The sequence below is a fragment of the Thunnus thynnus genome, chromosome 22 (assembly GCF_963924715.1).
Source record: "Thunnus thynnus chromosome 22, fThuThy2.1, whole genome shotgun sequence".
NCBI lineage: Eukaryota > Metazoa > Chordata > Actinopteri > Scombriformes > Scombridae > Thunnus > Thunnus thynnus.
In genome coordinates, this window is record NC_089538.1 from 24,991,649 (window position 1) to 25,119,763 (window position 128,115).

Sequence of the window (128,115 nt, forward strand, 5' to 3'; positions counted from 1 at the left end):
AACCCATCGAAGAGCTCGCCAAGTCCTGGGACTCTCGCTTCCTGGCCAGCTGCGGCCATGACCAGCTTATCAAGTTCTGGGACATTTCCAGTTTACCCAACGCAACTGTCAACGAATACCGCAAGAGGAAGAAGAAAGACGGACGAATGAAGTCTCTCACCAAGAAAGCCCACGGAGACAATGACTTCTTCGCAGGACTTGTAGATGAAACTGAGAAAAAGGAGGAAGGAGGAGAAGAAGAAGAAGAGGAGGAAGAGGACGACAGTGACAGTGACAGTGGCAGCGATTAAAAAGCAATTTCATGTTGCTTCATGTTTGAGATGAGTTGTTGCTGTGCCTTTGGACAGTTTGTTTGATGGAGGATTACAGCCAAAGTGCCTCACAATGTCTGGAGTATGAACGTCTGCATGGATGACACTGAACCTCTGATCTCTGCACTGTTGGCGTCTCATTTTAGAGACTTTGAACTAGAAACAAGCCACCAACGGTGACTGTGTTTACAAATGCGAATGTGAGGTTAAAGACAAAAATATATGGTGGGATAAACGGTGAATGTCCCAGAACAGTGCAAACTCTGCTTCCGAAATATTTATGACTGTTAAGTCAAATATAAGAAAATGATCATACATTAAAATAAACAGGAAATAATAACTATGTAATGGTTGGGCTGGGTATCAAATGTTCATGCTTTTTTGGCACTGATCAAAGTGTGTCCCACAGTATCATTGTCAAGTACCGAAAGCTGGCAATGAACGCCTTGTCAGATTCGTTATCTTGTCTACTTATTCTTTCATAAGATAGTTCCTGATTTAAATTTAAAAAACTGGCAATATTTGACGGTATTTTATTTAGGAAAGTTTTAGAACTTTTAATTCTTTTGATTAATGTGAAAACATTTATTTTTTTTTTTTTTTACTAGAAAATATGATTTTCCAAGTGAGGTATCAATTAAAGGTATCATTTTGGTATCAGTAAAGGAACATGTTGTATCAGCAGTTGTATCACAAGTTTGTAATGATACCCAGCCCTATGAAATGCTAACAGGCAGAGAGAAAGACTGGAATTAGCCTGTTAACTATAGCTAATAATTTTTTGATACATTTGTTGAAAAATATTTGTATTAAATTTATTTCACTGACACTAAACTTTTTTTTTTCTTAACTATGCCAAATCCATTTAATTATATTTAACACTTTATAGTCCTAAAATGTGAAGTGGGGTGAAGAAATTTTGAGTACCATATCATGTTTTAGCTTATGCTATGAAACATGAAGCTTAGTTTAAATTTGTGGCGCTGGACTTTTGCCTCCCCCTTCTGGCAGTGAGAGTAATTACAAAAACACTGTTGACACATGCTTACATCATAGGTTCCACCGTAGCCTACTCCATCGCTACTGTTGCAGCTTTAAAACAGTGGATAAATTGTTTTGAGCTTCTCACAATCTCCTCGAAGTGACTCCTTTCACTATCAGAATTTGATCCATTTGGTCTGATAACATTTGGAAAGTCTAGAAGAGCCCCACGATTAAGCTATTTTATCCCCATTCAAGTTAGCAGAGAGCTAACCGGAAGTTAGCCGCTCAGCCAGAGGAAATCTCTGGTGCACATTCAAACGGCCAGCAAAGGAATGTCGCCACTGACATGAGATTTAAAAACTCTGTATACTGTGATATACAGAGAGATTTACCTGGCAGTGATAGGTTTAATCAGCATGTGAACTCACATGGGCGAGGGCTTGAATGTAACGGACGTTCATTTATGTAAAAGTTCCACACTGCAGGTTTACATTACTGATCATCATTTTTAAAAACATGCTGTATTGTTTTTAGATTTTTTTTTTTTTTTTAAAAGTGTTTTCTGTCTTTGTTAGCAGCCAATGACTCCCGTTCATTTTCATTTGGTATGAAAATTAAATGTCATATATTTGAAACTAGCTCCAAACATAGACTGTATATAAATATATCTTTATATACAGTCTATGGCTTCAAAGTACTGCTGGGGAACAAATTTGTTTTAAGAGTTTGTCTTGACATTGACGTTTTTGAACTCTAGTCTTGAAGAAAAGCTAACGTTATTTAATTTAATTTCACAGTTGAAGACAAACTTACTTTAACTTTAGACTTGATTCCAGTTCAGGTTTAAAAGCTGCTTGGATGTTCAGTCTTTAAAAGACTTTAGTATGCCTCGAAAATATTAAAGAGTCGTGAAAATTATGGTTTATTTGCGTACAAAAATGAAGGTTTAATGAACTTTTAAAAATGTACAGCCCCCCCCCCCCCCCCCCCAAGATGGTACAGTCGAAGCTGGTTGGTATGCTCCAACAGCCGGCGGGAAACCATCGAATATCACGTGACACGAGCATGGCCATATATGTCTATGAGCATAGCGGCAAACATGGCGACGTAGCTTAGTAACCAGAAGCCTCCCGTACCGAGGAAACACCGAGACGTTTAGGTACATTTCCAGGAGATCGTCGTCCGGTTACCGTTAGGTAAAGTAAGCTGTTAAACTGTTAAATACAAGCGGAATAAAACCGAACTCAGATTTTAATCCCTCTGTCAGAGCTGCCTGCCAGTTAGCTGAGGTTAGCATCTGTGCTAACATGTCTGTATTTGTAAACAATGAGTGAACATGCTGCTAAAAGCGAAACTGCTGAGCTTCTGTGTCGGTTTCACAACTGGTGATGCAACACTTAACGTTACAGACTGTTTAATTTATGGAAACCGAAGTGAAAGAGCTGTTTCTACCTTTAGTTTTGATTGTGTATTTAATTGAGACAACGCAACGTTACTGTTTGGTCCAATCAGCATGACGACAAACAGCAGCAAGATAAAATAATCAGTCTCTCTATTGAAGGACAGGTCCACAGTTAATACAAGAGTGTCTTAAAACAGCCAGGGGTCTATATGAATAGTGAAAGAGGTTTTCTTCCCTGTAATTATTCCTCCTGTTCGTACTGGACATTAAAAGATAAATAGGAGATACAAATGCATTTAAAAGTCTCTGTGAAGCTTATATTCAGCTTCATCAGTCTGAGTTAGTCATATCAAGTGGATATCTGACACATTTACAGTCTTTTTAGCATCAAATTCCCTCTCTGTGTTTTTTCTCCGACAGTGTTTCCCTGTTGAGCTGCAGGTGGAAGTATAGTAACAAGAAGAGGGACTTTGGCACTAAAAAGACTGTAACGTTGAAAGATATCTACTTGATTTGACTCATTTGGACGCTGAAGCTTCATATTAGCTTCAAGATAAACTTTAAATACATTTTTGCACAGAAGGAGGACTGTGGATTTTGTCCCCCATCACTTCCATTGTAAGGTCATTATGAAGGATCTTCTAATGGTCAGTATGAACAGGAGGAATGATTACAGCAGGAAAAACATGCTTCAACGTTCATTTGGGCTCCTGACTGTTGTTTTAAGACACACTTGAAACACTGTGAACCTGTCTGTCAAAGCATATTAAGTCATAATTTACTGAAGCTATATGTTATAAGTTTGTGTGTAAAGTCTTTATTTTAAAAGGATAATGTTTGAACAAGCAGCAGACAAAACTGACCTTTTTAATTCAATGTTAAAGGTACATTTTGAAAGTGTTCAGTATAATCACTCATGCAGTTTTGTTTCATGAATTCAGTTAATGTTTCTATGAAATTATGGCACCTGTCAACACAGTTCTGGGTCCATAAATCCTGACGGTATCTTCTTGGCATCAAACTTGTTCATGAAGCAAATATTCACAGAGCAAAAGGTAATTTTATAGCGGTGATCCTGAAGACGATGCTCAGCTTCTGGTGAACAGTTTAGTCACATCCAGATGTTTGTACGTCGGGTGTCATTGTTCACCAGGACAGCTGTTAACTTTGTCTCTGGGTGAGAGATTGTTTTTAACACAGTCTGTAATCTTGAGCCTCTTTGTTAGGATAAACACGGCACAAGGTCCTGTAACGTTTCTGTAAATGAAAACTGAGTCATGTTGTCAGAATAATGATGTAAAGTTCATGTTTGAGAAGGCGAAATTCTTCTGCTCTGTTTTCTTTGCAGGCTGACCTGTGCGGAGGTTGTCGGTTCAGTTCCCTCCGTGTGACCGAGCTCTGACGCAGCAGGATGCCACGAAATTTTGACGGCTTCAAATCAGGAGACCTGGTGTTCGCCAAGATGAAGGGCTTCCCTCACTGGCCCGCCAGAGTACGCACACACACACACACACACACATATATATATATATATATTCATCCTGTCAATAAGTGGACACGTTATTTTGTGTTGATGTGTAATAATCACATGTGTTCACTCAGATCTGTAAGTCGGAGGACGGATACAAGAAGCGAATTCCGGTCTTCTTTTTCGGGACCCATCAGATGTACGTACACGCCGGTCAGCAGTGACATCACTTCCTCTGTAGAGTATGGACTTCATAGATTGATTGAAATGTGTTTTTGTTCTGTCCTCCGTCCTCAGCGGTAACCTCCCTCCGGAGAACGTCGTTCCCTTCGCCGGCAACAAGAAGAAGTACGGCAGCGGCGTTCGCATCAGAGGCTTCGACGAGGGCATGTGGGAGATCCAGAACACACCGGGAGTCGGGATGAAACGTAAAGTCAGTGTCTCTCAGCCTCTAATAACCAATTAGTTTCCATTTAGATGAGCTAACCAAAAACTTTTAGTGCTGACTGACTCCAACAGAATCACTGTAAACTGGAAGCAGTTTCGCTAGTCTAGCAACATTAATGCTCAGATGTTATTGTCTGATGACTTTTTGAAATATAACATCCAGATTAAACAGTCTTATATTAAAACGATATAGTAATTTTTGGTTGTAATTAACCTCCGTTGTTCTGTTGTCTCCTCAGTTTCCATCCAAAACAGCCACACAAACTCGCTCAAAAACCGTTGCCAGTAAAACGTCCCCCACTAAATCACCTCCTGCTAATAAAACCACACCTGTTAAATCTTCCCCGGCTCAATCAAGTCCCAGTAAAACTGCCCCTACGAGGCCCGACAGTAGAGCGGCTGCCGGCAGAAATACTCCCAGCAGAGCTACAAGTCAACAGGAAACTGCTGCTGCTGCTAAAACTCCAACCAGAACTTCATCGAGAATCGCTCCGACAGACTCCAAACAGACTCCTGAACAGGCTTCAAAAGACGTCTCAACTACTGAGAGCGCCGCTACCACCAGGAGCAGAGCAGCCAGAGATCCAGAAAAAACTACAAGTACCACTTCTGCAGAGAATAAAAGCAAGGTACGAGGGTTTGTGACAACTTTTAACTGTTGTATCTGTTCATATTATTGCAAACATTTGACAGTTTTCTCTGTGAGCATCACAAGGATCCATACTTAAGGGCCTTTTTGAGAGCTTTCAGGCATATTGCATGGTCTTGAATAGGAGGAAGGGAAGTACATTAAAGACATAAATATTTCTTGTTGGTCTCTACAGACAACAACAAACATGGCTGAAACAAAGACTCGTTCCAAAGCTTCTGCTCCAGATGCTGCTGACGCTCCCGACAGTAAACCTGCTGCTGCCAGAACGACACGTGAAGTCACGTCCGAGAGGAAAACCCGAAGCGCTGTCGAAGCTCCGGCGAAGAAAACAGACTCCGAACCAGCTTCTGAAAAGGCTGAAAGTTCAACAGATACAAGTTCTGCTACGACCAGGAGCAGAACAGCCGAGTCCAAGGTAACGACGCAGCTGCTGATCCATAACTGACAGACAGATGATCGAATAAATAGAAAGGAGGCACTATTGAGATTGAAGTTAACAATTATTCTCACTATCAATTAATGTATGGGTTATTTTCTTGATCAATCGATTTGTTGTTTCGTCCATAAAATGGTGAAAAACGTTGATCACTTTGTCCACAACCCAAAGATATTCAGTTTACTGTCATAGAGGATTAAAGAAACCAGCAAATAATCACATTTAAGAAGCTGGAATCAGAGAATTTTGACTTTTTCTTAAAAAAATGATTAATCGATTGTTGGCGATTAATTTAATAGTCGACAACTAATCGTTGCAGCTCTAAGTTGTTCAGCTGCTCTTGTATGTTAAACTCTCTTTGACGGAGCAAATACTTAATTTTTGTCTTTCAAAGCAAATTATTAAGATATAAAATTCAAAATGGACCCAAACATTTGCCTTTTTTTGAAGATGAACTAAAAGATAACTGTAGCGTGTCGCGCTGTACACCGTCCAGGTGCTGCAGTTCCCTCACAGTTGAGTTCCACCTTTTTTGTTCCATGAACATAATGTTATCAAAGGTCTTATCATCAACAAATCTCATGTTTGGATCCAAACCAACAATGAACTGATCTACTAACAGGTATTGTGTGTGTGTGTATGAAAGCCTGATATATCTTATTCCTCCGTTGTCACACTGCTGCACTTCATCATGAAGAGTTTGGTCTCGTTAGTTTGTTTAGAAACGGCTCCAAAGACTAATAACAGCATCATGTTTTCAGTCTCCGGAGAGTAGTTCTGTGTACGGCCACTCAATCTAGACACGTCACTAATGAGCAACGATAGGTCCATATATCAAACTTCACATTTTTAAGCAAGATCGTTGAAAAAGCTGTTTTTCAACAGCTGAACACGGAACAACTGTCTTGATGTCTTCCAGTCAGGATTTCGACCACACCACAGCACTGAGACTGCTCTTGTTAAGGTCTTCAATGACATCCACTTAAACACCGTCAGTGGCAGAATTACAGTATCAGTATTACTGGATCACAGTGCCGCATTTGACACGGTCGACCACAACATATTACTAGACAGACTGGAAAACTGGGTGGGACTTTCTGGCACAGAACTAAACTGGTTTGAATCCTACTTAAAGGACAAGGACTACTTTGTGTCTATAGGTAATTACTGTAATGGGAAATTGCTGATCACTCAATAAACACACAAAGAGAGCATTGTTAGGTTATGAAATAATGTAATCAAATAATACAATCAGAAGTATAATGCATCATAGTTCTGGAGACAAAGATACAAACCACCTAGCTATCTTTTCTTTGTCTGAAAGGTTGGCACTTAACCAGTCCCTTAAATACTACTTGTACAGAATTTAATCTGTTTACTAACCTTACAGGTCAGCAACCCTCAGATAGAAACACAAGTCAAAAGTTCAACTAACTGTGGAACAGTCTGTCTTCACCACCATATATGACAGCACATAAGAAAGCACCAAGTAACGTCACTAAATAACATTACTACTCTATTAAATTAAGGACAAACCACACTATCCTCTAAAAGCTTATCAGCTTTACACATAAACATCTAGATAACTACAGTTTATCTCATCACTGGCTCAGGTACAACAGAATAAACTTAACTGTTAAACACACAACTGCCTCGTCTTACACAGCAAAGAACTAAGTTTAGAATATACATAATACACACAAACTAACACTAAACTGAACTTAAACACTGTCTGAAACATGTATGATATACTCAAGAAATACATCAAACGATAACCTGTTATTCAGTTTTCTTTTACAGTAAATGACATGCGGAGTTCCCCAAGGCTCCAGTCTGGGGCCTCTTCTGTTCAACATCTACATGCTCCCTACTGGCTCAGATTATGGAAAACAACAAAATATGTTACCACAGTTATGCAGATGACACACAAATTTACATAACCGTATCACCAGGGGACTCTGGTCCAATACAGGCGCTGAGTAAGAGCAGTGAACAAATCAATGATTGGATGTGACAGCATTTTCTTCAATTGATCAATGACAAAACTTGTTTTTAGAGCAAAGGAAGAACGTTTAAAAGTCAGCACTCAGCTTCAATCAACAATGTTTAAAAACTGCAAACCAAGCCAGAAATCTTGGTGTCGTCGCGGCTCCAAAGACTCATAACAGCATCACATTTTCAGTCTCTGGAGAGCAGTTCTGTGTAAGGCAGACGCCACTGAGCATGTGCAGGAACGCTGTTCTGTTTACAGCTTCGCTAGCTTGTTGTGCTACACATCACAACATCTGGACTTGAAGTTATTTTAGGGATTTATAATGTAGCACAAAGCCCAAAGGAACTCGTCCAAACTCGTAATGATAAAAAGTGAGTGTGAATCCAGATGAAGTCTTTGGATTCATTCTTTTATTTTGTTGGTTTTCAGGCCGACGCTGAACAGCAGAAGAAGAGAACACCTGCTGGTCCTGCTGTCACACCTTCAGGTAACACAAACAGGCTGTTCATTTAAATATACAAACAATCAATTATCTTGAAGACTAATGCCACATAAGTGCATCAAACAAGGTTTAAGTTGTTTTAAACAGTTTTGGGGTTTTTTGCTGCCAACAGCCAGCAAGAAACAGGAGACCACCGAACCAAACTCTACTCCGACATCCAAGAACGACAGAGGACAGAAAGAACAAGAGAAGAAGAAGACGGAAGAAGAAAATGAGTCGGCAGAGAGCCGAGGAGTGAAGAGGAAGAGAGGAGAGAAAGAGGAAGAGAAGAAAACTCATCAGGACGGCAGCGAAGGAAAGAAAGAGAAGACGACAACACAGACCCAAGCAACCAAGAGAAGGAAAGAGGAAGAGGAGAAAGTAGAGAGGAAGAAAACGAAGCAGGACGGAGGCGAGGACGGAAAGAAAGAAGAGGCGATAAAGGAGAAAACGGAGGAAAAGACATCAGCTGAGAGCCAAAGGATGAAGACGAGGAGAGCTGAGAAAGAGGAACAGAAGGAGGAGGAGGAGAAGAAGAAAGCAAAACAAGACGACAGTGACGAGAAGAAGACGAAGAGAGAGACGAGGACGAGAGAAAAAGACGCCGCGGAAGAAAAGAAAGAAGCGCCCCCGACGAAGGGAGAGGAGGGCAAAGGAACAAAGAGGAAGAGGGAAGAGAGGGAGGACGGCGTGGAAGGAAAGAAAGAAGAGACGAAGAAGAAGATGACGGAGGAGGAGAAGAAGTCATCAGAGAGCGAAGGGATGAGGACGAGGAGAACAAAGGACGCAGCTGATGAAGGGAAAGCAGAAGAGACGATAGAAGAGAAGACGACAGCGGAGGAGACGGAGGGAGGAAGCCCTGCGGACGAGGAGGTGAGGCTCCTTTTTAAAGTTCACTTTTCTAGAAAATGAATCTCTTTTAGTTTGTTGGATTCCAAAAAACTTGCACAAGCACTCAAAGATGCTTCTCATACCAACAGATCTGATTTAAGAGACTTTGTAGCATCCAGTCAGTTTTCTGAGGTACCAACGAGTCTGATGATCCCCACACTGCAAAAAGCACTTAGTTTGACCTGAAATCATAACGTCTTAATCTGAATGACTGTGGAGTTTAAACATGATACAGAAATTAACTTAAATAAACACAAATTTAAAGAATTTTCTTCATTTTTTCGTGGTAGTTCAGCACAACAACGAACATAATGTACAGCAGGTGAGCCGACTGTCAATCAACGCCAACACTTTAAGCCTTCAGATCTTATCAACGGAGCAATAATTTCTAAAATGACCACCAGCACACTTGTTAGAGGACCTGAAATTAGAGATTGAGACCAGAATGACTCAATGGAAACATTGATTAAGTTGAGTGTTTCCAGAGAGAAAGTTGATGCTTTTTAAATGGGAGTCAGATGGAGCATTGGAACATTTATTTGGACCATAGACTGTATAAAAATATGGACGTAGTTACCGTGACGTCACTTGTTCGTTGGTTTTGAAGCTCAAAGCGCGCCGCTCCGGCTGTCACCATCTTGGCAGTGCGTGACGCTGTCTAACTCCCAGCCAATCAAAAATGGGCGAAGAGGCGGGCCGAATGGCTGAAACAAGCCACCTAGCGGCTGGCGGACCTGTCACTCAAAGCAGCCATGTCCTTCATTATGCATAACCCCCGTACAGTTGTCATGAAAGAGGAAATTAGCTACAGAGACCAAAACCGTTGTTTGTACCAGGGTGTAAACATGTTTATTTCTGCTGTAAAGTTGGACATTTTAACATGGAGGTCTATGGGGATTGACCAAGCGGGAACCTCCGGGGCTGTAAAATGAAGCCAATGCGGAAAACTGCAGTTCCTTGAACGACCACTTGAGGCTCCAAAAGCGAGTCAATCCCCATAGACCTCCAGAGGTTGGCGCTTGCTGTGGACATTATTTGACTAAAACATTGACTGAGAGTTGAACACCAGTCTGGTTGATACGATAACAACATTCATTCTTACAGGAAGCAAATATTTTTAAAACTGAATCATGTTTTTCTTTCACGTGCAGCAGCAGCGCCGCCTGGCAGCCAAGAGGGAGAGTCTGTTGACGTCTCTGAGAGGTCTGCTGAAGGCCAAGAGAGGAGTGAAGAGGAGGGAGGCGACGAAAAGCACTCAGTAAGACTCAACACACACACACGGCGGTTAAAAGAAAGCGCGTTTAGACGAGGTGTTTTAAACGTCTGTTTTTCTATCAGGAACGCCGGAGACGCAGCGAAGAACGAGATCAGGAAGGCGGGAAGTCAGAAGATGTCGTTGAAAGAATCGACGAAGATGATCGGCAGGAAAACGGACGTCAGGGTTTTCATGGGTAAGAGGGCGATAGTGGAGAGAAGAGAGGAGACGACGGTCAAACTGAAAGAAGCAGCGGAGAATAAAACGGTCAAGAAGGCGGAGGTGAAGAAGACGGACAGAGCCGATCAGATCAACACGACGACGGCGGCGAGTAGAACGGCAGACGAGGTGAAGATGAAAGAGAGCGAGGAGAAGAAAGACGAGAGAAAAATAATCGGAAAGATCGTGAAAGCGACGGCCGGACAGGGAGCGAAGGTTCAGATGAAGACGATGATGGGAGGAACGACGACGGCGGCGGCGGCAGCAGCAGCAGCAGAGGAGAAGAAGAAGAAAGAGGAAAAGGTGGACAAAAAGACGGCAGACGAGAAGAACAGTTCAGACAAAGCGAAGGAGGCGGAGAGAGAGAAGAAACCCGAGGAGGCGCCGAGGAAATCCGAAAGAACGAGAGCAGCGACGGAGAAGAAGAGCAGCGAGGAAGATGAGAAACAGAAGAAGAGCGGTGAAGAGAGGACGCCGAGAAAGAACGAAGAGGAGGAGGAGGAGAAAGCGCAAGAGAGGAAGAATGAAAAGGGCGAGGTGGAGAAAACGACGACGACGAGAGAGCTGAGGAAGAGTTCGGTGAAGACGAAGGAGCCGGAGAGAGAGAAGGCGGAGAGGAGATCTGAAAGAACGAGAGCAGCGACGGAGGAGAAGAAAGACAGAAATGTGAAGGAGGTAGAGAAAGAAAAGAAGAGCAGCGAGGAAGATGAGAAACAACGGAGGAGCGGTGAAGACGAGAAAAAGAGCAAAGAGGAGAAGAAAACGACGACGACGAGAGAACTGAGGAAGAGTTCGGTGAAGACGAAGGAGCCGGAGAGAGAGAAGAGAGGGAGCGCCGAAGAGGCGGAGAGGAGGTCTGAAAGAACGAGAGCGGCGACGGAGAAGAAGAGCAACGAGGAAGATGAGAAACAGAAGAAGAGCGGTGAAGACGAGACGCTGAGGAAGAACGAAACGGGCGAGGCGGAAAAAACGACCACGAGAGAACTGAGGAAGAGTTCGGTGAAGGAGAAAGAGAAGAGAGGGAACGCCGAAGAGGCGGAGAGGAGGTCTGAAAGAACGAGAGCGGCGACGGAGGAGAAGAAAGAGAAAAGCGTGAAGGAGGTAGAGAAAAGGAGCAGCGAGGAAGACGAGAAACAAAAGAAGAGCGGCGAAGACGGGACGCCCAAAAAGAACGAAGAGAGGAAGAACGAAACGGGCGAGGCGGAAAAAATGACGACGAGAGAAAAGAAGAAGAGAGAAGAAAAGGAATCGCAAAGAGACGACGAAGAAGAAACGGCGACAAAAACAGACGAAGAGTCGAAGCAGAAAAGTTCAGCTGAGATTAAAACGCCGCAGGCGGAGTCACAAACAGGCGCAGAAGAAGAAGAAGTGGAGAAGACGAGCACAGAAGAAGAAGAAGAAGAAAGTAAACCGAAGTGTGACGTCTCGGACGGAGGGAAGACGGATCAGAAGCTGCAGAAGAAGAATCCGACGGTGACGCTGACGGACTCGACGCTGCACAGAATCCACGGAGACATCAGGATCTCACTGAAGACCGACAACCCGGTAACACGCACGCGCACGCACACACACGCACACACACACGCACACACACACACACACACACACGCACACACACTGTTCACACTGGACTACAGGCTCCGATCGATCGCTGATCAGATCAATGATTGTTTGTTTTCCTGCTGATATTAAAGGAACAAAGCAAATAAAATCACAAACAGCAAAACCAGTTTCGTTGTTGTTATTAGAGAGTTCAGTTTGTCTTAATTACAAGATTCCTTCTGTTTATCTTTGTTTGTTTGTTTGTTTGTTTGTTCCAGGACGTCAGTAAGTGTCTGATGGCGTTGGATCAGCTCAGTATGGTTTACGTGACGTCTCAACACGTCCAGAGACACAGCGAGCTTGTCGCCACATTAAGAAAGGTACGAAAACACAAAGTAGAAAATATCAGTAATACTTCGTTTTACGGGTAATTTTACACACATTTCCTGGTAATTTGCAGATATTTAACGGTTCATTTTTAGGACGTTTTACAGCGAACTTGCGAGGAAGCTGGATTCATCTTGTCGGGCTTCAAGTTATGAACTTGTGGCTGAACCACCACTGATGGTTCAGACTAATCAACAGCTACAAATTATTGCAAATTAAAGAATTACAGCTGCAAATTATAAGAAAAAATATAAAAGTGTTCAGTTGGTTTAGTTGATAAGTGCAGATTCTTTATATTTGGGTTCATACGTAGTTGTTAATTTGCAAAAATTCTTAATAAATTAGACTTGTAGCAATTCTTTAACTGACAAAATACGTCAAATAATCAGAGTAGTTTTATGTGTCAAATTACATCATTAATATATTAAGTTGTTTCTGTTATTTCCTTTTTATTCTACCAAATGACACAGCAGCTACTTTTAGGAAATTATTGAAACAACTAATAAACAAACGATCTAATATGTTAATATGTAGTTTAACACACAAAATTACACACTGAAAACTGAGTATTTTATATCAGTTGATGAACTGACAAGCGTCTAATTTATTTATTTATTTAAGATTTTTTGCAAATTAACATCATATGAATCTGCATTTACCAACTAAACTTTTTTTCAGTTTTTTCTTATAATTTGTACCAGATTTTGCCCCCCTCTCTGTAAAACGTCCTAAAAATTAATAGTTAAATATCTGCAAATTACTACGAAATTTTCCAGGTAATTACTATAAAAAACCCGTAAAATACAGCGTTATGAAAATATCTCAACCTGAGTTTAAACTGAACTTTGTGCGTAGATGCGTTTCTACCGGGCGAACCAGGCCATCATGGACAAGGCCTCGATGCTCTACAACCGCTTCAAAAACGCCTTCCTGGTGGGCGAAGGCGAGGAGGTGGTGAGCGCCACCTTCCTGCGCTCGCTGCTGGAGGAGAAGGAGAGGGAGGAGGCGCAGCGGGCGGAGCGCTGCCGGGAGCGGCTGAGGAGGGAGGAGCTGCTGCAGGAGGTGAAGAGACGCATGGGCCAGGTGAAGGAGAGGAGGAGGACTGACGGAGGAGGAGGAGGAGGAGGGGGAGGGGAGGAAGAGGAGAAAACAGAAGGTAAATAAAATGAATTAGAATTATAGTTTTACTGTTTATAATATATAACAAGTAAATTAATACAAATAAGTAAACTGACAACAAATTCTGCAAAATGTTTATTAATTTGATGAATAATTTTAGTAAACAATCCCGGCTCAAGGTCCACTTACTAGCTTTGTCCATTCATCTGCTGATGAAGACCATGTAATACCAGAAAAAGCTAGTAAGTGGACCTTGAGTTTAATTTTTTTGGCAATAATTTTGTCAATAAAATAACTAATAACTGTTTACAGAGTTAATTCATGATAATAGGTAATTCAGACATTTTAAGATTTTTATTTTTTTCATTTATTATTATATTAAATAATTGATCATGCCTGTTTATTTTGCTTTAGTATGAAGTATTTATTTTCAATAAAATATAGAATTTTTTTTCATCATAATTAACAAATAATACATTACATTTTTTGGGGGGGTCATAATTACTATAATTATTATTATTTATACCATGACCACTTAAAATTCTAGATTCTGATTGGCTGGACACAGGTGTGTGTTTACAGTTTTAAATTAATGCGCCAGTATTAAACAAAGCAACCGAGAGCTTTAACTAAACAGTTTGGAACCACCGTGAGGATTTAACGCGACTATTCTGGACTTAAAATAGTGTAAAAAGCTTTGAAACATGTCAGAAATGGAGACTGTAGCAACAATAAATGTGTTTGTGTAACAAACGATACAAACGTGATCAAACTTCACAGAAACATCAGACACTTCTGTGATTATAAGAATCACGTCATGTTTTTTTTAGTTTTATCTATAAATTTAAAATTTTGTCACTTTTTACTTCCATATATTTATATTCAGATCTGAACCCAGCTGAACAGCTTTACTGTATTTTCACACATGATGACACTTTTTTTAAAGTTGTATAATGTGAACATGTCAGACGATGTGCTTGTTACCCGCAGCTTTAATTGTTTATTGTTTGTGTTGTTTACCCCCCCCTTCCCCCCCTCCCCCCCACAGCTCCGGTGGACTCTTCCTGAAGGTTTAGCGTGAGGCTGCCTGGACTGAACCAACTCCACTGAGGGGTGAAGGCGGTCGACCTGAAACAGTCACACGGACACTGACGACATCACAACCGTTTACCTCATCACACATATTTATCAGTTTAACTACTTCCTGTTGTAGATGACGTCACACTCAACAGGTACTGAATGTTTGGATGACGTTCATCCCGACATATTGACTCGTATTAGCGTTAGCGCAGGTACCGTTATTGTCATTATCACATACAATACATACAAACTGTGACAGTGACTCATTTTCACCACAACAGTGTTTATTATTTTTTACACTTTTCCGTCATCAAACCCCAAACATGAGCATTACAAACCTTCACCAGAGTGTTGAACTTCAAGTTACCTTATTTCAAGTTACGCCTTCGTCATTTCTGTTGGGCTCCTGGATGTTGCGTAATTACAGCAACGGTCCACCCGACATCAACCTGAGCAGGACGTTTAACCCCGACGTCATCTGTCAACCTCTTTTTAAGCTAATTTAACTTTAACCCTGAGATTAACGTGTCATGACCCTTAAACGTTTTAGTCACTCATCAACCTCTATATTAGTTACAGAAGGGGTGACGGGCGTCTTCTTAGTGACTTTTAAAGGACATGTTCACAATTTTTCAAGTGTATCTTTAAAAAAAAACAGCAGTCAGGTGTTTTTATGACACAACAAAATTGTGAATCTGTTCTTTAAACTGTAATTTTGACATCAGGAAGATGTAAAGAAACAAAAAAAACAACCCTTCACCTTTCGGCTATAGTCACGTTTACAATTAAAAATATGACTCCAACGTAATTTACCTGAAATTTTTTTTTTTTTTTTACATTGTGTAACACAAAATAAGGTGACTCCCTTTTTGTTTTTAGTTGCTTTTACTTGAATTGTTGCTGTTTTTAATGGAGCTACAGTAACGTCAGCTGGTGTTTTGCCTGCAGTGACTCTGGTGTTTGTTCAGGGTGAAGTTGTTTCATCTTTGCTGCATTTTAGTAAAAAAAATGTTGGTTTTTTTTGTCATTTTTGGTAAAACTGAATCTTTAAATCCGTCAACATCTACCTCTGTTAACTTTGATCTGTCGTGATGAAAGGGTACGTCTCCTTCAGTTGTTTGTTTTTGTCTTTTTTTTTTTATATTTCTGTGTAATAGTTCTTACGGGGACGTTTGGACCCCGTAAGTCTGTATGAAAACAGGTGTGAACCGACACTCCTGTTTCATTTTAAAGGTGCACTTTGTTCATTCACGTCTCTACATCTGCAATAATTATAGATGCATGAGTACAATTATAGTTAAAAAAAAAAAAAACCTGCAACATGTTTACTGTGTAAAGGGAGAACAGGATGTGAGGGGGCTGATGGGAAATGTAGTTTTTTGTAATATTTGACATCAGATTGTTGTTTAACTGACATTCACAGCAGCTTTAAACCCTAAACATGAAGCATTATTAAACAGACTCACTCCACCTCGACGTTCACACTTCCACAGCTGCAGAGGACCTGGTGCTTTGCTCAAAGGCACAAGAACAGCAGCAGCATCGACGCTAACAGCTAGCGACTGTTGGAGCTGCACAGTGTTTTTTTTTGTTTGTTTTTTTTTAAACTCACTGAGTGAACTGTACAGCAAGATATTTTATTCTGTATTTCATTGTGACTAAGATGTTTTTATTCTTTTGTTTTTCTACTTGTATGCAGTTGTTGTTGTTGTTTTTCTACGTGGCTCCTGTTGAGTTACTGATGTGTAAATATAATTTTTATTTACAGATTTTTTTTTTTAACAAGCTTTGAGTTTATTTGTGAACAAGCAGATACTGAATATTTACATGATATACTACCGTAAATAAAATGTTTTAAGAGGTTTCAGATGCAGTTTTACATGTAAAAACAGTATGACGACGATAATTCAGAAATTATTTTCTCACGTTTGTGTCTCTGACGCTCTGAAGCTGCAGTCGCATCACATTTCCGTTGTATGAATGTTTGTCGTGTTTGCCGTTCACTGCTATTAAAGTTTGAAGGAAAACACAAGCGTACGTTTCCTGTTTTTTGGTGCGAGTCGGTCGATCTGCAGACTGGCAGTCATCTACATGACACACCCGTGTGGTCAGGTTCAGGCATGAGCAGTGAGATGGTTGGAGGTCAGAGGTCAGAGGGCGTAGGTCTGCATATTGATCCTCCTCGTGATGTTCAGCTGTAACCGGGCGGATGTGCTCCTGTCGGCCAATAGAAACACTGCTGCACTGTGATTGGAAACGTGTTTCATCACCATTTACAGTCCGTCCTCACACTCATGTACAGTTTACAGTTTGTGATGAACAATATTCACAGAAATGTGATGTCATTTCCTTTTCGTGAGCCGAGCGCAGGGGGGGGGGACGCTGTGAAACGGAAATGAAAGTGTGCCTCAACAGACCGCACTGGTTTTAACCAGTTTCCTGTCTGTGTTGAGTCATTTATTTCAGTCACACAAGCTGCAGCAGCAGCGATGATCTGTTGCTCAAACACTTTGAGACACTTTTCATTAACAGGTCAAGCTAACATGAAGCTTCAGCGTCCAAATGAGTCAAATCAAGTAGATATCTTTCAACGTTACAGTCTTTTTAGTGTCAAAGTCTTTTTGTTACTATACTTCCACCTGCAGCTCAACAGGGAAACACTGTCCGAGGAAACACAAAGATGCTGAAAAGACTGTAAATGTGTCAGATATCCACTTGATATGACTAACTCAGACTGCTGAAGCTGAATAGAAGCTTCACACAGACTTTTAAATGACTGTGTGGACACACTGTGGATTTTATCCTCCATCACTTCCATTGAAAACACATTTGAAGGATCTTTTAACATCCAGTATGAACAGGAGGAATGATTACAGCGAGGAAAACAGATTTGTGTATCAGCACTTTGTTTTTTCTTCTTTCCTCTCCCATTAATCATCTCACCACCCCTCAGATTTATCTGCTGACCCTTTGGAGGGGCCCGACCCCTAGGTTGGGAACCACTGGACTAAACTAGCTAACTGTATATAAAGTAGTGTAAACTAGCTCCACCTCCAGCAGCTACAACAGTAACATGCTGCTCTAACACTGATGCTTCACTATTAATAATCTAATGATGTCATATATAATAATATATCAGTCAGAGGAACCAAACCACTACTTTTACTGCAATACTTTAACTACATCAAGCTCATAATACTTATGTACTTTTACTGCAATACTTTAACTACATCAAGCTCATAATACTTATGTACTTTTACTGCAATACTTTAACTACATCAAGCTCATAATACTTATGTACTTTTACTGCAATACTTTAACTACATCAAGCTCATAATACTTATGTACTTTTACTGCAATACTTTAACTACATCAAGCTCATAATACTTATGTACTTTTACTGCAGTAAAGTATCTTCCTCCACTGGTTGTTAAATGATATAAAGGGAAAATACTGGATAAAGAGGAATAAATAAGTGTGATTATGATGTAAACGGGTTATGAAAGAGTATAAATGTGAGCAGTAAACAGATAAATAGTGTGTGTGTCCAGTCATGCAGCGTTATGTTTGTTATTCAGTCTGTCAGCAGTTTGAGGGGCGGAGAAAAGGAAGCAGGAGGTGTGTTTTCTCTCAGTGTGTGAAACGTAGACGGGCTTTTTTTCCTTCACGGAAGAGAGTAAAGGATAGGTGACCAAATCCACCGACACCGCCAGACAGGGAAGAGAGAGACCGGGACGACTTCACCGCAGTAACGCGGCTGTGGGTGTGAAAACCCCGCAGATGTGCAGCGGGTTTGCGGGCAGCGGGACGGAGCTGTGACCGACAGAAATGGGACTGTGGTTCCGCTCCTGATAGGACCTCAGCAGCAGCAGCAGCAGCAGCGGCGGTGGTGGTGGTGGTGGTGGTGGTGGGAACCCGGCCGATCTGCGGACGTGAGGGAGGACAGCCCGGGCTCAGACATGGCCCACGTAGGCAACGGAGCGGCCGCCGAGGAGGAGGTGAGTTTCTACCCCGCTGCTCCATATCATGTCTCAATGATGTCTTATTTCTAATGGAAACACACATATTCACATTAGTGATGTTTAGTATTGAGACTATATCATTCTATACTAATTATTGATTATGTGCTCGATTAATCGAGTTCTTGTTTGGTTTATAAAATGGTGAAAAATGTTGATAATTGTTTCCCAAAAACCCAAAATGCAACTTAACGTTTTGTTTTGGTCCACAACCCAAAGATCTTCAGTTTACTGTCATAGAGGACTAAAGAAACCAGGAAATATTCACATTAAAGAAGCTGAAACTTAAAAAATGACTTAAAACCATTAATTGATTATCAAATTAGTCGTTGATTCATTTTCTGACAATTGATTAATTGACTAATCATTGCAGCTTCAGATGTTTTTATTGTGATTCTACACGGCTGCTCCTATAGTGATCTACCACAGCCCATAATGTTTGAACTATGTCTAATCTCTAAGGGAAACCTACATATTCCTATTAGTGATGTCATTTTATTGATCAATCGATTAGTTGTTTGGTCAATAAAATGGTAAAAAAATTGTTGTTTCCTGAAAGCCTGAGATGCAAACAAGAATGTTTTGTTTTGGTCCACGACACAAAGATATTCAGTTTAATGTCATAGAGACTAAAAAAAAACAGGAAATACTCACATTTAAGAAGCTGGAATCAGAGAATTTTGACTTTTGTTCTTAAGAAATGACTCAAAATGCTCAATCGATTACCAAAATAGTTGCAGTTCATTTTCTGTTGACTGATTAATCAACTAATCACTACAGCTCTTTATATTTCTGAAGTTATTTTAGGCTGATGTTTACCATCACCTACAGTCAGTCTATTATATTCCTGTAGTGCCTTTATGGTTTGTGTTGCTATAGTGACCTTATGATCCTAAATATGATAATAATGATACAGATAGACATCATTTCTATAGTGACATATGGTATCACTGTATGTTGCCATAAAACTGCAGAATATTCCTAAAATAGTCCTATAAAGTACTCAGTACTGAGTTTATAATGACCTCACCTCCTGTGGTATCATCCTGTAGTAATTCTGATATTTCTATAGTACGTCTGTAATGTTTCTATGTTTGTGTATATGTTTCCTATAATACTGTGATAATCCCACAGTTCTCTGTAGGGTTATTGATATTGATGTATTGGATATTGAAACATCATGATATGACATAAATGTCGTCTTTTCCTGGTTTTAAAGGCTGTAATACAGTGAATATTCTGAACTTACCAGACTGTTTGAGCTGTTCCAGGTCATTATATCCACATTACTGATGATTATTTATCAAAAATCTCCCTCTGTATTCTGTCACAATATTGATATCGAGGTATTTGGTCAAAAATATTGTGATACTTGATATTGTGTCCACATGGCCCAGCCCCAGTTCTCTGTCAGTAACTTTACCTTCTGCTTTATCACTACATTCCCAAATTATATGTGTGTCTGTAATATTAAATATTAACTTTTATAGGAACAATAAAATTACATGTTCCTATAAAACTCCTACACACTGAAAATCACTGGGTTAAAATTTTACCCAGTTTGGGCCAGTAAAGCACCAGTACAAAACAATGTGCATATGACATTCACAAGATACACAAGTTATTAATAATCAATAACAAACCGTGACATGTAAGTTTAAAAAGAGAAGAGTAGATTATAACAGGCTTTAGTTTGGGTCTTGAGAGGCTTCCTGGGTAACATTAATCCAGTGTTGTGTTGGTTCTATATTCACCCAAACTGGGTCAAATTTTAACCCAGTGGTTTTCTTTAGTGTGTATATAGTCTTATATACTTATAATTCTCCCCTCTCTATATACTGTATATTGTGGCTGTGACACCCAATATTGAATTTATAGACCTTGCACCATTATACACAGTTGTTGTTGTTGTTTTCAATGCTGGATTACCAACCAGTGGTCAACTGGTCCCAGCTTCACTGTGTCTGCATTGGTTGTAGTGCTTTAAAACTCAGTATTAACTGGTATGATGCAGTGATCACTCCTATTTTATTACTTGATCCTGAAAAGGTGTCCCATATTAAAATCTAGTTTTAAGATCTGCCTTATATCAGTTTTGTGCTTATGTGTGTTTAATCAAATTAACAAAAAGTAAACCTACAACACAAGTCATCTGTTTGTGTTTATTTGGGGGTTTTATGTGTGATCTGGTGAAAAAACAAACAGAAATATGATCATAGATATTCTACCCTACATCTATTTAATATGACTGGACAACTTTATTACACTTCACTGACAGATTTCACTCTGATTTCCTTTAAACTGCTTCCATGCTGTCCTCATTTACAGCTTATTTTCCACATCACGTGTTTGATTTACAACAGAGTCTGTAACATTCCTGTAGTATCTCCGCTCTGACCGACAGTGTGTCTCTGGGATTATATAATCTGTTTACAGTGACAGCGGTTTAAGGGGTCTCTCATATGTTTATATGTGTATTAATTAGTGATATATGTATGTACAAACTGAACTGTAGATCTTCTGGTTCAGCACAGATGAGCAGTGAGTAAACTGCTGATTACTATATTTATCTATGTGCTGTGTAGTCAGCTTTAAGTGAGGTGATACTGTCAGTTTCCTCGTGTGTGTGTGTGTGTGTGTGTGTGTGTGTGTGTGTGTGTGTGTGTGTGTTAGTTTGTGGGTTTATGTAAATGACAGATTTGATTTCAACCGCAGACTGTCTTCCGCTCAAACAAACAGGAAGTTGGATGAGAATATGCTTTCAAGAGCTCAAACGTTAATTCTGATCCAAAATGACTGACGATGATGTCACTGACTTCTACTTTAAGGAGGTCAGAATGTGCGTAGTCACAGCGCAGCAGTAAAGTCCTGCATGGCGTCTGGGTTTCTGGCTGATAACATGATGCAAAGACAACTAGCGAGGTTATTTTTTTTTAGCCTTTATGTTTCTAGTAAAACCTGATGTTCCATCCAGGTTCATATTGTTCAAACTGGGAGTGCCCCAGTAAAACTACTGTGTGGGTGTGTTTCACCATCCTTGGGGATGCAAGATATTTTCTAGATCCTGTCAAGGGATCTTGGAGGTTTCTAGGGTGTTCTTGGTGTGCCTTAGAAGATTTTTGGAGCTTTTATTGTTATAGATTTTAGCAAATCCATGCTAATCCCACAGCTTTACAAATCTGTTTCATAGACACACAGAGACAAGAGGAAAAAGGAGAAAGACTGGAGGGAAATAAGAGAGAGAACTGGAGTTTCTAGTGATTTCTGAGATCAAACAGACTCTGAGCTGTCTCACAAGCACACACATTTGGTTCGTCATCTGTAGTCAGTACATTGCGTCTCAGGGGTGAATAAATGCAGACTGCACAAATGGTCCACTATTCAAGATGTCTTTTAGGGTGCTCCAAAGGTTTCGTAGTTCCAGAGGTTAACGAATAAAGTTTTGGGGGTCTGAAAGGATTTTAGGGGTCTCGTCTCAAGAGTTGCATAGGTAGATTACATGGACGGTTTATGGTGACTTATTAGGAGACATGGTGCGAGGTGTCTTTGCAGAGGCTTGAGAGTACATCTACCGTCTGTAAGAGTTTCAACATCCTTACCAGCTTCTAAAGATGAAGGAGTTCTGAGGTTTGTTCATGGGATTTGGCGACCTCAGACTTTTTTTGCAGTTATTTCTTTATTGAGTTTTTACTTGATTATATCCACAGGTGGATGCATAACAAGTCACTTCTATCTTTCGTAGTGTATCATGCAGGACTGTATTACATAAGACTGTAACCACAACTGCAGACTGTTTCTCCAGTCCCTCCCCCAATCTCCATAACCCTCCCACTTACCCACCATCCCACTGATGGGCCAAAATAATACTAGGAAATAAAACATGTAGAAAAAATATACATATATAATATACAATATACATACACACACATATATATATATATATGTGTGTGTGTGTGTGTTTGTTCCATGGTGTTAGGGGATACAGCTTCCATCGGGAAGTGGGAAAGCTTCAATTCTACAAGGTAAAAGAAACATTTGACTTAAAGTGGGTATATTTGTTCAGATTTCCAATGTTGTACAACTAGTCTTCTACCCAACATAGAAGCTGTTTGCACCCATTCACTCACAAACTTAGGTAAAATCTGGTAACCAGCATTTTTTTTTCTATATTTCATGTATAGAAGACCAGAATTCTTGCATTCTGGGACAGCTTCAAAGTACATGCACCAGTGTAACATCTGAAAACTTGTGGGAACTCAGACTTGCTTTAAGGGGTTTCAGGGATCTTTATGGTGGTTGGAGAAATCTCTACAGAGGTCTAGAGTTTCCTCAGGTCTCGGTTTTTAGGAGGTTATAGAGGAAAGGGTTATAGAGGTGCTTCAGGAAGTTCAATGGATTAGTACAAGGGAGAAAGAGGCTGTTGAACAGTTCTGTGGGTCTGTGTGGAGGTTTTAGAGATATTCAAGTGGTCTGTTCAGGCCCACTAAAAAGATGCAAAATGTTTTTGAATGGGGAATTTAGGAGGTCTGAATGGTCCCAAAATGTGCACTGGATGCGTCAGGAGTTTGTAGGAAGTCTAATAAATCCTTGAAGTTTATGGAGCTCTGAAGAGATTATAGAAGTCTGAGAGATCCTCAAAGCATTTTTTGAAGTCCTTGAGGAGGTTTAAGGGGCTCCCCTTAAAGGGTGTGGTGCTTTCTTCAGCATTCTTGTGGTTCCTGAGGAGAGTGTATTTTAAGAGGATCTATAGGTTCTTGAGGAGGTTTTATATGTAATTTATGAGGTCTTTGTAAATTTACAAGGTTCTTTGTGTGCCTGAGGACAGTTTAGAGGGTTTTAGGGGTCCCTGTGGTTGTCCTAGGTGCACAAGGTTCCAAGAAGTCCATACATGGTTTGAGGGGTCTTTGAGAAGTTTCAAGATGTTTTTTAGTGTGTTTCAGCAGTTTTGTAGAGTTACCAGTAGCCTTCAAAAGAGCTCTACAGTTCTTTGAGGGGTTCTAATTATTCAAGTGACAGTTCTGAGGGTCTGAATAGGTTTTAGGGGTGCCAGAGCTACTTGAAGGGTTCTTGCAGTACCTGAGTATGTTTCTTGGGTCCTTGAGGTCTTCTAAAGGTGGTTCAGGTGGCTACACTGGATTTAGGTGTCTTTGAAGAGGTTCAAGGGGGTTCCACAGGTTGTTATTGAGGTATCTCAAAGGTCATTGAAGTGGATATAGGGGAGTTTGAGGGGTTTGACTTACTTGAGGTAGTGTCTAAACACTGAAAGGGACTTTTAGAAGGTTTTAGTGGTCCCTGTGGAAGTTTTAGGGCTCCAGGATTTCACAAGTGTTGCACAAATGCACCTTGACGTGAGTTGACTAGTTAGTTTCCTTGGGGAGACTGTTTCTTGGTATTGTTCTCCTTTCAGACTTTCCAGGGTGATCAAGGGACTAAATCCAGCATCTTTTTGTTTATAAGCCCGATGCACATGTTCAGGTGGATGATGTGGGCTAGGTCTGACAAGTTGAGGCTGTCCTGCGTCACAGCTCACCAGTTTATCTCCTCATCAGAGCTCACAAATGCTCCTCTGTCAGCCTCCAATCTAACTCATCTCATTACAGAGGAATTCAGCTGACTTCAGTTGAGTCATCCAACCTCACTGCTCAGCAACACAACAATAAATAACGCATCGCAGACAGGAATTATCGGAATGAAAAGAATTACAGGAAAGACAACATCCAGTTAGGCGGTCGAATGAGTTTGCTGTGACCCTTGACCCCTTTTTTGTAATGTCAATCTAGGAGTAATTGTTTCTTTTTAAGACTCTCAGGTATGAATGGAATGTCAATAACACCATGGGAGTGTGTTGCAGAACATAGGTTTACCTTCATTCATCCTGCTTCACATTCATACAGAACTCTTATTGTTGGACGTTCAGCAGTTCAACTGTTTGGATTAAAATCTGTGCGTTGCCTAAGGGCACTTAGTCCATGGATTATAGCCAGGAAACTGTCACTCAGATTTACAGATATTGGACAAAGTAGACATTTTGTCGTTAAGAGTTCAGTCAGCACTTTTTAAGCAGTTGAGTTCCAGGATTCCCAGAGGAGGTTTCACTGCTCTCTTGGAAGGATCCAGAGTTTTTTCCTGGAGATTTCAGTGATCTCTAAGAAGGTTATAGGGCTCTCCGAGTAGGTCAGAGGTTCCTCTTAACAGATTTTTTCTCTGGCATTTTTGTTGGTTCCCTCTGTGTTATCCATGTTTTTCTGAGCAGGAAGTGTGATGGGTCTTGAGGTTCAAGGTTCCACGGGTCATTTAAGGGGTTTTGGGGAAACCTCTAGAGGTTTGGTGGATTGTAGAGATGGTTTTCAGGGTGTTGAAGGTCTTCCTAAAGTCACTGAAAGTGTTCAAGGGGTCCTTGAGAAGGTTAAAACATATTTGAAGGTCATCCATGGTGGTCAATGAAGGGTGTCACGGTGGTCTGTCAGGGTTTCAGTGCCTCCTCAGGGGGGTTTGTTATCTTTTCAGAGGGTTTTACGGATCTGTGAGGACATTCTGGGTTTTTTGGGAGTTTCCAAGCCTCCTTAAGAGTACTCGAGCTGTTAATGTGTGTTGAAGTGTGTTTGGTAATAGGATGCAGTGTGTAGGTCTTGACTAATTGATTAGAGTGCTGCTGCTGTCACAAGAGAAGCTTCTCTGACATTGACCTCTCCTTGTGTGAAACAGCACACGTCTTTTTCCACAACTTCTGTTTTCATCCTGCAGCCGACTGAAAAACACTAAAAGATAATAGAGATAATAGATCTGAGGTTATTTTGATGCTGAAGTATGAGAAAATCATCTCTTCTAAATTCCTCCTGGGCTCCTCTATCGGGCCACAGGAATATTTAACTTTCAAGTCACAGTCAGAAGTCAAAAAGATAAAGGCCACAAGAGATACATGAAAATCATTTTCTGCAGGCAGTGTTGAAAATGTCAATAACTTCAAGCTTATACAAACTCCTGATTTACAGATAAGACTTTACTAATTAAGGAGGCATCACAGCAGCACAATAAACAGACCAAATACAGAAAGGATGGAGAAAAGTAAAATAAGTAGAAAAAAGTAAAACTACACTAGAAAACAAAATCAGGATGTCATATGTACAAATTAGTAAAGAAGAGTAAACAATAAGTAGAAAAAACTATACAATTAATCAAAGTTATATATGTATATATTCAGTACAATACCACTGTAAGTACAAAAATATAGTGAAAAGTATATTTTACACTATACATTAATATACATATACAGTATATATAAGTAATAATACACTCAGCGTGCACTTTATTAGGAACACCTGCCTCATGTATGTTAATGGGGTGAGCAAAATATTAGGAACAGTTTTCAATATGATGCACTCCAGTACACCAGCAGCACCCACTACGACCTCAATAATGAACATAAAGTATAAGCTTCGTAAATGTGGAATTCATGGCTGAGCTGGGTTGCGTTAGATTACACAGGTGTCCCTAATAAAGTTCTCACTGAGAGTAGATTTAGTTTTAAAAAGCTAATGTTACTGTCTACAGCAAGAAAGAGAAAATATTCAAGAACTTTTGACAGGAAATTCAACACTTTTTAATACTTTTAGGGAACTGAATTCAATGCTTTTTAAGACTTTTCAAGACCTAGAAATACCCAGATTTTTGTCAAAGGCAGCCCCGGATGGAGGCAAAGAAATGAGCGAAAAGAAAGGGAAAGATGGAGGAGGGGTGTTTTCATTTTTCTCACAAACAAATCTGTGAATGAAACCAAAGAGACACTCACTCGTCTCTTTTCACAGTTTTCACTCTCTCATACAAGCAGAAGCTCTCGCTGACATTCCCTCACACTGTCAGTGTTTTCGACTGTTAGCGGCATTCACAGCGTTCCAGACACAAATGCCACAAGCTCCTGCTGTGTTTGTGTGTGTTTGTGTGTGTGTGTGTGTGTATCTGTCATAGGACAAATTTCAGACTAAAGACAAGTTAATTGGGGACAGCTTGTGCAATTGGGGACAAAAGCCGTGTCCCCAATTGGGAAAAAGCTCATTTTTGGGTCAGTGGTTATGGTCAGAGTTAGGGTAAGTCTCCAGGAAATGAATGTTAGTCTATGTAATGTGTGTGTTTGTGTTTATTATAGATGAATGTTGTTTAACCAGTCAGTCAGCACATTAACTCTCAACACAATAGAATCTTAAAAATGACATGACGGGTGAAGTTTCTCTTTTACAAGATGGTTTTTTTTAACATTAGTTCATGTTAATTCATGTGATAAATAGTTTTTATTCCTGAAAATTCCCGAAATTGAGAAATAAACCACACACTTCTCCTAGATTACCACATTTTGGTACTAAATACTCAACACGAAACACCACAGAGAAAGTCTCTTTCTCTTTCTATTTCACCCGTTATTTATGTAAATCTGATCCTGAAACTGAGAGAATCAGCTTCATTTCTGTTGAAATCTGTGATACTCACAGTTTGCAAAGTCTGACTTTCTAAAACAAAAATGCCACACAGCTCTTTAATACAAGCTTCCTATGATGATGATGAGTTTTTTATTGTAGTTTTTCTATTTTACTCTTACTCTGTTTTTCACAATTATCTGTTATGCACGTATATGTCGTATGTGTCTTTGTGAAACACTTTGGTGCAAAACCTGTTTGCTTTTAAAGTGATATATAAATAAAATAAACTTGAAACTTTTTTTAACACTACATAAGTTTAACCTTTTCCTGTTAGTAACCCTAAAAGAACAAATAAAATCTATTCAAATATTTGTGAGGTAAAATGTCAGATAACATTTTATTTGACACGTTTTAAATAATATAATGTAATTATAACAATAATTTAATTTTCTGTCTTAATTTTCTCTTAATCAATACTTGAGAAATGTGTTTATTTTGTTTGACCATCAGTAAAACGAACCTCAAGTTTTACTTTAACGATGACATAATCAGAGAAAAAAAATCATTCTCGCACAATTTTAATTACATATTAAATCACACATGAATAAATATTTTAATAATCCATCTTTGTCTGTGGGGACGACAGATTGCTCAGTGGACAGAGTGTAACTGGGTCACAGTGTTGAAGTCTGGTCGTGTCTGTGCGAGTGTGACTACAGCGGGTCGATAGCTGAGCCTGCAGGCGCTGAGTTGCTGTCGAGCTCTCTGTATGTGCGACTGCAGCTGTACACTATTATGCAAGGAGCCACTGGGCTGCTATTATTAGCCTGCTACTGAGGCTCCAGAGACATACTGGGTGTGTGTGTGTGTGTGTGTGTGTGTGTGTGTGTGTGTGTGTGTGTGTGTGTGTGTGTGTGAAATCAATGCTGTTGCTTTCCACTTCACATGTTGATGCCAAAATAGAAAATGCGTTGGATTATATTCACGTTGTGAAGCATGTTTGTGTGTGTGTGTGTGTGTGTGAAACTCCTTGAACAAACAGTGTGACCTCAGGCAGCGCTGATGCCTTTGATATCATATATAAATATATATCTTCGTCTCCAGTGTACCATGTTGACAGACTGGGATTTTGTTGTTCCTTTAAATAGACACCGAGCTTTAAACAAACGTACTTTATTCTTCTGGGACATGTTTGTCACAACAGTCAGATGAAAATTTCATCCTTTTGCCTAAATTAGATTTTCTTGGCAGCAGTAGTGAAACCGGCAAAGATGATGGCGAGCAATAAATCCAAACTACAGGCTTCAGAAACATCCCTTTTTATTTTGAAACCATTGGATGAAACTATTCCCAACTTTTCAGGGTGAAAACTCTGAGAAGGTTGGAATAATCTTGAAATGTTTGTGTTTGGCTGGGGGCCTTTTGTTGTGAGTCATTCCCCATATCTCTCTCTCTCTCAACTATTAATAAAGGCAGTAAAGGAATAAACTTTGGGTGGAACATTCACAAGAAGGCAGAGACATATTTAAAGTATTCAATAATCATAAACAATTGGGATTATACTTGAAAACCCTTAATGGTCCCGAGATTATTCTGAAAAAACCCTGAAAACCTGAGGAGTCAGGATTTAATCTGAAAAGGAGAGAATGATTCTAATAAGTCAGCATTAGACCTGAAAAGTCTAAAATGGTCTCGAAAAATCTGAATTGAATCAGATAATTCTGGAATAACCCTGAAAATTTGGTGACTCTGAAAATGAGGAAGGAATAAGTCTTAAAATTCAGGATGGAATAAATGTAAAACTGAGGAATAATGCACAATAAAGTTATGAATAGTAATGGAATAATAGTGAGAAATCTGGAATAGCCATTAAAATTTTAGAATAACTCTGAAAAGAAGTGAATAATCCTGAAAAGTTGGGAATGACCCTGATAGGAAACAAACCTGAAACATCGGATTTAGTCCCTGAAAAGTCTTAAATGGTCCAATGTCTAAGTCAGATTTGATTATTCTGGATTAACCCTGAAAACTCAGGAATAACCCTTAAAATGCAATACTATAAGTCTTGAAAAACAGAGCAGTTGGACACATGCAGGAGACTGAAGAATCAATATTTATTTACTCAACTCGGGAACAGAACTCAGGAGTGCAGGCGAAGCGAAACTGAACTGAACAAAGGATCCGACAACACCAAACTGATTAAATACAAACTAAACTGAGGTGCAGGTGGAACAGAACAGGAAAAGAGCTGATTGGCTGTGGGAGACACAGGGAGCAGGGCAGGTGTGGAGGAAAACTACAGAGCAAACATAAAACCAATAATCATGGCACACAGAGGCTGTAAATGCAAATTATTCAAATCTACAGAAACAAATGTCAACAAACTCCTTTTTCATAACATGTTGAGAACGAGTTAAAGAGAATCCAGCCATTGAACAAACAGTCTGCTAATGTCCTGAATGTAAATACAGAAGACTTGTGGAATAAACTGTCTGCTGTATAAACTCCTCAGTCACATTTCACAACTAGTGTGAAAGCAAAGGGCCGATTGCCACTCAGTCCAGTTCAACAAACTGGGAGAAAGTCTGAGGGCGTCTGGTGAACTGGTGGAGGGACACAGAGCCAGACTGGGACAGAACCATGACAGAATAATAATATGGTTAGAAATGGGATTATCCATACTGAAATAACCCTGAAAACACAGGATTTACTCTGAAAAGCAGAGAATAATCCTGAATATCTTAAATGTTCCTGAAAAGTAAATAAATAAATAAGATTATTCCAGAATAATTATACTAATACTATATCATAACTGATAATTTTATAATAACCCTGATGATTTGAGAATGACCCTGACAATGAAGGAATATGTCTTATTATTCAGGAAAAACCCTGAACAATAATAATAATAATAATAATAATAATAATAGTAATAGTAATGTAATAATAATCAAACATCTGGAATAATCCTGAAATTTTCTAATAACCCTGAACGGTCAGGATTTACTCTGAAAAGTGAAGTGAATAATTATGAAAAGTTGGGAATAACCTGAAAAATCAGAAATGAATCAAGATTAATCTGGAATAATCCTGACAATTTGGGAATAACTCTAAAATTGAAGGAATAAATCTTGAAAGAAGGAAATTATTCTGAAAAATTAGGAATAGATCTGAAATTTCAGGAATAACCTGAAAATAGTTCAGAAAAGTGATAAATGGTCTGGAAAAGGCATAAATAAATCAAGATTATGCTGGAATAACCCTGATAATTTGGGAATATATATGGAATAAGTCTTACAATTCAGGAATAACCCTGGAATCTGGGAATAAGTCTTGAAAGGTCCTGCTGCACTCTGAAAAGAAGGGAATTGATTCTGAAAAATTGGGAATACACCTGAAAAGTGTGAAATGCTCCAGAAAAACTAGAAAATAAATCAGATTATTCTGGAATAAACCTGAAAACTCTGGAATAACCCTGAAGAGTCAGGATTTATAGAAAAGTAGGGAATGATTCTGAAAAGTTAGGAATAGATCTGGACAGACAGGACTAACCCCGAAAATTCTTAAAAAATCTGAAATAAATCAGATTATTCTGGAATAACCCTGAAAATGCAGGAATACATCTTAAAACTCTGCAATACCTCAGAATAATACGGAGTAACCCCGAAATTATAGAATAAAGGTCAGGAATCAGAGGGAATAGTCCTGGAAATACTTAAGTAGTCCCAAAAAATGAAATAAATCAGGAATACTTCTGGAATAACCCTGAAAACGAAATAAGTGTTAAATTGAGGAAAAATGAAATGAAATCTCATGTTTAATCCTGGAAAAGCAGGAAAATCAATGAGAACAGAAACAGAAAACTGCAGATCAGACTGATGATGACGTTTGTGGTTGTTAACCAGAGTGTTTCTGTGTTTTTCAGGACTGCTTTGAAGATGCCTTCGACCGGATACCTGCGTGAGTAACACACACACACACACACACACATACACACATATAATGCATAAAACGCACACTCACACAAACCAGTCATTCTCTGAGTGTTGTACAAGCTGAGTAGAGGTTTGTAGGTTTGTAGAGGTGTGTGTGTGTGTGTGTGTGTGTGTGTGTGTGTGTGTGTGTGTGTGTGTGTGTGTGTGTGTGTGTGTGTGTTTGCGGTCAGCTGCAGATCATTTCCTCTCAGCTTCCCGTCTCTTTCACCCTGTCTTCTGTCTCTTTCACTTTTAGTCACTTCCTGTTTTGGATGGTGTGTATGTGTGTGTATGTGTGTGTATGTGTATGTGTGTGTGTGTGTGTGTGTGTGTGTGTGTGTGTGTGTGTGTGCGTGCAGGGCATGTCAGATGGACCTGCAGACAGCCATCCAGGAGACTCAGTGTGCTCTCAATCTGGTCCTCAACAACAAGTTCTCTGAAGCCCTGGACCTCCTCAAACCATGGTAACCACGGCAACGCATCCCCGTGTTTTATTATGTAATATATGATATAGTGTACTAGTGTATTTGTACAAGCACAAATTGCACTACAAAGCTTTTGAATATGATTATGACAAGTGCTGCTACTTGTACTGGTACTGATACCATTACTACTGGTACTGCTACTGGTACATTTACTACTGATACCATTACTACTGGTACTGCTACTGGTACATTTACTACTGGTACTATTACAACTGGTACTGCTACTGGTACTGCTATTGGAAGTGCTACTGATACTCTTACAACTGGTTCTGCTACTAGTACTATTACAGCTAGTACTGCTACTGGTACATTTACTACTGGTACTAATACAACTGGTTCTGCTACTTTTACCAATACAACTAGTACTGTTACTTGCACTGCTTCTGGTACTATTACAACTGGTACTGCTACTGTAACCATTACTGCTGGTAGCTACTTCTACTGGTACTATTAATACTGGTACAATTTTACTGGTATTAATATTGGTATACTACAAACCCTATCTCTAGTGTTGCTATACATACTAAAACTACTGGCACTATTACCACTGGTACTATATCTGAAACTGCTTCTGATACCAGCACTACAGGTACTACTATACTTATCACTAGTACTGGTGCCACAAATGGTACTAAAACTGCTACTGGCACCAACACTTGCACTAGTACTGGTTTTAATGACATTATTGATACACATGCTACTGATACTACTATTACTGATACTTTTAATATTGCTGCTGATGGTACTACTACTATACACACTACTGGTTCTGAAGCTATTGCATTACCATTCACACCGGTGTCACTATCACTGTTATTACTACTGCTCCGTCATCTGAGGCTGCTAGTGCTGATACTAGGATTGCTACTGATACTTCGTCAACATAATTACCATGTGTATATAATATACTTGTGTGTGTGTGTGTAGGTGGAAGGACAGTATGTACCATGCGTTGGGTTACAGCAGCATCTTGGTGATGCAGGCAACCATGACCTTCGAACATAGAGACATCCAGACTGCCATGGCAACCATCAAGGAGGCGTTACACACCTGTCAGAGGTGAGAAAGGAACAATATTGTGTCGCTCTGTCTGAGAGTCAAGAGCTGTGCAGGTTTGGCTCGGGTATTGGGACATCAGATTAAATTACTTTGGCAAAGATAAAGATTTAGTTGAGTCCCAACGGGGGGGGGGGGGGGCATTTAAGTAGAAGTTATTTTTGTTGAGCATTATTCTTGGTAAATTGAGCCTCTCGACCTCTCTCTGGCCTTATGAACCAACACCGCTTTCTTAAGACTTACTTTTTGCTAATTTGTGTTCTTTTGGGGGCATTTTTGATATGCACCAGATATTACACATATTTATCTTCAAAACATAGGATAAGAAAAATCGGTGCTCCTCAACAAGTCACTCCCATCAACCAAATAGAAGTAATATCCAAATAAACAATATACAATAAGAACAAGAACACAGCAGGGATAAATCTGGAACATATGAGAAAGTTTCAGAGCAACTGAGATTATTCTGAGCAGCATGCATGGGAATACATCACAATATAATAGACTTGTGTATATTTCTGGCTTTTCCCCTGATGGTCTGAATAACTCGCTGTTGCGCTGTGCTGCTCTGTCTTATCTGTCCGTGCGCTGTCATTGTCTTCTTATCGCGCTGCAAAGTTATGAATTTGTTTTTCACTGCGTGAGAAAATGGTCGTGTGGTGTGAGAGCGTGTGAAAAGTGTAAACACTATACCTGCTAAACATCAACATGTTAGCATTGTGATGTTAGCATTTAGCTGAAAGCACTGTTGTGCTACGGTACATGCGAAAGAATTTTAATCTTGTTCATTTATAAGTAACTAAAAAAAGACATTTTGCTCAAAGGAGCCATTTTCATTATGAATAAACTACATTTAGCTGTTCATAATCTCCATGATATTGCAAAGCAAAGAATGTTGGCTAAAACTTCACTCTGTTATTCATGTTATGTTACTAAAATGTTCCTCCATTTTGCAAGATGTGATGATTTCTTTTTTTAACAATAATAATAAATTTCATTTATACAGTACCTTTTAAAACAAAGTGTTACAAACTGCTATACATGGGAAAAACTAAATTGAGACAAATAAGAACCACAACTAAATAAATTCCAGCAAATAAAAGTATTGAGAGTAAAATACCCAAAACACAGTGGAACTAGATACAAAGAGCTTTGGCCCTGCATCATTAAATAAGTTTTAATAAGTGATTTAGATGACGTTACTATTCTATAAGCCTCAGTTGTTCAGGCAGATATAATCAGACTTATATTCACATAACATTTTAAACATCAGAAAATCTTACTCATACAGCTTTTGAAAAGAAACCTGAAAATTATGATTAAAACCACAGTTTCCTCTTTTTTTTACATATCACAAACCTCTCTAACTACTTCCTGTTCTACGTGAAGCACTAAATCAAGCCAGGTTGACTGCCTCTAGACTGCAGCTGCATCTGAGGAACTCTCACTTCTGTTTTCAATAACATTTACGCTTAAATAGATGAAAGACAAGAGAGATAGAGAGAGAATGCATCTTACACTACTGGATGACGAGCACGGCCCAAAAACTTCACTTTGTGATAAAGTTTCCGTCTTCTTCTTCTTCTGTTTAATCTTCAAACTGTTTCCGCAGATTCAGGAAGAAGAACTCGGTAGTCGGATCTCTGTCTAGTCTGATCAGCAAGCAATCCAATTTACAAGAAGGTATACACACATGTCCCGCTCCAACATGCATTGACTGACAACAGGAAGTGCAGCTCACAAACAGGAAATAAGATCAAAAGCGACAGGAAGTCACTGTGTTGTGGTTATGTGTTTTGCAGAGGAGATGCATGCAGAGATCTGCTATGCCGAGTGTCTGCTGCAGAAAGCCACGCTGACATTTGTGCAGGTCAGAGCTGCTGTCTGTTTATCTGTCTGTCTAAATATCATAATCCCACCTTTGAAACAATGAATCACTGTCTCATTCTGATAATTACTTAAGCTAACTAGCTAGTGGAGCTAATCAAAATGAATAAACTTTAACATATAAAAATTGGTGGAATGCGCCTTTAAAGCTGCAGTTTCTCCAGTGGCCATTAGATGCTGCTCTTGTAAAACTTCACTGTATTGAAGTGAATTGGAAAACCCCCAAAGCCAGTTAGTGTTTTACACACTGACATTATTGTCTTAACAGATGATTTTACTTCTTTTGATGTCTTTTTGAAAAACATATAAGTTTATTGAAACAATATTGAAGGTTAACCTGGGAGTTGGGAGTATATTTCCTAAATTGACCAACCTTTTTAGCCCATCACCCCTTAAAGGATCATTGTGTAAGATTTAGGGGGATCTATTGGCAGAAATGGAATGTAATATTCATAAGTATGTTTTTATTAGTGTATAATCATCAAAATGTATAACATAGGTCTAGTTGTTTTTAGACATTATAATGGGGAATAGAAACATATTGTAGCTTTCAACCAAAAAAGTGGTTTTTTTTCTTCTTTAATTAGTTTATTTGATTTTGAATTTAAATTTTTAGTGACCCGAAAGATGATAGTGGCCAGAATTTCAAAAGAACTAAGCAAAAAATCAGACCATTTCTACTCAGGGACATATGCTCATAGGACTTTGACTAATGATAATGACTAATGTCATTACTAATGTTTTAACTGAAGATGCTGTGGATACCGCTGTAAGCTAATTGAACAAATTATAAATTTGGTAATTATTATCTGTCACTTTTTTCCAGGATGAGAACATGATCAGTTTTATCAAAGGAGGCATCAAGATTCGAACCAGCTACCAAATCTACAAGTAAGTGATCAATTCAAACCTTTAACAAATTTAAAATACTTTATCTGTCATTTACTTAACTATTGGTTCAACAATTAGGTTGTTATGAGTTTTAAAAGGAAAGTTTGAACATGGTGAAAATTAACAAGTTGTGTTATTTAAACGCAGCATATTTAGCTTCTAAACACGTTTTTCCCACATTTTTAATTTACTTATATTGATTTCTTAGATGTGCATTTGATGTTTTTTTTTATTTGATTCTGTTTTGTATGTTGGTTAGATGTCAATTGACAGATACACTGCTTTCATCTCTTATTCTTTAATTGTGAGTTCATCTGTTCTCAGGGTCAGGGTTAGGTTAGGAAACCTGAGTTCATCCCAGGTTTCAGGTTCACATTTGAAAAAATACTTGTTCAGCTCTTCCAACTCCCACAACTTCCACTGTTCATATAGATTTTATTCCCACTTTCAGTGCTTACACTTAAGCCAGCTGATATTGTCTTCCAGTTAATACACTTGAACTGGCTGAATTTCTTTCAGCAGACACACTTTCAGAACTTCCATTTTAACTTCATACACACATTTTTCCCTGAAATATTTACATTTTATGTTTTTAATCTATTTTATTATATTTTTCTTCTTTTTTAATTGTTCCTGAATCCATATCCTCCATATTTGTTATAATATAATAATATAATAATAATATTTTGTTATAAATGAATATCCTAACCCTTCAATTACTTTCTGATTGTTACTTCATGTTTCATGTTGTCCAATAGGGATTGTCAAAATGTGCTGAATGTTGCCCAGGATGCAGCCAACCAGTCTGATTCGTTCAGACAGTTCGAGGGCGGGGTCAAGTTGGGCATTGGATCCTTCAACCTGGTGGGTTTTCAAAGAGGCATTCACTGGTTTGTTTTTTTTCCCCTGAAGTCCCAGACGAGAGGAGTTTAACTGCAGCAAATGTTCAGTCACATCAAAGTTGATTTAACTGTCCTCCAGATATTTTCTATAACTTCTCTAAACTTTTGGTTCACACTTTTCAAAAGCACCCTGACATCACAAACTGGGGTGGAGTAAACGACAAAAGCGAAAATTTGAAAAACGTGAAGACAGGATGCTGACTCTTGCCTGTTTTACTCTCTGGTATATGATGTTTTAGATTAATAAGTGGTATTTAAGTTTGCTAACTTTGTCTCAAAAGCCTGGAAAAGAAGGAAAGATTGACTATTTAATTAGTATTTATTGTTTTCTCCATGTTTTTGTCATGATTTATGAATTTTGTTGTAGACAGTGATGTTCTGTAGATTTGATTGTGAAAGTTGTTTGAGTTGCTTCCAATAGGGGCTGGGCTTAGTTATGTGCATTATACAGTAATATAAATTTAATTTATTCATTCATTCACTCATTTATGTTAACAACTAATACAACATTATATCTAGTTTATAAAACTAACTACGAAAACTGGTATTTTTCAGACTGGTGAAAGGCTTGATTTCACTCAGACCTTATATTCAATTCAATTGAATTCAATTTTATTTATTGTGCCAAATTGCAACAAAAGGCACTTTTCACATAGAGCAGGTCTAGACCATACTCTTAAATTTACAGAGACCCAACAATTCCCCCATGAGCAGCACTTGGTGACAGCGGTATGGAAAAACTCCCCTTTAACGGGTAGAAACCTCAAGCAGAATCCGACTATTGTTGGGCGGCCATCTGCTTTGACCGGTTGGGTTGAGAGAGAAAGAAAGAGAGAGTGCATCATGGGAAGTCCCCCAGCAGTCTAGGCCTATAGCAGCATAACTAAGGGCTGGTCCAAGGTGAGCCTGGCCGGCCCTAACTATAAGCTTTATCAAAAAGGAAAGTTTAAGCCTCTACTTCTGCTTTTGGAGACTGTAGGAACCACAATATTTATATATATGTAGGAACCAAATTTTATATATATGTATGCAAAAAAGAAGTATCTTGTCACATTGAGAACAAAGAGAAAATACCTGAACTATTATAAAATATGAGAATGTATAACATCTGGATGTCCAAACTCTCCCTTCTTTGTTTATAGTTTTGTGAAAAATAGGCGAATGTCATCAGCATATTGTCAGAAATAGAACGATATTAATAGAATTACTCACACAGATACATTATTAAAGCAACATTATACTATAATATTATACTATTTTACCTTAAAATAACAGCTTCATAATCATTTTGATGATACACTGACTGATAATAGAGAAAATTAAAGAATGGCCACTGTGCGCCCCAAACACCTGTTCTTGCACTACGAGAAGTGCATAAATAGTAGTTACCTGGATGTAACCCCAGTTCTATGAGTACATGCAGAGCCCTCTAATGGGCTGTTCTTCAGCTAATAAGCGACAGCTGACTCGACTGATCAGACCTTCGGTGAATTACAATTACTTGTTAACTCGCCAATATGTAACTTATACCGTTATCAACAGAACTGAGATACATGTTAGCAGCCACTGGACTGTATTTTCTGTAGTGAATGAAGATGATGTGGATCGTAATGTAAGTCATTCAGTGTAATGCTAGCTGTTAGCAACTGCATTTTAGCACACAGCTAGCACTGTGGGTTCAGATGTAAGATCAGCTAGAAGCACAGCGAGAGTAAGTGTTGAAGTCTGTTCCCCTTCAAGTAGTGTTCCCTCGTGTTGCAACAGTGCAGTACCCTCACCGCTCAGTGATCAACAGAATTAAATGCACGTTACAATGTCTTGGTTTAAGTGCACATATTGATTAATCCATTGAAAGTGCATTGTTTTAATAATTCATTTTTGTTATATGTAATAGTGTTCTCTGTCTTTCAGATGTTGTCTCTCCTCCCTCAGAGGATTTTGAGGCTGTTGGAGTTTATAGGATTCTCAGGAAACAGGGTGAGTACAGCTTTAAAAGAAACGGCCAGGTCATTAAATTAATATTTCCTCAATTGCATCAGCAAAATAAAAACGTATTATTTAGTAAGGCTTTTAAAATTACTTAATAAAATATTTCTCTAAGAATTTATTTTAAAATGTCTCTACGTTTTAATGTTTTGTTTTTTTATGGTAAGATGCTGTTTGTAACCGCAGCTGCTTCACAGAGAAAGCCTTTCAGCAAACGAGTAGTAATTACAGCCCTAAACCAAATCCTTTGCTGTGATAATCCTGGAGGAAGACTTCAGTTAGCATTAACAAGAGACTCTCTTCACATTCCCCCTCTGTCTCTGTCTGTCTGCAGGGGTTTGGTTTGTCTCAGCTGAGAGAGGGAGCATCCAGTCACAGTTTGCGGTCAATCCTCTGTGCTCTGACTCTGCTCTTCTACCACACATACGTTTCACTGATACTGGGTAGGAAACTGCACACATATACACTTTGCTCTTCTTCTATTGCTCTGATATAGCACACTGTAGCTGCACCCTGTTGGTGGTCCAGCTCTACAGCCCTAAATTACTGCACACATCTTGAATGTTGTTCATCGATTCAGAGGTGTGGTACCATAACTTCATGGATGATTAGGTGTAAAACTGCTGTGAGTACAGGCCTCTCGTAGATAACTTTATTTATAACAATGTTGTTGTGTTTGATCAGGAACTGGGGAGGGGAACCTGGTAGAGGCTGAAGCTCTGCTGGAGCCGTACCAACAGAAATACCCAAAAGTAAGTAAAGCACATACACAAGAAATGTAAACATTCAAAAATCTACTGACAGGACAAAATTTCCTGATGTCATTGGCTGATAAAATCTACATTTTGTTTGTCTTTCAGGGCTCAATCATTCTCTTCTACTCTGCTCGTATCGCCACACTGCGAGGAAACTTTGAGAAGGTCTAAAACAAACACACCGTTGTACTTCTATCTGTGATGATCCTCATTGACATAACACACTGACAAACCCTGAGCTCTCACTGTAACCTAAACCCAATTCTAATATTAACCCTAAAACCGAGTCTCAACCCTCAAACAGACCTTTGAACAAGTGAGAACAAGAAAATATTCCTCTTGTGCAAAAAAGGTCCTCATTTTTTTACAAATTTCACTCTTCGAAAATGTCCTCAATATCCTTACTTTCAAAAATGTCTTCGTTTCCAAAAAAATGCCCTCATTTTCCAGAAGTACCTAATTTGTATGTCACTTTGGACAAAAGTGTCTTAATTAGCCAAAGCCAAAAATTTTTCCTCTTGTAAAAGCAGCCTTCACTTAAACATTTTCTGAATTTATTTTCCAAAATTTTCCAAAAATGTTCTCACTCTCTAAAGTCTAAAACAAAAACATGTCAGTTACACAAAGAAGATACATTCTAAAAGCCTACATTATGTGGGAAAACACAAGAAATTAATATAATTTAGATAAATTAATGTGTAAGTTTGAATACATCTCTTGCAGTCTTTCCTCCGTTCATCTGTTTCTATCTCCTTTGACCTCACCTGAGCAGGTGAGTGTCGATGTGTAAAATGTATCCTGTGTTTCAGGCTCGGGCCAGGTACGAGGAGTGTATCAGCAGCCAGCAGGAGTGGAAGCAGATCCACCACCTTTGTTACTGGGAGCTGATGTGGACTCACTCCTACCAGCAGCAGTGGCAGCAGGCGTACCGCTACGCAGACCTGCTGTGCAAGGAGAGCCGCTGGTCCAAGGTCGAGATAACACTTACATAATGTGCATGCGTAAATCCTGGTCTCATGCAGGCTCTCTTTAGTCTCGTAGTCAGCCTTCAGCACTTTCTTTCTCAAAACAGGGAGAAAATCTTCCAACAGATAACTCCATGTGCTCCTACTGCAGCTTCACTGGAACATTTTAGAATGTATAATTTGCTAAATGCCTTTTTTAAGAGGTTTCTTATAGTCTTGGTTGATCTTTTGTCCATTTTTTTTTGGTAATTTCTTGTGATATTTCAATGGAAGATGAGCTAGTAGTCATACATCATTACTGAACCTTTACATGACCTTTACATTGCTGACATCGCAAAAATTATTCTTGCCTCTGTATGACCCTCTGTCTGCAGGCTATCTATGTGTACCAGAAGGCAGCCATCCTCAGTATGATGTCAGAGGAGGAGGTGAAGAAGACGGGGGAGGACATCATGGAGCTCTTCAGGTCAGTCTGCCTCCACTTTAAATATTAGACCTGTAACTGTGCGTCTGGAGCTACACAGAGAAGATAAATGGGGAAATGTAGGGATAAACATAGAAATGAATGGGAATAAATGGGAAAAAATGAGGACATTGTTGGAAAGTTAAAACATTTGGGGATATTTTGGAAAGTTTTTTTTTCCAGTCCTCCATTCTTTAAATGGCTGTTTTAGGTTTAAGGTCAGGTTTAGGGTCATGCTGTAAGTATGTAAACGTGTATTTGTGTGTGCAGGCAGGTGGAGGGGCTGAAACAGCGCCTGGCGGGGAAATCGATCCCAACGGAGAAATTTGCAGTGAGGAAGTCCAGACGCTACAAAGCTGCTAACCCCATCCCCCTGGTCATCCCCGCACTGGTATACACACAAAACACACTTCTGCAATACACACACTCGAGCAATAGTTTGAGGTGATTAGAAGAGTAGTTAAAGTAATAATTTAATTTCTTCTCTCTCCGTAGGAGATGATGTATGTTTGGAACGGTTTCACCATAGTAGGGAAGAGATCCGACTGTACCGAGTCCCTGCTGGTTACCATAGAGACGGCTGAGGAGCAGCTTCGCAACGACCCCAGTGAGTTCAAAACATCACCGTTGCTACTAACGCTACTGCTAACACTGATTATTAATGTTAAACAAGGTGTAATGCATCTTGAAATAACGGATATGAACACTAATATTTACTCAGAATATTGAGAGTAAGTTCTTTTAAAAGTCATTACAAGACACTGAAGCCCAAATATAGATATATTAATGTGTCAGTGGATGTGTATTAATGTAATTATATGTTACAATATGCATGTTCACGGAGATTTATGTGCATGTATAAGTATGTGTGTATAAGTACACATACAGTATATCTCTTGTCTTTTCTGATGCATTAATCGCTGCTGTTTTAAGAACACATCTTTATTTATTCACTATTGTTATTATTTATGCTTTATTCATTTATTTTGTTCAACAGTATTAGCAGTATTATACATTTTGCTCATAAGAGGTCACAATATCACACCTATAACAGTTCAGACATGATGAAATGGGGGTTATGTACCCAATATAGACTCAATGAATTTAATTAATGACAATTAAGTGTAAAAAAATAACAATGTTTAAATAACAATGTTCACTACTAGTACTACTGCTGTTACCTGCTTGTGAAATCTAAGATGGCCAACAAAAATGTTTTCTTTCAACTGCCTAAAAACGCTGAGTAGGAAAAAAAATAGCTTGCTGAAAAAAAAGGTACAGGAAAACATGTGAAAAAGAGAAGAAAACAATGTTAGCGAGTGTGCAATTTACACTTTTTATTTCCCTAAAAGCTCCCTAAACGGTGTCAGTGACTGTTCACTCCAGTAAACTTTACGAGCAGCAGCGAATGCTTTGTGAAATAAATAAATAATCTTGTAATGCCTTGATTTAGTTTTAATATTCTCCCAATAAAATTCTGCAACTGAACAAAAGTCAAAGATAATGCAGATAAAGAACAATTTTCTTTTTAGTAAAGCTGCAAATGCCCGTTATCTACCAACGAAACCAAATGTGTCATTCTACATTATTATAGAAAGCATCAACTTTATCTTTATGTGTTATTTGTTAGATGTAGATTCTAAGATTTAACCCTTCAGTACACAGAATTAACCGGTTTCTTTTCCTGTGCTGTTGCTATGATCCAACTAAACAACATATCTTATGTCTCTCTCTGTCTCAGACCCGTCAGAGTTTCATCCAGATGACAGCTGTCTGGTCCAGATGTTGAAGGGACTCTGTCTAAAACACCTGGGCAGGTTACTGCAGGCTGAGCTCTGCTTCACACAGGTCCTGTCCAGGTAACTCATTAACACGCAAACACTTGCAGACAAACAGGTCCAGGCACTCAGTGTGGCTGTTTACCCTCTCAAAGTGTGACACAGATTAGATAATATACCTCTGTGTGTGTTTACTTTCAGTGAAAGTCGTATAAAATACGATCACTACTTGATTCCTTTCACACTGTATGAGTTGGGTCTGCTGTATAAACAACAGGGAGACCTCACCAAGGCCACTACATACATCGAAAATGCCAAGTAAGTTGTCTTTATACCGCTCTATAAATTGTACCTCAAAATATACTTAATATACTAATCTATGTATGTTAATACCTTCATATACATTTATACACCTTTATATACCTTCATATACATTTATACACCTCTATATACCTTCATATACATTTATACACCTCTATATACCTTCATATACATTTATACACCTCTATATACCTTCATTTACTTTTATATACCTTTATACACCTTTTATATACCTTTTTATACCTGTATACACTTCCATATACTTTCATATACATTTAAACATCTCTATATACCTTCATATACATTTAAATATCTCTATATACCTTCATATACCTTTTATATACCTTTTTATACATGTATACATCTCTATATACCTTCATATATGTTTATACACTCTTATATACTTTGACCTCTTTACACTATTATGTACCACTAAATACATTTACATACTTGAATATACCATTAAACACAAATGTGTGTATATATATATATATATATACATATATACCTTTACGTTATTCTGTGTCATATAATATATGTCTATATATTATTTATGAATTATTTACAGTACCTTTCAGCGACCCCTTTACACCTCTACAGAAGTGTACACATCTCAGAACAGCTTTATTCACATCTGTGTACTGTACATTCACATATTGCTGTAAACCTCTTCAACGTGTCTGATTACCTGTGCTACTAGTAGCTGTTTCTGCTGTGGAATGTATCTCTGGTATTTCACTATAGATAGTGAAATACCAGAGATACAGATACTATTGGTATCTGTATCTCTGGTATTTCACTAAGGGGGAAATTTACACACATAACTACAAGTCTCCAAATAGCCTCAGGTTTTCTTGGAGGTCTTGAAGTGCACTGAAAGGAATGAAATGTACAAAGTCAGGCCATCATACCACTCATATTTTATAACATTTTTATTAGAAAGGGCCATTTCTACCTATACCAAGTGCTTTCACAGCTCATGTTAAAGCTTAACATGTGTGAGAGGAAATGGGAAGCATAGTAATCACAAAATTCTGAACGATTTCTTGTGTTTTTCATTAGGACAAACTACAAGGATTACTCCATGGAGTCCAGACTGCACTTCAGGATCCACGCGGCCCTCAACAGCCTCAAAGGATCACCTGCAGGCACCCCATAATAGTCGAAACAACTCAAAAAACTGCAGCTGGAAACAACAGTGTACGATCCGAGTCCAGGGATTCCCTGATGATTGAAGATTGTTGGGGTTCTGAGATCACACTCCCATCTGGACTTTCTTTTTCAGTTTAGCCGAGCAACCTTTTATTTTATTTCCTTTTTCCTTATTTATTTTTGCAATAGTGTTGACAGATGAGATTATTTAAACTTGTACCTCTTCTTAAACAACCACGGGCTTCCCATTAGCAGCTGGGTGTCATGGTTCAATTGATGCCAAATGTCAATTATGTCAATTCAATCAGCAAACCAATAGATCACAACGGCTCCTTTATTGTCAGTATGAGGACAGTCTCAGTCTAGGGGCTTGTTCACTCGGAGATCTTGCATAGGAGAAACGATTTTGACAATTTTTGGCAACTTCTTGTGTTCAGGTAGAGTGAGAAAGTACTGGGAAGCAGCTGCAATTTTCTGATATAAAGATTAAGTTAGATAAGGTTTAACCCTTTGAAAAAAAAAAACGCAGCTTGGAACACCAAGACAAGACATTTGGAGAAATCAATCAGTTTTCCAAACTTTGATTGCAGTCGGTCGCCTCGTTTCACCTCTTGCAGTGCGATTCTCCGTCTGAAAAGGCCCAAAAATATAGAAGCTTTTTGATCTTGGATCACATCTAATGATTAAAACTCTAAATAACAAATTACCACAACAAATCATGAAGGTGTACATCGTCAAATAATGAATACTTAAAGCAAATACATGTCAAATTCAACCATCAAATGATAAATATTAATATATAATAATGAAAAGTTGATCAATTAACAATAACGGTTGCAATTAATGAAAAGCTGCTAACCAGCCACCCATCAAATAATGAATAGAAAGGTTAAATAATAAAAAGTGAGTCATCAAATAAGTCTAAAAAGTAAGAAATTAAGTTAAATTCAAGTCCATCCTGGTTTATTTTAAGCTCTATGTCCAGCTTTCACCACTAGATGTCGCAATTTTACTATATTTTTACTTTTACTGTTGGATTACAGCAATAAATCATCACATCTAATGATTAAAACTCTTCAAAAAAGAACAACAACCACAACAAATGATGAACGTCTGCATCATCAAACAATGAGTATTCAAAGCAAGTAAATGTGAAATTCAACATCAGACAATAAATATCCGACGAATGTGGCAGCAATAAATAATGAAGGCCGACGTCAAATAATGAAATTGCAACATAGACCTTAAGATAATAAAGAATGTGGTTGTATTTAATACGTGTGGAAGTTATTTTTATGGGCTTCGTCTTGTAGTAACGACTAACTTTTTATTATTCTACCTCTGTATTCATTATTTGATCGATGGCCATTCGTTGTTTGACGTTTCTATTTGTAGCGACCGGCTTTTTATTATTAGATATGGATATTTATTATTTGATGGTTGGATTCTCGGTATTTGTTGTGGTAATTTGTTATTCGAGGAGTTTTAATAATTAGACGAAATGATTCATTGCTGTAATCTGACATCAAAAAGCTTCCATACTAAAATCTAATCTTTACTGTTTGCAAAACTGACACCTATTACCTACTACTAACACATCCTGGTCTTAAACTAACAACTCATGGTATAATGTTTGCTTCCAAAAGAAAAAAAAAAAATATATATATATATATGTAGGATAGAATCATGAATACTGATGTTGCAACGTGTACTGATTAAACTCTGATGAGTATATTCATGTTAACAGCAGGGAGAGCAGTGTGTTCAAACACACAGTATATACATACGCTTTATATTTTTCTTTACTTTGCCTTTTTTGATTTCTTAATAATAACGTGCACGCCACATGTACACGTAGTACACAAACGTGTCTGTGCACACACAAACACAGCCTTGTCACCAACCGTGGCTTAAACACAAACACACACACACACACATACAAAACACGGTACACTCATTCCAAGCTTGCACGTACTGGGCAATATGCACATTAAAAAGAGAAACACTCAAAACAGCTGTAAACGCACACATTTAGCAGCAATATAAAAAGAATTTTTGCTGTTATTAAGTCAATCAACTTCTCAGTCATTCTGTTGCTCAATGTGTGTCCATGTTTGTAGTTTTATCTGTAGTTCTCTCTCAGAGGCAGAGCTGGGGTTTTTTTTTAAATTTCAATTAAACCTGCAATAATTGATTTATTTGTCCACTTGTTTTCAGCAGAAACAAATAATGAACACAACTCTGAACTATCATCAGCTTTTAAGTTGATATGTTGAACTTATTTCCACATCCAGCAGTTATGGAGAAACATTATCATTCGTTTAGAGTCGTGTTTCTGTCCACCTGGTGAATGTAAGTCCAATATTCACTCTCTTTTAGCTCTGTTTTTACTCTCTACCAACTCCTGAGGGAAATATCTGGCTCTTTAGCTGCTAAATGCTCCACTATGTTCACCAGCTAGTCTACAGCTAACTGTGTCTGTTTGGTGCTGAGCAGGTAGTGTACAGCAGCTTTTTACAGCTTTTTTCTCTGAAAATGACGCTATGAGACGCTGAGAGTGAAGCAGAACAGTAAAAGTTGCAGCCGGACAGATAATCAATGAGCTGAAACTCACTATAAAGCTCCGTAAAGCCGAGAGGAGCTGCAGAGTCTCTGATAATTCTCTGTAGGTTCATCACTACGAGCCACAACCTTTATTACGTTACACACTGTTATAGATCAGACATTTTTGTTATTAAAAAATATACATTATAGCTGCTCTAAAGCTGCAGTAATCAATATGTTTATGGTAACAAGGGTTTTCCGGCCTTCAAACTCTCTCATAGCGACTAGCTGGTGAACATATGGAACACTTAGCAGCTAAATAGCCAGATATTTTTCTCAGGGGTTGGTGGGAGACCAAACCAGAGCTGAAAGAAGGGTGAATATTGGACTTACATTTAACAGGTGGACACAAACACCACTCCAGTGGGATGATCAGCTCTGTGTCTGCTGGATATGTGAATAAAGTAAATTATTATATATTAATAATTCATTTAATTTGCTAACAAGGTGATAATAAGGTAAGATATTCAGCTTGCTCTGCTGCCCCCAAGTGGCCAAAAAAAATCAACAAATGCAGGTTGAAATGAAATAAGATTAAAATGGAAGCATTAGCATCAACTTTCTGTCCTATAAGAGATTACTTCTTCACACAGAGCAGCTCTGCCTCTGAGAAAACCGCATTTGTTCACGTTTACTCAACCTTCTGTTGACGAAATACATAAAAGACTGAAGGCTGTAGATTCATCCTGATACTGTCACTCTGTTTTCAGCTGCTAACTTACTGCTAGCTTACTGTTGTAGAGATATGGCTTTGGCTATAAACAAACAAGCCAAGGAAGATAGCTTGTTATTTATCTTTTGTTATATTAAGTAGTATTCTGTTATATGAATTATGTAGCTCAACAGCACACATAAAGAGCAGTTTTGGTATCTATTCATGTACTTATATAAAAAAGAAGCACAATCTAGGATCTCCAATCACCTCCAGTAATACAAACAAAACATTTCTGATGATTCTTAAGACCATAATTTTCTCATTCGGCTTCATGTTGTTTGATACTGTTTGCTATAATGTATATGATATATTACCACAATGAAGATTTAATGTGTGTCAAACTAAAAGGCTTGGCGGGTTTGGGGTGTAGATAGATGAAAACGTTCAACTCCAAAACCCACAATCTCAAAGGCAAATCAGCTTACCTGTAAAACACTGTTACACTAAATATTAAGCTAAATACGTTGGATAAAAGAGTATACCAATGATTTGATCATTCAGTCAAGCAAAAAACAGCTGCAGAGTCAACTTATTTAAATCTTTGCTTCCATTTTTAAGCATTCGGGTGAAGGACGCACTTTTCCAGTAGACTTGGGGCAAATGTGGCGGCTGTAACAATAAGCCTTCTCCTTATAATGAATGTATCAACCAAAAGACCAAATTATATGTGTGTCTTGCTGTATGTCTCTTTTCTTCGTGTGTGGATTTTATTAGTGCCTACAAAGTGTTAGGGTCTTTGTGTCTTTGTGTGATCTGAAGGAACAACTTCATTGGCCAAGTACAGTAAATATTCAGGTTTGTCTTGTAACAGTCATTGATACGGTAAATAATAGTTTTACAATAGACCAGTGCACGCTATCTTAAAGTCAAGTTATCTAAAAATAGCGAACCGCTAATGCTAGTAAACTGCCGGAGGAGTTTTCGGCTAATGTTGCTAGTTATAAACGAGGTTTTGTTTCAGGAAGAACAAAATTTGGCTTAGTAAACAATTAAATAGTTACCTCTTATGATGAGAACAGACACTAAAATCCTCCATGTATCTTCATGTGCAATAAAACATTAACCACCTATAGCGTATGCTGTTTTATTATTGCACCGCTGGTGCATGGCAACGCTATGGCGTTAGCATGTTGCCTGTTATGCTAAAAGATTGTTCCTACTATCATCTATAATAGCATATTCTAAAATGTTGGCATTATTCTAAAATGTTGGCATTATTATTATCATGTTAGCATTTGTTAGCATTAGCTCTTCACAGAACTAATGTTAAGCATCGTGTTAGCAAAATGTTAACTAAATGTTAGCAGTTCTTGCCGCTGTTTTAAAGGTATTTCCAGAATCCTTAAAGACTCATCTGTCCATCTAAAATAAAAAAAATATACACATTAAAGATTTTTGGCCCGTTTCCCAAGTTGCAGTAAGAAAGTATTTCCTAATCCAAACAAAGATGGTAGCCGGAAACTCTTTTTGTACAACCCTAGAAAATATAAAAAATAAAATAAAGGAATCTAACATAGATATAGACTAATATAACTGATAATAAAACTTTTTAAACGGTTCATCATGTACAAATCAATCGATGAAGGTTCTTTGATTTTTGGCTAGCATCTTTATTTGGATTCACCATTCAGGAAACGTATTAAAAATCTATTGTTAAGTGGTTTGAATTTTTAAAACATATTAAGTGTCTTTAAAGATTCTGGAAATACCCGTTAAACCCAAATGGATAAATCAGTTTCTTTATCGATGTCATTGATTAATAAATAATAATTAGCATGACTCCTACAGTCAGTCATATTGTGTGGTAGGTAAAGCAAACGCTGCCTTCTATCATAGTTCTCATGTGTTAGGATAGTCCGAGCCAATGATGGATGTTTTTGGTGTAGTTTTTCATCATTTACTAGTTAAACAGATAAATATTATCTGAAATCTTGGTACACTCCTTTAAAATGGTCACCATTCACTGTCACAACATTTCTTCCTGGAAGGTTTCGGTTTGTGTGTTTCATTCAGTTGCTCATGTCAGTGCCTCGGTGTGTCTCTCTGTGTTTAAACTATAGTTCTTATAAAGGTTTTCTATAGGATTTGAATTGCATGTTATTCTTCAATATGTTTAATCTTTTTTTTTTGAAATATGAGACATTACTGTATGTGCTTTATAGCAGGAAGCGATGTGACCCAATATTACAGGCTTTACGGTTAGAGATGGTGACCAACGTGGTGCAATAAAATGAAAATAGAATAACTGTTCATTTTGAGTGATTTGGCATTTTTCTTTCATTATCACTGTTTACTGTGTCTGTTTATGTGCCTCTTCGTGTGTCAGTGAGTCATAAGCCTTTATTTCTAAATTCTTCAGTCTTGTGTTTATAATAAATATATTGGATTTATAATATGCACAAAAGAAGCATCAGATGGTTAGTTGTCCTGTTCATGTAGTGCAATTCACGTAGTTTAAGGTATTAATCTGGCATTTGTGCCTCTGCAAGACAAAACAAAGATAAAGGTTATGCTGCTGGGGAAATGTTGTTAAGGACAAAAAAATAGTTCTCTGGATAGTTGCTTTAAAAATACATCATTCCAGTTTCAGCAATATAATATAATATTATATACATATATATTATACAGTCAAGGGACAAAAGACTGCTAAGTGTTTATTCTTGCTAGCCAGGTTTCAGATAATTTTATGAAATGAGCACTATGTTTGAACAGTGGGAGAAAAGCAGAAAATGATTCAAAGAAAGCACGGATTAAAAAAAAAAAGCTAACCAGAACTCAAGAGGTTTTAGTCACTAAACTGAAATGTAAGCTTCAGTCCAGTTTCTTGCAGTCCCTCTAAGAGCCATGAGCTCACTTAAATCCATATAGCTGTAGCTGATTAGCTGAACTGTTAGCTAACTTGAATCAAACCGTTTTAGATGCAAATTTGCTTTAGACCTGAATTTGGTCTAATCAGGTCTAATTTGTTTTAGACCTGAACCAATTTGTTCTAAACACTAAGCAGAACCATGAGCTATAAACTGAATCCAAACCATTTTAAAACTGAAATGTTAGATAAACTGAAACAAACTGAGCTGAGCTATATTTAAACTCGGCCAAGAGATGTTACATGTCAAACAGTTATTTAAATTGTTTTGGATGCAAACTGAACCATTAATTATCTTGGTACCAAACTGTCTCAACCTCTAATCTAAAATGAAAAGAGACCATGAGCTAACCTGAATTTCAACTATATTAGCCACAAAATTTAATTGTTAGCTAACCTGAAACAAACTGAGCATTAGCTAAACTGAACAAAACTCTTAGCTTACCATTAGCTAACCTGTACCACTTTTCAAACTAACTATTAAACTCACCTGAACAAAATTGTTTGTTCACATCAAATTAAACCATTAGCTAGCCTCTTGTTTTAGCTACTAAACTGTAGTCAGCTATAATGTGTTCATGTGACAAACATAAGAGAACAGTGTGTTAAATTATCGCAAACTGTAACTGACAATACATGTCTTTTCAGAATTTATTCTCATATTTGCCTTTGTTATCATTTTACTTTATTTTAGAAGTGAGGTAGATGTTTGCAATCTCATTTGATGAGACTGCAAACATCTACCTAAAATAAAGTAAAATAGCCTCATAGATTTGGAGAAACACTGGTGTGGGTGGGCAAAAACATGAGCTATAATAAACATGAATACATAATGCACACAGCAGGAAATGCTGTGTGCATTATGTATTCATGTTTATTATAGCTGCAATATACTGTATGATAAAAATATATTGTCTTAAAGTATGTGTGATATGTGTGCAATACATTTTTGAAAGCCATAATTTTTAATTTTTGGTAGTTGAATTTATACACTCAAGGACACAAATAGCTTCTTCCTTCCTTCTTTTCTTTGTATTAATTCATATTTATGCCAAAAATGCACTGGACAATGTCTTAGTATGTCACAGTCTGTTGGATAATTTAGTTCAGACTATACATCAACACAAACTTAATAAGCATTTACATTTCATCAACACAATGTCATAGTTTTTATTTTCTGATGTTACCTGATGCTAATGAAGACCAAAATTATAAATTTGAACAAAAGACTGCAAACTAGGAATCTTGCCATCTTTTGGCTATAGTTTTTCCAGCCTAACCTGGACCTGTCTCCCAATATAAAATAATTCATTACACATCTAAAAATATGCCCATCCAGTGCATTTGTGGCATTAAAAGTACTCCATATCCCATCTGACCTCCAGCCAGCTTGGACTGCTCTGACGCTAAACACTCGTATAACTATAGCGCTTGCACATGACTCGATCAGCCACAAAGTAAGACGTATGACTCCGACTCTTCAATTGATCAGGGAGGTGTAGACTACTGGAATGTTCTGATAGTTTTGGAAACTCTGTTGTGTCTTCATTTATTTGTCTTTAAATCATACTGAACCTTTGATCAGTTGCAGATTCAAGCAGGACTGAGTCTAAAGTCTAAATGTGTATTCAGAGATTTGTGATACTGTCAAAAGCAAATTCAATCTCAGTGTGTGATAAACTTGTGTTTAGTTAAATATTTAGTTAAAAATCTGGTTTCCTGTTCAGTTTGATTTGTTATGAAATAATGTTTACATTTAATTCTGAATCATTGACCTACGGTAAGAAAAAAGTCACATTGACCACCATTATCTCTGACTCATTTTAGCTGTTCTCAGCAGTAAAAAATTCAGGGGTTTTGAAACTCTGTTCTCTGGAAACACTGTTGAACATTAACTTGTATACATATTTGTCTTTGTGTGATGAAATTCGCTATTTTCCTTTCAGGTTACTGGTATTTTGTACTTGGGGTTTCCCACATGCTTTTAAAGAACACTAACACTTTTTGCACTTTAAACACAAACTGTGAATACTTTACAGTGTTGTAGACCATTTTCCAAAAGCATTCCATTTGAAAACATATGTTTTTGCCTACAGTTTGGCATGGCAGATGGCAAGTACTACGATACCCATGAGCCTCAGTGGTGGTTGGGGAAGAAGCCAGTGAGGCTTGAATCAGAGTTATAGCAAATTCAGAATTTTGCAGTTGAGAACAAAACATGTTGCTGTACTTTAATTCATCCAAATCTGATCTGGAATCTGCAACTGAACAGATTCACAGACAATCAAAATTGACCCGAGGACAACAGGAGGGTTAAGTTCTTTAGGACTAAATTTTCTACAAAGTGTCATCTTTAGCTGCAGCCACAGTCTATATGTAAAGATGGACCTAGCAAGGTGTGACTTCACCTGTTGGTTTCATTGGAACCAGTTTGAAGCCCAGAGTTGCAGTTTATGGTTTGCACCATCTTTTACATTTGGATCCAGGACCTTTCAAATAAAGGACTGTGGAATGTTGCCTTTCAAGCTCTGGAAACTCACCCCCTCTCAGACCAAAGTGAACACTAGCTTGCTTGGGCTAAGGTTGGCTACTTCAGCTGAATTGTGCTAACATAATCAAGTAACATTAAACTTAGTTAAATATTGTGACAATAGTCCAACTCAGTGCGAGTCCTGGAGCCAGGGAGAGCAGCAGGTGAACCAACCACAGCTGTCAATCAATGCCCACACAGCAGACATCAAAGCTACTATAAGTCTTCAAATTTAATTAACGGAGCAATCATTTCCAAAATTACCATCAGCACACTTATAAGAGGGCCTGAATTTAGAGGTTGAGACGATTCACAGTCCAAAAACAGCCAAATTTATCCAGTGAGGAGCAGGCAAGAATCCGAAGTCCAATATTCAGGCAGAAGGTCAAAAACAGGCAGGATACAATTGTTTTCTGTTTAACCAAACTCAGATAAGTAACTTAGATATCAGCGTCATCTGCATCCAGATGTGTTTAGCCAACCCTATCACAAGACTAGCAGCAGGAGGAAACAGCCTAGCTCCATCAAAACTACGCTAAGTTCAGCGAGCAAGATACAACAATGCCAATTAAACCAAAGACACAAAGTTCTACTAACAACATAAATAGACACTGATTTTATAAACATTGCCAATAACTTAGAGTATTTTTCCAGATTTACACTAACTAGGGCGTGTCTTAACTGTGCAACATGGTTTAATGTATACTAATCAAAGGATGCTAACAGCTAAACAGCTGACTTCTCTAAGAATCAGACATAATTGACCGCACCACTCATGCACTAAAACAGGCAAATCACCAATAGAAAGTTACATTTAGCTAAATATTAGTTTGAGATAGAAATTGTTTGTGATGGGACAAAGATATTAGCTTGAATCTAAGACTTGTAGTCTGCTTATTTAGAGTTTCTTAAAGGCTGAAGTGGGTAAAAGTTAGCACTCTGCTTTTCTATCAACATTCCTTTACTAAACCCAAACAATGCCTTACAGCCTCAACTCAGGGCTAACATTTATTCTCATTTCTAATGTCTGTACAAATTAATGGACATGTTAACAATAGTACACTATTTTAACTGTATTTAATTCATAACAATGTGCTTTAACATGTCAGAGCGCAGTGTGTGTCCACATTGACAAGACAAGCTAATAATTGATTGGTGACATCATCAGCTAGTAGAGTAAATATCAGACCTCGTCAGTCTGTCAGATAAATTAGTCCATTAGAGACAAAACTGTCTCTGTTTGTTCCTTCAGTATAAAAGTTCATTTCTGATATCTGTCTCTCAGAGGAGAATGAGGGTATTTTTTTGATGAAAGGGAGATAAAACATGTTTGTGTTTGTCAGGATGTCATCGGCTGGTGTTTCTCTTCTCTTGCTGTTTCACTCTGTCATGGTAAGTTAACACTGTAAATGTAATTAATTGTACAGTATGGTGTATTTCCAGTACATGCACACAACAACCCTATTCTTTGTATGACATTCAAGGCATCTAAAAGCTTTCTATTACTTGTTTGAACTATGTTTTACTGTCTTTATCGCTGTTCTTACACCAGATTCATGCAAATTGAAATATTCCGATCTTATTCTGGAGGTGGACAAAATAACAAATACATTATAATATAAAGTAATCCAAAACATGACCCCAGAGTTTAATGAAAACAAACAAGTGCAACATTATATGTTTTACATAGGTAGTTGTAGTGTTCATGTTATTGTGTCCACCCCTGAGTATTATAATATATTGTAGTGCTGTACACTGGATGCTCTAACAGGTCAATCTAAATTATCAATTGGTTATCAGTTTCTTATATCCAATTTTGTTCAGTTTAGCAATTTATCTATAATTAGATTTTTTTTTAAAAACTACTTAATAAATTATGTATAGTGTCTTCTATATTTTTAATATGAAATTCCTAATTTTATATGTCTGTTTGTCTTAAAATTGATTTGTTATTTTATAGAATTGTTTAGATGGAAAATACTGATCTCTGCTCCACTTTGTGAGATTTTTTTGTTTATTCATTCATTGAATTTAACTTTGTCTCTTGTTGTTGTACCGTAATTCATCTGCATTCTGTTCAAATTCTACTGTATTCTACTTCCTCCTCGCAGGTCTTTGCACAAAGCTCTACTCTTACAGTGACACATAAAACAGACGAGTTTCTGGGACCAGTCGAGTGTCTGGAAAAGAAGTAAGACGTGTCCTCTGATTCTGTCTTTTGTTGATTTGATCTAATGTTTTCTGCACATATTCAACTTGTTCTGTCTTTGTTTCTTATTGGGCAGGTATACTCGTGAATCATGTGACCTTGTGTTTTGTCCTCCATGGCAGTCTTGCATCCAGGGACGTTGTTCCTGTAAACTGCCCTACCAGTGTCCCACAGAGGGTTTGGCCTCAGTATGTAGTCGTGGCAACAAGCGGCTACACTCCTATTGCCAGGTAACCAAATGTACTGTACTGTGGCCACTGAGCAAGGCACCAGCACCGCCAGGCTCCAGGGTTAAAATCCCACTGGAGCAGTGTCCAAAATGAACTTTTTGACTCACCTCACTGACTCACTTAATTTTCCAGGCGATGGCGGTTTCCTGTCAGTCCAAGAAACCTGTCATGTCCCACTTTGGAGAAACCTGCACAGGTTTGTTATTAAAGATAAATTCACTTAAAGGAGTTTTACACAGTAGTGTCCTCATATATTAGTCATATTTACTGTGACCTTCATCTTTCTCTCTTCAGCGGATGTACCGAAGTTCAGAGGTTCACTAGAGCAAGACACAGGAGTGGTTCGGCTCTTTGTTCCAAGCCCTGGAGGAGGTGGGGAGGAGTTACTGGTGTGTCAGGAGCTGTGGGACATGGCTGCCGCTAATGTGGCCTGCAGGGAGAAAGGACACTCACTGTGAGAGAAGATCTATTAAACAACTTGTAATACATAAACAGTAGACATACCAGCATGTATAAAGCACATGGAAACTGTAAACACATGGGATAAATACAGGATGTGTTTATCTCATGGCCGCTGATTGGTTGACAGATTAAAATTGAATTTGGAGACATGTCAAACATATATGAGTTTAAAGTATAAAAATGCATTATTTCAGTGTCCAGCTATTATAAGAGATTTTTCAAAATAAGATGGACTAACAGACAGACTTATACTTTAAAATCCACTCACAACTAAACTTTATATACAGTAATTATTTCATCTAGCAGGAACAGAGCTAAATTATATAAAATGTCCCAAAACAACGAACCTTTCCAGCTTCCCAGTTGGCCCAGGAGGTGAGCCATGTGTGTCAGATGCTCACAGGTCGTATTTAAGAATGAAACTATATATTTGTGAGGTGTTTTTAAAGATTCACGTCTTCAGTAGGAACCAATGGGCTTGGAGCTGAGAGCCACAGACAGAGTAGGGAAGTATTGGGAGGCAGGCTAACACATCGTTGGTTTTGGTTTTTCATGATTTGTTGATGATAAGAAAATAAATATCACCAGCCTCATCCTTTAACCATAACTCTAAATCATTGGCCATCAGTAGGTTCATAACAACAACAACGCTTGTGCTTTAAGCTACATTACCAGTTAGCTTCATTGTCTTTGGTGGCCTGGACTTGGGGTCTCTGCATGGGTTTATAAAGAGCCGGTATTTCTATTTAATTATCATTTAAGTAATAAAAAATAACCTTGTTTGCTCAGTTCTCAACAAAATCAGATTCAAATGGCCACCAGAGCAAATTACCATTTCCTTTTGTTTCATTCATTGAGTCTGACATGGTGTCATGCTAGCAGATATCTGTTTGAGGGGGATTATTTTGTACTGATTTATACATCTTGCCAATGTAATTTTCAGTAAAAACAGAAGCTGTGGTAGTGGCTGCTGAGAGCGGTTAACTTTGTCTAATGTCCATCACAGAACTATGTCGATTTACAACAAGTAGTACAGCTGTGAACATCTCATCCGGCTGTTTTGCCTTTTTTTCTGTCACAATGTAGCCTGATAAGCACAACACTCAACATGTTTCAATCAATGAACAACCAGGATAGATTTGACCATTATGGTGATACTGAATTTTACCTTTATGTGTGTGTGTGTGTGTCTGTGTGTGCGTGTGTGTGTGCTCAGCGGTGCGGCAACAGCTGACACCTTGTCTTACACTTCCCTGGCGAGCCACCATAACGACAAACAGTTTCCGGACAGATGTGTGAGCGTCCGTTGCCAAGGTTACGAGAACTCCCTGTCAGAGTGTGTCATCTACGACAAGACCAACATTGACAACATGAATGTTGCCACGGCAACCTGTGTACAACCAGCAGGTTGGTAATTACAGACTCTGTTATGTTTTATACTGTTCTGTCATCAGTGTGACCTTTGTGTTGTGTTTTTGTTTTTGTTTTTTTTGTCAGATGAGGAGTGTGACTTCAGGTGTGTGAACGGGAAGTGTGTGTCTCTGACTCAGACGTGTGACGGAGTTGATGATTGTGGTGACCGCAGTGATGAGATGTGCTGCAAGAGTAAGACAGAAAAACACTCACACACACTATACACACATCTGTCTATCTAGAAATGCAAAGTCAAAGGCAGCTGGAGTTGCTGTAATAATAACGATAATAACAAAAAGCACATTTCTCAATGCAACAGATGAAAAAACTCATAAAAAAAAGATGCAAGAAATCGGAATATGAAAAACAAATCAGAAAGGATTTTTTCAAAAGAGACAAATCAAAGAGACACCAACTGTTAGTATGACTTTTATCTGACAATATGTATTTTACTGATTTTGGGTGTTGGACATGTGACATAAACATTCCATAATCTGCATCATTTTAGGTAATATGATATAGCCCTTCTTGGGGGGACCTTTAAATACAAATAATGGGTTTATGGTCAAGTTTGGAACTGTTCCAGATGTGGTATGTAATGATACATAATATGTTGTGAGGTAGCTGTCAACCACTCGATCGGAGGGCTCCCAACTGACCTAGTGCCTATGGAAAACCTATGTTATTATGTGATAAGATACAGATGTGTAACCCCATATAAGCTATGCACCGACAGTGGTACGGTGCCCAGACCATCTTTGTACATGGAATGGACCCGATGGCCATCGTCTAATAAACGTCTTCAAAATAAGAACTTCACCAGCTCTTCCTTTGAACGATATCATCACACATCCTTCCTTTCACCAACAAAAAAAGTAAATAAATGATCATTAATACTGTAGGTGAGGTTAAAAAGTTTCAGAGGTTATTATATACAGTATGTACATGTCTGAAAATGATGATAGTCTGCGTCATCAGAGAACAATAAAGTGATCATAGGTGTCAACAACTGATGGCAAAACAATATGATCTATAGATAGACCTCACCCACAAATTACATAAAATTACATAAAAAATAAAACTAAATACATAAATAAAAATTTGAGAATTTGTTTTGAATCCTTTTAAGAAAACTGTCTTCTTTATATTCCCATTTATATTTATTACATATATATATATTATTATTGTTTTCTTTCTTTCTTTAATCCTTTCTTTGATTTTTAGGCACTTTTTCATTTATTTTACTTTATCAAATTTAATTTTCTCTGATTTTCTGTTTTTTGTTCATCTATTTACTTATGTACTATTTTCTATGTAAATTTCTTTCAATATTTAATTACAATATTTTAATTTTTTCTGTTTTTTTTTTTCTTTCATCCTTTTACTCATTTATTTATTTTTATGTTTCTGTCTTTTCTTTTTCAGGCAACCAGTAGATAGTTTGTGTGGATGATACTTTGTGTGCACTCAGGCTAGTTTTGGTGTTTTGAATCAGTTGTAGGTGTTTGATCAGGCGTGTGGACAGAGAATTACAGTAATCCAGACGACTGTAAACAAAAGTGTAGATGATGTGATTCTTCACAACACACATACACATAAACCCCTCCCCCCATATATCCCCTGTTTGTTTCCCAGTATGAATCAGTGTGTGGGTCTTTATCTGTCAGAATGCAGGGACTGGGCTTTCCACTGCAGCTCGGGTGTGTGTTTGCCTAAAGAGGCGGTCGGTGACGGACAGATCGACTGTCTGGATGGCGAGGATGAATCAAACAAACACACAGGTACTGAACTCACACACACACACACACTTTTGAAGATACAGATTCATTCACTCCCATTAAAATTTTTGATTTTACAGAATTGAAGTGAGCAGCACATAATGAGGAGAAAACATGTTAAAATGGTCCAAAAAAGTGGTTCTTTCACAGTTTTGAACAAACACAGACGGCAAATTGTTTAAAGGTAGTCTACTGGTTTTATTTTTAAAAAAGTGAAAGAAGAGTATGACACCATTGCCATGGATTCATTGAATTAGCTTTGGGCTACAGCTACGTTTTTAAAAAAATATTTGTTTATGCTTATGGCGTCAGAGTCCCAGGCGCCGATTTATAAATTGTCTGGCGAAATACGCTTATTATCGCTTATAGTCTCTTGTTTCTGGGGCAGCTTTGGGTTGCGCCCGACACAGATAAGACTCACAGCGAGGTTAAACCCGTTCTTTGGTAAACTGAACAAAGCTTATTTCAATTAATCAAGACCAGTGCTGAGTCTGTGTCCACTGGGAAAAGGGAGGTTCTGTTATGCTTATGGCTTCAGAGACCTAGGCGCCAATTTACAGATTATGTACATATGGCAAAATACTTTCTGAGTTTTCACTGATTAAGTCATTAACCCGCCTGCTGTCCGGGTCAATTTCGACCCGGGAGGACAACATGTGTCATTATATCCTGATATATATATACTCTTAATGGCTTATGGCAGACTGGTATATGTAAAAGTTTAGTCAGGATACTGTTTTTTGATGACAGCACATAATGACACCTCAAAATTGACCCAGGAGGACAACAGGAGGGTTAAGTGTTTAAGTGTTTATTAACATTATCAGATGGGTTTTATTTTCCATCTTATGTACATTTACATGTTTTTATGTTCATTGTATGTCTTTTTTGATGTGAAGCATGTTATTTCTTTTGTTGTAAAGCACTTTGAGCTGCATTTTTTTTTGTATGAAAGGTGCTATACAAATAAAGTTATTATTATTATTACATTTTGGCAAATGGTCTCCATTAAAAGTCTGCTGAATCAGCTGTTAGCAGTTCCTGTTTGCAGTGTAGCCATGAATGTACAGACAACTATCACTGGATTACTTTGATACTGAAGAGAACTTAAAAATGTGATGATTCGTAGTCAAGTTCTGCAGTTGAAGGGAACACTTCTAAGCAGATTTTGGAGTTTGTCACACTGAATCTAAAAATGTGTTTCCTGTCTGTGAGTTCAGATTAAACTGAGTTAAGACTCAAAGAAAGAGTTAGAGTTTTGACACAAATTGCGCCTCATGTATTTCCCTCCGTGTCCGTCTGGAGAGTCGAGTGGCATTATGGGAAGTGTAGGATCCAGTGTTTTGTTTTTTTTTATCTTGACCAATACTTGGAACTAAAATTCAGGATATCCGACACTGCCGTTTCTTGAGATTCCCTAAACTGTATCAACTATCTGAGAAAACATTGTATCTTTTCTTGTAAACATATTTTATTAATTTTCATTCCCCACAGAGCTGGCGACGGTGAACTCTCCTCTCACAAACACAGGTACGTCAGTAACCATGGTAACCCACTGACTGTCATGTAATCCCTGCGTCAAAAACACAGATTGTATCCAAAATCACTCCCTCGTTTATCATTAATCTAAAGCCCTTTTCAGACATGGAAGACATAACATTGCTGCTTCACTGATCTGTTGAGAGACTTTCATGTTAATGTTGCTTCTGTAATGATGAAGATGACGATCTGTTGTTTTCTTTATAGAGTACATCTCTCCTAAAAATGGTAAGTTGCTCCTCATGCAAATTCCTCATTCTTTTATTTTTTTATTTGGATTCCCAACAAAATGGTCACTAGTCTTCCTGTGGTCCACACAGCAACAGCAGCAATTAAAACAATTTAAAATCATATTGATCAATAAAACAAGAAAAAGCTGAACAAGGCAAATTTAAAGTTCAGAAAATAAATGATTTTATTGTGGCATGGAAAATTAATGTAGTTACTAAAAAAAAAATCTAAATAGTGATTTTTATTCAATTATGGCAGAGTAAATGCAAACATAAAATGCACTACTGTATTTATTACAACGAGTATTATATTCCACTTTTTTTTAATTTGTATTTATTTGGGCGTTTCATGTTTTATGACCAACATTTTATAGATTTTGGCTTTTATAGGGAACAAAAAAACACATTCAAAGAAATAACTGAAGTACATAAAAAGGAAAGAAATCATGCATATATACCACACATACTGTATATTTAAAGCTGCAACATTTAGTCGATTAATTAATTAATTGATCGACAGAAAATAATCAGCAAAATTTTGATAATGGATCGATCATTTTGGTCATTTCTTAAGCAAAACGTCCAAATGTTTGCTGGTTGCAGCTTCTCAGATGTGAGGATTTGAAGCTTTTCTGTGTCATACATGTTAATAAACTGTTTGATTGGACAAATTATGACATTTGAAGTCATCAGCATGAATTGTGAGGAATTAAAACATTGACATCATATAAACAAATTGATTAATCAAGTAAATAATCAGCAGATTAATGAAAATAATCGATAGTTGCTGCCCTATACTGTGTATATATATACATATGCATACATACATCATAACATATGCATTACTCAACCTAATTGATATTTAGGCATTTTAAATATTCCATGACTGTGTAACAAAATTCTTAAAATTAAAATGGTTCTCTGTAGCTGCAACAATTAGTCAATTAATTAGTCAATCAACAGAAAATAATCAGCAACTATTTCGACAAGACAAAATGCAGAAATTCTCTGGTTCCAGCTTCTTAAATGTGAATATTTTCTGGTTTCTGACGTCAGGATGTCATCTTGGGCTTTTGGAAACAGTGATTTGTCAGACATTTTTCACCATTGTCTGGGATTTCATAGGATAAACAACTAATCAAGTAAAGGTGAAAATAATCATCAGATTAATTGATAATGGAAATGCAGCCATACAACAACCCCTGCCCCAAATAATACGTTTAAAAATCATTTTGAAATTGTTTTTGACTAAAAGAAAATGTCTAATTAATAAATAAAACTGCCAATTAAAATAATAAAACTGCCAGTAGTTGCAGTTTAAAAGATGTTTAAGCATGTTTCTGTAGAAACAAGGGTCACCAGAGCGCACATGGAGTCCCAGGTGAACTGTGGGGTTCCTAAAACAGCCAGAGACGATATCGAGGAGGAGGAGCTAGTAAGAAGCAGACGCATCAAGAGAGTGGTGGGAGGACAGCCAGCAGCGCCGGTCAGTTAGACACACACCTATATGTCTGTTGAATGTGATGTCATCATCTTTATGGCTCGATACTGATGACTGTGAACACGGTGGAGCTGTTATCTACTGACATCTGGCCATTCAACTGTCTGTTTATCTGTGTGCAGACTCAGATCCAGTGGCAGGTTGCTATAGAGATGAACAGGAGACTCCAGTGTGGAGGAGCTTATATCGGAGGCTGCTGGGTAATCACCACCGCTCACTGCCTTGAGTAAGACCGAGTTACTTCCATTGGGGACGGGGCAACATGAACACACATGAACTTTTTTAAGTTATTAAGATGAGAGAAGAAGCTTAATTAACAAGATTAACAAGCAGCAGTGAGTGAGTTGAAAACTTTTTTTGAAAACTTTATATGTATATATTTATATATAATTTAAGGTAAAGAAGCGCTTGTGCAGAAGAGGCAGGAAGCTAAATGAGTTCTCCTCACAAGATCAACAGAATTACCCTACCTAAAAATAATGAGGGGTGAAAAGTAGTAGAGTGATGGTGAAAATAATTTAAAAATAAAAACAATACAATAAAATTAATAGTGCCTTTGCAATAGTCATTGACAATAATATTCTTTTAACTCTTAACCCTCCTGTTGTCCTCCCGGGTCAATTTTGACCCGGGAGGACAACAGGTATCATTATGTGCTGTCATCAAAAAAACTGAAATGGTTTTCAAAACAGTATCCTGACTAAACTTTTACATATACCAGTCTGCCAAAATCCATTAACATATTTTCCTCTGATCTCAACTATAGTTAAAATAATTCATAATTTCTTAGTCAGGATACTGTTTTCAAACCATTTCAATTTTTCTGATGACAGCACATAGTGACACATGTTGTCCTCCTGGGTCAAAATTGACCCGAGTACAACAGGAGGGTCAATAAGTCTCTCGCCCTTTTCTCTCTTCCAGGCCCAACCCCTCTCTCTCCATACAAACTCCTGGTCCAGACAGCAAAACCAAAAAGTAACTATCCGTCTATCTACTTCACATTTATCTGTCTAATGTTGTGTGTAGTGAACCCAAATGTTTTAGCTGAAGCTTCTCTCTCGCCTTTCTCTCTCCAATAGGCCTAATGTGGCTGCTTTGATTGTGAAGTTTTCTCTTTGGAAGAGGGCGAAAGCTCAGGACTCAACCGACGTAGTTCCTGTTCAGGATGTCCACATCCACCCCAAGTATGAATACCTGTTTGTGTGCATGTACAGTATGTATTGTGATGATGGGCCCAACATATCTCAGTATTTAACCCAGAAAACAGCAGAATATTAATTAGATTAGGTTAACATAGTACTTTTTGGATAGCACACCGGGCTTAACTGTCAATATGTTGAGTTTTGGCTACTTCACTTTCCAGAGGAATTTACAGCAGGTTGTATGAAATCACTGAAACAAAAATGTTTAAAAGCATTGAAAAAAAGGATATTGATTCAGAGCAGGATGTTTATTTTGATCAGTCACATGTGAACATCATGCATCAAAGAAAACAATTTTGTATTTTTGTATTTTATTTGAATCCTGAATTACAGTTTGATTATTAAAGCAAAAGATGGTCTGATCTGAAGTGAAGTGAAGTTGTAAACCGAGGGAGGTATGAGAACAGATTTATGCTAGCTATTATAAATGACAAAAGAGCTAGACTCTAAATATTTTTTGTACCTGTGAGAGTGATGATATCAGATAAGTAAAGTATAGTTTCGTCAGCATAGAGTGAAATTTGATGAGATGTTCATTTTAAAGTTGCGGATGAAATACTGCTCATAATTATGAGATTACGGCCTAAAAAACAAAGACAAAAACACCAGGGAGAGTAGACAACCCTGTCTGATTGGATTGTTGCAGCACTCAGGTGTAACATAGCAAACTCTTGCAGCATTTATTGAAGCAGATATAAGCAGAGAAACATTTTAAAGCATTACTTTAGGTAAAAATGAGATCAATAATATAAACTGTAACTGTAAAACATTAAAGTCACACTAAAACTAACAATAGTTCTGTAATGTCTTACTCACCCTCTTATTCAAATAAAGGTACAACCCCAACACCCGTGAGAATGACATTGCTCTGGTGCAGCTGATGAAACTTCCGTTCAGTGACGAGTGTTTGTTGGACAACTCAGCAGTCAGCCCTGTCTGCGTTCCCTGGACCCCCAGGCTCTTTCATCCCAACCACACCTGCACCATCTCTGGATGGGGACAAAATGCAGGTAAAAGAGCCACTGCATTTAATCTACTTCCAAACTTGTAAAGAGTAGAAATCCAAATTCAAATTCAATTCAAGAAATTTATTGGCAAATACAGGTGAGGCTGAGAGGATGTTTGTCATTAGCTTTAGAGGAAGGCAAGTTTTGAATAAGTAGAAATGTTGACTTGTTGGTGGCTCAAATGGCAATCCATCTAATAGCCATATTAGATATTTAACTCTAAGTAAATATTTTACTTTAGATAAACATACCAATCAACCAACACTGAGCTGCTAGCATGGCTATAGGTCATATTAGGTGTGAAAAGTTTGGAAGTTAATCCATGTGCCTCAGGGTGATGGTAAAAGTAGGAGATAAAATGAGGAGACATAATGTCACCTTTCTAATTTCTTTAACCTCTTATTTTATTACTGTTCTTTTTATTATTCAATTCTCATTCTGTCTCTGTGCCTGGTTAAATATATCTCATTGTTATCGTTGTATTTTTGATTATATGTGTTTTTTGATCATATTGTTTTATGGTGCAGACTCAGTTGAGAAATTATGAACACTTAGTGTATTATATACAAAGGTTTATGCAACCTGAACTAAACAGGAGAAAGTAAAGAAATGTAAAAATTTTACTGTTGTACTTTTAAAATGTAATAAAATCAAATATGATGGTCAGATCCACTGTAATTCTGTTCCTTCTCTACCTTCCTTCTGGTACTGATGACTAACTTTTCTGTCTATAGGTGGCAGACTGTCTCAGGTCTTACAGTGGGCCAAAGTTTCCCTCATTGAAGACTGTCAAAGATTCTACAATGACCGCATTAAACCCGGCATGATCTGCGCAGGTAGGTGTGGTTGTATCCTGGTGCCTTTAAGTGGAGTTGTGTTCAGTTGTGGTGTTACCATCCAGAATTTGGCCCTCCCAGGAAGAAATCAGCATCAACGCTGTTTTGATGCATGGGCTTACCAGGGCTCAAGCCCTGGTCCCAATGATATCAAGGGGCCCATAAGGCTCAGGAAAAAAATAAAATAGAATTTGCAGGGAGGGAAAAAAAACTCCTGCCTCCTTTACGTTTCTTTGTGATGTCTGGATTTAGAGCGAAATGAAATATCACCTAGTGTTTAGTATCTCTGCTGCTGCTAAGATGAAACTGGAGGCGCCGTGTTTGTTTTTTGTGGGCCCATCCATAAAAACCAAATGCCCGGCCAGTTACTTTCCTCTGGCACCGAGACTGGTTGTTTTTAGTGTGTTTACGAAACGAGTCCATTTGAAGTTTGACTTTGTGTTTGCAGGTGATCTGGACGGCACTGTGGACGCCTGTCAGGGGGATAATGGAGGCCCTCTGGTGTGTGAGGATGAACTCGGTGTTTCTTACTTATGGGGCATTGTAAACTGGGGGCAGAGATGTGGCCAGTCGCAATCACCTGGAGTTTATACACAGGTAAAATACGGAAGTGTGGGGGAATAAACCTTCTCTCTTTATGCTTTAATATGTTAAAGGAACAACATCTTGCAAATCATCAACCAAGGCACACTGTCAAAATAACGACTTGCCGTGTTTGAATTCCCCATCAGTCATTGAGGATTGATTTATCCATTGGATGTAACATTGGATCAATCCTGGTGTTGTAGGTGAATCTGTGATCTTTCCTCTAGTGACACCATGGCACCAGCTCATACACAAGAAATGTTAAAATCTCACAACAAAGTTGTAATCTCTTTACAATCCCACATACAGTGAAATAATGTGCCTTTAAACTATTCACACTTAATGCAAATATCTGGAATAGTAATATTAAACTGATGTAGTCTAGTTGGTGTTATGTAGGTGCCCATCAGCCAATTGTATTGTAGTAGTCTTAATCTCATATTCACAGACTCACAGTTTGTCTATGTGCCTCAGCACATATCGCACCCCAGTCATCCAAGGAAATATCCTCCTGTATATCTTCCTTCCAGGCTTTTAGCCGGTCAGGAGAGGATTCAGATGACCAGCATGTCATAAAACAATGAAATACACCCTGTAATATAACATTTATCAGAGATCAATCATTCCATTTCAGAAAGAGGTGGAGGAGTTAATAATTGGTTGCAGGATGTAGTTATAAAGCTTCTATTAAGTAATATAAGTATTTTTAAGAAGTGGCTATTGGAAACATGTAATCAGATTTTTATCTTGGAACATATCTCCAATTTTAGTTAGACCTTTGATGGCCCAACTATTCCTGGTTTAAATTGGTCGTTTCCCCAAATTGGACTAAAATGGGACATTAAGGAGTTTTCTCCTAGCAATTCTCGAATACTGTACCAGAATTTCATCTCAATCTCGGAAGATTATATTCAATATAAATGGGTTAGATGTTTGCTCCCTAAGCTTTTTAATATTTGTAGAGTACATGTATGTGTTAAGTGTTAGTTTAGGTGTAAGTGAAAGTGATTTGATGTCTATCCATGCTGGGATTGGCTCTGAGAAGTAAGTAAGGAAAAGTAATACATAATAGCGCACAATTGCACGGCCCAGTAGTACCAGTGGAAGTTTGGAAGTTTGAGTCTCCCTCTGTCAAATGGCAAGTATAATAATGTCAATCATAACCTGTGTCGTCTATTATTCCATATAATAATAATAATAAATAATGGGATAATGACAGAGGTAAAGGTATATTTTGAAACAGGTACAATAATATTACAGAAATTGGCATATTAGACCATCTTTCTATTAATTCATAAGAAATGTTAAAATCTATTTGGGAAATTACTATGAAATTTACTGAGCACATTCATGCTTCCCAGAGTTTAAATCCTTTTCATTTTAGGCACTCCATGATGTTTTCCTTAGCGCCACCCTCAGGACAAAATGTCAGCTTTTACATAAAATAACACTTTTATTTATTATTTATTTATTTTATTGACTCTATGACCTTTCCTCATAGGAGGGCATTAGTAGGATTTACAATCTTGTTTTGTAAAGAACTACTTATTAATCATAATCATTTTTCTTCCAGGTTGCTCATTACTTTGAGTGGATCAGACAACAAACCGGCTGGCCTTCTGTGACCAAGTTCAACTCCTAATAACACACTCACATAACAAGCCACATAGGGATTACATTCATATTTTACCTTGTCTTCAGCTGTGTATTGATGTAATTCTAGCTTTCATTTCTCATGTTTTAGGAAATTATTGATTTGTTTCTGACAGTTATTTTAACCATTTGCTCTGGATGTTTTGTGTGGGTTTATTAATGTACATTAATTAAATATTGTGTTGTAATTTTGTAGCATTTAATATACTGTTATTACCTGCTTGATCTTATGTTTGGTTGCATTATTTCTACTGTTAGCATTATTCAGCAAGCAAACTAGTACCTGCAAAGCTGCCAGATAAAAACATGCTTTATCTGAAAGAACAACAGTGACTGTCTCATAATTACTCACAAAAATGGTTGAATTTCATGGAGAAGTGACATTTAGTTTCTCCACACAATCCAGTTCATACCACAGTACAAACATCAGACAGACAGACTGATGTTTAATGTACCATCCAGGTATTCACAATATGAATGTATGCAGATGATGTAGTTTTATTTATTTGTGGAAGTATGAAACAGGGAGTAGCTTAGAAATTAACGGATGCTATGTCAAATATCTGAATGGTACGTTGCCTCTTCATTTCACCTAAACATTACCACATCATGTATTTCAGCCATGCTACCAGTATGGCTCTACGGATGGCAATGTTTATCTGTTGGTCTGTCCACCACTTTGGTCCAGACTAAAATATCTCATCAACAATTAGATGGATTTCTATTAAATTTTGAAAAGACATGCATGGTCCCCTGAGGATAAATCCTAATAATTTCAGTGATCCTCTGACTCTTCCTCTAGCGCCACCATGAGGTTAACATATTGTTCATAGTGAAATATCTTGACGACTATTGGATCAATTGCTATGAAATTTGATACTGACATTCAACAGTAATCTAGTATAAATTCTAATAACCACCACAAGGTTGACATTTTTGTTTTTATTGAAATATCACGACAACTTATGGGTGGGTTGCCGGGAAATTAATAACTTGTCATCTAACATCATCATCAGGAAAAACTTTTTATTGTCCACTTCTTTGGATTATGACCAAATACCTGCAGAACTTTGTGTCACTAACATGCTAAACCAACATGGTGAACATTTTACCTGTTAAACATCAACATGCTAGCAATGTCAATGTTAGTATGTTAGCATTTAGCTCAAAGCACTAATAATTGCACTAATAATAATCCAGTAATCATTGATCATTTTAAGTATTTTATGGTTGAGTTTTTCACTAACTTTGGACTCATCATGCCTTCCACTGCAAAACACATGTATACAGTGATTCTCTGGTCCCAAACTGAAGTTTCCATATTAAAACCAACAGACTTACTCTTTAAACAAGCGTTGCTAGTACTTTTTAACAAACCCAATTATTATCACTACTGTCATATCATTCTGAGGTAACTTTTGTTTAGTAAGGAAAGTTTCAAACGGTATATGGATTTGTGTCACATATTAAAGATCCTCTTCATTAAACTAAACTGTTTCCATGGTAACAATTGTCCCATTCAGATGCCCACAAATCTGGACAGTCAGTTTTAGATTGTTAGGAAAAAGTGTTGTGGTACATTTCCTTTGTAATATTTTTCATCTACTTTGTCAGTTTTTAGTTGTGTTGGGATTAAAGGTGAAAATTAGCTCTTGTGCTAAACCAACACATTTATGATGTTGTAACAGATTAATAGATGTTGTAAAATTTCAGTATTGCTTTATGTGCATTATCTCCAGTAAATAAACAATTGAATAAATAGTTAAACTCCTAATAACACACTCACATAACAAGCCACATAAGGATTACATTCATATTTTACCTTTGTTTCTGACAGTTATTGAATGAATAAATACACGAACTGACAATGTCATCAATTAGTCATTGCCTTGTCTTGCCAGTTATGACACACAAACACACATTGATTCATCTTATTGATCGTGTGTGTGTGGGTGAGGAAAAACCCAGATACCAGTAACCTGAAACAACAAGAATGAACTTCACAACTGAAACACAAATATGTGTTAGGTTCAAATGTAACTTTGGGAGGTCAGGGGTCTAAGTCAGACTTCCTCCTACAGACACGTGCAGATTAATTATATTGGAAATTAAATGACCAAGAAAGCAAAGATGTTGATACATAATAATTGCAGCTTTGTGATATTCTCAGTTAAGTATTTTGAAATGCGCTTCTATTGATACAACGTTGAACATTAACTTGTTTTGCTTCCATCCATCTATTTATCCTGTTCAGGGTCGCAGAGGGTTGCAGCTTGTCCCAACATGCAGAAGCCTTTTTTCCAGCATTTTGACACATTTTGACTAGTAGGAACAGCAAAGGTGTTATTACTATGTAGTAAACCTCAATAACTGACTCCTGAATGTATGGCACTCTTGCATTGTTTGCGCAATATTTGTTGTTGTTTTTTAACATATATTTTTAGTTTATGTTGTTACATTTGTGTTGGTTGAATTTTTATTGTTTTTGTATAATTTCTTTTTTTTAAGTAATATAAGTTATACTTTAATAGACCATCTGTTTTTCTTCTTGTATACGTCGGGAGGTCACAGTGGGGAAACATTTCATTGCCATTGGTACGTTTAATGTTTATGTGACCAATAATAAGTAAATGTAAAACCTAACCTAAAATTAACAAGGGCTCTGTTTTAATCAGGTGTCCCTGTGAACCATGATAAGGTGACAGTGAGCAATTCATTCAAGTCATTGGGAAGGTGTGTCCAAACTTTTGACTGGTACTGTATCTCAGACTTTGCTTCAGTCAGCTGGATAAAGTTATTGATCTGATCTCTGATATATTTAAGAGAGTCCCTCGTCATTTGGTTTTGGTGGATGTATGAAGGCTCTACTGTGCCCACTTCAATTATGAATGAGTTAATTGTTAATTACTATAAATTAATATGAAGCTACGTAAGATTTCAATAAAAAGGGTAACTCATTCAAACATACATGATGCAATCAATAAAACACATTGAATGTTGTGATTGAACATTGTGCTCTGAATTGAATATTAAATGAGGTTGTTAATAGTTCCACACTATTTTTCTATCATGAAGAAATGTATTTTTAAAAGTTGCAGAATTTAACAAGTAACAATTCCAAGTACTTTTATCACCTGCATAACATAAAGTTATAATAAAGTTGTATGCCAGAATGTGTTATATTAGGACCCTGAAAATGAAGCAGCAAAGTGGAATTCATTTTACCATTTACACCTGTAACATGTAAAAAAAAAAAAAAAAAAGAAGGACATTAATGTTTATTATTAACACCTGCAGGAAAATGAGTCTCCAATTCATCTGACTTGCATTTTTCTCATCTGTTGAAGGAAACAAAATGCAGTCAGACAGGTCGGATTCAAACCGCAACCTTCGGCACTGACCACTGAGCCGCCCACATATTTGTGTTTTCCCATATGCACTTAAACAACCCCAGCTCTTTAGTGACTGTTGTGTGACATTTACAGTACATGATCAGTCAGCTGGATGAATCAGGACACAGGCTATGTATACACGTGTGTGTCCACATTGGCAAGACAAGCTAATGATTGATTGATCATGTCATCAGTGAAGAGAAGAGATAATCAGTTTGTCAGTCAAACTGCTCACTTACAGAGAGAATGACTAGCTCTGTTTGTATCTGCAGCTCTGCTTCTGCACTGCAAAAATAAATTTTATCATTAGTTTGTTCTTTCTTCCATTAGTAGAGATTAACAATATTTTTTGGCCGAAGGGAGAAAAAGAAGAAAACGTTTTTTGTGAAAAGCCAGTTTGTGTTTGTGTTTGTCAAGATGAGATCCGCCAGAGTTTCTCTTCTCTTGGTGTTTCTTTTCGTCTCTCGTTCTGAAACGGTGAGTTGACTCACGTTCTCCTTTACCTTGTTATTTAGAGTGTTCAAAAACATTCCATCACTTTCTTCTTCTGTATTTTTGAAACTTTTAACTGTTTTTATCACTTGTATTATGTAGGATTTCCAATCCAGATCAGTAAGTTTTCAGGAAAAAGATGGTTTGTAGAATGATATTGTGTTGTATGGTTACAGATGGGTGCATGAGCGTAGATTTGGGTATAAAATCTGTCATGTCAATTATAAATACAAATTTTAGTCTCAGTTTTTCAAGAAAATTAGATGTAAATGTCTGTTTAAAATCACAGTAAAAATATCCTGTTTTAGGCAGGTTATATCAGCAAATACAGATAGTGGAATATATAGTGAACCTTTTGCATAGTCAGGCTCTTTATGTGTGTATGTGTGTGCATGAGAGAGAAAAGACAGACAGACAGCAAGCACACATACGCAACAGTTTACTTTGGCCGTCTGACAAAATGTGTCCCTACCAAAGTTAGAACCAACACTACGGCCTTGGTTGAGTATCCTTAGTACGGCTGCAGAACTACAGTATACATGTAGTGTTCCAGAATATAATATACTTTATTATAGTGGAGCATGGTGATCTGTATATAGTCTGTATATGGTTCAGTGTAGACCATGGAACCACCAACAGTTCTAGGTCAGACGACAACAGAGACCTAGATGAGAGGTTTAGAAAGGTCAGATATGTAAGAAGGGGGCCGACCCATTGACCCATTGCCTTAAAAACAAACAATAAGATTTTAAAATCAATTTTAAACTCCACCGGAAGCCAATGAAGAGAGGCCAGAACTGGAATAATGTGGTCTCTATTATTATTAATGAGTTAATTGTTAATTACTATAAATTAATTTGAAGCTACGTAAGATTTCAATAAAAAGGGTAACTCATTCAAACATACATGATGCAATCAATAAAACACATTGAATGTTGTGATTGAACATTGTGCTCTGAATTGAATATTAAATGAGGTTGTTAATAGTTCCACACTATTTTTCTATCATGAAGAAATGTATTTTTAAAAGTTGCAGAATTTAACAAGTAACAATTCCAAGTACTTTTATCACCTGCATAAAAATTACTTTTACAGTAATAAAAAGTTATATATCATCTGCAAAACAAATACTTTTACAGTATGTAACACTTTGTAACACTTTAACAGGACCCAATCCAACAAAGCACCTCCACGGTCATCAGCCCATACCCTACAACCCCTACAGTGCCTGAGATAGATGAATTTCTGGGTCCAGATGAGTGTCTTGAAAAGAAGTAGGTGCTCCTTACTCTGATTGGCTGGGCTTTTTCCTTCTGCTATTTTCTCTTTTTTAGTTTCTATGACATATTTCCACTTATCCTTTTGTATTCTTACATTCTTTATTACTTATTGTTGCCATTGGTTAGTCAGTAAAGAACCTAAAGGCTGCCTTGTCTGACAAACACTGCTACTGAGTGGTCAGTGCAGCAGAATCAGACAAAAAGTAAACGCGTTTGTTTACTAGAACATTGAAGAAGTCTTTATTGTCTTTGTTAAAGTATTCTTCATCCCTGAGAGCTGTTTGTCTCTCACTGAATTTCCATTTCACATCATCTGTAATTCACTAATAATATGTGTGTAAATAAAGTCAAATTAAGGTTTCTCATCCATGTGATCTGTATTTATATACATATATTTATATATACATACATATATATACATTTATCAGGTTAACTCGTGCATCATGTGACCTGGTGTTTTGTCCTCCATGGGAACGTTGCATTAATGGACAATGCTCCTGCAAACCGCCCTATCTGTGCCCCACTGAGAATGTCCATCCAGTTTGTGGAAGGAACAGTAGGAACTACCGCTCCTACTGCCAGGTAACTCGTGTGTAGGGTTTGGTATCAACAGCTGGTCTGGAATTGGGGTTAGTCATTTGTAACAGATACATAGTTCTCTAATCTGCTTATCAGTTTCTGAAAATGTATCTACAGTGATGATTTTCGGACCTACTGAGTTCTCTTTTCAAGAATCAGAACCAGGTGGTATCGATCCTTATTACAGGTGTTCATTCCTGGCAGATTACAATAGGGAAACACATAGATCATTTGTAAATGTAATTGGTTTTGTAAATGAAACTTGTATCATTTAAGTGCCAAATTTTCTTTTTTCAGTGTTAATATGTTTTCCAGGTGATGGCTGTCTCATGTCGGACCAAGAAACCTACCATGTCCCACTTTGGGGAAAATTGCGGTTTGCACTCATACATTCAGTTCCTTGTGATATTTTTGGTATCACTGTCATATTCCTACTTATTGCCAATATAACCTTTATGTCTCTCTTACCACAGAGGCTCAAGGGTTCCGCAGTTCAATAGAGTCAGACGTAGGAGTGGTCTGGCTCTTTGTTCCTGACACTAAAGGTGGGGAGGATTTACTGGTGTTTGAAACACAGTGGGACATGGCAGCTGCTAATGTGGCCTGCAAGGAGCACGGGAACAAACTGTGAGAGGAGATATATTTACATAATGCAAATGAATAGTGTAATAGCATTTATAAAGTCACAAAAAGTAGACCATAAACTTATAGGATAAATATACATTTACAATAACTGGTAGCCAACAGTAGCTCCATCCAAAATGAAAAAATATACTTTCTAACAACTCCAAAGCTGTCATACTACATTTTGCTAAAGATGTACAGTATACTAACGATGAGCCTTGTGTGCATGCATGTGTGTACAGTGGTGCAATGTCTGTGGGTTCCATGCCATACATCGACTTTGCGGTCCATAACCAATCTAAGGAGGTCCCATACAGTTGTGTTACCATCCGCTGCCAAGGTTTTGAGAATTCTCTGGCTGAATGTGTGATCAGCAGCAAGATACAATGTGACACAATGAATGTCGCTACTGTAACGTGTTATGATGAATCACAAGCATCAAAAGGTCAGTAAACACTGATTCTACTCTAGTCTTTTCTATCTGTGCCTTCAGTAGATTGTGTTTACTGCATGCACAAAATAAATCCATATTAACTACCCACTATTTGGGTATTGATGACTGTGTAAGTAAAATTCTTGTTACATCAGTCACTTGTGAATAACAACCCAAGATACCTAAAGTCTTCCACTCAGGGGATCTACTTATTTTACCTCTTTTTGTCTGGCGTCAAACATGGTCTTAAACTTTGGGGTATTTATCTTTACCCTGACCCCATCACATATGCTAAAAGCTGGGATGTGGAAGTTCATGGTCCAAATTAAGCCAAAAGGACGCCAGCATTTCTGTGTAAAGGAGATTTTAGATTAGCCTTACCAAACCGGACATTGTCCAGGCATCCTTGATATCTTGTCCGTGAATATGCCAAACAGGAGAGTTTATCTGTGATCATCCAGACTCCTCTGGCTACCTGAGTGTCTGTGATCGTTTAGACTTAACCGTAGGGAGTTTTCATGGACCTATCACATGTCTGGCCTCTCATCTGATACCTGCTTTCCTTGGGCTCCTGATTATTTTGCTTTAAGGACCAATGAGGGACACAAACCTCTCCACTATAATCAGGGTATCATTTTTTTTTGTCTGTGTGTTTCAGAAGCGCGTAACTTCATGTGTGCTAATGGCAAGCGTGTGTTTCAGAAGCAGACGTGTGACGGAGTTGACCACTGTGGCGACCGCAGTGATGAGATGTGCTGCAAAAGTAAACGAAACACATGGACATAAATGGATTTAATAACATCCCATCTTTCACAATGAGAATTATTATGTGTGTCAGATTGCAGGGATGGTGGTTTCCGCTGCAAAACAGGGGTGTGTGTGCATAAAGATGCAGTTGGTGACGGACAGATGGACTGTCTGGATGGCGACGATGAATCAAAGAAACACATCCCTTCTACAGGCAAGAGATACATACATACTGTCACACAAACATTTTTAAAACAGTTTCCCAAACCTCATTTCTTCACAATCAATTCTAGAAATCACTGAAACTTTTGAAGGATTTCTGGTTTGTTTGTTCACCTTCAAAAAAGGTTTAAAAATATGACGAACAGTCTTGATAGTTCTATCAGGCTTCACCTGTTGTCAGCCCAGTCGACCCAACAGACAGACGAAAGCAAAATCATTTCAAAAATGACATTAAAAGTTACATTTTAAAAGTGGTAACATAATTTTGGGGGAGTTTTTCGGGCAATTCTGTCTTTTCTGCATCCTTGAGTATTTGGGTTTCTTTGTTGGTTTTTTTGTTATTGTTTTGTTGTTGTTGTTGTTGTTGTTGTTGTTGTTTTGAATTTTTAATATATTTCCACAGAATCTCCCACAGAATCAAGGGTGTCTGCCCGACGACTCAATCCCTCAGAACCAGGTACTCCTGTAACTGAGTTGTACACAGCAGTGATTATAATGCTGTTGTTGGTGGTGTTGATGACGTTTGTTTTTTTTTCTTTATTTCAGATTATATCTCTCCCAAAGAAGGTACGTACCCTCATGATGGACAATAAGTATACTATGTGAGTAGCAGTTGGTGACACTTAGGGATGTCACCTAGTAATATCAGAGGTCGTAGTACACTGTATGGCCAAAGGTACTTTTCTTTGGGGTCTGTTTTTCATGGTCTCATGTGCGCCTCTCAGTTCTGATGAAGAGTATTCTTAAAGGACCAGTGTGTAGGATTTAGTGGCATCTAGCATTGAGGTTGCAGATTGCAACCAACTGAATACTCCTCCCCTCAACCTCGCCCTTCCAAGCCTGTAGGAGAACCTACAGTGGCCACGAAACTTACAAAGGTCCTCTCTAGAGCCAGTGTTTGGTTTGTCAGTTCTGGGCTACCGTAGAAACATGGTGGTGCAACACTGCAAGCTCCATGGTAGTGGACCCTCTCCCTATGTAGATATAAAGGGCTCATTCTAAGGCAATGAAAACACCATGATTCTTATTTTCAGGTGATTATACACTTCTTAAAACATACTCATGAATATTATATTCCATTTCTGCCAATAGACCCCTCTAAATCTTACACACTGGTCCTTTAATGCAAACAGCTTGTTTCTCTCTTTCCTGCACAAAGACACCCCCATAAAGAAATGCTTTTCCCTGTTTGATGTGGAATCAACCAATCACCAGACCAAATCTGATCACAGCTGGATATGAGTTTCAACTATGTGTCTGTGTGTAGAAATAAAGGCTAGCAGAGCGCAACTGGAGTCAAAGTTGTACTGTGGGATTCCCAATGCGGCCACCGTGGACGATGAAGTAGTGGAGGAGCGACGCAGCTCTGGCCGATTCAAGAGAGTGGTGGGAGGAGTCCCAGCCAAACCGGTCAGTTAGAAACACACCTGTTCGTCTCATTACAGTTACCAGTACATCTTTTAAAGCTGCTATCATTATTATCATCACTGTGTATATCAGTGGTTCCCAAACTTGTGAAGGTTTGGGAACCACTGGCTGATATAATATTCCTATGCTGGTGTACTCACAATGTCATGTACGTACATGCTGTTCATTTATTAATATCCCGTAATAAATGGCACATACTGTATTTTTCTTGTAGTTTCAAATATAAAGTGTTCTTGTTTCTTTCCACAGACTCAGATCCAGTGGCAGATTGCTCTGGAGGAAAACAAAAAGATTGACTGTGGAGGAGCTTATATTGGAGGATGCTGGGTCCTCACTGCTGCTCACTGTGTCAGGTAGGGCAAGACTTTGAGGTAGAGGTAAAGTTAGAGGAGGTAAATGATGATGCAGTAGTATTAGTATGAAGTATTAGTGGTTGTACCTTATTGGCCTGAATATAAGACGATCCCCTCTTTTCTTTCTAACCAGTCTTGTTGAGACTTTCTCTGTTTCCTAGAGATACTAAATGAAGAGTCCTCATTCTTGAAGCCTTCAAACATGAAATAATGCTCCTTCCATGAAAGCAGAATGTAAGTCCCACATTTGTGTAACTGGTCCATTTTCACATTTTCTCCTGTTAGGCTCGCTCACTGTAAGCATTTTTCAGACTGTCTTTTCAAGCTCCTCATCATGACATTGTGTGACGCTGGTAATTCTTTGTTGATGATTCTGCAGTTAAGCCCTCGGGAGATGCTTCCCATTCATTTCTACTCGTCAGGAATTTATTTCCACCATAGCAGCACGTTAATGAGTCATCACAAACTCCTGAAGGTTAAATTGGGCTAATGTAACTCCACTCAACATTTAGGCTACAAACAACTCATAATGCAACACATACATAATTGTCTGGTCCTCTAATATAATACAATTTCTAGGAAAAAAAACATTGTCTTATATTTGGGCCAATATTGTAATTGCAGTAGTTGGGTCTTAGAAAATAAAGTAGTTGTAATGGCGTTCACAATCATAATAGTACTTGTGGGGATAAAAGTAGCAGCAATGGCAGTTGTAAGCAGTGTATTTTTAGTAGTTGAACATGTATTAACAGTATATAAACATTTAATAAATGGTTTATAACAAACTATAATGTACATACAAGTACATTTTAAGTGTTTGTCAGCAATTATAACTTCTCCCATGAAGACATATTTTATATTATTAAAACTGCATTATAGTGTGTTATAAACCATTTATTAACAGTTTGTATACTGCTAATGAATGCGAAATAGTGGGACTTAAAGTTAAGCGTTACTGTGATGATAATAGTGCCTCACCCATGTCTCTTTACTAGGCCCAACCCTTCCGCATTCATGGTGAAGTTTTCTCTCTGGAAGAAGTCTAAAGCTCAAAACACGACTGACATTGTTCCTGTTGCACAGATTCACATCCACCCAAGGTATCTATCAATTTATCTAAAATCAATCATTACACATACTTTATGTAAACATTAATATTAAAATGATGTCAATAGAATAAGCAAAAGCTACCTTTGAATGATGTCATGCAGGTACAACGCCAGCAACTATGAGAACGACATTGCTCTGGTGGAGCTGAAGAAGCTTCCGTTCAGGGACGAATGTGTGTTGGACAATCCGGCCATCAGCGCTGTCTGTGTTCCCTGGTCCTCCCAACTCTTTCAACCAAACCACACCTGCAGCATCTCTGGATGGGGACGAAACAGAGGTGTATACATTTTACATGTACATGTCCAGCTTTCATGTCAACCACAAGAAGAACTATAACAATAGCGCAAATGAGCAGGTTATTATACCCAAGACTTCTAGTAAAACTATGTAAAAAAATATGTATACATAATTATAAATATGTATTATTTTTATGCATCAAGTGGTATGTTTATAATCAGATTTTCCACTCAGATGCAATATTCAGATTTTTTTTGAAAAATAATTTTGATAATAAGCCCGATCTGTATGTTTATATCATAAAATTGCATTTCATGGAACAAAATTCTTGCCATGTGTCATAATTGTTACAAATCACTACAGTAATCATATGGCAATTATAAGATATAATGTATATGATATATGATAAATTCATCATATTTATTTTGTGGCATGAAATGCACTTAATAGCACTAAAGTTGTGCACAGAATAAATTTTGTTCCAGAAAACATGGATTCAAAATGAATTTTATGGACTATAAGCTGCATAAAAAAACTTCATATGTTGCACCATGGGTTATTTATTTTATTTATTTATTTATTTTATTTTTGTTCAGCTTGATTTGATGCTTAAATAACAATGTCTTTGTTCATAGAGGGAAAAGCAGCTCGGGTGTTGCTCTGGGCCAACGTATCCCTCGTGGATGAATGTCAGAAGTACTACAAAGATCGCTTCAAACCGGGCATGATGTGCGCAGGTGAGTGGTTGATGATCTATATATACACTCAAACACACAGCTTTATGAACATTGTACAGGTGTAAATCTGTGTGTGTGTGTGTGTGTGTGTGTGTGTGTGTGCGCAGGTGATCTGGCTGGCAGTGTGGACTCCTGTCAGGGGGACAGCGGAGGTCCTCTGGTGTGTGAGGATGAACTCGGTGTTTCTTACCTGTGGGGCATCGTCAGCTGGGGAGAGAGGTGTGGCCAGCCAGGATTCCCTGGAGTTTATACACAGGTAAAATACAGAGAAAAACACCTGTGTACATATATAAATAGGGAAAATACATATACACATATACAATATACACAGAAAAAAAAAATCATATATACATAGGAAAATACATGTATACATATGTAAGCATGGAAAATACATGTATAAATGTATATATGCACTGGAAATAAACACAAATATACAGATAAGTAAACCTATATACACTAAATAAATACATTTATACATATGTATATGTACGCACATATGCACAGGAAAAATACATGTATACATGTATAAACAGATAATATACATGTATATATATATATACACAGAAAAAGAACACAGTATATACATAGGGAATATATGCATGGGGAAAATATACATATACATGTATACAAATATACAAAGAGACAATACAAGTATATCTATGTACACTGAATAAATACCGTACATGTATACATGTATAAACAGGGAAAATGCATATATACATGCATGCACAGAGTAAAATACATATTTATAAAAGTTAAACAAACATACACACAGTATATACAGAATACAGGAAATACACAGACACAAATACTTATACAAGTGTAAAATATATGCTGCCATTATAGTGGTTTCACATACAGTGTAATACAATATACTTTGAAATATATGATGCACAGCTACTGTAATTGTACTGTTGATTATATATGATTAATAAGGTATAATGTATGTACACTTGTGAGTTTAATAGATGTTCAAGATTTTTCCTCTTGTATATTTATATCTTACTGACACTTTGTATCTAAAATATGAACATTTTATTTATGAACTGTAGAAAGTAAATTCACATAAAAAAAGAAAGTAAACATACACAGAAAATTCACATGGCTTCTTTGCTAATGATTAGCTAATATTTGATCACTTCAATGTCAGATTTCAATTAAATCAAAACAATTATTCATCCAGACAGTAAAATATTATTACAAACAAATCTGTAGCGCAGTTAAATATTACATGGTGACGCTGTGATGATATGAATTCATCTCTCTGCCTCTCTGACAGGTTGCTCAATACTTTGAGTGGATCAGACTTCATACAGGTTGGTCTGCCGTCACCAGGTTCAACTCCTGATGAGCTGACCACACACACACACACACACACACATGCACATTTGTACTTATTAATACTCAACTAATCAAAGTTGAGTATTGATTAAAGTAGGATTTCCCCGACATTTCACCTTTACTACGGCTGTGTGATGACGGACACTTTGATTACTGTGAATAAAAGTTTTAATTGTTAAGAGCTGAAGTGTTTTTATTGTGAAAAAAGATTGTCTACATTAAAGGTTCACAATTTTTCAAGTGTCTTATACCAACAGTCAGGAGCACAAATGAACATTAAAGCTGTTTTTCTTGCTGTAATCATTCCTCCTGTTCATACTGACCATTAGAAGATCCCTTCATAATGACCTTACAATGGAAGTGATGGGGGACAAAATCCACAGTCCTCCTTCTGTGCAAAAAAATGTATTTAAAGTTTATCTTGAAGCTAATATGAAGCTTCAGCGTCCAAATGAGTCAAATCAAGTAGATATCTTTCAACGTTACAGTCTTTTTACTGTCAGAGTTCCTCTTTTTGTTACTATAATTCCACCTGCAGCTCAACAGGGAAACACTGTCTGAGGAAACACAAAGAGGGAATTTGATGCTAAAAAGACTGTAAATGTGTCAGATATCCACTTGATATGACTAACTCAGACTGATGAAGCTGAATAGAAGCTTCACATCAACTTTGGTAAATGCTTTATTTTACATTACTTTAATTTTATATTAATATCCTGGTAATTTTCAGGTATTTAATGGTTCATTTTCAGGACATTTCACAGACAGGGTGGTGCAATTTGGTACAAAGTATAAGAAACAACTTTAAAAAGTGTTAAGTTGGTTTAGTTGGTGATTTTTCTTTCACCGACAGAAAGTTTTCAGTGTGTAGATTTATGTGTCACTAACATATCAACTTATTAGATCATTTCATAAAAACTCTATAATGGGCGCAGTTCCTGTATACTATCAAATTTACATCACCCTTTGAAAGAAATATCGTAAGAATTAACAGTTATGCAAGCAGCTACTTTTAGGTAATTATTTAAAAAATCTAATATGCTTTGTCTATGTCTATGCTAACATGAATTGTCAAAAATTTACTTTATTAAGCCAACTTAAAACTTCTTTCATTTTTTTCTTACATTTTGTACCAAATTGCACCACCCTTTCTGTAAAATATCCTAAAATTAACCATTACATACGTGCAAATTACTAAAAGAATTTTCAGGAAATCAGTATAAAATTAGGGGACATGTAAAATAAAGTGTTAGCAAACTTTAAATGCATTTTTGCACTAAATGACTGTGTGGACACACTGTGGATTTTGGCCTCCAGGATCTCTGAAGGATCTTTTAATATCCAGTATGAACAGGAGGAATGATTACAGCGAGGAAAACCTCTTTCACTGTTCATATGGACACCTGACTGCTGTTTTGACTCCTTTAAATCGCCTGTTTTTTTTTGCTGGTTGTATTGGTATTTAAATCGGTCAAAGCAGATGGCGTCCACCTAGAGCCGGGTTCTGCTTGAGGTTTCTTCACGTTAAAGGAGAGTTTTTTCTTACTCATCAAGTGCTGCTCATGGGGGGGATGTTTGGTCTCTGTGAATTAAAGAGTGCAGTCTAGACCTGCTCTATGTGAAAAGTGCCCCGAAATTACTTTTGTTGTGATTTGGCGCTATATGAATAAAACTGAATTGAAAAATATTACTTAGTGTCCAATAAAATGCCAATAAAGCATGTTTTCCTGTTTGTATAGCTAATAAAATAATGATATTTGTTCATATAGCTTGAATATTACATAAGCTGCTAATCTGTTTCTACAGCTACCATGTTTTTATTAGGTAACAAAAAGACTTAATATAAAGTTATGTGTACATGTGCAAGATTCATTATGTCAAATATTTTTAATGTTTTTTTCAGGAGGACAAAAGAAAGGGTTTCGATGTATGAATACTTTAATATTTTGACATTTACTTGACAGATATCCATAGAAAGCAGAAAAAATTATGCAGGGGGATGCAGAAAGATTTTTTTTTTTTTCCACTGGGTCTTTGATGAAACAGAAACCAACATTTTTCAGAAACATTGCGTACAAAAATTATATTTTATGTCACATAAAAAAAGAAAATTAGGTAAAATGTCAGTTGGCTCTTTGAGGCATCTGATCCACCGGCTGCTGCAGCTGAATGGCACTCCTCAACGTCCTGAGATTACTCTCCACCTGAACACACAAACACACAGAGTTATAATCATTATTATGATTTCTGCATTTTATTTACGTCAGATTATCTGTTTCAGATTATCTGTGAAAGTTTGATGAGCTTTGCTGCTTGTGACATGAGAAGACACAAACACATGCACCTGTTTATAAAAGATTTCCACTGAAGAGCTGAAAACATCAGATCTGTGTGGAGTGATGATGAGGAGACTGTAACCTTCCTCATATGAATACATGAAACAAACAGAAACGTCATATTTCCATCATGTTTTCCATCGTTAGAGTTTTGACCGCCACTCTTTAAATAATGTCATCTCGTTTCCTCTTCTTCTGCAACGGTTTAATGACACTGACCGGAGAATTAGCGCCACCTGCTGTTTATCTGCTAATATTCACACAACAGCAATGAATGGAAACAAACATTCATCTGCATTTTCTTTTTCTTTTCTTTTTCTACAAATTTCCCAGAAAAAATTCTGAGTAATTCGCAGATATTTAACAATTAAATTCTAGGATATTTGACAGAGCAGGTGGTGCATTTTTGGTAAAAAAAATAATAAGAAACAACTTTAAAAAGTGTTAAATTGGTTTATTTGGTAATTTTACTTTAAATGACAGAAAATACTTAGTTTTCAATGTACATATTAGCATATTGGGTTGTTTCTTAAAAATTCTATAACGAGCACATTTCCTGTATAATACCAAAGTACAAAACGCTTTAAAAGAAATGTCAGAAGAATGAGCAGTTACACAGCAGCTGCTTTAAGGAAATTATTGAATACACCTAAAATGCTGATCTTGGGTTAAGCAAACAAAACTACACACTGAAAACTAAATATTACACAACACAGTTAAAGAATTGTCTAATTTATTAAAACATTTTACAAATTATCTATGTATGAAACCTCAAATAGTCTATAATGACCAATTAAACCAACTTAATCCTTTTGTCGGTTTTTTCGTATAATTTATACCAAATTGCACCACTCTCTTTGTAAAACGTCCTAAAAATTAACCATTAAATATGTGCAAATTACTACAAATATTTCCAGGAAAATCAGCATAAAATTTGGGGACCTATTATTGAAATTCTGTTTGGATGGAAACAAACATTCATTTTTAATTTTTTCTTTTTAGAAACTCAGTTAGAATTTGCACTAAATCAATAATGTCATGGCTTGAACATCGCATCGCTACATCACAAAAATAGTAAGTCAAAAGCAACAGTATGTATTTTTGTTGTTGTTGTAAAAAGTCACATTATGTGCTATGTTTAAGAGGGGAGTTTGACATTTTGGGAAATACGATTATTCAGTTTCTTCTTTAGAGTCTGATGTTCAGATTGATTCCTCTCTCATGTCCATGTACACTTCATATTAAGCTACAACCAGCAGCCAGTTAGCTTAGCTTAGCATAAAGACTGGAAACAGGGGGAAACAGCTAGCCTGGCTCTAACAAACAAACAAACAATAACCAACATCTTTAAAGCTCACTAATGTACACGTTCTATCTCCTTAGTTGAATCTGTACAGAAACACAATGTAAAAGCATCAAACTTCTTACTCTTAAATTTTATTATAAAGACATTCATGCCCCTTTTCTTCTTCTGCCCTTTAAAGCACTTTGGTAACTTGCTTTTTTTGTACAATACTTAATAAACAAAAATATGTTTCCTATTTCATTTTTCTTTGATTCTACATCCTTAAACATACTTCAAGAACATAATATGTGCGTGTGTGTGTGTGTGTGTGTGTTAGGGGTGTACCCAAATACAAATACGTTATTTGGCAAAGCACAAATAGTGGGGTTTTTACAATTATTTGTTTTCAGGAAAAAAACCAAAAACATGTTAAATACCAGCACACAGGTCGGTTACATCGCTATCTCAGTGTCTCTCCTCTGCTCCGCTGTGACGTCTATCAGCAAGTCTCAATGAGGGGAGTCACATCCACCTGCTACATGACGCACATTTCCTAATTTGGACATCACTCCCGCAGTTGAGAGTGTTCCCCAGAGATAAAGCTGAACTACTGACACAAATGAAGCGCTCCCAAGGGAACACTTCATGAAAACTTTTTGTAACTTTAATTTTCTAGGATTTTTAAGCCTCTTTCCACTTTTATTCAAATACAAATACAAATAATTTTTGCTGCCTCAACAAATACAAAGATACAAATACTGGGCTCTCTGCACATCCCTAGTTTGTGCGTGTGTGTGTGTGTGTGTGTGTGTGTGTGTGTTCATCACCTCTGCCAGCTCATCTTTCAGCTGGTTGTATTTTTGAACATCAAATTTGTGATGAGATGCTTTCTGGTGGAAGAAGTTGAGGAACTGACGATCTCTCACATCTGGGCAGATGAAATCCTGAAAACACACACACACACACACACACACACAGCATCACAGTACAGAAAGACACATTTGTGTGTCAGTACTTGTGAGGAATACTAACTGAAGACAGAAAAGTGTAAAATATGTTTGTTTTTTACCTGTTTGGTGAGGACGTAGTAGGCGAAGAAGAGCATGCTGGTGCTGTAGGTGATGAAGTAGGTGACGGGTTCCATCACATCCCAGGCAAACACATACCTGTTACACACACACACACACACACACCAAAACATGTCATGTGACGGAGAGCTACCTGACTGATCCAGCTGTAGTAAATGTGTGTGTGCATGTGTTCATCATCACCAGGTGAGGTAAGCCAGGAATCCTCCCTGCAGTGACAGGTAAGCGAGCCCCACCCACCCCAGTAATGATGCTCTAGACTCCGCCTCCTTCGCCATCTGGACTCTCACCTGTACACACACACACACACACACACACACACACACACACAGAGAGAGAGAGAGGTATGTGTAGTAGTAGTAGTATATAGAGTGCAGTAGTCAGTGTGTATAACAGCAGTAATATTAGCAGTTTTTGTAGTAGTACTGCATGTTTAGTACCGTCTCCAGTGGCTGCAGCTGCTGTTTGAGTTCGTCTTGTCTGATCATCAGCTCGGTGTGTTTGAGGTGCTGCTGCTGAGGAAGAGTCAGAGCCGAGTGAAGCAGGTGGACCACGTACTTCATATCATCCAGACCCAACACGTGTTCATGAGACGAGCCTGACAGACACACAAACACAGCTGTAAAAATACTTCCTGGAACACATATCAGTAATCCTGGGAGAAGACCTGAAGGCATCAATACATGTACAGCACATGTATGTCCTCATTTTACATACACATCATTTTAACTAACAGAACTGAGTTAATCTCCAACCATTAAATGTATAAACATAATTTTCTGTATTTATTTATCTCCATGAAAATGTCTGAATATTTTTGTGACAGCAAACCAATGAAATATGAATTATAAATTGCTTAAAATTTGACATTTTCTGGTTCACACACTTTTTGTCCTCCAGTGCATCACATTTCAGGTTGTCTAACAAGCCAATTTATGGTCCTGTGAAGCACTTTGTGAATTTCATTTCCGTGAAAGGTGCTATACTAAATAAACTTATTATTATTATTATTATTATTATAGTAACAATTTGATGTGCCAAACCTACCCTAAACCTCTCCAAAATGGCTAAAATGTGCTTTCAATACTATTATTAATATCAATAAATAATGTTTTTACGTGCTACTACTGCTAATGGTCTTCTCCTACCACAAGCATAACACAGATACAGACACACAGGTTTTACCTGGTCCAGGTGAGCGAACGTTGTATGTGATGTCATTGATCATGAGCTGGAAATCTTTATTTAAAACAGTTTCCATACAGGTGCATGAAGAGATTCTCTGTCCATCTGAGGAGAAGAAAGGAAAAGGAAAAAAGTGACATTTTTAGAGAGTGGAGACTCTTTTTTTCCTCTTCTCACTTCCTCAAAGGCCTGTTTAAGGGTTAAAACTTGGCTTTAAGGTTAAAGTAAGAGTTACAAACTGAGGAATGTGGATGTAGTGGACGTGTGTTTGGTGTGTTTTGTACCTCCATTGAGCAGGGCGGTGGCATGCACCCCGGGGTCTTTGGCTGTGATGTCACGCAGCAGGTCGCCCACCGTGGTCAGCATCGGTGTCAGAATGAAGCGACACTCCCGACCTGCAGGGAGTCGCAGAGACAGGACGGGGCGACCGAAGCTGTAACGAACAGAGGCATCTGAGATAGAGAGAGAGAGATTTACATAGCTGTTAGTTCATTCATTAAACTACACAGATTAAACAAGTGAGACATCTTGTGTTAATTAGTGAGTTTTAGAGGAGCTGGTAGGTGTATTTTTGAACTTTAGACAGAACCAGGCTGGCTGTTTCCCCCCTGATTCCAGTCTTTATGCTAAGCTAAGCTAACCACCTCCTTATCTGTACTGAAAACACTGACATGAATTTTGAAAGATGAGATTTTACCTTTGGATGGAGACTGGCTGCTGAAACTGGAGACAACACAGGCAGACCAGACCGGACTGGACTGAGAGACAAACAGAAATCATTATATTCAGGACTCTCTTTTATTTACACAAGAGTCACATTGACATGATTATGATATGACTGGAGAGTATTGTTCTTGCAACTGCATTTATAGCCTTTTTTTGACTCAATAATAGCTTAACCATGTCATGTGACGCTACTTCAGTACACTTAATACATTTAATATCCAGGAATTCACATTACAGACATGACCGCTGACTATCCCCTCACACACTGATTATATACTGTAAGATTTAAAGAAAAAGTTTAAGGAGGAAAGAGAAACACACAGAAGCAGCACAGGCATCAGGTGACAGAGAGACATGAACACATTTAAAGCAGGAGGCAGAAAAATGTGGTAAGATCAGACTCACTGCTGTAACTAGATGAATTACTGTTCTGTAAATATTTTAAAGGCACAATCTGTCGTTCAAATGTAAACTAAAGGACATCCTAAAAAACAAAAGTCAAAGCACAAGATTAAAACCTGCTATAAAAGGACTAACAGATCTTTAATACAAGCATTAACACTACATAACAACTCTATTAACATGATTATTTCTTCAGCTGTTTAAAAGTCATTGACCTCAGTAACTGTTGTTAACACAGAACTAAACTGACAGATAGTTTCTGTTATGAAACAGAAAATGTTGATTTGTGAACTGTGTGTAATTTGTTTGTTCACAGTTCATTTGCACCTTTATCTTTATGCAAGTGTCATTAAGCATCATAAATAAAACTTAAGTCATGTGATTTGAGAAATGGTTTTGCACTTTTATCTTGATCTTCTAGTGTCATTTTATACTTATTTTATATCTATTCTTGTCCATAAATGTATAATTTATTCAAAACATTGAGTTTTAAAAAAGTCATTTTATTGGTTGATTATTTATAATTATAAGTTTTTCAGGTGTAAAAATAGTATTTGGTCTCATTTATATGCATATGGAATATGATGCAGATTTGGTGTGCATTCATGAATGCTTGAAATAGGTTAGGGGGGCCCCCAAACAAGATTTTGCAAAGGCCCCCCAAAAAGCTAGAAACGGCCCTGGTGAGCAGGAACATTGTGTTCAAACACAGAGCTGACTGAGGAGAGTCAGTCTGTCGGAAACGAGACAACACCAAAATGTCTTTCTATAGATACATTTTCACCAAAACACTAAAACTGGGTCAAAATCACTTTTTGTGTAAAGTTTACAAAGTAAATTGGTATTTAATGGGTTACAGAAGCAGAGAAAAACAAAAAAACAAAAACATGTTTGTTGCAGCTGCACATCATAACAGCTCAGACAAACGTGTCTCTGTCATGTCCTGTCCTGTTGTTGTGACTCAGTGCTTAGAGAATGTGCTGCACTAGTACCAGCAGCAAAACTGATGTAAAAGTTTTAGTGGTAAAAGTGCTGCTGCTAGTTGTAGGATACAGGAGTAATAGTGGTAACTGTTACAATACAAGTGGTAGTAACAGTAGAAGTTGTAGTACTAATAGTAAATATTATTAGTATAGAGTAAGCGGTAGTTGTGTATCTAACACAGTTGTAGAAATGCTCCATTATTTTTGTCAAGATTTCAATTTATAATCTCACATTTTAAGGAACATGTTTGAGAAATGTGGACATTTGTGTAAAATTCCCAGAATATTTCCATTTCATGCTAATTTATGCTTCTAATCCACTAAATTTTCAGGGGGAAATACTGTACTTTCTACTCATCAGAACTTTGTTTTTTCTTCTTTCCTCTCCCATTAATCATCTCATGACCCCTCAGATTTATCTGCTGACCCTTTGGAGGGGCCCGACCCCTAGGTTGGGAACCACTGGACTAAACTAGCTAACTGTATATAAAGTAGTTGAAACTAGCTCCGCCTCCAGCAGCTACAACAGTAACATGCTGCTCTAACCCTTCAGTATTAATCTACATCAAGCTCATAATACTTATGTACTTTTTTTTAAGTAGGATATGAGTACTACTCTGCTTGGTTGTAATTCAATCAATAAACATGGATGCAAACTGTAATAAGAGCAGCTCTCTGTTGATCTTTACACACACACCTCCCCAGACTGTGAGTTCATACATTTAGGAAGTGCCTGATTCCTGTTCCTGCTGTTTCTTTCTGATAGGTTTAACTCACCGTGTAGATCCGGAGTCTTGCAGGTCGAGAGCAGCTGAAACTAAATCTGCAGAGAAATCTGGACACAAACATGATCAACGCAGTAGTCCAGACAAAGAAATCCTGAAGATCTGAAGCCTCTCTTCAGTGTCGTAAACCAGCTGACACGCCAAGGCTGGGGGTTTGAAATATGTGTTGGGCAAGTGGAAACAGGTTTCATGACATTCTGAAAAGCAGGAAGAGGAACAGGGAAGTTAACCCTCTCCTGACTGGTCCAGTGAGATGTTTAAAGCTGCTGAGTTCAATTGCAGCTGAAACTGACAGATCCAAACAAATAATCAGTGGTGGTAGAAGTACTCAGATCCTTTACTGAAGTAAAAGTACCAATACAGCAATGTAAAAATACTCCATTACAAATAAAAACCCCTCATGAAAAATTCTACTACAGTAAAAGTACATAAGTATTATGAGCTTGATGTAGCTCAAGTATTGCAGTAAAAGTACATAAGTATTATGAGCTTGATGTAGTTAAAGTATTGCAGTAAAAGTACATAAGTATTATGAGCTTGATGTAGTTCAAGTATTGCAGTAAAAGTACATAAGTATTATGAGCTTGATGTAGTTAAAGTATTGCAGTAAAAGTACATAAGTATTATGAGCTTGATGTAGTTAAAGTATTGCAGTAAAAGTACATAAGTATTATGAGCTCGATGTAGTTATAGTATTGCAGTAAAAGTACATAAGTATTATGAGCTTGATGTAGTTAAAGTATTGCAGTAAAAGTACATAAGTATTATGAGCTTGATGTAGTTAAAGTATTGCAGTAAAAGTACATAAGTATTATGAGCTCGATGTAGTTATAGTATTGCAGTAAAAGTACATAAGTATTATGAGCTTGATGTAGTTAAAGTATTGCAGTAAAAGTAGTGGTTTGGTCCCTCTGACTGATATATTATTATATATGACATCATTAGATTATTAATAGTGAAGCATCAGTGTTAGAGCAGCATGTTACTGTTGTAGCTGCTGGAGGTGGAGCTAGTTTACACTACTTTATATACAGTTAGCTAGTTTAGTCCAGTGGTTCCCAACCTAGGGGTCGGGCCCCTCCAAAGGGTCAGCAGATAAATCTGAGGGGTGGTGAGATGATTAATGGGAGAGGAAAGAAGAAAAAACAAAGTTCTGATACACAAATCTGTTTTCAGTTTTTGGACTTTTTCTCTAATCTTTGATTTTTGCTGAATTTGAACATTTATTGAAATGAAAGCATGTGAGAAGTTTAGAGGGAAAAATCACTATTTGGTGGAGTTGTTAACAACTCATAAACATGTGAAATGTGATCCCGACTACACACTGCTTTTTATAAGACGTCAAGAGCCAAAAAGGTTGGAAACCACTGGTTTCATCTTTAACAATGTGTTGTATTTTAAAAGCTTGTTATATTATCCATTGTTTCAAATCTTCATCTGAAAAGTAGCTAAAGCTGTCAAATAAATGTAGTGAAGTAGAAAGTACAATATTTCCCTCTGAAATGTAGTGGAGTGGAAGTATAAAGTAGCATCACATGGAAATACTAAAGTAGAAGTACCTCAAAACTGTACTTAAGTACAGTACTTGAGTAAACTTTCCACCACAGCAAACAAGTCAAATCTAGAACTGTCTTCTAAACATAATTATTTCCTACTTCATTCCCAGAAAAATCCCAGAAAATACTAGCAGAGAGAGAAGCAGCATTGATCACATTATTTATTGAATATCGACCAGATTCTGTAAAAAAACAACTTTGAAATGGTACTAAAGTATGCTCGACCCAAATTCAAAATGTTCAGTGCAAATTACTTTATTACCCTTCAACTGAACATTACTTTAGACTCACCTGAAGATAGAAAACTAGGAGGAAAAATTAAAACAAAAATAGAAATAAAGTTACAATTCCTGTTTATTTGATGTCATTCTTCACACTCAACTCTTGTGTGCTGAATACTACATTAGTTAGTATTTTAAATTCATTATTGCAAGAGTGCACAAGTTAAACAAGAGAGGCAAAAGTCTTAAAGACATTCTTGTCGCTTCAGATTTGAGAGGCAGCCCTGCAGTCCATGATAACCTGAATTCTCCTGAACACAATGTGCACTAAAGAGTTCAGGCGTCCCCCCTCAGGACAAAATTCAAAATTCAGATTTCAGAACACAAAAGCACTATTAGGAGACAGGATCTAACTTCTCCTGCAGAAAAACATTTTCTACAATAGAGACCACAATGTCTCACTCTGAAAGTGAACTGCAATAATCGAGGTGGCTTCTGGATCTGTTGCTTTTAAAACATGAAGCGTTTTGGAAACATAAATTAAACACACTATCACTGAATGAAGAGCTGGACTTGAGGTGTTTCCTTATAGGCTCAGTTTAACTGTTATTATTTAGCTTTGATACAAGTTGTTGGAAATTATACTGGAATTTGATTTTTTTTTGTTTGTTCTTTTCACTGGATTGATGTTTTTTATTTAACCATAAGATGGCGCCATAATGTGTAGAGCAAACAGGTAACAATACATGTGACACAGATGATGGCTTGATTACTGAGTCATGTAATTATACTACACAATGCCTTGTGTGATGTTTGAAAATGTATAAAAAGTGGTTTTCAAACAGCTATTCTTGTTTGTCCCCTGATGAAGGCGTGAGCCTTGATTCGAACATTGTTTAAGTGCAACAGTTTCTCTTTCTGAGTAACACGAAGAGACTAATGTAAACTTTAATATCCAGCATATTGGACAATTGTAATGTTCTTCTGTCTGTCAACACAAAAAAGTTAAATCAGTTCCAACTGATTCAAAACTCAGAGGGAGAGAAAATATTACTGTTTTAAAGCCTCCAGCTTTCATATTGATTCTTTTACTTGTTTTTCAAGCACTTCACAGTCTGCCAGCAGACTGATCTGCCTACCATGTGTGAACCAGGATGGCCCCTCAGGTCCTCTGGAGTCTTTTAGTTGTTTCAAAAACTTTCTGTGAGGCAGCTTTAAGTTTTAATGCTCTGAGCCATTTGAACAGTCTGACGCAGATCTGAGGGTTAGGGTGTGATTAGTGTTGACATTTTCAAACTTGAAACATACTCAGCCTTTCTTTCAATCATTTATGTTATTGTATTCATGTTTCATGTATTCATGTATGTTAATGCTGTGAAACAAAATATTAGAAACACTTTTGAATAAAATACACTAAAGTGCACCACCACCACCCACTACGACCTCAATAATGAACATAAAGTAGAATTATCACTTTTCTGACAATGTCAACAAAAACTGAAAACGTATAAAATAAAAATAAAAATAGAATTTATGGCAGAACTGTTGCATTAGATTGCACAGGTGTTCATAAAAGGGCTCAGTCAGTGTACGTATGCTGGGAGTGTAAACTTCTAATCACTGCACTATGGATACAACTACAACCACAGGAGGTCAGTAAAACAGATATTATAGTTGCTCTGTAAGGTGAACATTTCACAGATGAGCCTGCAGAGTCTGTCATATGTCAGCTTGATAGTCGGGATCTGTCTCATTGCTCACATCTTGAAATGCCGGATTGTTTCACCCTGCAGGGAAGAGCACAACAAACATATCAATATATCTTGTCACTCCTTGATAAAAACTATATTTTAATAGAACCAGCATGTTGATTTCTGCCCTAAATATAATATATATATATATATATATAACTATGTAATAATAATAATAATAATAATAATAATAATAATAATAATATACTTATACATATTTAATATATTTATCTGTAAAAAAGAGGACATCAGATTATTAAGTAACTCATAAATTGATTAACTAATTAGACAATGAAAAACAGATTCAACAAAACTTCAACGTTAATGTTTTTTCACTCTGTAAAGCACTGAATTGCTTCTGTATGAGATTCTGTTGTACAAATAAACTTGACTTGACATTAATATATGAACACATAGGTGTAGTTATAACTGGATTTTTATCACTCATATTTATAGTTTAAGGAGCAAAATAACAATATCAAATATAAAAAAACAATTATAACACTGTTACACTAACCAAATAAAAAATAACAAAGAACAGAATTAAAAATTTATTTAAATTTTTTTAAATTGTGTTAAATTTTATATATTTACAATTTAAATTCAAACAAATTTACTGTTACTGTAAAATTAATTAGTAAAAATGATCAAGTTGACCCCACTTATCTGAACCACTTAATTAAAAGTGAAACATTTAGCAGTGAGATACATTATATCAACTGATAACTGAAATGTTCCTGTTTGCTTTGACTAATTCGGTTACACTGGACTAATTTAAAACCTGTGTGATCTCACGTGCTGTTACATGTCCAGCAATACCACCACTTCCCCAGATCACAGAAATAACACTATGGGTAAAACTTCATTATAATAAATAGAAATGATCACCCAACCTACAAATAGAAGACAGAGAATGTTTCTTTAACACAGAACTGAATACAATCTTTCTGACCTGAGAGTCTGTAGACCAGCAGACAGCAGCTTCATGCCTGATTTCTACAGTTTGTTGTCACTCTGATCCAGCTCTCTCAAATGGGAGGGGTTGGACTTCAGAGCTGAGGCCAAAAAGTAGCAGCTGCTCTCTGACAGGCCGCAAAAACTCAGTCTGAGCGAGGAACAAAACATGAAGTTAAGAGGAGACAGTCATCACAGCTGCGGAGGTTTTAAATACAGAAATTTACATGTGCAAAAAGGAAACGAGAAACATAAGTAAAAGACATCACAAACAACACTCAGTCTCTTCAAACTCTGTGGAGGATCTGAGCAGCCTTCCAAAAATGTACAAAGCAATGAATGAACTATTTAACAGCACAATAAATAATGTTGGAGTTAAGAGACTTTATAAATGAATGACTTTATGAGGATCATGGAAAATGTTTCAATAATCAACAATGGGGGTAAATACCAACATACACAGCTAACATCAACGTGTGTGTTTATGTATGTATGAATATGAATTTGTATATGCAGACTAGAAATAAATTTGAATTCTAAAAATACAGATACAGCATTTTATCAGAAGCTAAATATGGTTTAATAATAACATTGATGCCAAAATGTTAGATGGGATATAATGAAAGCCTCTTTTAATCCTTTTTTGGTTGTTTCACCCAATATTAAACATATTTTCAGAAATTGTAAAAAATCATTTTTTGTTTTGTTTTGTTATACACAGTATATTCATTGTTTTCTAATTTATTTAAAATTAATCCAGTTTTTATTTGTAAATAGTGTTGCATGTTATGGTATGTTTTTTTTAATGTTTGGTCTACATGATGTAGTGAGTGATATACATATAGTTTTTTCCCCCTTTCGTATGTTAATATTTATGATTTCATAAACGGCCATCTTTAAACTTGTGTATATTGCCACAAAGATCACCTTTGTGTGTATGTTTTCTTCAAGATGACTGTTAAAAAGTACAAGTATAAAAATAATTATTGGAAGTTGTCCTTCAATTGATCAAATTATAGCCCTTCTTCTCAAATCAATAAACAAAAATATTTTAAAATGGATGTTGAACTGGACAGCATTAATGTAGATTAATATTCTTCAGTACTGGATACATGGAAATCATTTACTTTAATACATTAATCTGTAAAAACAGAGGACATCAGATTATTAAGTACTTCATAAAGTAGACAATTAAAATGGTTTCAAATAGAACTTTACAGTTAATGTTGTATCACTATGTAAAACAAATTGAATTGCTTCTCTATGAGATTGTGCTTGATGAATAAACTTGACAGTAATATTTGACCCCATAGATTGAGTTTAAACTATTCTTATTCATTGTTTAAGGAGCCAAATAACATCATCAAATACTCAAAAGATAGTAGTTAACAAAATAAATAATAATTAAAAGATTAATTAAAAATTGGACTCTCCAGACCAGCAGACAGCAGCTTCACTCCTGAAACCTGCAGTCTGTTATAACTCAATCCAGCTCTCTCAGGGAGGGGGTGTACTTCAGAGCCGAGGCCAGAGAAGAGCAGTAGCTCTCCAACAAGCTGCAGTGCCTCAAACTAAATGAACAAAATGCATGTTACTGTGAAACTTCTGAGTGAGATACAGTTTGTCTTTGGTTAGAAGTGTACATAATATTTACAAACTGTCTGTTTTTTGCCTGGATGTAGATCAAGAACTGATTCCTGAATTTTAACATGTGAATGTAAATGTCTATCACTGAATATTTTAATGCAGATCCAGATCCTATACAGGATTCATATATTCACCTCAGATACACATTGTAAATTCACACATCCATTCTTGCATACTTCCACTACATGCACACATTTATGCATGCATACATACTGATTCCTAGTTACATGCATGCATATCATATAGAAGAACATTACATTAATGATAAACTTACATTATTATTATTGGATGGTCAGTATTGCACATAATGGTGACCAAAATGATTGCTTAATCAAGACTACAAACTACGATTGTGAGAAAATTTCTTTGACACAGAACTGAATAAAAAGGTGTCTGACCTAAAGCCTAGTTCAGCCAGGAATGCAGATACTGCTTGCCGAAACAGAAAAGTTTCTGACTGTTCTTAAAGAATACTGGGTACTTCCTCCCTTCTGAAATTCAGTGGCACATAGGGCAACATTTTCAGGTTGCTGCCCTTTGCCCTAAAACAGGTTTTGTAACATAAAATATTTCACGGTATAAGGTCTAATTGCTCTGAATTTACCCCAAAAGGCAATAACCGCATGTAAAGCAAATGTGGAAGTGTTCTGAGTTTAATTTCCTCAAATGGCAAACAGATGCTGCCTCCAAAAAAATGTATTGGTGTGAAATCATGCTCAGTCGAAGGCAACTGGACTTGCTCTTAAAGATAAAAATAAAGAAGCCTTTTGGATGAGAGGTGAAAGCAAGTCACTTTGATGTTAACACAGCACTTCTAGATACAGTATAAAATTACCTGGATGACTAAGAATGTTCAGTAAATATCTCTCAATCATTTATTGGTGTAGCTCAAGATAGCAGGCACATATGACATGTAAAAATTACATATAATCAACACAAAACTAATTAAATAAAGCTGTGTGACTTGACAGTATGCTGATGAGTAAAACCTCACCAAACTGATAGAAAAACATGTGATGTGATGTAGCAGTGTTAATTTTGGCATCTAATTTTGATTTAGTTCTGTCATTTGATGAAAATGTTAGTTTTAGTGGACAAAAAATAAAGACATTCTTGTCTAGTTTTTCTCAGTGATTTCTGTCGTGCATTTTAAATTTTTACATCTTCTAAGCATTTTGAGGCTTCAGCTGTCACCATCTTTGTTGTGTACAGTTACCATGATTACATGCATCATTCTTGTCTATCTCGAAGTTAGTGTAAACGGGCGCTGTTTCTGATCAACATTAAAGCAGCAATATTTCTTTAGCAAACATCTAGAAGACGATTTAGATGGCTGACTGCCAACATTAATCCTGCTGACTCATTCCTTCTGATAGAGACAAGAAAGATAGCTTAAGTAACATTAGCTTGATAATGCTATGTTAACTTAGCTTTTCATAAATGTGTCTGTGCTGCCTGTATATTTTCACACAATGTTTTGTTGCTGTTTTTTATCTAATTCTCAGTGGACTGTAGATGAATTTAGTTCATAAAGCTGTTAGACATACTGACAGACAGAACGTTACTGAATGCAAAATGGTTCTTATTAATGGTACTGCAACATCTTAAACAGCTAAATCATCAACGTGTGATTTGCATTTACTTCATTCAGTCCATTTGTCCTTCATCTGTCTTTTATATAATCCTTTAGTTTTCATTTGTTAACAAAAAATGTTAAACATTTTGTCATTGTCCCTGTTTTCAAAGGTTACTTTTTATTTAGTTTTAGTCTCGTTTTTGTTGTGAAAAAAGGTCAAAAATTATTTTGTTGTTTAATATGACTTTGCATTCAAAGCGCAATTAATGAATCTATCCATCTTTCAGGTTATCATTTGATTTTTGTTTCATGACGTAAAAAATTTTGCTTAAACTGCTTTTTTTAAAATTTAGTTTTAGTCTTGTTCTCGTCATGAAAAGTTGTCAACAAATATTTTTTGCCATAGTTTAGATTTTGTTGACAAAATTAACACAGTGACTTACTTTTATTTGAGAATACAAGTCTAACATTTAGATAGAAGTACTTTTAGTCCTAGATCATCTTTCAACAAAAATCCTAAGAGTAAATATGGATCCTGGACTCACCGAGCCTGTCTGTAGTTCCTGACTGCTGGGATAAGTCTAAGTCGACCCTCCTCTGATGTCCTGTGTGCCTTCATGTCCAGTACATCCAGGACCTTCTCTGACATCTGCAGCATGTAGGCCAGAGCTGAGCAGTGGATCTCAGAGAGTTTTGTCTCAGATGTGTTCTCTGACTTCAGGTACTTTTGGATCTCCTGATGTACTGAGCGGTCATTTATTTCCATTAGACAGGGGAAGATGTTGATGCTTCTGTCAGGAGAGATGGTATAAGTGCTCATCTCCTTCAGGTTGTGGATGGCTCTCTGGATGTCTTCTGGACTCTTTTCTGTGTCATTCAGCAGGCCTCCTAAGAGTCTCTGATTTGACTCAAGTGAAAGGCCATGAAGGAAGCGGACAAATAAATCCAGGTGGCCATTTTTGCTCTGTAGTGATTCATCCACAGCTTTCCTCAGGAACATATCCAGGGATGGGTCACAGCTACGATACCTCCCCCAGTCCTTTCCAAGGAATGTCTCCAGTGTCTCGCTATCCTTGTTTGCTTGACAATGAAAAATATACACTGCAGCAAGAAACTCCTGAATGCTCAGATGAACAAAGCAGTAGATGGATTTCTGGAAGATCACATGCTCTCTTTTAAGGATCTCTGTACAAAATCCTGAGTACACCGAGGCCTCTGTGATATCAAGACCACACTGCTCCAGGTCTTCTGGGTGGAACATGATGTTTCCTTTCTCCAGTTGTTCAAACGCCAGCCTCCCCAGCTTCAGAAGAACTTCCCTGTCAGCCTCCGTCAGCTCCTGTGGACTTGTCTCATGTCCCTCCTCATACTTGTGCTTCTTCCTCTTTGTCTGAACCAGCAGGAAGTGTGAGTACATGTCAGTCAGGGTCTTGGGCAGCTCTCCTCTCTGGTCTGTAATCAACATGGGCTCCAGAACTGAAGCAATGATCCAGCAGAAGACTGGGATGTGACACATAATGTGGAGGCTGCTGGACATCTTGATGTGTGAGATGATTCTGCTGGACAGCTCTTCATTACTGAATCTCCTCCTGAAGTACTCCTCCTTCTGGGCGTCAGTGAAGCCTCGTACTTCTGTTACCCTGTCAACACATGTAGGAGGGATCTGATTGGCTGCTGCAGGTCGGGAAGTTATCCAGACGAGAGCCGACGGAAGCAGATTCCCCTTGAAGAGGTTTGTCAACAGCACATTGACTGGTGACTTCTGTGTGACATCAGATACAACTGCATTGTTCTTGAAATCCAGTGAAAGTCTGCTTTCATCCAGGCCATCAAAGATGAACAAAACCTTACAGACAGCAAGCTTCTCTGCTGTGACCTTCTGTAATGTTGGATGGAAAACATGGATCAGCATGAGAAGACTGTACTGCTCATCTCTGATCAAGTTCAGCTCCCTGAACGAAAGCAGGATCACCAGACTGACATCTTGGTTTTCTAAGCCCTCTGCCCAGTCCAGAGTGAACTTCTGCACTGAGAATGTTTTTCCAACGCCAGCAACACCGTTCGTCAGAACAACTCTGACATGTTTCTGTTGGTCAGGTAAGACTTGAAAGATGTTGTGGCACTTAATTTGAATGTTTTCCTCCATCTTGGAGGCTGACTCAAGCTTCCAAACCTCATGTTGAGTATTAACCTCTTCACTCTGTCCCTCTGTGATGTAGAGCTCAGTGTAGATCCTGTTGAGGAAGGTTCTGCTTCCTGTTTCATCAGTTCCTTCAGTCACACATTCACATCTTCTCCTCAGACTGATCTTATATTCATCTAAAACCTTCATCAGTCCTTCGACCACTGTGGAGGAGAAAAAAAATAACTGTTAAGAATCAATAAGGTTTAACTGATATACTTTTGTCCTGTATCCTCAGGCATTTTCAAACCTGCGTTGTTAGGTCTGGTTGAATGGGACACTGGTTGGTGTTGGGCCTCAAACCACGAGGTCACACAGAGAAGCTCGGCCCTTGGGTTGCTCTGAAGATTGTGGCCAGCACCCCACTCTTCAGACCAAAGGGGGGATGTTTCCCCCGAGACAAAGGAATAGCGCCAAAATGCTGCTTACAGACAATGGGAGTCCATTGCAAACTCCATTTCCAAGGATGCTTTGCGATTTTCACACCTCAGCAGGGAACAGTCAACATACAGTCTCTCATTGGCGGAGACGCTCCTGCACAGCGGAGCGTCCTAATGACGCAGCCATGACATCACCACCCCTTTAAAAACTGAGCACGCCCTGAAACACACGCCTTTCCCATGTCACTGAGCTAGGGGTAACCTCTGCTCCTCTGTGAGTCAGCTTGACTAAAGGGGGTACCCCACGCACCCTTCATCGAAGACTCCCCTCGCTGGACGAGACGAGACTTCGCCCGTGTTCACCCAAACACATTCCTGGATCCGAGAGAGACTGCTGCTGCAACCAGCGTCCTCAAATTCCCTCGAGAAGGAAGAAACACTCCGCTCTTCTTCACCGAGTCGACTCTGCTGTTCTCTCCGCCACGCTGCTGAGAGCCAGCTGCCATGATTTTCACCAACCGTGTGAGAACGACCACCGTCTGCATCTGAGCCAAGGATAAAGCCGGACAGAAAGACAGACTACACAAACAGCCTGCTCGCTTTCTGAAGCAACCAAGTACGAGGCATAAGTCTGGGCAGAGGCAGTGTTAGTTGTGTGTTCTTTTCAGCATCAGTTGCTGTTGTTTAGCATTCAGCTTTTTAGCATTATTGCTATTGTTCTTGTTGTGTGAGTTGACAGACCGCCGAGTCCATTTTCTCTGCTTACTCTTAGGAGTATTTTAAGTTTGCTGCCTGTTTAGTTGTGTTCACCACACTAGACTGTTTTGTGTTTGTCCCGCTCGGGTGTGTTTGTGCCGCCGTGAGTGAGAAAGTAAGTTGCTTTCTCGATCAGAAACCAGACAACGTGCATCACAGACTGCCGTCCATATGCACACTGTCTGTGGACAAAGGAACCGTTTCTCTTCCCCTCACGATCGCTTTCTTTCCTTCTTCTCCCTCTCTTGCGACTAACACACACACGCGCGCGCGCACACAGGTACACACGCGCGCACACAGGTACACGCACCGACATCTTTTGCACATCTGATGGTCAGATAACGTCAGACAAAGCTTTGCTTTGTCTTTCCGTATCCGCCATCAGACACGTGTGTTTTTCACGGAATTGGGTGAGTGCAAGACGCCAACCACCAAGCGGTGCCACCTTGCTTCTGTCTAACCAAGACACCGCCATACTTCCGCCATCCAGTTCTCGCATGACGTGACTCCCTCCAATAGTCACGTCGCAGACCGACGACATCATCACGTCAGGCCCCATAGCCATCTTGTCGAGCGCGCACACGCACGTTTAATAAGTTTAATAAACACTGTTATATCTTTAAAGAGAAGTTCTTTTGTCATTATTGTGTGTAACATATTGTGAAAAGTGGCTGATTGAAGGAGTCAGAGCTCAAATTCAACCCTTCTTTGTTCACCCTTGAATGTTGATATCTCTCAGATATTAACATTCTATGTGAACTCCCATTTATGAGACTACCTTGTTTGGTAATTGGTTCCGGTTTCTGGGTGGTGCTGACAGTGGTGATAACAGCACATAATGACACCTGTTGTCCTCCCAGGTCAAAATTGACCCGAGGGCAACAGGAGGGTTAAAGACTTTGGTGTTCATTTTTTGGTACCAAACGTAAAAATGATCAATAAGAGCAGGAAAAAAAATCAGAACAAGGCTTAGGACTCAGTCACTAGCACGTATAACTGAATATTTCTGTCGCATAATACTCAAATTATTTGAGAATCACAATACATGGATTTGGTCACAGAGAGAAATATATTTCCATGTCAGGTTTGACATTGTCAACCAATAGCAAAGCTGCTATGAAATGTTTTAAATTTAAAACATAAGACAGTTCAAACATGTTGATGTTTACCAGGTATAATGTTTGCAAAGGTCAATATCTTAATTTAGCGAGTTACGATGCTAACAAACACTACCCACACTGCAAAAAGACTAATGATGAACCAGACTGGACCCCCCATGGCGTGATGTGATCTGTACCTGGGACACAGCAGGACAGCAGCTCCTCCTCAGCACCACCACACCTCTCCCTCCCCCTGTGAAAAAAAGGCAGTTCTTTTTCAATAAAAACTTTTAATTAAATATTTCACATACTGTCTAGATGTTAGGATTAATATTTCAATATAGAATCTGAATTCCAGATGAAGACCCCTTTACATTGAAGATCTTTCCTTAATACCTGCTCTAAAGGTCTCAGTATGCTTCAAACTAAGTGCTTGTCAGATCGTTTAACAGCATTTGAAAATCCTCTTTCTGATGTCATAATTGCCAATCATGCCAAGTTTGTGCAGTGATTGGTCAGGTGTGTGGAGGTGTGAAAGTAGCCAGGGATTGCACTTCATTCTTCACACAACCCAGTGCACATTGAATGCTTTTGAGGAAAGTCTTTAAAGGCCAACTCCTGTCTTCAACTTTTATTTAAAGTATGTTTAGCTCATTGCAGAGATTGGTCACCCTGTCAGAGAAGACAACTTGTCATACAGACTAGTTCATTTTAAGTATTTTGAAACATTAAAGGGGACATATTGTGCTTTTTGTGATTTTCAGTCATATTCTGTTATAATGTCAGATTTCGAATGTTAAATATGGTAAGAGTTCCAAAGCGTGAGGTGGACGAATGTGCGCTCTGAAAGTCAAAAGTCACAGAGTTATCAAGCCCTTGACAAGCTTCATCTGCTTGATAACAAGTTTATTATTAGAATCAGGTGTGTTAAAGTGGGGAGATACCTAAAACCTGCAGGGCAGTAGCTCTCCAGAAGCAGGGTTGGTGACTACTGTATTATAGGAACTGGATACCGGACTCAAAGATGGTGCCTTTTCAGTCAAATGAAAATTGACGGCCTGGCACAAGAGCCAAGAAAGTTTGTAGCTTCTGGGTTTGCTTACGTGTTGTGCACAGTTGTGTTTATCCCATGCAGCCTGTAGACTTTACATTGGGATGATGTCACAGATTGCTTTTCTAGGTTCAAGGAAAGTTTTACAAATATAAAACCTTCATGGATTAAAAATTCAAAATACAAAGAGTAATTATCGGTCCTATTTACAGTTGTCGGTATCCTGTCAACAGTTTTATAGACATCTCTTTATAATGGTGGTCTATGAGGAAAATACCTTTTGGGCCACAGGGGATTTTTTCACGGCAATACCACGAGTTGCCACTGGAAGTAACTGGCAGCAAGGTTAAAAGGTGGCGCCATATTCAGTTTTATTATACATCAATGTTCTGAACACTCTGGTTGCGAAGATACCTCTACTTTCTCTTCATGATGACAACAGATTATCGCACATGCCCACAAATAGCACTCCATTCTGCTACCTTTGCTGCTAAGGATGTTGCTAAAGTTGTTGTCCACTCTCACATTTCTGATCTGATTCAGCTACAATATGTACGGATGGATTTCAGAAGTTGACATTTGGAGTAAAGAAGGAGAAAAAGAAGTGAAATCCTGCTAATATAGTTTGTTTACATAGCCTCTGGAGCTGGAGGAAGCTTCCTGAAGCTGACCAATCAGAGCAGAGTGGGCTCATCAGGAGGCGGGCCTTAAAGGGACAAGAGCTAAAACGGCCTGTTTCAGACAGAGGCTGAACTGAGGGGCTGCATAAAGGGCCAGTAGAAGATAAATAAGGAGTTTTTAACTGGAAACCATATAGAGATATTCCAGTAGAGCCCCAGAATATAAATATAGACCAGGGAATGTGCAGAACATGTCTTCTTTAAGAGTTCTGTTAGTCATCTTACTTTGTAGGTGAAGGCTGACTTTCATCACTAGAGCCTAGAGGAAAATCATCAGAGCAGTCACTCGTCATCGACTGACATGTAGTCTCCACAGACTTTGCTCTCTTTCCCTGGTTGCAGTGTCTGTAAAAACAAACATCAAAAGGAATGCACAAGTTCTTGTTAAGACAAATAACACATTTAACTTTGTACGTGTCGCAGTTCTGTGTGACATTAAATTCCTCTTACAGTGAGTGTGAATGAGGTGCAGGTTCAGTATTGAAGTTTACAGGATATCCCTTAGAGTGGTTACTCTTCATCGACAGACAGCTGCATCCTGGAGACTTTGCTCTGTCCACCTCTTCCTCTGCACAGTCACTCATCTTCTCGACTTCACAACATCTGAGCCGGACACCGGAAACACTGCAGACACACACACAAAATGAACATAGTCACGGTTAGAAGCATCCTCTTTTCCATCAAAATGCATTAAATCATGAGGATAACACAGTGATTTTAAAGAACTCCCAATTATGTTCATGTTCATGCTCTCTTTCCCCTTTTTCCAGTTGCTCTGCACAGGGAACTATCAAATAAAGGAACAGGATTTCATAAGCCCTATGTGCCATGGCGACAATCAGTTTTAATGCTTCTTACATCATATTTCCTTTTTCCTGTTCTCTCCCTCTCATTTCAGAGCCTGATGTTTCTTCCCAGCCTTCCCAAGTCTATACAAGAAGTCACAGAAACACTCACATCCTGCTAGATCAGAAGCTGATCTGTTCAATCTGTTCAGCTTTTACTCCAATAGGCCTAATTGTTGTTTTAGAGTTTTAGAGATGTTCTTGTGTATGGCAGGGTACCTCTTGAATTTGACAAAAGAGATAAAGAAATCAATCAATTGTCAATATACACGGGGACAGGAAAGCAGAAATCCAAGACAGTTTTTTGTTCAGATATATTTTTGTCAGATATTTAGACTGTAAGATGTTTCTTTACTTGTTATGGAAAGTTTTGTGTTGCTTCACGATACTAACAAAAATTGATTGTTATATTAATATTGGAGGCTGTCTGTAATATTTGGAGGCTACTGACACACAACAATTATTCTGTTAACAAAACAAAACTTCTTAGTACAATATCAAACAGATAAAATATAAATCTTTACAGTTACAAAAAGAGTTTCCATAAGATGTTATGCTTCTGGTCAAAAATCTAAATCAATCAACTTTGAGGTCTCTCCTCGCTCCGAAAACTGTGGCCACATTTTCATCAAACAGAACACATTGTGCTGTGAACACCAGTGATCGATTCTGCACAGGCCCGACTCATCTCCAGTGAGATTATCGTTTTCTACCTTCAGTCATCACCTGACTCCCATAACCAGCCACTTTCCTCTCATTCTGCCTCAGCATTCAGCCTTCCTGTCATCTGTTTTTGCCTGCACATTTGACCCTTTAGTTCAGTTTTCCTGTTTGGACTGACCACCTGTTGACAAATCCTGTCCAGACTTATTTTAATTCAATCTCCCTGATTCTGGGTCATGCATCTGAGTCCAATGTGTCCAAAACTGAGCATTTAAACTGGTGAAGTGGTTTCTGTCCTACAGATTACAGATACCCCATGAGTGAAGTACATCATGAGTGAACTCAATAAATGCCCCTCGCTAGCAAATAAAATCTCAACAGCATGCCAATTTTTTTTCTTCCTAGGATGGTGACCTCCCATGGTTCCAATACCTTAGGGGCGTTAGTGCCAATCAAACTTTACCGTTTTATCTATATCTAGTTTAGTTTATTTTGTGTTGTGTGAGACTATATTTTACTGTGTTTTTAATGCACCAACCAGGAATGCGCTCCTAATTTCGTTGTATCTACAATACAATTACAATAAAAGCTTTCTCTTCTTCTTCTTCTATGAGTTGTCTCTTACCTCGCTTATTACTTCAAATGTAATTCACAGGAAAAAAAAAAACATACGTACTATAGGCTTACACATATACAACGTATACATATACAAGTTCTGCAACATAGAGATGAAGGATAAAGTAGTGAAAATGTACTTACATATCTCCGCTCCTTTCGATGTGATTCTTCTTAAATGACGTGTCTTTACTGGAAATGGGTATTTCGCTTTCCTAAGACAGGCACGCCCCACTCTGACCCTGATGTAACCCTATCTTCCGGCCTAACCTAACCTACCAAACTAACGAACGAAACGTGCATATAATGTTTAATGATCTGATTCACCGGTGTTACAAATCAACTGGTTTTCCTCTTAACTTGTTACCTTTGTTTGTAAATGTCGGGCGTTTCTCACGGCGACAGCAGATGTTCCAATCACGGAGAGGAAACGTCACTGACCTTGCAAATGCACTCACAAAATCACTCATAATTCCGTAGACTAGGCTATCCATCTGATTAATTCAGCTTATTGATGGTTTATGGATCTACGAAAAATGTTTCACTTCGGAGGCGGAAACTGGGCTTGTGTGGCAGCTATCACTGCAGTAACAGTGGTCTCAAGTTAATCTTGCAGAGGTATTTTAAAACCCGAAGATAATATACGGTTGTTTTTGCCTCTAAATAAGCTGTGTGTTTGGGTATATAGGTAGTTCTCAAAGCCTCATCGCTCAGTGATGCAGCACAATGTACCGTCAGTTTGTGTCGAAACCCAGGTGGAGAGTTTTTATTTTGAAGAAAATACATCAAAATATGGTTAAGAATATTTCTGATCCCACAGTTTCATTGAACTCCATAAACCATGAGCTGAATTTATCAGATGGATAGTCTAGTCTATGAAATTATGAGTGATATAAAATCATCATCAGGCATTTGCAGGTCAACAACGTTTCCTCTCTGATTTAAACATGTGCTGTCACTGCCGAGAAACTCTCGACGTTTACAATTACAAGGAAAGAGAACCAGTTAACAAGAACTTGACTTGTAACTCCGGTTTCTCACCTCTAGCGCTCTCTCTCTTTATTCACTATCTGGCTCGCTCGACCGCAGCTGCGCTCCCGCTCTCTCTCTTTATTCACATATATCACACATATATATATCACATATATCACACACTGGTGCCGTGAAACCGTAACTCGCCTCATATTCACGTCTATGCGGAGACGGGAGCACTGGTTCTGTCCCAACACCTCCACTAATATAGCTACCAGCACACACTACACTTACTCACTGGCAGTGATGGAAGAAGTATTCAGATTTTAACAGTTTTTTCCGTGTTGCTTGGTTGAAGTAGAAAATGAGTCATGGGATTTCCACAGTGTTCGTCACTTATTACTAATATTCACATCAACCTTACCAAGCCCGGTTGTACGTACAGCTACTATTTTATCATACGTGAACAAAACAGAAGCTACACGTAACCAAACATTACTCTTGAGTCCAGAGAAAAACAGGAGCCCAACACGAAGCAGCCATTCACAGCATGTGCGCCGCTGTCTGATGACGTTGCTTCTCTTGTATCTAGGCAACACAAAGGTACATCTCACAATTTCGACAGATCCTTTACTTCAGTAAAAGTTCCAATACATCAATGTAAAAATACTCCATTACAAGTAAAAGTCCCGCATGAAAAATCCTGCTACAGTAAAAGTACATAAGTATTATGAGCTTGATGTAGTTAAAGTATTGCAGTAAAAGTACATAAGTATTATGAGCTTGATGTAGTTAAAGTATTGCAGTAAAAGTACATAAGTATTATGAGCTTGATGTAGTTAAAGTATTGCAGTAAAAGTACATAAGTATTATGAGCTTGATGTAGTTAAAGTATTGCAGTAAAAGTACATAAGTATTATGAGCTTGATGTAGTTAAAGTATTGCAGTAAAAGTAGTGGTTTGGTCCCTCTGACTGATATATTATTATATATGACATCATTAGATTATTAATAGTGAAGCATCAGTGTTAGAGCAGCATGTTACTGTTGTAGCTGCTGGAGGTGGAGCTAGTTTACACTACTTTATATACAGTTAGCTAGTTTAGTCCAGTGGTTCCCAACCTAGGGGTCGGGCCCCTCCAAAGGGTCAGCAGATAAATCTGAGGGATGGTGAGATGATTAATGGGAGAGGAAAGAAGAAAAAACAAAGTTCTGATACACAAATCTGTTTTCAGTTTTTGGAATCTTTGATTTTTGCTGAAATATTGGATCATTTGAACATTTATTGAAATGAAAGCATGTGAGAAGTTTAGAGGGAAAAATCACTATTTGGTGGAGCTGTTAACAACTCATAGACATGTGAAATGTGACCCCGACTACACACTGCTTTTTGTAAGACGTCAAAAGACAAAAAAGGTTGGAAACCACTGGTTTCATCTTTAACAATGTGTTGTATTTTAAAAGCTTGTTATATTATCCATTGTGTCAAATCTTCATCTGAAAAGTAACTAAAGCTGTCAAATAAATGTAGTGGAGTAGAAAGTACAATATTTCCCTCTGAAATGTAGAAAGTAGCATCACATGGAAATACTCAAGTAAAGTAGAAGTACCTCAAAACTGTACTTAAGTACAGTACTTGAGTAAATGTAATTAGTTTTGTTCTTAAAAGGTTACATTTACATTTCTGGAATCCCAGAAATTACTGCATCATGACCTCACCCCTCTGACTCAGTCTGGAGGAGGAAATTACCAGAAATGTACATATTTAAAATGTATTTCTGTTTCTGTTTGAGCGCCTCAAAGATGCTGCATTTCTACATGTGTCCACAGGGTGGCAGTGTTGTCCACTTTAACTGGATCGTCTGTCTCTTACTGCTCCTGTAAGGTAGAAACTCACTCAATCGCCACCATCTGTTTTCTGCAGATAAACACACACAGTCGTGTTTTTATAACTTCAGAGGACATCACATTAACTTAAACTCATTTTCTGGAGACTTACATTAAACTTAAACCAAGTCTTCACAATAAAACTTAATGATTCAAGTTACAGGGACTTGATTTTCATCCCCAAAAGGAAGGTAAGTCCCCACAACATGAGTAGTACAATGAACTCTCTCTGTTCTTTATCATGTCAGTATAATGAATGAAACAGCCAGCAGCCTCGATACTCAACTCATCCCTCTGAGTGTGTGTGTGTGTGTGTCTGTGTGTGTGTGTGTGTGTGTGTGTGTGTGTGTGTGTGTGCTTTGTATGAGACTCAGTTTTATTGTTTTCAGCTCTGTCTGTACTGTTTTACTGTATGAGGTTATGATATTTGTTTTCTTTTAATTATTCATTGATCTTTTTTCTTAAAAGATCATTCTGATATTTTTCTTCATGTTTGGATCCAAACCAACAATAAACTGATGTACTAACAAGTATTGTGTGTGTATCAAAGCCTGATATATCTTATTCCTCTGTTGTTGTCCAGAAACTATTAAAAACATGTCAGTGAGTCACACCGCTGCACTGGGTCACATGTTCCTTCATCATGAAGAGTTTGGTCATGTTAGTTTGTAAGACTAATAACAGCATCATGTTTTCAGTCTCCGGAGAGTAGTTCTGTGTAAGGCAGACGCCACTGAGCATGTGCAGGACCGCAGTTCTGTTTACAGCTTCACTAGCTGTTGTGCTACATATCACAACCTCTGGACTTTATACTGTTTTTGCTGTTGCAATTTAGCCGTATATGAACGTAATTTCTAGGAGGCAGGGTTGTGTTTAACATGGACATCTGACATCACAACATGCATGATATGCCCCCTTTAACTTAAATTTTAAAGTAGCCATCTCGAACATCTCCATTTCGTTGTCTTTGGCGGCACCATATGGCGTTAAGTGGTAATTGCAGGTGTGGTTTTGGACCTCACAGTGTCTCTGATAGGGATGTGCAGAGAGCCCAATATTCATATTTTTATCCGCATTTCTTGAGGCAGCAAAATTATTTGTATTTGAATAAAAGTGGAAATAGGCGGATATTAAAGTGTTGAAATAAGTTTTCTTCAATAAACTCCTTTCCAAAGTAGGGTTCCCACAAGGGGTGTGCCCGAATACAAATACATTATTCAGCAAAGCACAAATAGTGGGTTTTATATGAATATTTGTTTCATACAAATATTTTAAAAATTGTTTGTTTTTGGGAAGAAAAAAAACCCCATGTCAAATACCAGTTTGCAGGTCAGTGACATCGTTATCTCAGTATCTCTCCTCTGCTCCGCTGTTACGTCTATCAGGGGTAAGTCCCAAGGGACTCTCCATAACCTGTTGTTCCTCTTCTCCTTTAGTTAGGTTGTAAAAAATAGGCAATAAATGAAAAATGCAAAGCAAGAATCGCTTTTGAAGTTCTTCTACATGTTACACGCTGTGCTGTCTCTGTGTTATGGGTGTATAAATAGGTAGAGGTCTGTCTGCAATGAGTCGATGAGTAAAGTTTTAACTCAGTAATCAGCGCAGTCGTCTATGATCTGGGAGACTCCAGTTTGAAACCTGGTGTGGGGACCTCCTTCATAAGGTAGTTTATTCATGAACACTTATTGTAACACTTTAATTTTTTAAAATTAAAAGCATAATAAAAACAAAAACAGGATTTTTAAGCTTTCCACTTTTATTCTAATACAAATACAAATAATTTTGCTGCCTCAACAAATACAGATACAAATACTGGACTGTCTGCACATCCCTAGTTCCCGCACCAGGTTTTGAACTCAGACCACAGCTGACTGCACTGACCACTCAGCCAAAGCTCAGCCCTGTGAAACACACACACCTGCAGCTATTTATACATCCATGATGCAGAGGAGAGAGACAGCGATGTAACCTCACTACGACTCCACCCCCCCCCCCCCCCCCCCCCCCACCCCAGTCGCTGTGTGATGTCACGCTAGCACAAGCGAATCAAAGAGCGAGTCTGTTGCGTTAGCCCCGCCCACCCTCTCTGGTGGATCAACCCGCTGAATGATGGAAAACACGTCACTCACTGCGCCGCTTGTGATTTGAATGCATGGCAGGAAAGTCACCACAGACACTGTTTAGAATAAACATATTACTGCAAATGCTTAACAGACGTTTATTTAAAATAAAATCTTCTAGATTCTAACTTTAACCCGAACCATGATCCCTCCAGACCTTAATCATGGTCACATTGTTGTCATGTAATAAAACATGTTTATTTTTCTTTTCTTTTTTGTCAGACTATTTTTTTGTTTTGTTTTGTTTTGTTTTGTTTTTGCTTTTATTTGACAGATTAAATATGAGTAGAGAGAGAAGGTCCACAGCCAGAATCAAACCAGCATTGTTCTTAACCAGGACGCCCCAAACATGTTTATTTTCCTACAGTGATTAAAACGGTTTTGGACATTTCTACGACATATTTTGTCCTTTGATTTGGACGACTTGTTGCAAATATAAATGTCATTTGTAGGAGACGCAGTTATTTTTATTCTGTAAATCATTTTCATCCGGAAAGCACTTTGTTCTTATGCTTGAAAAGTACTGTATAAATAAAATTATTATTATAATTATTATTATTATTATTAAAGGTTCTGCTGCTTTACTTGAATTTGTTTAATTTTTTTTTAGTTTGGAGACTTTCTACTTTTAAGACTTATACTTATTTAGCACCTGGAGTTACTTTTCTCATGAAATATCAGCATTGAAATGAACCTTATTACTGTCTTTTCTGTGTGTTTGTAGATTTTTTTAACATCTTCTTTCCCCTGTTTAATGTTCTCACGTACATGATGTTCTTTAGTGATGCGATGAAGGGCTTTTTCCCCTTTCTTCCATTGAAGTTTAGAGCCTGAATATTTGGTTTCACTTTGGATAAACTGATATCACACACACACACACACACACACACACAGCCGCAGGTGAGGAGGACATTATAGAAAATTAGTGTGTGAGTAGTGTTAATATGATACTGGTGACATAATACAGTATATGTGTGTGCGTGTGTGTGTGTGGGTGTGTGTGTTGATCCAGCCCTGACTTCCTGTTCGATTCATTAACTTCTTTAATGTTGACATTTATCTGAAGGGAAATATGTGTCTATAAAGTGTATTTTGTATGAAATATTCTATATGATCCTATAATGACTGTTGTGTCTGTGTTTTTTTGTGTATTTCTGTTTGTGTGTGTGTGTGTGTGTGTGGGTGTGTGTGTGAGTGAGTGTGTGTGTGTTTATCTTATCTGTCATCGATGATTGTATCAGCTAAATTAAAACACACTAAACAGATGCGCAGGTGTCGTCATTTCATGTGTGTGGAAAGGTTAAATGTTACTGACAAAGGTTCTGTGTTTAATTGTCATCAAGATAGAGCGATATGTAAAAATGGTGTGTGTGTGTTTGTGTGTGTGTGTGTGTGTGTGTGTGTGTGTGTGTGTGTGTGTGTGTGTGTGTGTGTGTGTGTACTGATGTCATTTTCATGTGGAGTTAAGGAACAGAGTCCTCCAGAGAAACCCAAAGTCATTACATCACTTCCTGTCCAGCTTCTGTATCTGAACACAATCTCTCATTCAACATGAACCGTGTTCCTGGAGTTTACTTTCCATATTCTCAGACCGCTCGGCTCCACTAAAGCAGCCGCTGTCACACGTTTAAACCATTTCAACAAAGTTAAACAACATTTTTGTTGTGTGCACAGAAAAAAAACTACAACTCCCGTTAAAAGAACTACAAACATCGCAGCGCAACTCCCCGATGCTTTCCTCTAAAGTCGCTGTTGATGTTTGTAGCTGTGTTAAGACGTCTATCTGTCCTGCTGAGGTCTAGGTCTTATGGGAAATGGAGTTCGTTAAAGGCTGCTAAACACATAAATATTAAATAAACAACAGTATTAGATGTTTTTTTCAGAAAACTCCCATCCTTATCTAAACATATGAGGCAAGCCACATGACATACTGTTGAGAAAGGCTCTGTTCAAGGCTGGATTTTTACTTATTAGTAGATTTTCTTCCTTCTGGAACAGAACCATGAAGTTCTGGTTTGACTTCGGCTCTCTGTTGACAGGAGGGTTTTAATGTTGGTCCACCATTTTGGTCCAGAGTGAGATATCAACTATCAACTATTCTATGGTCATTATTGTTGCTCAGAGGATGAATTTTAATGCATTTAGTCTTCCTCTGATTTTTCTGCTAGCGTCTCCTAAATGAGTTTATCTGTGGATTCACCAGCAGAAGGTAAATGAAATTTCGATTCAATCTTTTGGTGAATTTGCACTACTGACCAATCACAAACTGTCATGAAAGCCGGGAAGACACTGTACACATGAAGCCTGACTAACTTTACATTCAAGCAAAATTTCTGTCGGATTGGCTGCTGTTTAACATTCAGTTTGAGGTCACAATACCCGATTAACTGATCATTAATCTGGTTGTTTGGACGATCAGATGGACAGAACTTTTGCTCGACTGTTTATATTCTACTAAACTGCAACCACAATACAGCTCAGAAGGAATCGTAATGTCACCTGAACATTTTCTGTCAACATAATGAAGAAATGTAGTTACGTAACATATCTGGCAAGTCGAGAAAATAATGATACTGAACGTATCAGTAAAATGTTCAATGACAACATGTATGTTTCTTTTCTTTTCCATCAAAATTTCTGATCTTGCAGCACAACATGCGCCTGTTGCTACAGCTACAGATTTAGTAATCTGTTTTATGGTTATGTTTAGATGTGTTTATTAACATTTAAAGGTGCAGTTTGTAGAATTTAGTGGCATCTAACGGAACTGACTTGGCAGAAATAGAATATAATATTCATAAGTGTGTTTTAATTAGTGTTTAATCACCTGAATATAAGAATCATCGTGTTTTCGTTACCTTAGAATGTGCCCTTTATATCTACATGGGGAGCAGGTCCTCTTCCACAGACCCCACCATGTTGCATCATTTGGTTGCAATCTGCAACCTCACCATTAGATGGCACTAAATCCTACATGCTGGTCCTTTAAGTGAAACCACCACCTTCACCAAGGTGCTTTTGTTGTCTAAACCTGACTCAGGATGTTAACTTCATTCTCTGCTGTCAACAACAGTTTCAGAGTATATAAACGTAATTCTTTCCAGGAGAAATGGTTTGAATATTACAGGCTGGCTGAACATAAACAAAGCGATGTCCCATCCAGATACTTCCAGCAGTTTGATTACATGCAGAGTTGTGATCAGTTTTATCTCAGTTTACTGGTTACTCAACCTGGATAAACTCCCATCCTCTCCACCAACATATAATACTTAAAGTGGAGGTTTAAGGTTTTTCTGGCAGATCTGAGCTCTTCCTTTCTTCCTTTCTAGTTGACCTTAGCTTCAGGCCACTGTGGTGGAAAAGTCCTGCAATCAAGAAAACAGAACATAAAAGGAGAGGAAGTGGAAAGGTAGCTCGAGGTAAAATTAACAATCGGTAAACTGATCTGTGAATGAAGTGATTGTAATGTGTGTGTGTGTGCGTGTGTGTGTGTGTGTCAGACAGGCTATGTATTTTTCCGCTATGACTCTGAATTACCATTGAAGTGCACTGAAACGTTGGATTGGTGGAATATTCCTTTAAAATATAGTTGTTGTTTTTCTTTTGGTTGGAGTTTCACTCTAGTTTCACTTTATATGACTTTATCTTTGCATCCATTGGGGTGGATTTGTGTCAAATAGTTCAACATTTTGGGAAATATTTGCTTTCTTTCTGAGACGTCTACATTTAGCCGGCTAAATTCTAAAACACTGTTTCTGTCCACATTAAAACACCAAAACAGGTAATTCTCCTCCTACTGGGCATGTGCAGAGGTAAACTAATGTTAACTATTTCCATTTCTGTGGCGGTTTCAGCAGAGAAAGGTGGTAGATAGCTACGTTTAACTCTAAGTAAGCTATCAAAGTAGAAAATAAAGAGAACAACACTTGCATGAAGTCATCCGCCATTGTTATTATTGTCGTTGTATTTCTTCTTCTCTCTCTTCTAATGAAACACTGTGCTACTGCCACCATCTGTTTTGTCAGTGATATGACAGCGTTTCTACAAAGCTCCGTTTTCACACAACAAACTTAAACACCAAGGCCGCATTTACACATTTACACACTCTGGAGGCCATTTTGGAAAAGCTCCATTTTCAGGGGAGAAAAACGTTGTTTTAATCTGTTTTAACCAAACGGTGAGAAAACGGTGCATTTACTGATTCAGCCAGTTTTATTGTGGACTTGGTCTGAGAGTGAGATGAGAAAATGTTGAATACAGAGCTGGAGTCATGATGTAGTTAGCTTAGCTTAGCATAAAGACTGGAAGCGGGGGGAAACAGCTAGCCTAGCCGTTTCCAAAGTTTAAGTTATGTGGTGGAACTATTTCTTTGGGTTTGGTGAGATACCATCATATCTGAATATCTGCCAATTTGCGCTACTGCCAGAGACACTGCGCAGAGGTACTGGGCGGATGGATACACTGTTGTTCGCCAAGTAGTATTTCCAACACCTAACTCCAGTTAAAAAGTCACAACTTGTTGTTTTTACATTTGTGTTTGTGTACAAATGAGATACAAGGTATTAATTTGTGAACTCGAAAGGTGTTTTTTAAACTTTGGATATAGTCAGGCTAGCTGTTTCCCCCTGCTTTCAGTCTTCATGCTAAGCTAGGCTAACCACATCCTGTCTCCAATTCCATAGTTAGGACGCGTTCAGACCAAATCCAGTAATGTGTGTGTGTGGGGGGGGTGGGGGTAAAAATTTTACTGGGATAAAATTGTACCTAAATTTTACCCAGTCTGGGTTCATATAAAACCAACACACATTGGTTCTGTTATGTTGAGCCAGTGTTAAATACAACAATCTTTAGCTAAAAACTGTCACAAATGTCTTGTTTCTTGCACAAAACAATGCTCATATGACAAGTTATTAACAATCAATAACAAACTGTGAAATGTAAATTTTAAAAAAAGTAGAGCAGATCATAACAAGCTTTAGTTTGGGTAAATAACCCAACTGTAAAATAAAAAATAAGACTAAAACTGGGTCAAAATCTTTAACCTCAAATTTGGTTTAATAAAATGCAGCAGCAAACAGAAAAGTCTTCAGCTGTGATTTAAAAGAACTGAGAGTTGAAGCAGACCTGCAGTTTTCTGGGATTTTGTTCAGATATGTGGAGCATGAAAACTGAACAGTGCTTCTCCATGTTTAGTTTTGACTCTGGGGACAGAAAGCAGACCAGTCCCAGACTGAGAGGTCTGAATGGTTCATAACGTAGCAGCAACTGTATTTTGGCCCTAAAACCAGTCAGTGCTTTATAAACCAACAACAGTATTTTAAAATCAATTCAGGATTAACCCACACATATTAGAACACACACTGCTGAGGTAAAAAAAACAAAAACACATGTAAAACACCATCCGCTAACACACACTGTACACAGCGGTCACAAGTCAATGTATAAGTGTGTACTTTCCATTTTACTTCATACTTCTACTCCATTACATTTATCTGACAGCAACAGTTACTGGTTAATTTACAGAACAGCATTTTACACAAAAAGCTCACAAAATATTATGTGCTTTGATAGAATAAACAAGTATGCAGTATAAATGCATCTGTAAAACTAATCAAGTACAGAGTAGACCTACTTTTGATACTTTACTGTCAATACTTTTGAATGCAGGACTTTTACACTCACTTGCAAGTTTATTAGTTACACATTGACTAAACTAATGCAGCCTAATACAACAACTTATTTAATTTGTTTTGTATTGTGTTATACTGGGAGATGATGCTAATGTTTATAAGGTAGAATTTACTACAGAGATGTTGTATTATACTACAATAAATATATCCAGGTGTAACTAATGAACTAGCAAGTGTGATTTATACACTGTTGTACTACTTTTTTACTCAAATATGTGAATACTTATCCCAATCAATACATAGTGGAGATTCCAGTGTATAAAGAATAATTAAAAACAAACTACACACATTGTTTAAGCTTGTTTTTATTGGATATTTGTGTAGAGTTGTTCTGTTTAAATAAAGATTACTTTGACTTGGCTGTAAACTGAGCTGTTGCGGTTAAAAAACGAAGCAGCACCCCCCCCCCTCTTTCTCTCTGTATCGATGGCTGCAGGTGAGGGGGCGCGCGGGTATCGATGTGTGCGCGGGAGGGGAGGGGGTTGGACCGGGTGCGCGCGTGGCAGTGGAAGCAGCCTATAAAGTGGATCAGGGTCCGCGTGCATCTCTCACCTGTCTTCATACCTGCAGCCGGACGGGCTCGTGCAGCATCTTCCTCTGCTCACCTGAGACTCGGCGATTCTTTTTTTTTTTTTTTTGGCTTTTGACTGAGGTTTTGGACACGAAAGAGAAAAAGAAACCAGAAATTGGGACTTTAACTCAACAGCAGCGACACGCAGGGATTTATCTGTGAACGTTGGTCTCTATTTTTGCGCGATTTTAACACATTTCAGGGGGAAAACACCTAGTTCTGCAGGCAACAGGTAAGACGTTTTTCTTTATATTTCTCTAGTTTTCAAGGACAATAGACTTAAAGAATTTAATTCTAAAGTCACAGAACGGCAGTGAGATTACGTTTTCACCTCCCAGAACGTGTCCATGAAGGTTTTTTTTTAATTATTTGACCTTAAAGTTAACAAAACATCAGCTTCAGAAAAAAATGCCACAAAAAATAAACAGTCTATTATACAAAGATGCGATTTATTCTCTCAGATAATAACTAATTTCTAGTTTTCAGTAAATGTGACGTTAATTTAAATGTTGATTTTTTTCTCCACAACCACACGAGAGTAAGAAAACAAGTTTCAGGTTATGAAAACGTGTTTTGTGGACTTCCGGGCGTGTTTTTGAGTATATTTAACGTGTGTTTTTTCTCAGCAGCAGTGATGACCAGTCAGTTGATGCTGATGGTGTGTCTCGCGCTCCTTCTGTTCGTGTTTTCCCGCTGCGGGGAGGCGCGTGTCAGACTCAACTCCATCAGAACGGTGATCCTGCGGGAGGGTCACGCGCTGCCAGTGAACAGGAGCGCGTGGGAGCCGAGCGTGGACCTGACGGTGAGCGCGTGTTTCTGATTGTTTGTTTTCTCTCCATTCTGTTATTTCTGTCTGTAAAATAACCGTGTGTGTGTGTTCGTGTGTGTGTGTGTGTGTGTTTGCAGCTCTATCAGTGCATGAGCGACTTGGAGTGCAGCGAGGGGAGCTACTGCCACGCCCCCACCAAAGGCCCCGCCCACTCCCGCTGCCAAACCTGCCGCAGGAGAAAGAGGCGTTGTCATAGGGACGGCATGTGTTGTCCCGGCAACCGCTGTAGCAACAGTAAGATTATCTTTTACATGCGATAAAAGATGTCTGAAAACTTTCACTAAAGTTCAAAATAAAAACAATAAAGTGCACTCGTTGCTAACCAAGAGCGGGAAAAAAGTTCGCAAGGGGAGTGTATGGAAGCCCATTGTTGCCAGGAAAAAAAAAAGATTAATTAAGGATGACAAAATTGAAAATACTCATTGGAAGTCAAGATATCCGAGATAAAAAGTCAATATTTTGAAATCAAATTGTGAGAGAGAATGTTTATGTTAAAATTATGACTTAGTGTTGCTTAAAAAGTCAGAACTTTGACTCGCTAGTTCATCATTTTAACTTGATTGTGACCATGACTTTTTTAAATTCAAACGGTGATGAGTTACTGACTTAATGTTTCTCATAATAATCTCGTATCTGAATTAAAACTCACGCGTAGTATCTCACAGTTTTGATTTAAAAACAATTCTGACGTATCCGTTAATCTTTTCATAGTTTGATTTAGTGCTTTATAATCTTGACACAGTGACTCATAATCTTAATGTAGTATCTCATAATTTTGAGGTAGTATTTCATAATCTTGGCATAATGTCTCCTAATCTTGATGTGATCGTGCAGTTGTTAACACTTAAGAATAAAATAATGTCTCATTTAGTATTTTGTCTCAACTGTAAATTAATTCATTTATTCTTGCCTTTTTCCTTCAGATATCTGTGTTCCAGATGTGAATAGTTTTGTGTCTCAGAGGATCCCGGACACAGATGGAGAGACGAGTCCACTGTCGAAAAAAAAAGGATGGAGAAAGAGAGGGAAAATGGACATCAAAGGGCCTTCTGGTAAAGGTGAGTTTTCATCCTGGCCACAAACTTGATTTATGAGGGTTTTCTCTTGTCGTACTTGGTGCTCAGTGGAAAATGTTTGTTTTTTTCACTGGTTCTTAACAGAAAGATTGATGATTGATGATTTTATGTAGATTTTTTTTGAAAACTTGTGAACATGACGCATCTCAGCTGTGGCAAAAATATGCACTGAATCCCCCAGAGTTGTTGACAGAAAATGGATATTAATTAGCTGTCATACTCCATAATCATTTTTACACTCATCTAATCCTCCAATAGTATCTTCTTCACGTATTTATGACGTCTTTGGCTTTTAGAGCCAGTTTTGTTGCTAAAAGAAATATTTGTAATATAATTATGACTAGGAACCTAACCCTAACCACAAGAGCTTTTATTTAAAATGTTTACTTTGATTTAATTTGTTCCTCTTTATCTCAATGTCTTTTCATCTTGTTAACTGTTGTTGTGTCCGTCTCGGTGTTTCCAGGTCAGGTCGGGGATCCTTGTCTTCGCTCCTCCGACTGTTCGGACAGTTTGTGCTGCGCCCGTCACTTCTGGACTCGCATCTGTAAGCCCGTGTTGCGGGAGGGACAGGTTTGCACGCGACACCGCCGGAAGGGGAACCACGGCCTGGAGCTGTTCCAGCGCTGCCCCTGCGGTGACGGACTCAGCTGCCGCACGCTTCGGGAGCCCAATGCCCAGCCTTCATCACCATCATCATCATCATCATCATCATCATCGTCCTCTTCGTCATCATCGCTACTTGCAGCGGCGGCAAAGTCCAAGTTTGCGCCGTCGTCTCGCCACTCCTCCCCTCACACGTCACCGCTGTCTTCATCCTCCTCGCCTTCATCGTCATCAGCAAAGTCATCGTCAGACGTGGCAAAGACGAGACTTCATGTGTGTCAGAGAAACTGAGGACGGACGGAAAGAAAGAGACTGATGGAGAGAGGTTTGAAAGGAAGGAAAGACTCCCTCTCTTTGCCGATGACCGATCCCAGAGGGAATGAGAGGCAGACTGAGAAAGAAGAGAAAGACAAATGGAGGGAGGGGTGAATAACCATACCTGTCTACACCTGTGAAGTCCTTGTAAGCACTCCTCCTCCCTAAAACTGTCCCAGTATCTCAATGCTAATCAGCTTCCTGTCAAGCGGCATTCACACACAAACTCAGCGGGATGTGAAACTCTTTGTGGTTCAGATCTGGTTTCCTCCTCTGTGTCTAGACAGGCAGAAACCACTTTGAAATCTGGTTTGACGCCATTTTACACCGACAGGAAACGCTTCTAATATTGCAAACCTGATACAAGTCTGTTGTAATCGTCTACAGCGGGCTTTAACGATGTGCTGTTGTTTTTACTACAACACAGAAAATGTCTAACATATGTTTTTATTCTACAAACAAGGGGTGCAAGATAGTTTCACTAAGTTCTAAATCAAATATCAAAACAGTTTCTAATTTCCCTTTAAGTGGCGTTAATCTACTTTGTATTCAGTCCATTTACCATTAACTGTCCGTTTCACTTGCACTGAAATAAGTAGATTTATTTTGTCACGGTTACAAAGATATTTTACTCCATCAATCCATTCAAGTACGACAAATAAAGAAAGCTCTGTAAAAAATAATTAGCACCTCAAGCCAAACAGTTATAGGTAAGAAAAAAAAATACAATCGCATTCCTGTTCCTTTGTAAGCTAGCTTCAGAATTTATATGACAAAGTTTTATGTTAGCTTAAAACTGGAAGTTGATTTTTAGAAATCAAAAAACAGAGCTTAACTTTGACTTCTAGCTCTGTCTATTTTGGAAATTGAGAAAGACAAAAGGAAGGTGAAAACAGCTCTGATGGATGTTAAAAATGGTTTTAGCTTCAGTTTCACTGCAATGGACAAAGGTGATATTTAGCTTAGCCGCTACAAAGATGCTAAGATTAGAAAAACTCACATTAGCCAAACACAGAAACCTCAAGGAGTCATTTAAACGAAATAAAACACTTACTAGGTGTATAATGTTTCATTAAACTCCTTAATTGACAACTGTGCAAAAAATAAACCCTGTATCTAAAACATTTGGCCATGTTTTTGTACTGCATTCAAACCAAAAAGTCGAAATTACAACTGGTGCATTTCCAGTCCAGAAAAAACATAATTTATTCAAAGTGTTTTCTTAATTTGATGAAAAAAAAACAAAGAAAAACTGAGGATGAGAAACTTACCAAGTTGTGATTCTGACTTAAATTCTGACATGTCTGATACGCAGCATTAGAGGAAGATGATGGTGAGGAAGAAAACCGGGCTTCAATAGAAACTCATTAACATCCTTAAACTGTGAAATGTTGCCTTGTTTAAACCAAAACTGTCCCTTCTCTGAGGTTTGTCCGGATGTCTTGTTTAATTGCACTGTTGTTATTGTGATAGAGAGTTATTTTTCTATAAGTTGTTCCTGTATTTCGGATGAATGTTGGTATAATTATTTGCCTCTTTGTTATGGTTTATTTCCATCACTTTAAGAAGGAATCTTCTGTTTTTGTAATGTAAGACAGTCTGTCAACCAATCATCAATCTGTGTTTTTTATGATTAAAAGGATTTGTCATTTAAAAATGTGCGTGTGTCTGCTTTGTATCAAAAAGTAAGATATTTGCTCTGTTCTTTGAAAAACATGAGGAATGCTCATCATAAACTAGCTTACTCACATATTCTGCAAGCTAGTAGCATCTTAACTGATAAGCTAACTAGCTTATTTCCTGGTAAGCAGTGATTGTTGCTCTTTAGATTGCTGCTAAATCACATCTCAAGTACTTTTTTAGGACTATGACGATGAAAGATAAGGTTGTTCAGATTAAAAAGCTAACGGGATGAAAGTACGGAAGCCTGCAAATAGTTTTTCTCAGCTCGTTTTCTTGAGATAACAACTTGACATTTATGATTTTACATTTCTGTTTGTGTACAGATTGAACAAACAAGATAGTGATTAGTGAGTGTTAAAGGTATTGGTAGGTGTATTTTTAACTTTGGAAAGAGCCAGAGGAGCCAAGAAGCTGCTTCCCCTTGCTTCTAGTATTTATGCTAAGCTAGGCTAACCTTATCCTGGATCCAGCTTCACACTTAAAGCACAGATATGAGATTATATAACAATCTCACTCTTGGAAAGAAAGTTAAAAAGCACATTTCCAGAGCTGTTGAACTACTCATTTAACACAAATGCCCAAATTTAACATTTCATATCTGAGTCAGAGAGTCCTCCATCTGGTCGGACCACATGTAAACTAGGGGATGTTTTCCCAGTAGCTGGTGGTTGGTGATAAGATTAACATAGAGGAAAAGACGTCCCCACAGGCCTGTAACGACACGGGGAAATGATTCCATCTGTGAAGATAAAAGTTATTTATGACCACAGAGTTAAAGCTCACCCACAGATGTTTTAACTGTTTGATGATTTAAATATCTGTCAGAGGGATAACAGGTGATTTCATTCTTCATCCCATAGTGAAAACAGACAGCATAATGGAACAGAGGACAGGGTGTCTGTGGGACATTAAAAAGTAAATCTTGCAAACATCAGGCCTTAAAAATCATCGGATTGTCTTACATGTGAGTTTATGAGGTCTCAATTTCAACATTAACATTCAGTCTGATTTAATTTCTACTTTTGTTTAAATTAGTTGAATAACAACAGATGTTTTATAGCTTATAAAACTGATAAACCTCATACTTTCCTCTACACTGAAACCATTTTAACTTCATGCTTTTTTCTTCTACTGGGAAATGTTTGGATAAAATTACAATTTTCTGTAGGTTCACAGTTTTTTAAGTTTTTTATCTTAAAACAACAGTCAGGTGCCAAATGAACAGTATTTTCAAACAAACTATTTGAAAACACCAATTATAAATGAGAAATCTAACCTCAGTTTTGCTTGTCCATATGTTTTTGTCTACAGTAACCATGAAAACAGGGATTATTTTCCTTCACATCACAGTGAAAGAGGTTTTCCTCACTATAATCATTCCTCCTGTTCATACTTGATATTAAAAGATCCTTCAAATGTGCTTTCAGTGTAAGTGATGGAGGCCAAAATCCACAGGCCAAGTCCACACAGTCATTTAAAAGTCTCTGTGAAGCTTCTATTCAGCTTCATCAGTCTGAGTTAGTCATATCAAGTGGATATCTGACACATTTACAGTCTTTTTAGCATCAAATTCCCTCTTTGTGTTTCCTCGGACAGTGTTTCCCTGTTGAGCTGCAGGTGGAAGAATAGTAACAAAAAGAGGAACTTTGGCACTAAAAAGACTGTAACGTTGAAAGATATCTACTTGATTTGACTCATTTGGACGCTGAAGCTTCATATTAGCTTCAGATAAACTTTTAAATACATTTTTGCACAGAAGGAGGACTGTGGATTTTGTCCCCCATCACTTCCATTGTAAGGTCATTATGAAGGGATCTAATGGTCAGTATGAACAGGAGGAATGATTACAGCAAGAAAAACACGTTTCACAGTTCATTTGGGCTCCTGACTGTCGGTTTAAGATATACTTGAAAAATTGTGAACCCGTTCTATGATATCTGCCTGTCACACCAGCCTGCAGTCAGAAACCAGCTGAAACCAGCATGGTCTTAATTTTTAAATATTTGGTCTACAAGGATTGAAAAGGGTTTTAAATTTAATTTCCTGGTATCTGCAGAAACCAACAAGTGCTCTAAACCACAAAATACCTTGTTTGTGCCTGCCTGCCAAAATGAACATTTTCTGATCCAGTGCCCGTATCGGCAGGAAAACATTGTTTGGTGCTGACCTTTTATCGCCTTTCCAAAACCAACAATGAGCAAAAGTGTAAGGAATGTATTAAAGTGTGTTTATCTGCTCTTGCATAAGCTCTAAATGTTAGCATGCTGGCTAACTATCGTACTACATTCAACGGTTTAGCAGTACTTCCAAATTTAAGGGGCTTACCATTAGCTAACAAACAGCTACATTGTTTGGTGGTGTTACAGGTCATGTTAGAAAAATGTCTGGATGATACTTCAAAGTTTAGGCTAACATTAGCAGTTCTGTCCTGCTCTTTATTGGATTTGGGAAACTTTAAACTCCAGCAACCACAGATCTGGAGGGATCTGGTGGCTCTGTTATAATGTGGGGGGCATTTTGCTGGTATGGTTTGGGTCCACTTGTCCCCTTAGAGGGAAGGGTCACTGCTAATCAATACAAAGTTGTTCTGAGTGATCACCTTTATCCTGTGATGAAACATTTCTGATGGGAGTGGTCTCTTCCAGGATGACAATGCCCCAATTCACAGGGCACGAGGGGTCACTGAATGGTTTAATGAGTATGAAAATGATGTGAATCATATGGTTTGACCTTCTCAGTCACCAGATCTCAACCCACTTTAACACCTATGGGAGATTTAGGACTGATGTTTTAGACAGCGCTCTCCACCACCATCATCACAACACCAGATGAGGGAGTATCTTTTTGAAGAATGGCTTGTAGCTACAGGTGGAAAAAGCCCCACCCTCCTCAAACCAGACCGGCTGGAAACCATTGTGACCCTGACCTGATCGCACGTACTGTCCCTGAACTCTCCCTGCTACCTCCCTTCCTGGCACTACCTCATGCCCTGTGAAATGGGGCGTTGTCATCCTGGAAGAGATCACTCCCATCAGGATAGAAATGTTTCATCATAGGATAAAGGTGATGATTCACAACCACTTTGTATTGATTTGCAGTGACCCTTCCCTCTAAGGGAACAAGTTGACCCAAACCATACCAGCACTGTAGGGGTCAAGCATTCAGACCATATAGTAACCATGAAAACCCTGCAGACCCTGCAATACAAGAATAATGCTGCTAATTTATGTGCATTTCTTCTACAAGAGACAACTGGTGAGGATGCCTGGGATCTGTTAGCTTTAGCCTCAGTCTCTTACCATGATAACATGTATGTAGCCATCAAGTAAGACACTTTTACTGGTTTCTCTTTTTAAGAAAAGATATCCAGAGACAGAGTTTCTAACCAACTCATGGAGCTAACGTCAATTTGCTAGCTAGCTAGAGTTGATGATGATGCCGATTTTTGTTTTCTTCTGTCTGAAGTTAAGGAACCATTGTTTACTATTTACTATGAACTTAGATTGAAAATGGGTGTAGGAGCTATTTATTTGTTTGGTTGTTGTTTTGCTAATAATAATTAGTATTGTTTGATTGTTTGATTATTATAGATATTTGCTTTATTTAGATTCATGTTTGATAGCATTTTCTTTTGCTAGTTACTTGTTTAGTTTAATTATTTGTTTGTTAAGCGTATTCAGTTTTAGTTAACTAATATTTTGTTTGGTTTTTATTTTGCTGTGTGAATTGGGCATCTGTGGGCACCTGATGTTATACAGGTAAGCAGGCAGGTATAAGACCAGCAGGAACCATAATCTCTTTGTTCTTTTGTATGCTTGTTTGCTTTTGAGGAATAAACCTTAAGAAACAAAAAAACTTTGCATGAACACTGGACTTCTTTTGCCTGCATACGTCACATGTCCGTGTTGCGTCAGTGGTACTTTTATTTAAGTTTGATTTTGATTCCACTACAATAGGTCTTTATCCATATTTTATTTTTGATATATGGTATTTTTTTGTTTCCCAAAACCTTCTGAGAATCAATTTCAATCTTTCTGGAGGCTCTGACTGAGAGAGAGAGAGTGAGTGTGTTTTCCCTCTTTGTGGTTGATAGCTGTTGGGCATCACTGTGCTTAGTTTGGGTATGGTTGTTATAAAAATAACACACACACACACACTCTGTCTTTTCCATGCTTGTGTCACTCCTCCATCCGTGTCCCCCATCTGTGTTTCCTTGTTGCTGCGTGTTTAGTATTGTATTACGCACACAGACCTACTTATATCTGCATTATCGTCACTTTGCCATCAGTGTTTCCTCCTTTCCTTGATGTCAGCATATGTCAGAGTTTTGTTTAACACACTCAGTTTTCCTTGAGGCTGTGATGGTAATATGATTAAATCAGTAAAGTAAAACAATTCTCAGTTTCTGCTCTTAGTCAATGTAAAAATAATGTCGAGTGAAAATCTCTTTGCTCCATAATGTTTGCTTGTTTGTGTGAAGTGTTCTCCTGTCATATTAAATGTGTTTCTATACATGACTTCACAACCAAACTCCACCTCACTAACGTCTGGAAAACATCCACTGGGAATTCATTTCACGCTGGTCACAAGCTTAATTATAGATTATATCTTGGTTTAATTTATAGATGATAGATTCTGTGGTCTTAAAAGTAGAAAAACATATTTTTGCATTTTGTTGGTCAGACGTGTTTTGAAGCAGAAAAAGTAACTTCATGCTGCTTTTACATTATTATTAAGTTAGGGTCTAGAGAATGCATTATGTCAGTGAAGGTCCTCTCAAATATAGTACAAATGTTTGTTTGTGTTCAAAAAGTCGAGGTCGTCACATACTTACACGACAGAAAACACATCCACATGCTGCTGATCTGATGATAATGTGCATGCAGTCTGTTAATGATAATAAAAGCTTCAGATTATCTTATCTCTGTGGTTTCAGACTCCGTCAGGATAAACTGTGAGCAGATGATGTTTCTCTGCAGCAGCCTGAGGCAGGGACAGCTTTGACTCAAGCTTTATTTACACAGGGAACGCTGACAGAGTGCCAGCTCCGACATGTGTTATCCTGGTGATACTGAAAACATCCCGGCAGGTTCAGGTGAACTGATGAAACATTAACAGCAGTTGACAACAGTTCATGTGTTGAACATTATTATCTCAAAATTATCTTAGAATTCTAAGATAACAGCATCTGATTATTATTATTATTATCATAAATATGAGATATCTTATTAATATGAGAATATAATTATGAGAATATTTCTGGCATTAAATAGTAATTCTGTTTTTCACCATAGTGAGATCTGAAATGAGAAGCTTAAATTATGAGATAGTACGAGAAATATTCTTAAAGTATGAGATACTTGATTATGAAAAACTTTTCTTTCTCGTAATTATAAGTTTACACTTAGTAAACATAATTTCTCATATGACTCATGATAGTATCTCAGTATTATGAGAATTTTGAGATCATAATGTAAGTTATGATTTTTATGAGAGCTAGATTTACTATACGATACTGTACATCATATGATATGAGACCATAGTCCATAATTATTCATAACTGAGATAATATGTTTATGAATTAGTGTCTCATAACTATGAGAGAGATAATTAAAAAATCTAATTTTGTGAGTGTTGTGTTGAGTACCTGTCATAAGATTTCATAATTAGATAGTATCTCCAAATTATGAAAACTTAAATCATATTTGATCAATAATTATAATATACTTAATTATAAGAAATGTTTTTGAACTTCGTAATTATGAGAATGTTGTGTTTCTTATAATTATTAGATCTCTTAATTATGAATTAATATCAGTATTATGAGATGGAGTATGAATCAGCAGATAAGAGTTGAAAATGCATGAAAAAATAGCTGAAGTAGTATGAATACTTGGAAAAGTGGGAAAGGGATGAAGACTAAGCAATGATTAAAGTACAAATGGGAGTTTTAGAGCAAGAACTTAAATCAGCTTAAGTGCACTGAGATGAATTTCAGGTTTCCTTTAATTGTCTTTGTTGGAATAAAGATAAGCTGAGGTCTAAACCCTGACAAGAGTAGAACCATAAGCACTTTCATTTTGAAAAATTAGGCCCATCCCTACTTTCTTGTTAATATTCATTGACCATTGGGGGGCTTTTATTTTGAAAAGCCTGGCTCATCCTGACTCCCCTGTTATGATAAAGTTACCATCTTGGGCATTTATTTTGAAAATCGGAAATGATACTGTGTGTGTGTGTGTGTGTGTGTGTGTGTGTGTGTGTGTGTGTGTGTGTGTGTGTCTGTCACAAGTTGCTATGGTGACAGAACCCAGTTTCAGCCAAGAAGCCAAAATTTGCCATCAAACAATTTCTTATAACTAAAAAACTAAAAGTCACATTGGAAAAAAAAAAAAATTCAGATTGAGCGACCAGAGACTTTACTGTTGACTCTGATGTATAAATGTCCGTATGATTTGAAATAAAGGAGCTGTGGCAGGTTATAAGGCACCATCATCTCCGTTTTTGACAAGGAGCTTCAGAGCTCAGATAACATGGGAGTCAATGGGACTGTTAGACAGAACTTTCCGTGCTATGAGGCGATTTATTCAAAAACCGTGAGTCCTATTTCAACAGAAGTAACATCAGATGAGAGAGGACAAATTTGTCTACATTTTGATGTGTAAATTGTGCTTGTAGAGTGGAAACTGTGAGAGTAAGATGATAATGTGTTGAAGATTTTTGATAACATTTGAAGTCATAACTACCAGAGGTTTTAGTCACTAGATTAATTCATTAACAACATTCGGAAAAGCTTTTTAGATCTTGTAATAATGACTTCTTACTTCATAATAACAAGTAAGTATCTCATAATTATGAGAATGTTGATACTAAGTCGTAAGTCGTAATTATTAAATCTAAAAAAAACCTGGTGGTTGGTGGTGGATCTTTTTGTGGTGCTAATGGGCTTCCATACCCGCCACTTATCTTTTAAGTTGTCCCTTTAACTCTAAACAGCAGGGATGTTTGTCAGTTTTACAGCATAATAAAACCACAGAGCGAGAGACAGATGGATAGGACTGGTTATTATTTAACCAGTAACCACCCCTTTAGTTGCACACACACACATAGACACGCACACACACACACACATATACACACATATATACACACACCTCCTATATCAATAAGTCCTGGAAATGTGTCTGTGTTTGCCTCTTGTGTTACGGTAAAGCAGGTAAGAGTTCACTTTTGTAAATTCTGTTAATCTTACAGCGTTCTGATGGGTCGTACTTGATCAAGTTGATATTATTATATTTTCTATCTATAGATTTTCACAATGACCCACCTATAAAGTCAGGTTTTAGATTAGTTTTGGGTCAAATCCAAAGTGAGTGACTGCATTGTCTATGAGCAACCACTGTCGACTGTTTGACTGATGAATTTAACATTATTTCCATTTCCATTGGTGGAGAGTCTGTATAAAGAATCAATATTTTATATTGTAGATTTTGAAACATACCTAAAGAAATTTTTTGGTTTTAGGGGATTTTTTATTATTTATCCTACTA

At 37.7% G+C, this 128,115-nt stretch overlaps 7 protein-coding genes across 10 annotated transcripts in view; 5 read left to right on the forward strand and 2 right to left on the reverse strand.

The window, feature by feature from the left end:
• The window catches only part of wdr55 (WD repeat domain 55), a 4,224-nt gene extending 3,086 nt beyond the window's left edge, over window positions 1-1,138 (forward strand). Inside the window, exon 4 of the mRNA XM_067580911.1 lies at window positions 1-1,138. This exon is cut by the window's left edge and continues 56 nt beyond it. Coding sequence (XP_067437012.1) covers window positions 1-290 — 290 coding nt within the window. The 3' untranslated portion in view covers window positions 291-1,138.
• Window positions 1,139-2,339: 1,201 nt separating this feature from the next.
• Window positions 2,340-16,699, forward strand: LOC137175202 (uncharacterized). Of its 2 annotated transcripts, none has more exons than XM_067580908.1 (13): window positions 2,340-2,491; window positions 4,046-4,189; window positions 4,300-4,364; window positions 4,463-4,598; window positions 4,852-5,241; window positions 5,437-5,679; window positions 8,123-8,180; window positions 8,308-9,047; window positions 10,217-10,323; window positions 10,404-12,084; window positions 12,360-12,461; window positions 13,324-13,624; window positions 14,636-16,699. In XM_067580908.1, the coding sequence occupies exons 2-13, from the start codon at window positions 4,109-4,111 to the stop codon at window positions 14,653-14,655; spliced, it is 3,924 nt and encodes a 1,307-aa protein (XP_067437009.1). In that variant the 5' UTR covers window positions 2,340-2,491; window positions 4,046-4,108; the 3' UTR covers window positions 14,656-16,699. The 2 variants fall into 2 exon arrangements, with proteins under 2 accessions (XP_067437009.1, XP_067437010.1); XM_067580909.1 differs by having other exon boundaries at window positions 10,220-10,323.
• Window positions 16,700-18,313: 1,614 nt separating this feature from the next.
• On the forward strand, window positions 18,314-49,281 carry LOC137174079 (tetratricopeptide repeat protein 39B). Its single transcript, XM_067579127.1, has 19 exons — window positions 18,314-18,665; window positions 31,023-31,057; window positions 31,431-31,535; window positions 32,484-32,615; window positions 34,225-34,295; window positions 34,415-34,482; window positions 35,326-35,390; window positions 36,149-36,254; window positions 38,204-38,269; window positions 38,613-38,721; window positions 38,963-39,030; window positions 39,139-39,198; window positions 39,843-40,004; window positions 40,373-40,464; window positions 40,732-40,852; window positions 40,957-41,068; window positions 42,203-42,320; window positions 42,441-42,557; window positions 43,623-49,281. The coding sequence occupies exons 1-19, from the start codon at window positions 18,627-18,629 to the stop codon at window positions 43,717-43,719; spliced, it is 1,743 nt and encodes a 580-aa protein (XP_067435228.1). The 5' UTR covers window positions 18,314-18,626; the 3' UTR covers window positions 43,720-49,281.
• A 4,345-nt stretch (window positions 49,282-53,626) lies between these two features.
• cfi (complement factor I) lies at window positions 53,627-80,332 on the forward strand. Its single transcript, XM_067579417.1, has 35 exons — window positions 53,627-53,819; window positions 54,539-54,618; window positions 54,713-54,866; window positions 54,999-55,062; window positions 55,161-55,320; window positions 56,545-56,735; window positions 56,826-56,933; window positions 58,409-58,522; window positions 60,014-60,049; window positions 60,266-60,286; window positions 61,635-61,774; window positions 61,912-62,015; window positions 62,714-62,767; window positions 62,872-62,976; window positions 63,829-64,004; window positions 64,736-64,837; window positions 65,286-65,434; window positions 66,996-67,061; window positions 70,801-70,944; window positions 72,127-72,233; window positions 72,668-72,821; window positions 73,134-73,194; window positions 73,292-73,445; window positions 73,685-73,887; window positions 74,534-74,638; window positions 74,714-74,836; window positions 75,248-75,301; window positions 75,391-75,411; window positions 76,112-76,254; window positions 76,522-76,625; window positions 77,621-77,725; window positions 77,837-78,012; window positions 78,608-78,709; window positions 78,817-78,965; window positions 79,989-80,332. Exons 1-35 carry the CDS (start codon window positions 53,754-53,756, stop codon window positions 80,055-80,057), a joined length of 3,864 nt encoding a protein of 1,287 aa, XP_067435518.1. The 5' UTR covers window positions 53,627-53,753; the 3' UTR covers window positions 80,058-80,332.
• A 1,638-nt stretch (window positions 80,333-81,970) lies between these two features.
• On the reverse strand, window positions 81,971-89,055 carry LOC137174737 (calcium uniporter protein, mitochondrial-like). The gene is made up of 9 exons (XM_067580199.1): window positions 88,833-89,055; window positions 86,642-86,702; window positions 86,229-86,396; window positions 85,945-86,049; window positions 85,200-85,357; window positions 84,943-85,049; window positions 84,741-84,837; window positions 84,499-84,615; window positions 81,971-82,254 (listed from the first exon to the last, which is right to left on the reverse strand). Exons 1-9 carry the CDS (start codon window positions 88,902-88,904, stop codon window positions 82,174-82,176), a joined length of 966 nt encoding a protein of 321 aa, XP_067436300.1. The 5' UTR covers window positions 88,905-89,055; the 3' UTR covers window positions 81,971-82,173.
• A 1,677-nt stretch (window positions 89,056-90,732) lies between these two features.
• Window positions 90,733-106,349, reverse strand: LOC137174401 (protein NLRC3-like). 3 transcript variants are annotated; one of them, XM_067579645.1, is made up of 7 exons: window positions 104,962-106,349; window positions 103,145-103,318; window positions 102,920-103,039; window positions 101,161-101,216; window positions 97,091-98,891; window positions 93,321-93,473; window positions 90,733-92,404 (listed from the first exon to the last, which is right to left on the reverse strand). In XM_067579645.1, exons 2-6 carry the CDS (start codon window positions 103,276-103,278, stop codon window positions 93,365-93,367), a joined length of 2,220 nt encoding a protein of 739 aa, XP_067435746.1. In that variant the 5' UTR covers window positions 103,279-103,318; window positions 104,962-106,349; the 3' UTR covers window positions 90,733-92,404; window positions 93,321-93,364. The 3 variants fall into 3 exon arrangements, with proteins under 3 accessions (XP_067435746.1, XP_067435747.1, XP_067435748.1); XM_067579646.1 differs by lacking the exon at window positions 93,321-93,473; XM_067579647.1 differs by lacking the exons at window positions 101,161-101,216; window positions 102,920-103,039; window positions 103,145-103,318; window positions 104,962-106,349 and adding an exon at window positions 98,978-99,111.
• An 8,095-nt stretch (window positions 106,350-114,444) lies between these two features.
• On the forward strand, window positions 114,445-120,542 carry LOC137174785 (dickkopf-related protein 2-like). The gene is made up of 5 exons (XM_067580265.1): window positions 114,445-116,288; window positions 116,686-116,858; window positions 116,963-117,119; window positions 117,809-117,943; window positions 118,428-120,542. The coding sequence occupies exons 2-5, from the start codon at window positions 116,691-116,693 to the stop codon at window positions 118,856-118,858; spliced, it is 891 nt and encodes a 296-aa protein (XP_067436366.1). The 5' UTR covers window positions 114,445-116,288; window positions 116,686-116,690; the 3' UTR covers window positions 118,859-120,542.
• Window positions 120,543-128,115: the final 7,573 nt, after the last annotated feature.

What these genes read in the sequence shown, in the direction of transcription:
- LOC137175202 (XM_067580908.1), top strand. Translation starts at nt 4,109, where the DNA reads ATGCCACGAAATTTTGACGGCTTCAAATCAGGAGACCTGGTGTTCGCC. An exon ending in TTTTTCGGGACCCATCAGAT is followed by an intron (nt 4,365 to 4,462) that starts GTACGTACACGC and finishes CTCCGTCCTCAG; the next exon opens with CGGTAACCTCCCTCCGGAGA. An exon ending in CACTGAAGACCGACAACCCG is followed by an intron (nt 12,085 to 12,359) that starts GTAACACGCACG and finishes TGTTTGTTCCAG; the next exon opens with GACGTCAGTAAGTGTCTGAT.
- LOC137174079 (XM_067579127.1), top strand. Translation starts at nt 18,627, where the DNA reads ATGGCCCACGTAGGCAACGGAGCGGCCGCCGAGGAGGAG. An exon ending in AGGAGAGCCGCTGGTCCAAG is followed by an intron (nt 40,005 to 40,372) that starts GTCGAGATAACA and finishes CTCTGTCTGCAG; the next exon opens with GCTATCTATGTGTACCAGAA. An exon ending in CCCTGGTCATCCCCGCACTG is followed by an intron (nt 40,853 to 40,956) that starts GTATACACACAA and finishes CTCTCTCCGTAG; the next exon opens with GAGATGATGTATGTTTGGAA.
- cfi (XM_067579417.1), top strand. Translation starts at nt 53,754, where the DNA reads ATGTTTGTGTTTGTCAGGATGTCATCGGCTGGTGTTTCTCTTCTCTTG. An exon ending in GTACATCTCTCCTAAAAATG is followed by an intron (nt 60,287 to 61,634) that starts GTAAGTTGCTCC and finishes ATGTTTCTGTAG; the next exon opens with AAACAAGGGTCACCAGAGCG. An exon ending in ACTCAATCCCTCAGAACCAG is followed by an intron (nt 75,302 to 75,390) that starts GTACTCCTGTAA and finishes TCTTTATTTCAG; the next exon opens with ATTATATCTCTCCCAAAGAA.
- LOC137174737 (XM_067580199.1), bottom strand. Translation starts at nt 88,904, where the DNA reads ATGTTTGTGTCCAGATTTCTCTGCAGATTTAGTTTCAGCTGCTCTCGA. An exon ending in CGTTCGCTCACCTGGACCAG is followed by an intron (nt 85,358 to 85,944) that starts GTAAAACCTGTG and finishes TGTGTCTGTCAG; the next exon opens with GCTCGTCTCATGAACACGTG. An exon ending in TGAAAGATGAGCTGGCAGAG is followed by an intron (nt 82,255 to 84,498) that starts GTGATGAACACA and finishes TTGTGTGTTCAG; the next exon opens with GTGGAGAGTAATCTCAGGAC.
- LOC137174401 (XM_067579645.1), bottom strand. Translation starts at nt 103,278, where the DNA reads ATGAGTGACTGTGCAGAGGAAGAGGTGGACAGAGCAAAGTCTCCAGGA. An exon ending in AGTCAGCCTTCACCTACAAA is followed by an intron (nt 101,217 to 102,919) that starts GTAAGATGACTA and finishes TTTTTTTCACAG; the next exon opens with GGGGAGGGAGAGGTGTGGTG. An exon ending in GCTGTCCTGCTGTGTCCCAG is followed by an intron (nt 98,892 to 101,160) that starts GTACAGATCACA and finishes TCTCCTCCACAG; the next exon opens with TGGTCGAAGGACTGATGAAG.
- LOC137174785 (XM_067580265.1), top strand. Translation starts at nt 116,691, where the DNA reads ATGACCAGTCAGTTGATGCTGATGGTGTGTCTCGCGCTCCTTCTGTTC. An exon ending in AGCCGAGCGTGGACCTGACG is followed by an intron (nt 116,859 to 116,962) that starts GTGAGCGCGTGT and finishes GTGTGTTTGCAG; the next exon opens with CTCTATCAGTGCATGAGCGA. An exon ending in CAAAGGGCCTTCTGGTAAAG is followed by an intron (nt 117,944 to 118,427) that starts GTGAGTTTTCAT and finishes CGGTGTTTCCAG; the next exon opens with GTCAGGTCGGGGATCCTTGT.